The following is a 144,179-nucleotide window of genomic DNA, read 5'->3' as shown; positions in this document are numbered from 1 at the left end:
ACTCAACCCCTTTATGGTATCTTTGTAGATTCTGACAAGGTCACCAGATTCTAGATGGATCTTCCTGCCAACTAAGTAAATATCTTTTACTTTTAGTAAGGCTTTCCAACAGGGGGAATCGGAAAACCTGGGCTTAACCAAGGCCACAAATTTGTTTGTCAGGTAGCGTGCACGAACAATATCTTGCCACATCCCCGTTTGGGTCTCTAGTTTCCACCACCACTTGACCATCAAACTAACATTCTGTTTGTGGAGGTCCTTAACCCCCAAACCACCTTTATCTCTGGATCTGCATATCCTGTTCCATCTAACAAGATGATACCTCCTCTTCTTATTTCACCCTTGCCAAAAGAACTTTCGTCTATGTTTGTCGAGGCGCTCAATGAAAGTTTTGTTCATAAGCCACATAGACATATGGTACAAGGATATTTGGGTGACTACCGAATCTCGCAAGGTCAGCCTCCCCCCCATCGAGGCTGCACTACCGATCCACGCTTCAAATCTTTTCAGATACTTGATAATGATAAATTCCCAGTCTGAGTTTCTGAGATTGGTGTAGCTAATAGGCATCCTCAAGTACTTAATAGGGAAGCTGCCCACCTCATAGTTAAATAGGTCTGCATACATATTCACCACATTTTCATCACCCCCACAGTAAGAATCTCACTTTTTTGAAAATTCACCTTAAGCCCCGACATCAATTCAAACATGTAAAGAAGCATCTTCAAGTTGACTGCTTTGTCAATGTCATGTTCTAGGCAGATAATAGTATCGTTAGCGTATTGAAGAACTGCCACCCCATTAGGTATCAGGTCAGAAGCAAGACCCACTAACAGACCACTTTTTGGGCATTTGTAATCATTTTAGCCAAACAATCCACAGCTAGATTGAAAAGGAATGGGGAATGGGGATCGCCTTGGCGAACCCCCTTCGCACTTTGGAAGTAGGGGCCTACTTGATTATTCAATTTGATGCTCACAGTCCCATTATGCAGGATATTCCTAATCCACCCGCACCATGTATCATTAAAGCCTCACAGTTTATGGCAATCTAGAATAAAATCCCAATTTACTTTATCATAAGCATTCTCGAAATCGAGTTTCAGAACTACACCCACCCTCTTTTTTACATGAGTGTAGTTAAGAATCTCATGCAGAGACATCACACCGTCCATGATGTTCCTCCCTTTCACGAAAGCATTTTGGGCCCTACTAATGAGCTTATCAGCATATTTTTCAACTCGCCTATCTAGGACCTTAGTAATAAGCTTGTACGGACACCTCAAGAGGCAAATTGGTCGGAACTGCTGTATCTTGTTTGCACCCGCAATTTTTGGAAGGAGGGTAATCACACCATAATTCAGGCGCTGGACATCTAGATCCCCTTTATGAAAGTGTTTAAATAGGAGCATAATATCATCCTTCACGATATCCCAGCACACCTGATAGAATTCTACAGGAATGTTGTCTGGTCCAGGCGCTCTATTATGTGCCATAGCGAACAGGGCTTCTTTGACTTCTACCTCCGTAAAAGCCCGACACAGATCCGCATTATCTTTTTCATCTAGTTTTTCATTTGTGGCCCAAGTATCGGGATCCATATGGAACTCATTACCAGGTGTAGGACCGAAAAGGGTTTTGTAGAATTCTGTCGCATGGGTAATCAGATTATCAGTCCCTTCTATTTCCACATCACCAACTTTCAGGGAATGAATCGTATTTTTCCTCTTGCGCCCGTTCGCAATCTTATGATAGTAATTAGTATTAAGATCTCCTTTTAGCATCCATCTTTCATGAGATTCCTGCAACCAAAATATCTCTTCGTTCACCAAAAGTTCATGCAACTCCGCACTAATATCGACTTTGATGCTATACATCTCAGGGGACAGGGGACCACTCTCTTCTATTTCCTCCAGCATATCTAGCTCCAATCTGAGCTCTTCTTTCCTTCTTTTGTCATGGCCATATCTATTTGACCCCCACCCTTTAAAATAGTTCTTAAACCTTTTAAATTTTATATTTAGGATATCAATAGGGTCCAAGAAACGCACCTTCCTCGACCAGATCCTACTAACAGTAGGAAGGAAATCTTTATCCTTAATCCAGGCCAAATTGAAGCGGAACTCTCGAGGTTTAGGAGCTTCACACCCCTCTTCCCCACCAGAGAGAAGCAAAGGGTTGTGATCTGAAATTTCCCGAACCAATTTCCTGACTGAGACTATAGGAAAAAGTTCCTCCCACCCTTCAGACATCAAGATACGATCCAATTTTTCTAGGGTAGGATGAGCTTGGTTGTTAGTCCAAGTGTATTTCCCCCCACTAATATAGATTTCTCTAAGGGCCAAAGCATTGATGATGGAATTGAAGATATCAGTTGCTCTATTATTCTGCATCTTTTTATTTTTCTCATCACCACGCCACAGGATATTAAAATCACCCCCTATAATGTAGGGAATAGTCATGCTACTACAACTAGCAGCGAGCTCTACCAGAAACTCCTACTTAAAATCCTCATGGGCTGCCCCATAGACCACCAGCAGGCCCCAGTCAACATTTTTCTTCTTGTCATGCAGGGTTAGCTGTAAAGCATATTTCCTCTTGGTACAGGAAGTGATCTCTATTGTATCCTGCCTCACACCCCCAAGGATGCCACCAGATTTTCCAACAGATGGTATCCATTCCCAATGGAATAAACCAAAAGGGTCAATTCTTCTAATGCATTTAGGAGTAAAGTTTTTCTTCATAGTTTCTTGCAAACCAATGAAATCAAGGGAATGATCACTAATCATGTCTGAGAGGCAGGTGGCCATTCCTTTATTGCCTACTCCTCTACAGTTCCAAATGAGCCCTCTCATTTGGAACGTTTTTTGTGAAAATGAGATCAAGTAGTCCTGCCAGGACGCAATGTAGGAGTACAACACAAATCCTGAGACACTGCCTTTTTTCTGGCTCCTAGTCACAGGCCTCGAGAGCTTAACAGCAGATTTCTTTTTAGATCTTTTTTTCTTCTGTTTACCAGAGGATTTTTGGTCATAGACAGTTTCATCTTGGTCAAGCCAATTCAGATTAACAGGAACAGATTTTCCTAGCCCATTGGTAAGTAAGATATCATCCTCAACATCGGTATCACTGTCCCCAATGTTCTTTTTACTATCTAGGTTTTCCCTCATGAGGGAGTCCTGGATTAGGGGTCCTCGAACAGCCGAACTATATACTTTAGCCGGACTGTTGGACTATGAAGATACAAGATTGAAGACTTCGTCCCGTGTCCGTATGGGACTCTCCTTGGCGTGGAAGGCAAGCTTGGCAATATGGATATGTAGATCTCCTCCCTTGTAACCGACTCTGTGTAACCCTAGCCCCCTCCGGTGTCTATATAAACCGGAGGGTTTAGTCCGTAGGACAACAACAATCATACCATAGGCTAGCTTCTAGGGTTTAGCCTCTACGATCTCGTGGTAGAGCAACTTTTGTAATACTCATATGATCAAGATCAATCAAGCAGGAAGTAGGGTATTACCTCCATCGAGAGGGCCCGAACCTAGGTAAACATCGTGTCCCCTGCCTCCTGTTACCATCCACCTTAGACGCACAGTTCGGGACCCCCTACCCGAGATTCGCCGGTTTTGACACCGACATTGGTGCTTTCATTGAGAGTTCCACTGTGTCGTCACCATAAGGCTTGATGGCTCGTCTCGTTGTCAAGGACAATATCACCTCCTAGGGAGCCCTGGCTGTAGGCCAAACTCTCCGACTAGGCGACTTCATCATGACCGCCCGTTCGGCCTCTGCGCCGACGATGACCTCTCTGTTCATCAAAAACCGCCTCCACGTCGGCTCGGGATTCGCCGAGCAGATGGATCCAATGGAGCTCTCCTCCTTGAACGAGCTCTTGGATCGCATTGCCGCTTTGGGAGTCACTACGGACTATGATCAGATTGGGCTTAAACCCGACCAAAGGGAGATTAACTCTCCGCTGGTCACCCATCAGATAGCGGTGGTGGAGGAGCAACTCAGCGATTCTTCCTCTATCTTGAGGACGAACTATGTCCAGATCCCTGAGCTCTCCGAGCCGGATACCCGTCTACGGGAGGACATGGCCCAAGCCTTGAACCTAGAATCAGACAGCAGGCCAGACCTAGCGGGCAACATCCCAGAGCCCGAACTTCCAAGATCGGAAACTCCTCCGCCCCCGGGTCTCAGATCGGGTCAGGATTCGGACCTAAATCTACCCACCCACCCAGATATAAGTGATCATTCACACATTAGACAAGAGCCCCAAGAGACAGTACACCACTATTGGGCCAGATTCCTCCTTGTAATGAGCAAGGTTAAGGACTGTCGCGAGGAAGACGCAATTTCATTCTTTTGCAAAAATTGCACGGACATGGGAATCCTCAACGCCATAAGTCGCCGTGACATAGAACACTTCGCTGACTTGACGGCCATAGTACGGAAGTATTGTGCGATGGAAAGCGCCTGGAAAACCCAAACAAAATTTTGGGATCCTCCGGCTCTCACAAAACCCCCCGTCCGAACTAAAAGGGTGTACTCTCGTAAGTCACCCGACGCAATTACAAAGAAGCAAAAGCCCACTACAGGGCGTGGAACCGTAATGGAGGGATGGCTTAATGGGCCATGCAAAATTCACAGTACAATGGATACCATGCCAACACATAGCCTTAGAGCATGTTGGGTACTCCGGCAGGTGGCCAAGAGCGGTGAGGATCTCCTCTGTTGGGGAACGTAGTAATAAATCAAAAATTTCCTACGTGTCACCAAGATCAATCTAGGAGATGCTAGCAACGAGAGAGAAGGAGTGCATCTTCATACCCTTGAAGATCGCTAAGCGGAAGCGTTACAAGAACGCGGTTGATGGAGTCGTACTCGCGGCGATTCAAATCGCGGAAGATCCGATCTAGCGCCGAACGGACGGCGCCTACGCATTCAACACACGTATAGCCCGGGGACGTCTCCTCCTTCTTGATCCAGCAAGGGGAGAGGAGAAGTTGAGGGAGGACTCCGGCAGCACGACGGCGTGGTGGTGGAGCTTGTGGTATTCCTGCAGGGCTTCGCCAAGCTCTACGGAGGAGAAGGAAGAGTTGGAGGAGGGAGGGGCTGCGCTAGGAGAAGGGGTGCAACTGCCCTCTCTCTCCCTCACTATATATAGGGGGAAGGGGGTGGAGGAGGCGCCCTAGGGTTCCCTAGGGGAGGGGCGGCGGCCACAGGGGAAACCCTAGATGGGTTTGGGCGCCCCACCCCTAGGAAACTTGCCCCCCAAGCCGGGAGGGGTGGCGCCCCCACCTCTCCAGGTTATATGAGAGGGGTTGGGAGGGGCACACATCCCCTTAGTGGGCGGGTGTGCCCCCTCCCCTTGGCCCATAAGGCCCCCCAACGCTTGTCGGGGCCTCCGAAACACCTTTCGGTCACGCTGGTCATCACCTGGTACTCCTAGAACAATTCCGGACTCCAATACCCTTCGTCCAATATATCGATCTTCACCTCCGGACCATTCCGGAGTTCCTCGTCACGTCCGGGATCTCATCCGGGACTCCGAACAACCTTCGATAACCACTCCAAAAGTCCTGAAACTCCACGAAAGTCATTTTTGGAAATAATAAAAAATATTGAGCGGAAGAAGTACGTCAGAGGGGGACCCACCTGGCCACGAGCGTGGGGGGCGCGCCCTACCCCCCAGGGTGCGCCCTCCTGCCTTGTGGGCCCCCTGTTGGCTCTCCGATGGCCATCTTCTGCTATATGAAGTCTTTCGTCGAGGAAAAAATCATAGGCAACCTTTCAGGACGAAACTCCGCCGCCACAAGGCGGAACCTTGGCGGAACCAATCTAGGGCTCCGGCAGAGCTGTTCTGCCGGGGACACTTCCCTCCGGGAGGGGGAAATCATCGCCATCGTCATCACCAACGCTCCTCTCATCGGGAGAGGGCAATTGTAACACCCTTGATGCGGCTATAGCTCCCACGTGTCGAGGCACGACTTAGAGACATAACCGCATTGAAAGCAATGTCGCAAGTTAGACAATCATCACAACATCCCATGTAATATACAAAATAAAAGGGGAGGTACATAGTTGGCTTACACTCGCCACGTCACATCAAAGTACATAAATAACATACATCATCCAAACACTCATGGCCCGACTACGACGCCAAAATAGAAGAAAATCCGACATGCGACACGGTCTCGATCAAACCCCAACTGGGCACCACTACTGATCATCAGGAAAAGACACATAGTAACGCTGAGAGTCCTCGTCGAACTCCCACTTGAGCTCGTAGGCGTCACCTGGAGCGGAATCACCTGGACCTGCATCTGGTATAGTAGGAATCTGTGAGCCACAGGGACTCAGCAATCTCGCACCCTCGCGATCAAGACTATTTAAGCTTATAGGAAGGGGTAAGGCAAATATATGTGGAGCTGCAGCAAGCGACTAGCATATATGGTGGCTAACTTATTCGCAAAAGAGAGCGAGAAGAGGAGGCAAAGCGCGAGCGAGAATCTAGAGGAACAACCTGCGCAAGCATTACTCCAACACCGTGTCCACTTCCCGGACTCCGCCGAGAAGGGGCCATCACGGTAACACACACGGTTGATTCATTTTAATTAAGTTTATGTTCAAGTTATCTACAACCAGGCATTAACAAATTCCCATCTGCCCATAACCGCGGGCACGACTTTCGAAAGTTCAATCCCTACAGGGGAGTCCCAACTTAGCCCATGACAAGCTCTCACGGTCAATGAAGGAATAGACCTCCACCCGAGACATTCCGATCAGACTCGGTATCCCGGTACAACAAGACACTTCGACAGGATAAAACAAGACCAGCAACACCGCCCGAATGTGCCGACAAATCCTGATAGGAGCTGCACATATCTCTTTCTCAGGGCACACTCAGATTGTCTAAACTTCCGGTAGGCCAGCCCAGAGTTGCCCCTGGTAGCCACCGGCGGCTGACAGTTTGGACCAACACTCAGAGGAGCACTGGCCCGGGGGGGTTAAATAATGATGACCCTTGAGTCTGCAGAACCCAAGGGAAGAAAAAGGCTAGGTGGCAAATGGTAAAACCAAGGTTGGGCATTGCTGGAAAAGCTTTAATCAAGGCGAACTATCAAGGGGTTCCCATTATAACCCAACCGCGTGAGGAACACAAAATCCGGGAACATAACACCGATATGACGGAAACTAGGGCGGCAAGAGTGGAACAAAACACTAGGCGAGAGGCCGAGCCTTCCACCCTTTACCAAGTATATAGGTGCATTAAGATAACATAGCAATATAATGATATCCCAACAAGTAAATAAATGTTCCAACAAGGAACGCCTCCAATCTTCACCTGCAACTAGCAACGCTATAAGAGGGGCTGAGCAAAGCGGTAACATAGCCAATCAACGGTTTGCTAGGACATGGTGGGTTAGAGGTTCAACATGGCAATTGGGAGGCTGACAAGCAAAAGTTAGGCATCGTAGCATTGGCATAGCAAAAGAGCGAGCAAACTAGCATAGCAAAGATAGTAGTGATTTCGAGGGTATGATCATCTTGCCTGCAAAGCTGTCAGAGTTGAATGGATCCTCAAAACCAAACTCAACGGGCTCCTCGTTAGCAAACTCGTCTCCCGGCTCTACCCAAACAAGACAAACAAGCAACAAGGATACAATCAACCACGTGCAAGCTCAAACAATAAGATGCGATGATGGTATGCTATGCGGGATGCGATGCGGGATGCAAAATGCAAGATATGACAAAAAATGCATGGACCTGGCCTCAACTTGGAAAACCAAGTGTGCCACTGGAAAGATGGGATGAAATCGCTTGAAAACGATATAAAGAACGCCGGAATCGGAGTTACGGTTTGGAAACGGCAAGCGATTTAAGAATGACACCGGTCTACGATTTACAGCAAGTAGGCCTCTAAATGCAATGAAATGAACATGCTACAACACTCAAACATGACAACAAAATACATGGCAGGGAAGCATTCAAGATGCTTAACAAAAGACTAGCACTGAGCCACGGCCAATTCATCCATTATGAGGTTCAAACAAGCATGGAAAAAACGCAAATGCAAAACAGATTTCAGACTTAGTGAAACTAACACTTGTCTGAAATTTCAGATCATGAAGCCCTCTTCGGAGCAACAAAACAACATGCTACAGGACCTGATTAAGATAAATAAGAACATGGCATGGAGCTACTCAACAAGCTTAACAAAAGAACCTAAGTGACCTGGGGCCAAAAGGGATGAAAAAATATACTAACAAGCACACGAACATAGGTAAAACACAATCAGTTTTCAGACTTAGTGAAAACTGAGACATGCTGAAATATAACTCACGAAGGCATGTAAACGAGCTCGATGCACTCACTACGGTGCAAGTCATGGCAAGGCAAGCATACATCCATTAAGAAGGCACAAAATGCTAGCTAGACATGGCAAGAACAAAGGCATAGCATGCACAGATCAACTATAATAGCATCGGCAAAATCGCAAACAAGTTGACGATCTGCCCAGATTCACAACGAAGCAAAAGTAGAGCTCGATTGACTCAAGCTAGGGTGCTCCATAATTGCAAACAAAGGCATGGATGGATAGAGCATAACAAGATTAACAAAACTCCTTTACTGATCATCCTCAAAAGAGGCACGGATCACTAGGAAACAGCATGAACATATGGCATCATGAACTAAATAATCCCAGACTTAGTGAAAACTACTAAGTCCGTGAAAACAGAGTTACCGGGTGCCTCACTTTGCAAGCTTGCACAAGTCACCAAACACATCCTAAAAATGCATGGGTTGCACCTCTGGAAAGATAACAAGATGCTTAACAAAACATATGAAGGACTCACAGGCATATCATGCACACAACAATCATGGCAAAAATGACAAAAGTCTAAGATGAACTAGCAGATCTGACAAATAACTCATGAAGCCTCCTACTAGCAGCATTTCGGGCATCAAGATGAACTCAAATGAAAATGATGCAATGGAATGAAATGATGTACTCGTCGAGGCGAACATTTTGATATACTATATGTCCAAAACGGAGCTATGGATGCGGAGATATGACAGGTCAAAGTATGCACAAAAATTAGGGTTTCGGGGATAAAAGTCAACCGCGGATCTCAGATCCAGATCTGCACGGATTTCGGAGCACGCCGTAGTTACTGTAGCAGTTCGCCGAAATCGACGGCGGAGGAGGCCGGCGGCTCGCCGGAGCTCGGAGACGAGGAGGGAGAGGCCGGGGCGGAGCCCGGCTCCGGCGGAGGCGGCGGGGAGAGCGGGGCCGGCTCGGGCGGCGGCCGGCGACGAGGTCGCCCGACGACGCGTCGGTGACCGGCGAGGTGGACGGCGGGCGGCGGAGGCGGATCCGGCACCGGCGTTGGGGAAGAGACAGGCGGCGGGCGGCGGCGGAGTGGCCCGGTGGCGGCTCGGGCGAGGGCCCGCCTCGGGCCTGGGCGGGCCGCGGCGGCGGCGGTGGCCGGCTGCCACGTGGCGGGGCGTGGGAGGCTGGAGGCGGCGGGGCGGACACGTCCGGCCCGAATCGGACGTGTCCGTCGGTGGGAGGTGCGGCGGATCTGGAGAATTAGGGTTTCGAGAGGGGGAGAGAGATCCGAACATGGAGGGGTCTATTTATAGACATAAGTGGAGCTAGGAGAGTCCAAATGAGGTGCGGTTTTCAGCCACGCGATCGTGATCGAATGCTCTAGGTGATGGAGCAGAGTTTGGTGGGTTTTGGGCCAAATTGGAGGGGTGTTGGGCTGCAACACACACGAGGCCTTTTCGGTCCCTCGGTTAACCGTTGGAGTATCAAACGGAGTCCAAATGACACGAAACTTGACAGGCGGTCTACCGGTAGTAAACCAAGGCCGCATGGCAAGTCTCGGTCCAATCCGGAAATGTTTAATCCCCACACACGAAAGAAAGCTAAAAATGACCACCGGAGGAGAACGAAGCGCCGGAATGCAAAACGGACAACGGGGAAAATGCTCAAATGCATGAGATGAACACGTATGCGAATGCAATGCACATGATGACATGATATGATATGCATGACAACGAAAACAACACACGGAGACAAAGACCCGAACCCGAGAAATAAATATAACTTAACGCCAGAAACGGCAAGAGTTGGAGTACAAATTGGGAAAGTTATATCCGGGGCGTTACAGCAATCTCCATCAACATCTTCACCAGCACCATCTCCTCTCGAAACCCTAGTTCATCTCTTGTATCCAATTCTTGTCTCCAAGTCCGAGATTGGTACTGGTAGGTTGCTAGTAGTGTTGATTACTCCTTGTAGTTGATGCTAGTTGGTTTATTTGGTGGAAGATCATATGTTCAGATCCTTTATGCATATTAATACCCCTCTGATTATGAACATGAATATGCTTTGTGAGTAGTTACGTTTGTTCCTGAGGACATGGGAGAAGTCTTGCTATTAGTAGTCATGTGAATTTGGTATTCGTTCGATATTTTGATGAGATGTATGTTGTCTAGCCTCTAGTGGTGTTATGTGAATGTCGACTACATAACACTTCAACATTATTTGGGCCTAGAGGAAGGCATTGGGAAGTAATAAGTAGATGATGGGTTGCTAGAGTGACAGAAGCTTAAACCCTAGTTTATGCGTTCCTTCGTAAGGGGCTGATTTGGATCCATATGTTTCATGCTATGGTTAGGTCTACATTAATACTTTTGTTGTAGTTGCGGATGCTTGCAATAGAGGTTAATCATAAGTGGGATGCTTGTTCAAGTAAGAACAACACCCAAGCACCGGTCCACCCACATATCAAATTATCAAAGTACCGAATGCGAATCATATGAACATGATGAAAACTAGCTTGACGATATTCCCATGTGTCCTCGGGAGCGCTTTTCTCCATATAAGAGTTTGTCCAGGCTTGTCCTTTGCTACAAAAGGATTGGGCCACCTTGCTGCACTTTATTTACTTTTGTTACTTGTTGCTCGTTACAAATTATCTTATCACAAAACTATCTGTTACCACTTATTTCAGTACTTGCAGAGAATACCTTGCTGAAAACCGCTTATCATTTCCTTCTGCTCCTCGTTGGGTTCGACACTCTTACTTATTGAAAGGACTACGATAGATCCCCTATACTTGTGGTTCATCAAGGACGGCGTTGCGGTAAGCCGCCATTTTCGGATCCTTGGCGTCGAAGTCTCCATTTATTTGAGATATTGCGAGGTTCGAATCCCCACACACCTCTAGGCATTGAATGCCCATGGAGACTGCCATCCGGAGACCATGTAACAGGCCCTCATATTCTCCTGCGTTGTTGGAGTCTGTGTATAATATTTGGAGTACGTATTGGACTGTATCTCCGGTGGGAGATGTCAGGACGACGCCTGCCCCCAGACCAGCCAGCATTTTAGAGCCGTCAAAGTGCATGATCCAATTGGAGTACACGCCGTACTCTTTAGGGAGTTCGGCTTCTGTCCATTCGGCGACGAAATCAGCTAGTATTTGTGACTTAATGGCTCTCCGTGGTTTGTATGTTATGTCGAACGGGAGGAGCTCAATAGCCCATTTAGCAATCCGACCCGTAGCATCGCGGTTATTTATTATGTCGTTGAGTGGTACTTCAGAGGCCACCGTAATTGAACACTCTTGAAAGTAGTGTCGTAATTTCCGGGATGCCATGAAGACCGCGTATGCTATCTTTTGATAATGTGGGTACCGTGATTTGCATGGAGTGAGGACAGTGGATACATAGTATACCGGCTTTTGAAGCAGGAACTTATGTTCGTCCGTCTCTCGTTTGACAACGAGCACTGCGCTTACAACTTGGTGTGTTGCCGCTATATATAACAACATTGGTTCGCCGACATTTGGCGCGGCCAAGATTGGGTTGGTGGCCAAAACGGCTTTGATTTCTTCCAATCTGGCCGTGGCCGCATCCGTCCACTCGAAGTGTTCGGTGCGTCGAAGAAGGCAATAAAGGGGTAGTGCCTTTTCTCCTAATCGGGAGATAAAGCGACTTAAGGCAGCCATGCATCTAGTTAATTTCTAGATTTGCTTGAGGTCTGTTGGGATAGCCAACTGTGACAGAGCTCGGATTTTAGCCGGATTTGCTTCAATTCCTCTACTGGAGACGATGAAGCCTAAGAGCTTTTCGGCGGGCGCGCCGAAAACTCATTTTTCCGGATTGAGCTTGATGTCATATGTTCGGAGATTGTTGAACGTGAGCCTCAAGTCGTCTATTAAGGATTCGATGTGTCTGGTTTTAATGACCACGTCGTCTACGTATGCCTCCACTGTTTTGCCAATTTGTGTTTCCAGGCATGTCTGAATCACGCGTTGATAGGTTGCACCGGCGTTTTTGAGCCCGAAAGGCATGGTGTTAAAATAGAAGGGGCCGTATGGAGTGATAAATGCTGTTGTGGCTTGATCAGACTCCGCCATCTTAATTTGATGGTATCCAGAGTATGCGTCGAGGAAACACAACGAGTCGTGTGCTGCGGTAGCGTCGATAATTTGATCGATACGGGGGAGTGGGAAGGGATCCTTGGGGCAAGCCTTGTTAAGGTCCTTGAAATCGACACATAGGCGCCAGGATTTGTCCTTCTTTGGTACCATCACCAGGTTTGCTAGCCAGTCGGATGTTTTATTTCTCTAATGAATCCGGCCTCAAGTAACTTGGCTAGCTCTTCTCCCATGGCTTGTCTCTTAGGCTCAGAGAAACGCCGAAGAGTCTGCTTGACCGGCTTGAACCCCTTTAGAATGTTAAGGCTATGCTCGGCCAGCCTGCGTGGGATTCCTGGCATGTCTGAAGGATGCCAGGCGAATATGTCCCCATTCTCGCGCAAGAACTCCCGCAGTGCGGTGTCTACTGTGGGGTTTAACCGGGCCCCGATGGATGTTGTTTCCGAGCTTGGCAGTTCGGGCTCCGGGATATTGCCCAATAGATCTGGCCCGTTGTCTGATTCTAGGTTCAAAGCTTGGGCCATGTCCTCCCGAAGACGGGTATCCGGCTCGGAGAGCTCGGGAATCCGGATATAGTTTGTCCTCAAGATAGAGGAAGAATCGTTGCGTTGCTCCTCCACCACCGCTATCTGATAGGTGACCGGCGGAGAGTTAATCTCCCTTTGGTCGGGTTTAAGCCCGATCCGATCATAGTCCGTAGTGACTCCCAAGGCGGCGATGCGATCCAAGAGCTTGTTCAAGGAAGAGAGATCCATTGGATCCATCTGCTCAGCGAATCCCGAGCCAACGTGGAGGCTGTTTTTGATGACCCGAGATGTCATCGTCGGTGCAACGGCCGAACAGGCGGTCATGACGAAGCCGCCTAGTCGGAGAGTTTGGCCTATAGCCAGGGCTCCACCAGAGGCGATGTTGTCCTTGACAACAAGACGAGCCATCAAGCCTTATGATGACGGCACAGTGGAACTCTCAATGAAAGCACCAATGTCGGTGTCAAAACCGGCGGATCTCGGGTAGGGGGTCCCGAGCTGTGCGTCTAAGGCGGATGGTAACAGGAGGCGGGGGACACAACGTTTACCCAGGTTCGGGCCCTCTCGATGGAGGTAATACCCTACTTCCTGCTTGATTGATCTTGATGATATGAGTATTACAAGAGTTGATCTACCACGAGATCGTAGAGGCTAAACCCTAGAAGCTAGCCTATGATTATGATTGTTGTTGTCCTACGGACTAAACCCTCCGGTTTATATAGACACCGGAGGGGGCTAGGGTTACACGGAGTCGGTTACAAGGGAGGAGATCTACATATCCGAATTGCCAAGCTTGCCTTCCACGCAAAGGAGAGTCCCACCCGGACACGGGACGAAGTCTCCAATCTTGTATCTTCATAGTCCAACAGTCCGGCCAAAGTATATAGTCCGGCTGTCCGAGGACCCCCCCCCCAATCCAGGACTCCCTCATATACCACCTAGTTTCACATACCAGCAAAAGAAAAAGTTTTTCTATGATTTAAGACATTACTTCTGGGATGACCCACATCTTTATAAAGAAGGAGTAGATGGTGTTATTAGGCGTTGTGTACCTGAGCATGAACAGGAACAGATCCTACGCAAGTGTCACTCCGAGGCTTATGGAGGACACCACGTTGGAGATAGAACTGCACATAAGGTATTGCAATCCGATTTTTATTGGCCTACTCTCTTCAAGGATGCTCGTAAGTTTGTCTTATCTTGTGATGAATGCCAAAGAATTGGTAATATTAGTAGATGTCAAGAAATGCCTATGAATTATTCACTTGTTATTGAACCATTTGATGTTTGGGTCTTTGATTATATGGGACAGTTTCCTGCCTCTAATGGGTATACACATATTCTAGTTGATGTTGATTACGTTACTAAGTGGGTAGAAGCTATTCCAACTAGTAGTGCTGATCATAACACTTCTATTAAGATGCTTAAATAAGTTATTTTTCCGAGGTTTGGTGTCCCTAGATATTTAATGTCTGATGGTGGTTCACATTTTATTCATGGTGCTTTTCGTAAAATGCTTGCTAAGTATGATGTTAATCATAGAATTGCATCTCCTTATCACCCACAGTCTAGCGGTCAAGTAGAATTGAGCAATAGAGAGCACAAATTAATTTTCAAAAGACTGTTAATAGATCTAGAAAGAATTTGTCCAAAAAACTTGATGATGCATTATGGGCCTATAGAACTGCATATAAAAATCCTATGGGTATGTCTCCGTATAAAGTGGTTTATGGAAAAGCATGTCACTTACCTCTCGAACTAGAACATAAGGCATATTGGGCCATTAAAGAGCTCAATTATGATTTTAAACTTGCCGGTGAGAAGAGGTTATTTGACAGTAGCTCACTTGATGAATGGAGAACCCAAGCCTATGAGAATGCCAAACTGTTTAAAGAAAAAGTTAAAAGATGGCATGACAAAAGGATACAAAAGCGTGAGTTTAATGTAGGTGATTATGTATTGCTATACAACTCTCATTTAAGAATTTTTGCAGGGAAACTTCTCTCTAAATGGGAAGGTCCTTACGTTATCGAGGAGGTCTATCATTCTGGTGCCATAAAAATCAACAACTTCGAAGGCACAAATCCGAAGGTGGTGAACGGTCAAAGAATCAAACTTATATCTCAGGTAATCCCATAAATGTTGAAACTAATGTTATTGAAACCGTAACCCCGGAGGAATACACAAGGAACATTTTCCAGAACATTTTAGACTCCGAAAAGGAATAGGTACGTGATACGGTAAGTAAACCGACTCCAAAACAGTTCTAATGGCAATTTTTCTTTGTTTTGCAATATTTAAGAAAATAGGAAAATAAGAAGCAGTCCGGGAAGGACACGAGGCTTCCACGAGTGTGCGAGGCATGCCCTACCCCCCTGGGCGCGGCCCCCTACCTCGTGGGCACCTCGTGTGCTCTCCGGACTCCGTTTTCTTACACGATACTTCTTTTGGTCGGTAAAAATTCATTATATAATCTCCCGAAGGTTTTGACCACCGTATCACGCAAATATCCTCTGTCTTTGTTTCATGCTGTCTCTGCCGCAGATTAGAGCAAGATGTCATCTCAGGATTCCGACGGAGAGAGCTATGTCTCACACCTCATTGCTGCCCAAAGACCTATGGGGATCCATCTCCTTGTGGTGGAACTACAGATGAGGAGGAGGATGCTCATTTGATGAGGATCAATGATTCAAGTTCGGAGGAGGAGGATATCCCTCTACCTCAACTTGGGGATATGCACGTGAAGTTCAAGAAATCTTGTCTCCCTAAGAGAGCTAAACTGTCTAACAACCGATCTATTCCTTCTCGTATTTGGTAGAAAAGCAAAGGAGATTTATGTGACAAAATTTTGAAGCTGGAACCGGAGATCGATGATTTACAAGAGGAAATTGCCCTTCTCAATTACAATATGAAAAAGCCGAAGGCACAATTATCATCATCACCACCATCTTCCTCACCTCCGAAGAAAGAGATATAATCACATGGGTATGGGCACTCCCCTTGGAAACTGCCAAGCTTGGGGGAGGTGCCCCGGTATCGTATCACCATCACACTCCTATCTTTACCGTTTTTCTTAGTTCGATCCTTTTAGTAATATCTTGATCTAGTAGAATAAAGTTTGTGGTATGATCTAGTTTTCAGTTTTGCTTTATGATCCCTCTATGTAATCGGTCCGTGAGCTATATATAATAAAGATTAGTGTTGAGTCAAGGGCTTGATTATTTTGCCATGATCTTGAGGGAATAAAAGGAAAAAAGAATGAATAAAAGAAATAAAGAGATCATATTGATCTTATGTAGAGTAATGACTTCACCTATAAAGAGTATGATGATTAAAAAATGTTGAGAGTTGACAAACATAGCTTTGGTCATCGTTGCAATTAATAGGAAGTAATAAAGAAAGAGAGGTTTCACATATAAATATACTATCTTGGACATCTTTTATGATTGTGAGCACTCATTAAAATATGACATGCTAAAGAGTTGATGTTGGACAAGGAAGACAATGTAATGGGTTATGTTTTCTTATATCTGAAATAAAGTATATTGTCATGGATCATCCAACAAGTTGAGCTTGCCTTTCCCCCTCATGCTAGCCAAATTCTTTGCACTAAGTAGAGATACTACTTGTGCTTCCAAATTCCCTTAAACCAAGTTTTGCCATGAGTGTCCACCATATCTACCTCTGGATTGAGTAAGATCCTTCAAGTAAGTTGTCATCGGTGCAAGCAATAAAAATTGCTCTCTAAATATGTATGATTGATTAGTGTGGAGGAAATAAGTTTTATACGGTCTTGTGATGTGGAAGAAATAAAAGCGACGGACTGCATAATAAAGGTCTATATCACAAGTGGCAATATAAAGTGACATTCTTTCGCATTAAGATTTTGTGCATCCAACCCTGAAAGCGCATGACAACCTCTGGTTCCCTCTGCGAAGGGCCTATCTTTTACTTTTATCTTCTACCTTATGCAAGAGTCATGGTTATCTTCACCTTTCCTTTTTACATTTTATCCATTGGCAAGCACATTGTGTTGGAAAGATCCTGGTATATATATCTAATTGGATGTAAGTTGGCATGAACTATTATTGTTGACATTACCCTTGAGGTAAAAGGTTGGGAGGCGAAACTATAAGCCCCTATCTTTCTCTGTGTCTGATTAAAACTCCGTAACCACAAGTATTGCGTGAGTGTTAGCAATTTTGAAAGACTAAATGATAGTTGAGTATGTGGACTTGCTGAAAAGCTCTTACATAGACTCTTTCCGATGTTATGATAAATTGCAATTGCTTCAATGACTGAGATTATAGTTTGTTGGTTCTCAATGAAGTTTCTGATTCATACTTGACATTGTGAATAGATTATTACTTGAGCATAAGAAATCATATGAAAATATCCATATATGTTGCTGTTATAAGAATAATCATGATGCTCTCATGTCCGTATTTTATTTTATCGACACCTCTACCTCTAAACATGTGGACATATTTATCGTTATCGGCTTCCGCTTGAGGACAAGCGAGGTCTAAGCTTGGGGGAGTTGATACGTCCATTTTGCATAATGCTTTTATGTCGATATTTATTGCATTATGGGCTGTTATTACACATTATGTCACAATACTTATGCCTATTCTCTCTTATTTTACAAGGTTTACATAAAGGGGGAGAATGCCGGCAGCTGGAATTCTAGGCTGGAAAAGGAGCAAATATTAGAGACCTATTCTGCACAACTCCAAAAGTCCTGAAACTCCACGGAAGTTATTTTTGGAAATAATAAAAAATACTGAGCGAAGAAAATACCAGAGGGGACCCACACCCTGGGCACGGGGGTGGGGGGCGCTCCCTACCCCCCTGGGTGCGCCCCCTGCCTCGTGGGCCCCCTGGTGGCCCTCCGGTGCCCATCTTCTGCTATATGAAGTCTTTCGTCCAAGAAAAAAAATCATAAGCAAGCTTTCGGGACGAGACTCCGCCGCCACGTGGCGGAACCAATCTAGGGCTCTGGCGGAGCTGTTCTGTTGGGGACACTTCCCTCCGAGAGGGGGAAATCATCGCCATCATCGTCACCAATGCTCCTCTCATCGGGAGGGGGCCAATCTCCATCAACATCTTCACCAGCACCATCTCCGCTCAAACCCTAGTTCATCTCTTGTATCCAATTCTTGTCTCTAAGTCTGAGATTGGTACCTGTAGGTTGCTAGTAGTGTTGATTACTCCTTGTAGTTGATGCTAGTTGGTTTATTTGGTGGAAGATCATATGTTCAGATCCATTATGCATATTAATACCCCTCTGATTATGAACATGAATATGCTTTGTGAGTAGTTACGTTTGTTCCTGAGGACATGAGAGAAGTCTTGCTATTAGTAGTCATGTGAATTTGGTATTCGTTCGATATTTTGATGATATGTATGTTGTCTCTCCTCTAGTGGTGTTATGTGAACGTCGACTACATGACACTTCACCATTATTTGGGCCTAGAGGAAGCCATTGGGAAGTAATAAGTAGATGATGGGTTGCTAGAGTGACAGAAGCTTAAATCCTAGTTTATGAGTTGCTTCGTAAGGGGCTGATTTGGATCCATATGTTTCATGCTATGGTTAGGTTTACCTCAATACTTCTTTTGTATTTGCGGATGCTTGCAATAGGGGTTAATCATAAGTGGCATGCTTGTCCAAGTAAGGACAACACCCAAGCACCGGTCCACCCACATATCAAATTATCAAAGTACCGAACGCGAATCATATGAACGTGATGAAAACTAGCTTGACGATAATTCCCATGTGTCCTCGGGAGCGCTTTTCTCTATATAAGAGTTTGTCCAGGCTTGTCCTTTGCTACAAAAAGGACTGGTCCATCTTGCTGCAGTTTATTTACTTTTGTTACTTGTTGCTCGTTACAAATTACCTTATCACAAAACTATCTGTTACCAATAATTTCAGTGCTTGAAGAGAATACCTTGCTGAAAACCGCTTATCATTTCCTTTTGCTCCTCGTTGGGTTCGACACTCTTACTTATCGAAAGGACTACGATAGATCCCCTATACTTTTGGGTCATCACTTGACGTCCACTCCAAGTCCTCTGGATCACGTTTGTTCCGAAAATCATGTTCCCGAAGGTTTCATTCCGTTTGGACTCCGTTTGATATCCTTTTTTGCGAAACACTGAAATAGGCAAAAAAACAGCAATTTGGGCTGGGCCTCCGCTTAATAGGTTAGTCCCAAAAATAATATAAAAGTGTATAAAGAAGCCCATTAAACATCCAAAACAGAATATATAATAGCATGGAACAATAAAAAATTATAGATACGTTGGAGGCGTATCAAGCATCCCCAAGCTTAATTCCTGCTCGTCCTCGAGTAGGTAAATGATAAAAACAGAATTTTTGATGTGGAATGCTACTTGGCATAATTTTCAATGTAATTCTTTTATTTGTGGTATGAATATTCAGATCCGAAAGATTCAAGATAAAAGTTTAATATTGACATAAAAGTAATAATACTTCAAGCATACTAACTAAGCAATTATGTCTTCTCAAAATAACATGGCCAAAGAAAGTTCATCCCTACAAAATCATATAGTTTGGTCATGATTGACTTTGATGAGTATAGGGGGTTACAAGAGTTGATCTACCTCGAGATCGTAAAGACTAAACCCTAGATGTCTAGTCTATATGATTTGTGATAGCCTCTACGGACTAAACCCTCCGGTTTATATAGACACCGGAGGGGGCTAGGGTTGTACGAAGTCGGTTTACAGAGGAAGGAAACTACACGTCCGGATGCCAATCTTGCCATCCACGCAAAGGAGGGTCCCATCCGGACACAGGGGAAGGCCTTCTACCTCGTATCTTCATGGCCCATCAATCCGACCCATGTTACATAGCCCGCATGCCCGGGGAACACATAATCCAGGACTCCCTCAACCATTGTATTGAGAATTCAACGAGAGAGAGGAAGCCATCTAACTACTAACTACGGACCCAAAGGTCTACAAAGAACTACTCACGCATCATCGAAGGGGCACCAATGGAGGTGGTGAACCCCATCCGTGATGGTGTCTAGATTGGATCTGGTGGTTCTGGACTCTGCGGCGGCTGGATCAATATTTCGTCGACTCCCCTAGGGTTTTGGGAATATTGGGGTATTTATAGAGGAAAGAGGCGGTCCGGGGGGCACCCAAGGTGGGCACAACCCACCAGGGCGCGCCTGGGCCTCCTGGCACGCCCTGGTGGGTTGTGCTCTCCTCGGAGCACCCCCAGGCGCAGCTAGGGCCCAATATGTGTCTTCTGGTCCAAAAAAATCTCCGTGAAGTTTCTTTGCATTTGGACTCCGTCTGATATTGATTTCCTACGATGTAAAAAACATGCAGAAAACAGCAACTGGCAGTTGGCACTATGTCAATAGGTTAGTACCAAAAAATGATATAAAATGACTATAAAATGATTATAAAACATCCAAGATTGATAATATAATAGCATGAAACAATCAAAAATTATAGATACGTTGGAGACGTATCATTAGTCACATTGCTTGCAAGGCTTATAGTGATGTGTATTACCGAGAGGGCCCAGAGATACCTCTCCGAAACTCGGAGTGACAAATCCTAATCTCGATCTATGCCAACCCAACAAACACCTTCGGAGACACCTGTAGAGCATCTTTATAATCACCCAGTTACGTTGTGACATTTGATAGCACACAAGGTGTTCCTCTGGTATTCGGGAGTTGCATAATCTCATAGTCAGACAAATATGTATAAGTCATGAAGAAAGCAATAGCAATAAAACTTAACGGTCATTATGCTAAGCTAACAGATGGGTCTTGTCCATCACATCATTCTCCTAATGATGTGATCCCATTCATCAAATGACAACGCATGTGCATGGTTAGGAAACTTAACCATCTTTGATTAACGAGCTAGTCAAGTAGAGGCATACTAGGGACATTCTGTGTTGTCTATGTATTCACACATGTATCAAGTTTCCGGTTAATACAATTCTAGCATGAATAATAAACATTTCTCATGATGTAAGGAAATATAAATAACAGTTTTATTATTGCCTCTAGGGCATATTTCCTTCAGGGACGTGTCCAAATAACATCTTGACCGGCATGAGTCGTGCATCAAGAATCAGTTGTCCTACCGCAGGGCCTATCCGGCGTGCGGGGTTGCCTTGATAATTTAGATAATGGAATCAGACAAGAGCTTTGGGCGTTTAATGACTACACCTCATGTATCCCCAAGGATATGATCCATGTTACCCCACTGAACCTTACTATCACCGGTGTTCGGTATAACACTTCAAGGTCTCCTTGATCCTAGCCTCACCGGTGCTCGATCTCCATGATCCTGGGTACCTGCAGGGATGAAGATCCCGGACAGGACAAGAGACATCTACGGAGCAATTTTATTTCACACATACGGGACGTCAATTCAAAGCCCTTCCATTGATCCCCACAACAAATATAGAGGGTTGCATGTATCATGCCTTAACCCATACCTTACCGAACTACTCACACATGGAGATCAGATCGCGATAAGAAAACATTGAAGAACACATCTCGAAAATTGATTGATTGCAAATATGTCTTATAATGGATGCGTTGTGTGATGCATGATTACAAGTATGAACTATATGAGGAAGCACTATGGTGGTGATGGTGGCTATGGAGATGAAAAAATGGTGGCGGCTAGGGTTTGTGGATGAAGATGATGATGTGGCTGCTGTCGACGCTTTGTTCTGGCCTCCTCTGTTGACATTTCGAGGGGGTTCCTTTATAAAAGTTGTTCAGGTGGACGATCTACCTCGGTTTCCAGGGCACTCATACAGGCACGTACGCCCGTAAAGAATGCCGTCGTTTGCTTTTTTTTCATAGAAACGCCTCCTATTGATTCCTTCTTCCTACATTCTCCTCCCTTTCCATTTCCACTCGTGATTTCTTCCCTTTTTAGCTCGGGTTGGGTATGGTTCTTTAGTTTCTTGGTACAATCCGCGTCAAGATCGTCGTTTTATTCTCCTCAAAGCCAGAGTTATCCATCTCCGTTTAATCCCCAAGAGTTTCCTTGTTTGGCAATTGGGAGGCGCCCATGACTGCTGGACAGTTCAGATCACCATTCTCCGCAGCAATGATTGGAACGGATTACTCCCTGAGGTTCCTGCGTCCTGCGAGGAGCGGCCGCCTCCTGATGGTAACCCTCACCCCCAATTTGGCCCTGAACTTATAGCTGAGCAGCTCTATCAGCAACAAGTGCACAACTAGCTGGTTCAGAATGGTGCCCCGGTCGCTGGCAACAATGGAGATGCAGCTAATGGAGCTCCTGAACATTTGGGCAATGCCAATGCGGCTTGGGGAGCATGGCCTGCACCTGCTGTCCCTCCCCTTCCGCAGATGCCACCACACCTTATCAATTATCAAGCCTGGTTGGCTGCTCAAGGTTTGACCATGCAACATGGTTTGGTTCCTGAAGATAGCATCACTGACAATGCATTTCAGGCCTGGAACGACTCAATCACTGCATCTGACAGTTCAAGCTCCACTCAGTCTGATCATCACTCTCTTCCTGACCTACAGATGGCTGTGATTGACACCTCTATGAGCTCCGAAGCTTTGGCGATCTCTCTGGAGGTGCATGACCAAGGTATTAGATTTGGCCTATCTGCTCAAGGTAATGAAGTTTTGTCCAGACTACTGCATGACCCAATCCCCAGGCAGAACCTGAACATGTACATCTTCCAAGCTGTCATCCCGCTTCTTGCTTCGTTTGGACCTTGGAGAGATGGATTGGGCCTGCGTAGCAATTCTGTGCATCTCTCAGTTTTGGTCACGCATGACTCTGCTGGTTTCAACTTCTCTCACCAGTCAAGCATTCACTCCCAGTCGGCACCATCTTCAGTGATAATAGAGGAGATTTCTGATGATGCTACTTAGGGCGACACTTCTGAACCTGAACCTAAACCTGAGGCTGCTCTACTTGTACCTGTGGCCCCCACTGTCAATGCTGATCCGGGACATGTTCTGACTGAAGTTGTGACTCCTACTATCAACACTGATCCTGGGAATGTTCTGTCTATAGATGTGCCTCCTAATGTTAACACTGTACCTGGGAATGCTCTGCATGTGTCTATGATCCTTACAGACAACACTGCCTCTAGATCTGCTCTGACTGGGACCGTGGCTCCTACTGTCACTAATGGGACTCGCACCAAACGGACTAGATCTGCTGCTCCTGTCTCCACAACTGAAGTTCGTCGCAGTCTCCGTTCAAACAAATATGATGGATTCAAAGTCCCCCTCCCCACTGATACTCGCAAGACTAAATCCAAAGTGAAGCCTCGGATTTTTCCCTCTGTTGGATCCACTAGTGCTGCAGCTCCTTCCACAGGTGACATTCCGCCCCCAACTCCTATTACTACTCTGCAGTCAATTGGGATCAACAGGTGTGCCATACCTTCTTCTGAGGTCTCTACTGAAGCTCTGTCTGCTGAACCTACTGTCCTGCCTGCATCTCCTGTTATTGATCCCTCCATGGAGAATCAGGGTGATGCCCTCCCTCAAGACGCGGCCTAATCGTCATGCTGCACCTAAGCTACTGGAATGTGCTTTCATGGAACACCTGAGGACTCAATTCAGAGAAGAAGCAGCTGGCTCTTAATAATGCGATTAAAACTAGTGGTTGTGCTGTCGTTTGTCTTCAGGAGACTAAAATGTCGGAGGTCTCTTTTGAGTTTATTAAAACTTGTTGCCCTAGACAATTCGATCGCTTTGCTTTTGTCCCTTTGCGTGGTTCCTCGGGTGGGTTGCTCACGATTTGGAAAAGCGATGTTTTCTCGGGCACCATTGTCTCGTCTGATCCCTTTGCGCTAGTTATTAACTTCGTCAGCACGCAATCCTCTCAAAAATGGACGCTAGCAAATATTTATGGGCCGTGTGCTGGGGATGATCGACAAGTGTTCACGCAATGGCTTTATGATGTTAACATTCCCAGCGGGCACGACTGGCTTCTTCTCGGGGATTTTAACTACATGCGCGCCCCTGGTAATCGTAATAAGCCAGGGGGTAACATACATGACATGCTTACGTTCAACGATATCATTCATAAACAACAACTCATTGAGATCCCTGTGCAAGGTAGAACATACACCTGGAGTAACATGCAGCTTGATCCTCTACTTGAACAGATTGACTGGTTTTTTACTTCACTCCATTGGACCAATATATACCCCAAAACTCTTGTTAAACTGCTTGGCAAGCCAGTCTCTGACCACATCCCCTGTGTTTTCTCAATTGAGACAAAAATTCCAAAGAGCAAACTCTTCCATTTTGAACCATATTGGATCCTTCACCCAGGTTTCGCAGATGTAGTGCAGCAAGTTTGGGATCGGCCAATCCAATCTACCAATGCAGCCACCATCCTTTGCCGCAAGTTTAAAGCTCTTAGGCATGCTCTCAAATCCTGGAGTAAACATATCTCACCCCTTTCTATCGCTATCACCAACTGCAACGCGGTTCTAGCTAAACTGGATGAGCTTGAAAATAAACGACGATTAACTACACCTGAAGCAAACTGGATGAGCTTGAAAATAAACGACGATTAACTACACCTGAAACAACTTCTCAAATATCAGAAACTATATTGGAAAAAGCGCTGTACTATCCGTAGGATTAAGTTCGGTGATGAAAACACCAAGTTTTTCCAAGCTGTGGCCACAGAAAGATACCGCAAGAATAATATTGCTTCCTTCCGTTCTGAAGATGGCATGTTAGTTGAGGATCACCCTGCTAAAGAGGCCCTTCCACACTTACAAGACCCGCCTAGGGACAGTTTCTCCTTCTGACATGAAATTTGACTTAGCAGCTCTTATCCCACAATCCACCAACCTTGAGCATCTGACTGCCCCTTTCACTCATGATGAAATTGATCGTGTAGTCAAAGACATGCCGTCTGATCGTGCTCCTGGTCCTGACGGCTTTAGTGGGGCTTTTCTAAAAGCTTGTCGGCCTATTATTCGTCATGACTTCTATGCTCTTTGCTCACAGTTTTATGAAGGTACACTGGATATCACCAGCATCAATGATGGGCTGATTACACTCATACCAAAAATTAATGCCCCAGAGTCGGTCAATGATTATAGACCCATTACTTTGCTAAATTGCTGTCTGAAACTGCTCACCAAGTTATTGGCCGATCGGTTACAAGGTACCATTCTGAACTTAGTCCATCGCAACCAATATGGGTTCATAAAAGGCCGGACCATACAGGACTGTCTTGCTTGGACATATCAATACCTTCATCATTGCCAGAGTTCGGGCAGAGAGATCATCCTCCTCAAACTTGACTTTGCCAAGGCATTTGATACCATAGCGCACGAACCAATGATAAACATCATGCAACATATGGGGTTCCCTGACAGATGGATCTCTTGGATCCGATGCCTCTTTTCCCCTGGTCGATCCTCAATGCTTCTCAACGGCGTACCCGGCCGACAATTTCAGTGCCTGTGTGGGGTGCGACAAGGGGACCCCCTGTCCCCACTCATTTTCGTTCTTGCTGCCGAGCTTCTTCAAGCAGCAGTTAATGCAACATTCAGACAAGGGGAGTTGCTCTTACCTTTTCCTTGCAATGGGCAAACTGATTATCCAGTTATTCAATATGCGGACGATACCCTCCTTGTTTTGCCGGCCTGCCCTATTCAAGCTGCTAGGGTTAAACAGATCCTCTCTGATTATGCCGCTTCCATCGGCCTCAAGATCAATTTTCATAAGTCCACCCTTATTCCCATTAATCTTGATGCCAATGCCACTGCAATGTTAGCCAGCATTTTTGGTTGTACTGTTGGATCGATTCTGTTCACTTATCTCGGTCTCCCCCTTGGCACTTCTCGACCAACTATCTAGGAATTCATGCCCTTGGTCTACAGATTGGAGCGTCGTCTCTCCTCCACCATCGCCATGATGTCTTACGGGGGTAGGCTTTCGTGGCTTAATGCATCTGTCACCTCTCTTCTGATATTTTCCATGTGCACCCTAAAGTTCCCTTCGAAACTTATTGAGATCCTGGATAGAATAAGATGTCATTGCCTTTGGACGAAGAAAACCGAGCAAGGAGACAAGTGTAATTCCATGGCAGCTTGGGATTTGGTATGTCGACCAAAAAACAAGGGTGGTCTCGGGGTGATTAATATCAAAATTCATAATGAGACCCTTCTCCTGAAGTTTCTGCATAATTTTTTCAACAAACGAGACGTGCCTTGGGTTAACATGACCTGGGATACTCACTATATTGATCAAGTGCCACATGCTGCGGATCCGGTGGGCTCCTTCTGGTGGAGAGACATTCTCAAGCTTACACCAATCTATAGAGGGATCTCGAAGGTGCAACTTGTGGACGGCTCGACTGTGCTGCTCTGGAAAGATCTCTGGTCCCATGATGTACTGGAAACCTCGCATCCTCGTGCCTTCTCCTTTGCCACACATGAAGATATGACTGTCGCTGACTTCTGGGCCTCCACAGCTCTGCATGAAACCTTTCAACTCCTAGTTTCCCCTCAGGCTCTTCAAGAGATACGAGATATACAGGAGGAATCAGCCAGGCTTCCCCCCCTCCGCGTCTCTCACTGATATATGGCACTACATCTGGGGTGCGGCTGAGTTCCGACCTAAAGATTACTACACCAACTATTTCCGTGATGCAAACACACACCCTGCTTTTCGGCATCTCTGGAAATCCAGCTGTACTATGAACATCAAAGTTTTCGGATGGTTGCTGTTCCATGACAGGCTCAACACACGTAACATGCTCCGTAGAAGGCACTACAACATCGATAATGACTTCACTTGTCTCCTCTGCGGACAGAACATTGAAACTGTGGATCACATGGTGTTTACGTGCCAGTTCAGCAAGAGATGTTGGGACACACTGCATATTCAGTGGCCGGGCTTTGATGACAGATTGAATGCTCTACAAAATGCACGAACAACCTGGCCTAACCCTTTCTTCATTGAAGTTTTCTTGACGGCTGCATGGAGTTTGTGGAAAGAAAGAAACAACAAGCACTTTAGAGGGATCAATCCCACTTTTGGGTCCTGGCGCGCACGCTTCAAAGAGGATTTGGGACTACTACAACATAGGATCAAAGCTGCTCACAGGGCGGCCTTCCTCACATACTGGGCCACATTTTGATCTGACCACGCGGGTTTTGGCTTTGCTTACTATAGTCTCCCCTCTTGTAAACACGGTTCTACGTGAACACATCATCCCAAAAAAGTTGAGTAGGTGTTGAGTTTTCACACCCCCTCTGGTGGTGAGGCCAGTGGGTGGTTTCCCTTGAGTTTGTAACCTTGTATAGTTCTCTCCTACTATCAATTCCCTAAAAAAGAGAGAATTTGTGGAATCCTTTGCATTCATTAGTCATTAGTAGCAATATCGGAGCAAATATTTCTTTTTAAATGAAATATCTCAGTTTAAACATGGGTGAATGAGTGTAAAAATGTCACTCATCAATGGATATAGTCCACTGCGTCACCATATTTTTCAATTTTTCTTCCTCTTTCTGGCATACATAGCCCCTATCTAGACTTGGTTCTGATAATACTGCCATGCAAATCATGGCCATCGTTCAATGTCAGGCCGTTGGATATGTTCTCATTCCATGAAGAAGGAATCAACACCTCCACGTCGTCCTCAGATTCACCTTCATCTTCCTCAAAATTATCTGAATTTAGATCATCCGCTAATCCATCCTCGCCCCCTCTTTCATCAACCTCTCCATCTCCTCCCCCTCCTCATCCCTGTCAGTCAAACCACTACCAACAAATATTGTCAACCGATCTGCCCTGCTTCATGAACACTAAAAATATGTGACATGTAATCTGATTCTTCCTCGGAATGACTAATATCCACTGGTTGTGACTCAAATGGATCAATCTCATTAGTCGGTTGACTGCCATGGCCGGATTCATACCCTTGTTGCCTTCTAGCATATTCTCCTCCTTCACGACAAGAATAACTAATGCATAGGTGTGAATCATCCATTCTCTGCAATTCCTTAAGCAGGCCAACCATATTCTCCTCATTTTTACATCGTCTGGCCCACTGAATACTGACAGAGGACTCATTAGGATCCAACCCAAAACTTGTTGTCAACCAGTATTACAACTGCCTAATGTCCACTCTTTCTAGCTTTGGTAGTCTCAACTGGCAACATTTATCTAACTCTGATCAACCCCCAACTCATTGTATCGGACATTACCAGGGCCATAGTACACAATCAAAATCATCGCAAACTTTTCACATGCCAAACAATTCCACATTGCCATCGATCACACTGAACCAATAATTTAAGTACTCTACACTCCAATTTATCTATCACTGCTGCATTTGTTGCATCTACTGCATACCGCACACTTAACTGAACTGGTGACCAATATATAAACTAATCAGACCATAACTACACGACTCAAAGCCTAACTACTAACTGGTGACACATGCTAATCAAACCCTAACTACTAATAATATGGACTAAACCCTAATCAATAGATATTTTAAAAGAGGTAACGGTATACCCTTGATGCATGCGTTGCGGGCTTCGATCCGCTGTCTTCTATGCTTGCAGAATGAAGCTTGCCCCGACGAACGAAGTCCATGGCCCACCGTAGCAAGTTGTACGCCACCCCACGCCCTAGTCTCCCTTCCTTCCACTACCTCATTCAACAAAATATAGGAAAACCAACCTCCAATGACCGTCAATAGCAGGCCGGAAGGCGCCTCCACTCCAAGCTGCGATGCGGTAGGATTTAGTCATCATATGGTTGGGTCTGGATGTTATTGCCTCCTAGGGTTGGATATGTGGTATTTGGTGGCTATTCAGCCTGAAGTCGCGCAAATTAGGGAGGAATCGACAGAGGGGGGAAGAATAGAGAGAAAACCAAAGAGATGATCTTCGCCCGAGGTTGGCCGAAGAGTTGATGCGTGTGTTACCGGCTTCGATCCGCCGTCTTCTATGGTCGTGGAATGGAGCTTGCCCCAATGAACATGGCATGTCATAGCATTGCCGCCTCACGCCCGATCCTCCCTTTCTTACACCAGTTGCTCACTCCGCCCCTCCTCCACCTGAAATTTGGGGAAACGACGACCGTCAACGGCAGGCCGGAAGGCATCTCCACTCGAAGCCGCGATGTGGTAGGATTTAGTCTATCACATGACCGAATTTGAATGCTATTACCGCCTAGGGCTCGGTTATATGGTATTTAGTGGCTATTCGGACGAAAATCGTGCAAATCAAGGAGGAATCGACAGAGAGAGGGAGAGAGAGAGATGAGGATGCCCAAAAGTGTCGTGGGGGTTTTATCCCACCGCTCTTGGTCCGCGTAATATTCAAACTCAAATCACTCCCCTCCCCCACCCCCGACCCCCACCCAAATCCAGAAATTTCCCCAAATCCCCTCCCCTCCCCTCTCCAGCCGCGCCCACCCCACCACCACCAGCAAATGGCGACGCCATGGCTCTCCTCCTCGCCACCGCCCTTGCGCCCCTCGCCGTAGACGCTCCCCGCGCCCCCTCCGCAGTAGGAGCTCCGCTCTCCGGGACCGCCGTCGCCTCCCCACCCCCGCCGCTCCCTGCCGCTGCAGCGTGGGGGCTCGCGCTCGAGCCCAGCTGCCCGGCATCGTTCGTCGCAGCGCATGTGCTTCTCTCCTGCGATCCCTTGCTTCCGACGGCAGGCTGCTGCAACGCACTGCTGGGATCCGTCCCGCGGGACGACGCGCTGCCCTGCCTGTGCGCGGCGGCGCACGACCCCGACCTCCAGCGCGCAGGCTACATGGAGGGGGACTGCTGCAGCTGTACGGCGACTGCGGCGGCCAGCTCCCGCGGCCGACGACCTGCACGCCCTCTGTGAGTCCCATCCCGCGGCCGACGACCTGTTCGAATGGTCGAATTCAGTCAGGCGTGCAGATTATTAATTCACCGAGGGTCGCGTGTTTGATTGTAATTGATGGTTCTTCAATTGGCCACCGTTCTGTACCGATGCATATTGTTAGTTCCTCGATGAGCCCCGCGTGTTTGATCGTAATTGATGCTTGTGTAGTTGTGTTGTTCATCTGAAGCACATTTCACAGTAGTTTCTGAATGCCCAGACGTACTCTGCTAATTTATTGGTATATTGCAGCAAAGGCTGTTTCGGTAGATAGATTCCGACGACGGGGGTTGAATTAATGCCTCTGTTCTGGCCACACGCCCGTTTGCAATTGCGATGCCACACATCCCATCCAAACAGGAGCGCAAGGATGGGATGTCATGCCTGTCCCTTGTTTGTGATGTGCATGCAGATTTCTGAATTTGCAATAGTGCACAAGTTCTGCTTCCAGGATACACTTGTAACAACATTAGTACAACCACATTATCGTAGATGGCTAATTGAGATGTTGTTTATCTTTCAAAATGATGTTTGCAGGCCAGGAAGCACACATTACCCAGACCACCATCCCCCAAGCTGGCTCCGCATCTCATCGACGCATCCAGAAAGAAGTTGCTGGTACTTTGTTCAACGCACTGCCTTTATTGCGATTTGATTTCAGAGTTTCACATGAACGAAAAAACGTTACTTACCATATGAAATATTAGGATCCTGTGATGCGAGCAAGCTCGCGTGGGATGTCGCTGTAAACTGTGTCAATTCTTTGGACGGTGAGGAAGTCAAGGTGACGCCGTCGTGCTGTACTCCATTCCTAGCCGCTGCAGAGAGCCGCAGGTGCTTCTGCAGCTTCCTGCAGGAACTTAAGGTCGAACTTTCCCCGATCTCGAGGAAGGACGCACACCTCCTTCACAGGAGGTGTGGAGGACTCCACCCTCTGCCCAGGTGCTTCTCACATAGAGACGGTATGTAAGCATCAAACTCCTTTATTTGCAGCTCTGCTCGCACTGTCTTCAACTTAGGTTCCCAGCAGCCTTGAATTCAGAATATAACCATGTGATACACTGTTGAATTCAGAACCCGAGGGGTAGGATGATGGAGCCTTTGTGCTGCCCTTTGCTGCTGGTTCTCCCCCGCCTCCAGCGCCATTGTCACCTTCGCCGCCTGCTCCTGCTCTGAAGAATGAGCTGCCGGCGTATGTGCAGATCGTTTGGTCGGTTCTGCGGTGGGTTCTGTCTCATGGCCCACTTGAGGCTGTTGTTTTCGTGTCTTCCGCGGCGGTGGCTGATGCTCTCGTGTGGGTCCGGAAGCGCCGCAAAGACAGTAATGACACTTCTGCAATAGTTGTTTATGATGTACAATTTATGTTGTTTATGATGCTAACGACCTTAACTTTCCAGGGCGTGCTCGGCGGCGCGCAGCGGGCACCGTCGGGGACAAGGTAGCTGACCTCGGCTTGCAAGCCGCAGAGATAGGATTGGAGGCCGTAGCCAAGAAGCTGGAGCAGAAGGAGCAGGACAGCAGCAGTAGTCCACCTCAGTCAGCTGGAACAAGAAGCCGTGGGACGTCCATGGACTCATCGCCGTCCTCGGAGGAGGATCACAAGGAGGAGCTGCAGGAGGAGGAGGAGAAGACCTCCAAACCACAGGCGTGCCGCCATATCCATCATCGCCGTCGCCGCCGAAGCTCCGCTCGATCTCGAGCTCTCTGAGGACCAAATCCACACCCATCTGACGCGGATGTCTCCCCTGTACACGCCGGTGTTCTGGTCGTCCCTTTTGGTGCCTGCAATCGTCGGCAATCGTCGTCGGCGTCGCCTCCGCCGTCCGGCGCGAGGCAGACGACGCCTTGCTCAAACCCGCGGGAAAACGTACCTCCTGTGGGTTCGCCTTCCCCGAGGGAAAGCGTACTCAAGGGGGTTCGCCTTCGTCGGTCGCCTGCAGCGCAGTTGGGCCGTCCCAGCACTCGCGGCCCAGCAGCGCCTGCGCCTCGCCGCTTTCCTACCAATACGGCTTCACCTCAAAAAAAAAAAAAACCAATACGGCCCTGCACGCGAATCATTTTATTCTTTTTGTGGACAAAAAAAAAGCCGTCAATGAAAACCTCTATAACTATTTGCTCACAACTCCGATCCACGTGATTCCAAAGCCCACGATCTTCATTCGAAGAGCCCCTTCCAATGCTCTCACCTTCATAATAATTCCACATCCTGAAAAAGGGCACCATGTCATTCTTCTTCATATAGCTCTTCCATTCAAAGAAGATCCTTCCCGTGAATCCGTTCCGTGAGACAACCACACTTGTTCCTGGAGAAAACTAGAGCTCAACGCAAGCCACAACTTCCATCGTTTGCCGACATGAATAAGCCATATGTTTTTTGTATGCCTTTTTGGATTCGTTGCTGCATATTTTCATTTATGCCCCATATTGCTAGGTTGTTATTCATGTGCTTATGACACCTCATTCCCTTGCAGCCCATCCATTACGCCAATTTGTGAGAAGGGCTGTGGTTCTCGGATGGTGGTTGCGCTACACTAACACATCTCGATCCTCGGCTTGCAAACGTATTAAACATGAACTAATAAACTCTTCATTGGCTTAGTCAAGTCTTAGCATCACCGAACCAAGCGCTTCCTTTTAAGGGAAGGCCATGATTCAGTCTACGCACACATCTTTTATTGGTGTCATTATAGAAAAAAGGAATAGACAGTCCAACGTATGATTCTGAGAACCAGTTGGGTGTCATGGTTTCGCCCGTTATAAATGGTTTTTGATACCAAGAGGGGATTGTCTCCGTATAGCCAATCGTCTTGGGTAGATGAAAACTTTTCTTTCTTCAACACTGGCTCCCATGTTCCATGGGATAAGCCGTAGAGCAAATTGCTGAAAATCACCACATTTATTTATGGATAGGGTACTCCAAAACCACCTCTTTTGCCGAAAATCATAAAAGACCATCGCTTCCACGGCAAGTGTGTGACAAATCACACTGCTTCGAAGTTGGGCTGTGTCTAACAGCTAAACTAATGGGTGGGACCCACCTGTCAGGCTGACTTGGCGAAGAAAGCAAGCCACGTGTACAGGTTGACTAGTCTTTCTCTCCCTCTCACTAGTCTCTCTCACGCATTATGTCAGAGTACCTAGCGTGCATGCATGACAGCTGCACCGGAGCCTTGCCGGCGGCGTGCATGAGCACGGGTCGCACCTCCACGGCGCACCGCCGCGAGCACGGGTCGGCCAGGGCGCTCCCATGGGCTCGGTCACCTGCTTGGCCTCTAACTCTTCTACCACCGTTCACCTGTAGAGGGTCGTCGCCGTCGTCGGCTGCGTGGACGTCTCCAGCCGCGGCTCCGCCGACCGCCAGCTCCGTCCCATCGTCACCGGCATGCCGATGTTGACCGCGACCTCGCCCGATACGAAGGCGCCCCCTCCGTGCAGGTGGTCGCCGCCCTGCCACACCGAGCATTCCTGTGGCCTCTCGGCACGGAACCCCGGGACGAAGCCAGCTGAGGCGGCGGCGGACGACCTCGGTCATGGTGGGCTTGGACTCGGGGTCCCACTGCAGGCACTCCCTTGCCAGGTGCGCCATGATCTGCATCTCCTCGGGCGGGAACACGCCCTTCAGCGCCGGCTCTGGCAGCTCCGCCACCAGCAGTCTGCTGTCCCGCAGCCGCGACGTCGCCCACATCACCAGGCTCTCGTCCGCGCCCACGCCGCCGGCGCCGGAGCCGCCCCTCTTGTGCACCGGCTGCCGGCCCGTGATGAGCTCCAGGACCACCACGCCGAAGCTGAACACGTCGGACTTGGAGCAGCTCGTCACGCCGTCGTTCATCAGGCACTTGGCCATGCCAAGGTCCGTGATCCTGGCCCTGAACCGGTCCGTGATGTTGGTGGACTTGATGTCTCGGTGAAGGTACTTGAGGCCCCTCGCCCGGTCCATGGGCTTCCTATTGCCGTTGGTCATGCACTCGAACACCAGCTGCCGTCCGCCCGTCCCTGCCGCTCCGAGCAGTACCACAGCAGCGGCACCACGTGGCAGTGGTTCAGCCGCGACAGCAACTTGTGAATTGCTTCAGACAATTATCCTGGTCAGAGAGTACAACTAAAGAGAGGAGGAGTTCTAAGTTTTGATTAACAAAGGGGTCAGCTTATATGAAGGCAAGAGAATCCGGGCAATGAAGGGACAGAAAGCTATCAACTTCCGAGGGCCCGAAGCTTCTTCACGGCGATGACTTTGCTGTCCATGAGCTGGTCTCGGTAAACCTTGCTCGTCCCGCCGACGCCAATGAGTTGTTCGTTGGAGAATTTTCCGGTCGCTTGTTCCAACTATGCGTAGGACGAGTCTTCGCTCCGGCAGATGAGTGGGCAGCTGCACAAAAACCCTGCGCCGTGACAAAATAAAATCAGAGTTGAAACAAGAACCAGGTCTCCTTCCTGAATACAATTATGAAGCAATTCAGACAAATGATACAAGATGTTCTCCTTGCCTTTGATGACACTGAGCCTGGTTTGGGTTTCAGTTGGGGAAGACGAGGTTCGATCTGCTGCTCCAGCTGGCGTACTTGTCGAAAGAGTGCATCCGGAAACGCTGCGAGAGAGCGTCTTTGGGGTGCCGACGAAAGCAACAGTGGTGAGAACCACACATACCAGGACAGTTGCAATGACTGTTTTGCTGGAGAAATGCTTCCTCCCTTGTTCAGAACTTCCTGCAAGGTTGAAGCAGGCAGAATTCAGACAGTCAGACAGTCAGACATAACCACAACACATTTCAGTATCCATAGTATGTATGTCTGAATCAATAGAAAAGAATTCTATGTACCAGATGTGCAGTTACAGGAAGTGAAGCAACTCCCGCTGTGCACCACAGCATGTTCTTCTTCCTGAAGGGCCTTGTCGGAGAGGCACAAGCAGTTCCATGACCCTGTGCCGCCGTTTTCATCTGCAACAACAAAGACCCAAAGTTCAGGTATCTTGGTGGCATGACTTGTTTAACTGCTGGTAAGCATAAATTGTGATTAATTTCTCATACCTCGTAGGCAATGCAACCAGGAGTCGCAACTGGATGACAGGCTGCTGTGTTCTCGTTGCTGCCCTGGTTCTCGTTGCTGCTCCACGTCTTCCTCTCCCCCTAGCTGCCCCACCTCTGCCTTTTTTTTTAATTTTTTTAGAAAAGGAAGATGACCCCCGGCCTCTGCATCTGGGAGATGCATACGGCCACTTTATTGATTATTCTCGAGGACCTTACAATGTATTACAACAATGTGCCTGAATCCACCATCTTGGCAACACATGCCGCTACTCCTATCCAAAATGATGAAGGGGTGCTAGCTGGGCCACTACCCAAACCACTCACCTAAGCCTAACATCAAAAGCCGGAAGCCGAAACATATTCGGAAGCCCCAGCCGAGCCACATACCGAGTCTGGGACACAATCCGGTCAGACACACTCGTGTGTCGTCGCCGCCATCTTCCACAAGTCCGTCTTCAGGTCATATTGAGGCTTCTACCTTGTCTGGCCACTCAGCCATCGACGTCACCATGACGCCAGAGAACAACCTCCTCTGCCTAGAGCTCTCCATGCTGTGTTTGACAACTAGACACCTTGGTGCAGGCATGGTTGCTCTATGCCGTGCAACAAAGGCATTTTTTTCTGGAATTGGATGCACCGTCACAGGAATACCCCTTGCTGGCCCCTATGTAACATAAGAACATTTTAATTGTAGGAAAACTCAATGTGCTCAAGAAAATGCAGGAAAGTATGACCTCCAAGTTGTACCTCTCTATGGAGAATGTGAACCAGGCAATCCTTCTGATTTTCAGGGTCTAGTTGTGGCCTAATTAGTCTGTTCTGAATGTGCTACATAGTGAACAAATGGCATGTCAGAGAACTAATCAAATAAATTATATTTATTTATAGCACATTTGAGTGAACTTACAGTGAGTATAACAGGGTAATCAACATCACCGTTTTCATCAATCACACTCTTTGATTTTTTTTTCCCTTTTGGCCATCTCCATAAGCTGCTCAACCTGCTCCTTTACTTTGGTGCTAGGTTTTATTTTCCTCCCCCTGAAGCTTTTGCCTTAAAAATATTCATAAATATCAGTTATATATAGTGATATTCAGCTATATGCAGTGAAATTCAGTTATAAATACAGTGAATTTCAGTTATATAAAGTGAACTTCATTTATCTACAATATTTTTCAGCTGACCTTTTTGTGCTACTGCATGTTCCTTTGCTGCTGCATGCTCCTCTCCTATATGGTGCTCTGCTGCATGTTGCTCTGCACCATGCTCCTCTACTGTCGCATCCTCCTCTCCTACATGTTGCTCTGCTGCTTCTTCTGCTTCATGCTGCTGTGTTGCATGATGCTCTGCAGTCTGCACCATGCTCCCTTGCCACTCCATTTTCACTAAGTATAGCTGCTTTCAGCTGAGCACAACCACCTCTGTTATGCCCTGCTACTCTGCAATACCCACAATGCATTATAGCTCCATGTTTACTCAGTCTAGTGCCATCTGCACTCTCCTCTGGTTGCTTCCTTCAATTCTTCTTCCTTCTTCCAGCGACTTTTTCATACAGAGGTGGTATAATTGGAGTTGCATCTACATAGGTCCAATCATCTTTATCTCTCAAAGGAAAGATTGGACCTCCGTATGCTTCCATATATGTTTCAAGTGAGTAGCAGCTCGAGACCAAGCTCTCGGGTGGAATCCTTTCACTTCTGCAACAAGCTATTGCATGGCTACATAGGATACCTATGAGCTGCCGTCTTCTGCAAGTACATGCTCTAAGGTTTAGCTCCACCACATAATTCCTCTCATTGGAAAGTACTCCAAAAACACCCATGCCTGATGTTTCAACTTGACAGTTGGCAGCAAATTCAGTGTTTTTCCTCAATTTTTCTCTAGCTTTAGGAGCTATCTTTCCCGACCATTTTTGTATAGCTTTCTCTTTGAATAAAGCCTGTGCATTAATTGTGATCTAATTTTGTCCCACACTGACATGACAGGGAGCTCTCTTGCATCTAAGATGTATCTACAGTGAAAGATAGTCAAATAATTAAGTACATACTATGCATAACGATGTTGGGGAACGTAGTAATTTCAAAATTTTCCTACGCACACACAAGATCATGGTGATGCATAGCAACGAGAGGGGAGAGTGTGTCCACGTACCCTCGTAGACCGAAAGCGGAAGCGTTAGCGCAACGCGGTTGATGTAGTCGTGCGTCTTCACGATCCGACCGATCCAAGTACCGAACGTACGGCACCTCCGAGTTCAGCACACGTTCAGCTCGATGACGTCCCGCGAACTCCGATCCAGCAGAGCTTCACGGGAGAGTTCCGTCAGCACGACGGTGTGATGACGGTGATGATGTTGCTACCGACGCAGGGCTTCCCCTAAGCACCGCTACGATATGATCGAGGTGGATTATGGTGGAGGGGAGCACCGCACACGGCTAAGAGATCAAGAGATCAATTGTTGTGTGTCCAAGGGGTGCCCCCCTCCCCGTATATAAAGGAGTGGAGGAGGGGGAGGGCTGGCCCTCTCTATGGCGCGTCCTAGGAGAGTCCTACTCCCTCCCACCGGGAGTAGGATTCCCCTTTTCCTAGTAGAACTAGGAGCCCTTCTAGGAGTAGGAGAGAAGGAAAGGGAAAAGAGAAGAGAAGGAAGGAGGGGGCGCCGCCCCTCTCCCTAGTCCAATTGGGACTAAGCCTTGGGGGGGGGGTGGCAGCCTCTCCTCTCTCTTTCCCCTAAAGCCCAATAAGGCCCATATACTCCCCGGCGAATTCCCGTAACTCTCCTGTACTCCGAAAAATACCCGAACCACTCGGAACCTTTCCGATGTCCGAATATAGTCGTCCAATATATCGATCTTTACGTCTCGGCCATTTCGAGACTCCTCGTCATGTCCCCGATCTCATCTGGGTCTTCGAACTACCTTCGGTGCATCAAAACACATAAACTCATAATACAAATCGTCACCCAACGTTAAGCGTGCGGACCCTACGGGTTCGAGAACTATGTAGACATGACCGAAACACGTCTCCGGTCAATAACCAATAGCGGAACCTGGATACTCATATTGGCTCCCACATATTCTACGAAGATCTTTATCGGTCAAATCGCATAACAACATACGTTGTTCCCTTTGTCATCGGTATGTTACTTGCCCGAGATTCGATCGTCGGTATCTCAATACCTAGCTCAATCTCGTTATCGGCAAGTCTCTTTACTCGTTCTGTAGTGCATCATCCCGTAACTAACTCATTGGTCACATTGCTTGCAAGGCTTATAATGATGTGCATTACCGAGAGGGCCCAGAGATACCTCTCCGACAATCGGAGTGACAAATCCTATTCTCGATCTATGCCAACTCAACGAACACCATCGGAGACACCTGTAGAGCACCTTTATAATCACCCAGTCACGTTGTGACGTTTGGTAGCACACAAAGTGTTCCTCCGGTATTCGGGAGTTGCATAATCTCATAGTCATGGAAACATGTATAAGTCATGGAGAAAGCAATAGCAGTAAACTAAACGATCAAGTGCTAAGCTAACGAAATGGGTCTTGTCCATCACATCATTCTCCTAATGATGTGATCCCGTTCATCAAATGACAACACATGTCTATGGCTAGGAAACATAACCATCTTTGATGAATAAGCTAGTCAAGTAGAGGCATACTAGGGACACATTGTTTTGTCTATGTATTCACACATGTATCAAGTTTCCGGTTAATACAATTCTAGCATGAATAATAAACATTTATCATGAAATAAGGAAATAAATAATAACTTTATTATTGCCTCTAGGACATATTTCCTTCAGTCTCCCACTTGCACTAGAGTCAATAATCTAGTTCACATCGCCATGTGATTTAACATCAATAGTTCACATCTTTATGTGGTTAACACCCATAGTTCACATCGACATGTGACCAACACCCAAAGGGTTTACTAGAATCAGTAATCTAGTTCACATCGCTATGTGATTAACACCCAAAGAGTACTAAGGTGTGATCATGTCTTGCTTGTGAGATGATTTTAGTCAACGGGTCTGTCACATTCAGATCCGTAAGTATTTTGCAAATTTCTATGTCTACAATGCTCTGCATGGAGCTACTATAGCTAATGGCTCCCACTTTCAATATGTATCTAGATCGAGACTTAGAGTCATCCAGATCGGTGTCAAAGCTTGTATCAACGTAACTCTTTACGATGAACTCTTTATCACCTCCATAACCGAGAAATATTTCCTTATTCCACTAAGGATAATTTTGACCGCTGTCCAGTGATCTACTCCTAGATCACTATTGTACTCCCTTGCCAAAATCAGTGTAGGGTATACAATAGATCTGGTACACAGCATGACATACTTTATAGAACCTATGGCTGAGGCATAGGGAATGACTTTCATTCTCTTTCTATCTTCTGTCGTGGTCGGGCTTTGAGTCTTACTCAATTTCACACCTTGTAACACAGGCAAGAACTCTTTCTTTGACTGCTCTATTTTGAACTACTTCAAAATCTTGTCAAGGTATGTACTCATTGAAAAAACTTATCAAGCGGCTTGATCTATCTCTATAGATCTTGATGCTCAATATGTAAGCAGCTTCACCGAGGTCTTTCTTTGAAAATCTCCTTTTAAATACTCCTGTATGCTTTCCAGAAAATTCTACATTATTTCCGATCAACAATATGTCATTCACATATATTTATCAGAAATGCTGTAGTGCTCCCACTCACTTTCTTGTAAATACAGGCTTCACCGCAAGTCTGTATAAAACTATATGTTTTGATCAACTTATCAAAGCGTATATTCCAACTCCGAGATGCTTGCACCAGTCCATAGATGGATCGCTGGAGCTTGCACACTTTGTTAGCATTCTTTGGATCGATAAAACCTTCAGGTTGCATCATATACAACTCTTCTTCTAGAAATCCATTCAGGAATGCAGTCTTTACATCCATTTGCTAGGTTTCATAAAATGTTGCAATTTGCTAACATGATTCAGACAGACTTAAGCATTGCTACGAGTGAGAAGATCTCATCGTAGTCAACCCCTTGAGCTTTGTCAAAAACCTTTTTCGACAAGTCTAGCTTTGTAGATAGCAACACTACTATCATCGTCTGTCTTCCTCTTGAAGATCCATTTATTTTCTATGGCTTGCCGATCATCGGGCAAGTCAACCAAAGTCCACACTTTGTTCTCATACATGGATCCCATCTCAGATTTCATGGCCTCAAGCCATTTCACGGAATCTGGGCTCATCATCGCTTCCTCATAGTTCGTAGGTTTGTCATGGTCAAATAACATGACCTCTAGAATAGGATTACCGTACCACTCTGGTGCGGATCTCACTCTGGTTGACCTACGAGGTTTGGTAGTAACTTGATATAAAGTTACATGATCATCATCATTAGCTTCCTCACTAATTGGTGTAGGAGTCACATGAACAGATTTCTGTGATGAACTACTTTCCAATAAGGGAGCAGGTATAGTTACCTCATCAAGTTCTACTTTCCTCCCACTCACTTCTTTCGAGAGAAACTCCTTCTCTAGAAAGGATCCATCTTTAGCAAGGAATGTCTTGCCTTCGGATCTGTGATAGAAGGTGTACCCAACTGTCTCCTTTGGGTACCATATGAAGATACATTTCTCCGATTTGGGTTTGAGCTTATCAGGATGAAGCTTTTTCACCTAAGCATCACAACCCTAAACTTTTAAGAAACGACAACTTTGGTTTCTTGCCAAACCATAGTTCATATGGTGTTGTCTCAACGGATTTAGATGGTTCCCTATTTAACGTGAATGCAGCTGTCTCTAGTGCATAACCCCAAACGATAGCGGTAAATCAGTAAGAGACATCATAGATCGCACCATATCTAATAAAGTACGATTACGACATTCGGACACACCATTACACTGTGGTGTTCCAGGTGGCGTGAGTAGTGAAACTATTTCACATTGTTTTAACTGAAGGCCAAACTCGTAACTCAAATATTTTACCTCTGCGATCATATCGTAGAAACTTTTATTTTTGTTACGATGATTCTCCACTTCACTCTGAAATTCTTTGAACTTTTCAAATGTTTCAGACTTGTGTTTCATCAAGTAGATATACCCATATCTACTCAAATCATTTGTGAAGATCAGAAAATAATGATACCCACCGCGAGCCTCAATATTCATCGGACCACATACATCAATATGTATGATTTCCAACAAATCTGTTGCTTGCTCCATTGTTCCGGAGAACGGAGTCTTAGTCATCTTGCCCATGAGGCATGGTTCGCAAGCATCAAGTGATTCATAATCAAGTGATTCCAAAATTCCATTAGCATGGAGTTTCTTCATGCGCTTTACACCAATATGATCTAAACGGCAGTGCCACAAATAATTTGCACTATCATTATTAACTTTGCATCTTTTGGCTTCAATATTATGAAAATGTGTATCACCACGATCGAGATCCAACAAACCATTTTCATTGGGTGTATGACCATAGAAGGTTTTATTCATGTAAACAGAACAACAATTATTCTCTAACTTAAATGAATAACTGTATTGCAATAAACATGATCAAATCATATTCATGCTTAACGCAAACACCAAATAACACTTATTTAGGTTCAACACTAATCCCGAAAGTATAGGGAGTGTGCGATGATGATCATATCAATCTTGGAACCACTTCCAACACACATCGTCACTTCACCCTTAACTAGTCTCTGTTTATTCTGCAACTCCCGTTTCGAGTTACTAATCTTAGCAACTGAACTAGTATCAAATACTGAGGGGTTGCTCTAAACACTAGTAAAGTACACATCAATAACATGTATATCAAATATACTTATGTTCACTTGCCATCCTTTTTATCCGCCAATCACTTGGGGTAGTTCTGCTTCCTAGTGACCAGTCCCTTTGTAGTAGAAGCACTTAGTCTCAGGCTTAGGTCCAACTTGGGCTTCTTCACCTGAGCAGGAACTTGCTTGCTGTTCTTCTTGAAGTTCCCCTTCTTCCCTTTGCCCTTTTCTTGAAACTAGTGGTCTTGTCAACCATCAACACTTGATGCTTTTCTTGATTTCTACCTTCGTCGATTTCAGCATCACGAAGAGCTTGGGAATTGTTTCCATTATCCCTTGCATATTATAGTTCATCACGAAGTTCTAGTAACTTGGTGATAGTGACTAGAGAACTCTGTCAATCACTATCTTATCTGGAAGATTAACTCCCACTTGATTCAAGTGATTGTAGTACTCAGACAATCTGAGCACATGCTCACTGGTTGAGCTATTCTCCTCCATCTTGTAGGAAAAGTAATGTTAGAGGTCTCATACCTCTCGACACGGGCATGAGTATGAAATACCAATTTCAACTCTTGGAACATCTTATATGCTCCGTGACGTTCAAAACATTTTTGAAGTCCCGGTTCTAAGCCGTAAAGCATGGTGCACTAAACTATCAAGTAGTCATCATACCGAGCTTTGCCAAACGTTCATAACGTCTGCATCTGCTCCTGCAATAGGTTCGTCACCTAGCGGTGCATCAAGGACATAATTCTTCTGTGCAGCAATGAGGATAATCCTCAGATCACGGATCCAATCCGCATCATTGCTACTAACATCTTTCAACTTAGTTTTCTCTAGGAACATATCAAAAATAAAATAGGGGAGCTAAACGCGAGCCATTGATCTACAACATAGATATGCTAATACTACCAGGACTAAGTTCATGATAAATTTAAAGTTCAATTAATCATATTACTTAAGAACTCCCACTTAGATAGACATCCCTCTAATCATCTAAGTGATCACGTGAACCATATCAACTAAACCATGTTCAATCATCACATGAGATGGAGTAGTTTTCAATGGTGAACATCACTATGTTGATCATATCTACTATATGATTCACACTCGACCTTTCGGTCTCCAGTGTTCCGAGGCCATATCTGCATATGCTAGGCTCGTCAAGTTTAACCCGAGTATTCTGCGTGTGCAAAACTGGCTTGCATCCGTTGTAGATGAACGTAGAGCTTATCACACCCGATCATCACGTGGTGTCTCAGCACGACGAACTTTGGCAACGGTGCATACTCAAGGAGAACACTTTTTATCTTGAAATTTAGTGAGAGATCATCTTATAATGCTACCGTCAATCAAAGCAAAATAAGATGCATAAAGGATAAACATCACATGCAATCAATATAAGTGATATGATATGGCCATCATCATCTTGTGCTTGTGATCTCCATCTCCGAAGCACCGTCATGATCACCATCGTCACCGGCGCGACACCTTGATCTCCATCGTAGCATCATTGTCGTCTCGCCAACTATTGCTTCTATGACTATCGCTACCGCTTAGTGATAAAGTAAAGCAATTACAGGGCGATTGCATTGCATACAATAAAGCGACAACCATATGGCTCCTGCCAGTTGCCGATAACTCGGTTACAAAACATGGTCATCTCATACAATAAAATATAGCATCATGCCTTGACCATATCACATCACAACATGCCCTGCAAAAACAAGTTAGACGTCCTCTACTTTGTTGTTGCAAGTTTTACGTGGCTGCTACGGGCTGAGCAAGAACCATTCTTACCTACGCATCAAAACCACAACGATAGTTCGTCAAGTTAGTGTTGTTTTAACCTTCTCAAGGACCGGGCGTAGCCACACTCGGTTCAACTAAAGTTGGAGAAAATGACACCCGCCAACCACCTGTGTGCAAAGCACGTCGGTAGAACCAGTCTCGCGTAAGCGTACGCGTAATGTCGGTCCGGGCCGCTTCATCCAACAATACCGCCGAACCAAAGTATGAAATGCTGGTAAGCAGTATGACTTGTATCGCCCACAACTCACTTGTGTTCTACTCGTGCATATAACATCTACTCATAAAACCTGGCTCGGATGCCACTGTTGGGGAACGTAGTAATTTCAAAATTTTCCTACGCACACACAGGATCATGGTGATGCATAGCAACGAGAGGGGAGAGTGTGTCCACGTACCCTTTGTCGGTGTCAAAACCGGCGGATCTCGGGTAGGGGGTCCCGAACTATGCGTCTAAGGCGGATGGTAATAGGAGGCGGGGGACACGATGTTTACCCAGGTTCGGGCCCTCTCGATGGAGGTAATACCCTACTTCCTGCTTGATTGATCTTGATGATATGAGTATTACAAGAGTTGATCTACCACGAGATCGTAGAGGCTAAACCCTAGAAGCTAGCCTATGGTATGATTGTTGTTGTCCTACTGATGTCTACTACACAACCTTCTTCTTATAGACGTTGTTGGGCCTCCAAGTGCAGTGGTTCGTAGGACAGTAGCAAGTTTCCCTCAAGTGGATGACCTAAGGTTTATCAATCCGTGGGAGGCGTAGGATGAAGATGGTCTCTCTCAAACAACCGTGCAACCAAATAACAAAGAGTCTCTTGTGTCCCCAACACACCCAATACAATGGTAAATTGTATAGGTGCACTAGTTCGGCGAAGAGATGGTGATACAAGTGCAATATGGATGGTAGATATAGGTTTTTGTAATCTGAAAATATAAAACAGCAAGGTAGCAAGCGATAAAAGTGAGCATAAACGGTATTCAGTGCTAGGAAACAAGGCCCAGGGTTCATACTTTCACTAGTGCAAGTTCTCTCGACAATAATAACATAATTGGATCATATAACTATCCCTCAACATGCAACAAAGAGTCACTCCAAAGTCACTAATAGCGGAGAACAAACGAAGAGACTATGGTAGGGTACGAAACCACCTCAAAGTTATTCTTTCCAATCAATCCATTGGGCAATTCCTATAAGTGTCACAAACAGCCCTAGAGTTCGTACTAGAATAACACCTTAAGATACAAATCAACCAAAACCCTAATGTCACCTAGATACTCTATTGTCACCTCAAGTATCCGTGGGTATGATTATACGATATGCACCACAAAATCTCAGATTCATCTATTCAACCAACACATAGAACCTCAAAGAGTGCCCCAAAGTTTCTATCGGAGAATCACGACGAAAACGTGTGCCAACCCCTATGCATAGGTTCATGGGAGGAACCCGCAAGTTGATCACCAAAACATACATCAAGTGAATCACGTGATATCCCATTGTCATCACAGATACGCACGACAAGACATACATCAAGTGTTCTCAAATCTTTAAAGACTCAATCCGATAAGATAACTTCAAAGGGGAAACTCAATCCATTACAAGAGAGTAGAGGGGGAGAAGCATCATAAGATCCAACTATAATAGCAAAGCTCGCGGTACATCAAGATCGTGCCAAATCAAGAACACGAGAGAGAGAGAGAGATCAAACACATAGCTACTGGTACATACCCTCAGCCCCGAGGGTGAACTACTCCCTCCTTGTCATGGAGAGCGCAGGGATGATGAAGATGGCCACCGGTGAGGGTTCCCCCCTTCGGCAGGGTGCCGGAACAGGGTCCCAATTGAGTTTTGGTGGCTACAGAGGCTTGCGGCGGCGGAACTCCCGATCTATTCTGTTCCCCGATCGTTTTAGGGTATATGGGTATATATAGGTGAAAGAAGTACGTCAGGGGAGCCATGAGGGGCCCACGAGGGTGGAGGGCGCGCCCTAGGGGGGTGGGCGCGCCCCCTGCCTCGTGGCTCCCTCGTTTCTTTCCTGACGTGCACTCCAAGTTTTTCCGGTAGCTTTCCTTCCAAAATAACTTCTCCAGTTGGTTTCATTCCATTCCGACTCCGTTTGGTATTCCTTTTCTTCGAAACACTGAAACAAGGGAAAAACAGGAACTGGCACTGGGCTCTGGGTCAATAGGTTAGTCCCAAAAGTAATATAAAAATGTAAAATAAAGCCCATAAACATCCAAAACATATAATATAATAGCATGGAACAATCAAAAATTATAGATACGTTGGAGATGTATCAGCATCCCCAAGCTTAATTCCTGCTCGTCCTCGAGTAGGTAAATGATAAAAGAAAGAATTTTTGATGTGGAATGCTAGTTGGCATAATTTCAATGTAATTCTTCTTAATTGTGGTATGAATATTCAGATCTGAAAGATTCAAGACAAAAGTTCATATTGACATAAAATAATAATACTTCAAGCATACTAACAAAGCAATTATGTCTTCTCAAAATAACATGGCCAAAGAAAGTTATCCCTACAAAATCATATAGTCTGACTATGCTCTATCTTCACCACATAAAGTATTTAAATCATGCACAACCCCGATGACAAGCCAAGCAATTGTTTCATACTTTTGACATTTTCAAAACTTTTTCAATCTTCACGCAATACATGAGCGTGAGCCATGGATATAGCACTATATGTGGAATAGAATGGTGGTTGTGGAGAAGACAAAAAGTGGGGAAGATAGTCTCACATCAACTAGGCGTATGAACGGGTTATGGAAATGCCCATCAATAGATATCAATGTGAGTGAGTAGGGATTGCCATGCAACAGATGCACTTAGAGCTATAAGTATATGAAATCTCAACAAAAGAAACTAAGTGGTTGTGCATCCAACTTGCTTGCTCACGAAGACCTAGGGCATTTGAGGAAGCCCATCATTGGAATATACAAGCCAAGTTCTATAATGAAAAATTCCCATTAGTATATGAAAGTGACAAAATGAGAGACTCTCTATTATGAAGATCACGGTGCTACTTTGAAGCACAAGTGTGGTAAAAGGATAGTAGCATTGTCCCTTCTCTCATTTTTTTCATTATTTTTCATTTTTTTATTTGGGCCTTTTCTCTTTTTTTATGGCCTCTTTTTTTAGTCCGGAGTCTCATCCCGACTTGTGGGGGAATCATAGTCTCCATCATCCTTTCCTCACTGGGACAATGCTCTAAAAATGAAGATCATCACACTTTTATTTACTTACAACTCATGGATTACAACTCGATTCTTAGAACAAAATATGACTCTATATGAATGCCTCCGGCGGTGTACCGGGATGTGCAATGAATCAAGAGTGACATGTATGAAAGAATTATGAATGGTGGCTTTTCCACAAATACAATGTCAACTACATGATCATGCAAAGCAATATGACAATGATGGAGCGTGTCATAATAAACGGAATGGTGGAAAGTTGCATGGCAATATATCTCGGAATGGCTATGGAAATGCCATGATAGGTAGGTATGGTGGCTGTTTTGAGGAAGGATATGGTGGGTGTATGATACCGGCGAAAAGTGCGCGGTATTAGAGAGGCTAGCAATGGTGGAAGGAAGAAAGTGCGTATAATCCATGGACTCAACATTAGTCATAAAGAACTCATATACTTATTGTGAAAATATACAAGTTATCAAAGCAAAGTATTACGCGCATGCTCCTAGGGGGATAGATTGGTAGGAAAAGACCATCGCTCGTCCCCGACCGCCACTCATAAGGAAGACAATCAATAAATAAATCATGCTCCGACTTCATCACATAATGGTTCACCATACGTGCATGCTATGGGAATCACAAACTTTAACACAAGTATTTCTCAAATTCACAACTACTCAACTAGCATGACTCTAATATCACCATCTTCATATCTCAAAACAATCATCAATCATCAAACTTCTCTTAGTATTCAACACACTCATAAGAAAGTTTTTACTAATCTTGAATACCTAGCATATTAGGATTAAGCAAATCACCATGCTATTTAAGACTCAAAATAATATAAGTTAAGCATGAGAGTTCATCTATTTCTTCAAAATAAAACCACCATTGTGCTCTAAAAGATATAAGTGAAGCACTAGGTCAAACGACAAACTACTCCAAAAAGATATGAGTGAAGATCAATGAGTAGTTAAATAATTATACAACTAAGTGAAGACTCTCCCATTTAATAATTTCAGATCTTGGTATTTGATTCAAACAGCAAGCAAAGCTAAAGAAAATAAAATGACGCTCCAAGCAAAACACATACCATGTGGTGAATAAAAATATAGCTCCAAGTAAAGTTACCGATGAACGAAGACGAAAGAGGGGATGCCATCCGGGGCATCCCCAAGCTTAGGCTCTTGGTTGTGAAGGAAATATGCCCTAGAGGCAATAATAAAGTTATTATCTATTTCCTTATATCATGATAAATGTTTATTATTTATGCTAGAATTGTATTAACCGGAAACATAATACATGTGTGAAGACATAGACAAACAAAGTGTCACTAGTATGCTTCTACTTGACTAGCTTGTTGATCAAAGATGGTTATGTTTCCTAGTCATAGAAATGAGTTATAATTTGATTAACGGGATCACATCATTAGGAGAATGATGTGATTGACATGACCCATTCCGTTAGCTTAGCACCCGATCGTTTAGTATGTTGCTATTGCTTTCTTCATGACTTATACATGTTCCTATGACTATGAGATTATGCAACTCCTGTTTGCTGGAGGAACACTTTGTGTGCTACAAAACGTCACAACGTAACTGGGTGATTATAAAGGAGATCTACAGGTGTCTCCAAAGGTACATGTTGGGTTGGCGTATTTCGAGATTAGGATTTGTCACTCCGATTGTCGGAGAGGTATCTCTGGGCCCTCTTGGTAATGCACATCACTTAAGCATTGCAACTAATGAGTAAGTTGCGGGATGATGTATTACGGAATGGGTAAAGAGACTTGCCGGTAACGAGATTGAACTAGGTATTGAGATACCGACGATCGAATCTCGGGCAAGTAACATACCGATGACAAAGGGAACGACGTATGTTGTTATGCGGTCTGACCGATAAAGATCTTCGTAGAATATGTAGGAGCCAATATGAGCATCCAGGTTCCGCTATTGGTTATTGACCGGAGACGTGTCTCGGTCATGTCTACATAGTTCTCGAACCCGTAGGGTCCGCACGCTTAACGTTTCGATGACAGTTATATTATGAGTTTATATGTTTTGATGTACCGAAGGTTGTTTGGAGTCCCGGATGTGATCACGGACATGACGAGGAGTCTCGAAATGGTCGAGACATGAAGATTGATAAATTGGAAGCCTATGTTTGGATATCGGAAGTGTTCCGGGTGAAATCGAGATTTTACCGGAGTACCGGGAGGTTACCGGACCCCCCCGGAACTTAATGGGCCTTAGTGGGCCTAGGTGGAAGATAGGAGAGGAGGCAAGGGCTGGTCGCGCGCCCCTCCCCCTAGTCCGAATAGGACAAGGAGAGGGGGGCGGCGCCCCCTTCCTTCCTTCTCCTCCACTCCTTCCCCCCTCCCAAGTCCTAATCCAACTAGGAAAGGGGGGAGTCCTACTCCCGGTGGGAGTAGGACTCCTCCGGCGCGCCTCCTCCTATGGCCGGCCGGACCCCCTTGCTCCTTTATATACGGGGGCAGGGGGCACCCCCGAGATACAACAATTGATCAAGTTGATCTTTTAGCCGTGTGCGGTGCCCCCCTCCACCATAGTCCACCTTGATAATACTGTAGCGGTGCTTAGGCGAAGCCCTGCGTCGGTAGAACATCAACATTGTCACCACGCCGTCGCTGATGAAACTCTCCCTCAACACTCGGCTGGATCGGAGTTCGAGGGACGTCATCGGGCTGAACGTGTGCTGAACTCGGAGGTGCCGTGCGTTCGGTACTTGATCGGTCGGATCGTGAAGACATACGACTACATCAATCGCGTTGTGCTAACGCTTCCACTTTCGGTGTACGAGGGTACGTGGACAACACTCTCCCCTCTCGTTGCTATGCATCACCATGATCTTGTGTGTGCGTAGGAAATCTTTTGAAATTACTACGTTCCCCAACAGTGGCATCCGAGCCAGGTTTTATGCGTAGATGTCATATGCACGAGTAGAACACAAGTCAGTTGTGGGCGATATAAGTCATACTGCTTAGCAGCATGTCATACTTTGGTTCGGCGGTATTGTTGGATGAAGCGGCCCGGACCGACATTACGCGTACGCTTACGCGAGACTGGTTCTACCGACGTGATTTGCACACAGGTGGCTGGCGGGTGTTAGTTTCTCCAACTTTAGTTGAACCGAGTGTGGCTACGCCCGGTCCTTGCGAAGGTTAAAGCAGCACCAACTTGACAAACTATCGTTGTGGTTTTTGAAGCGTAGGTAAGAACGGTTCTTGCTAAGCCCGTAGCAGCCACGTAAAACTTGCAACAACAAAGTAGAAGACGTCTAACTTGTTTTTGCAGGGCATGTTGTGATGTGATATGGTCAAGACATGATGCTAAATTTTATTGTATGAGATGATCATGTTTTGTAACCGAGTTATCGGCAACTGGCAGGAGCCATATGGTTGTCGCTTTATTGTATGCAATGCAATCGCCTTGTAATGCTTTACTTTATCACTAAGCGGTAGCGATAGTCGTAGAAGCATAAGATTGACGAGACGACAACGATGCTACGATGGAGATCAATGTGTCGCGCCGGTGACGATGGTGATCATGGAGGTGCTTCGGAGATGGAGATCACAAGCACAAGATGATGATGGCCATATCATATCACTTATATTGATTGCATGTGATGTTTATCTTTTATGCATCTTATATTGCTTTGATTGACGGTAGCATTATAAGATGATCCCTCACTAAATTATCAAAGTATAAGTGTTCTCCCTGAGTATGCACCGTTGCGAAAGTTCTTCGTGCTGAGACACCACGTGATGATCGGGTGTGATAGGCTCTACATTCAAATACAACGGGTGCAAAACAGTTGCACACGCGGAATACTCAGGTTAAACTTGACGAGCCTAGCATATAACAGATATGGCCTCGGAACACGGAGACCGAAAGGTCGAGCGTGAATCATATAGTAGATATGATCAACATAGTGATGTTCACCATTGAAACTACTCCATCTCACGTGATGATCGGACATGGTTTAGTTGATTTGGATCACGTGATCACTTAGAGGATTAGAGGGATGTCTATCTAAGTGGGAGTTCTTAAGTAATATGATTAATTGAACTTAAATTTATCATGAACTTAGTACCTGATAGTATCTTGCTTGTTTATGTTTGATTGTAGATAGATGGTCCGTAACTTGAGGATTATCCTCATTGCTGCACAGAAGAATTGCGTCCTGGAAGCACCGCTGGGTGCCAGGCCTGCTGCAGGAGCAACACCAGATGTTATGAACGTCTGGCAGAGCAAAGCTGATGACTACTCGATAGTTCAGTGTGCCATGCTTGACGGCTTAGAACCGGGTCTTCAACGACGTTTTGAACGTCATGGAGCATATGAGATGTTCCAGGAGTTGAAGTTAATATTTCAAGCAAATGCCCGGATTGAGAGATATGAAGTCTCCAATAAGTTCTATAGCTGCAAGATGGAGGAGAATAGTTCTGTTAGTGAGCATATACTCAAGATGTCTGGGTATAATAATCACTTGATTCAACTGGGAGTTAATATTCCGGATGATAGTGTCATTGACAGGATTCTCCAATCACTGCCACCAAGCTACAAGAGCTTCGTGATGAACTATAACATGCAAGGGATGGATGAGACAATTCCCGAGCTCTTCGCAATGCTAAAGGCTGCGGAGGTAGAAATCAAGAAGGAGCATCAAGTGTTGATGGTCAACAAGACCACTAGTTTCAAGAAAAAGGGCAAAGGGAGGAAGAAGGGGAACTTCAAGAAGAACAGCAAGCAAGTTGCTGCTCAAGAGAAGAAACCCAAGTCTGGACCTAAGCCTGAAATTGAGTGCTTCTACTGCAAGCAAACTGGTCACTGGAAGCGGAATTGCCCCAAGTATTTGGCGGATAAGAAGGATGGCAAGGTGAACAAAGGTATATGTGATATACATGTTATTGATGTGTACCTTACTAATGCTTGCAGTAGCACCTGGGTATTTGATACTGGTTCTGTTGCTAATATTTGCAACTCGAAACAGGGGCTACGGATTAAGCAAAGATTGGCTAAGCACGAGGTGACGATGCGCGTGGGAAATGGTTCCAAAGTTGATGTGATCGCGGTCGGCACGCTACCTCTACATCTACCTTCGGGATTAGTATTAGACCTAAATAATTGTTATTTGGTGCCAGCGTTGAGCATGAACATTATATCTGGATCTTGTTTGATGCGAGATGGTTATTCATTTAAATCAGAGAATAATGTTTGTTTTATTTATATGAGTAATATCTGTTATGGTCATGCACCCTTGAAGAGTGGTCTATTCTTATTGAATCTCGATAGTAGTGACACACATATTCATAATGTTGAAGCCAAAAGATGCAGAGTTGATAATGATAGTGCAACTTATTTGTGGCACTGCCATTTAGGTCATATCGGTGTAAAGCGCATGAAGAAACTCCATACTAATGGACTTTTGGAACCACTTGATTATGAATCACTTGGTACTTGCGAACCATGCCTCATGGGCAAGATGACTAAAACGCCGTTCTCCAGTACTATGGAGAGAGCAACAGATTTGTTGGAAATCATACATACAGATGTATGTGGTCCAATGAATGTTGAGGCTCGTGGCGGATATCGTTGTTTTCTCACCTTCACAGATGACTTAAGCAGATATGGGTATATCTACTTAATGAAACATACGTCTGAAACATTTGAAAAGTTCAAAGAATTTCAGAGTGAAGCTGAAAATCATCGTAACAAGAAAATAAATTTTCTACGATCTGATCGTGGAGGAGAATATTTGAGTTATGAGTTTGGTGTACATTTGAAATAATGCGGAATAGTTTCGCAACTCACGCCACCCGGAACACCACAATGTAATGGTGTGTCCGAACGTCGTAATCATACTTTACTAGATATGGTGCGATCTATGATGTCTCTTACTGATTTACCGCTATCGTTTTGGGGTTATGCTTTAGAGACAGCCGCATTCACGTTAAATAGGGCACCATCGAAATCCGTTGAGACGACGCCTTATGAACTGTGGTTTGGCAAGAAACCAAAGTTGTCGTTTCTCAAAGTTTGGGGCTGCGATGCTTATGTGAAAAAGCTTCAACCTGATAAGCTTGAACCCAAATCGGAGAAATGTGTCTTCATAGGATACCCAAAGGAGACTATTGGGTACACCTTCTATCACAGATCCAAAGGCAAGACTTCTGTTGCTAAATTCGGAAACTTTCTAGAGAAGGAGTTTCTCTCGAAATAAGTGAGTGGGAGGAAAGTAGAACTTGATGAGGTAACTGTACCTGCTCCCTTATTGGAAAGTAGTTCATCACAGAAACCGGTTTCTGTGACACCTACACCAATCAGTGAGGAAGTTAATGATGATGATCATGAAACTTCAGATCAAGTTACTACTGAGCCTCGTAGATCAACCAGAGTAAGGTCCGCACCAGAGTGGTACGGTAATCCTGTTCTGGAAGTCATGCTACTAGATCATGATGAACCTATGAACTATGAAGAAGCGATGGTGAGCCCAGATTTCGCAAAATGGCTTGATGCCATGAAATCTGAGATGGGATCCATGTATGAGAACAAAGTATGGACTTTGGTTGACTTGCCCGTTGATCGGCAAGCAATTGAGAATAAATGGATCTTCAAGAAGAAGACTGACGCTGACGGTAATGTTAATGTCTACAAAGCTCGACTTGTTGCGAAAGGTTTTCGACAAGTTCAAGGGATTGACTACGATGAGACCTTCTCACCCGTAGCGATGCTTAAGTCTGTCCGAATCATGTTAGCAATTGCCGCATTTTATGATTATGAAATTTAGCAAATGGATGTCAAAATTGCATTCCTGAATGGATTTCTGGAAGAAGAGTTGTATATGATGCAACCGGAAGGTTTTGTCGATCCAAAGGGAGCTAACAAAGTGTGCAAGCTCCAGCGATCCATTTATGGACTGGTGCAAGCCTCCCGGAGTTGGAATAAATGCTTTGATAGAGTGATCAAAGCATTTGGGTTTGTACAGATTTTTGGAGAAGCCTGTATTTAGAAGAAATTGAGTGGGAGCTCTGTAGCATTTCTGATATTATATGTGGATGACATATTACTAATCGGAAATGATATAGAATTTCTGGATAGCATAAAGGGATACTTGAATAAGAGTTTTTCAATGAAAGATCTCGGTGAAGCTGCTTACATATTGGGCATTAAGATCTATAGAGATAGATCAAGACGCTTAATTGGACTTTCACAAAGCACATACCTTGACAAAGTTTTGAAAAAGTTCAAAATGGATCAGGCTAAGAAAGGATTCTTGCCTGTGTTACAAGGTGTGAAGTTGAGTAAGACTCAATGCCCGACCACTGCAGAAGATAGAGAGAAAATGAAAGATGTTCCCTATGCTTCAGCCATAGGCTCTATCATGTATGCAATGCTGTGTACCAGACCTGATGTGTGTCTTGCTATAAGTCTAGCAGGGAGGTACCAAAGTAATCCAGGAGTGGATCACTGGACAGCGGTCAAGAACATCCTGAAATACCTGAAAAGGACTAAGGATATGTTTCTCGTATATGGAGGTGACAAAGAGCTCATCGTAAATGGTTACGTTGATGCAAGCTTTGACACTGATCCGGGCGATTCTAAATCGCAAACCGGATACGTGTTTACATTAAACGGTGGAGCTGTCAGTTGGTGCAGTTCTAAACAAAGCGTCGTGGCGGGATCTACGTGTGAAGCGGACTACATAGCTGCTTCGGAAGCAGCAAATGAAGGAGTCTGGATGAAGGAGTTCATATCCGATCTAGGTGTCATACCTAGTGCATCGGGTCCAATGAAAATCTTTTGTGACAATACTGGAGCAATAGCCTTGGCGAAGGAATCCAGATTTCACAAGAGAACCAAGCACATCAAGAGACGCTTCAGTTCCATCTCGGATCTAGTCCAGGTGGGAGACATAGAGATTTGCAAGATACATACGGATCTGAATGTTGCAGACCCGTTGACTAAGCCTCTTCCACGAGCAAAACATGATCAGCACCAAGGCTCCATGGGTGTTAGAATCATCACTGTGTAATCTAGATTATTGACTCTAGTGCAAGTGGGAGACCGAAGGAAATATTCCCTAGAGGCAATAGTAAAGTTATTATTTATTTCCTTATATCATGATAAATGTTTATTATTTATGCTAGAATTGTATTAACCAGAAACATAATACATGTGTGAATACATAGACTAAAAAAGTGTCACTAGTATGCCTCTACTTGACTAGCTTGTTGATCAAAGATGGTTATGTTTCCTAGCCATAGACATGAGTTGTCATTTGATTAACGGGATCACATCATTAGATGAATGATCTGATTGACATGACCCATTCCGTTTGCTTAGCACCCGATCGTTTAGTATGTTGCTATTGCTTTCTTCATGACTTATACATGTTCCTATGACTGAGATTATGCAACTCCCATTTGCCGGAGGAACACTTTGTGTGCTACCAAACGTCACAACATAACTGGGTGATTATAAAGGAGCTCTACAGGTGTCTCCAAAGGTACATGTTGGGTTGGTGTATTTCGAGATTAGGATTTGTCACTCTGATTGTTGGAGAGGTATCTCTGGGCCCTCTCGGTAATGCACATCACTTAAGCCTTGCAAGCATTGCAACTAATGAGTTAGTTGCGGGATGATGTATTACAGAACGAGTAAAGAGACTTGCCGGTAACGAGATTGAACTAGGTATTGAGATACCGACGATTCAATCTCGGGCAAGTAACATACCGATGACAAAGGGAACGACGTATGTTGTTATGCTGTCTGACCGACAAAGATCTTCGTAGAATATGTAGGAGCCAATATGAGCATCCAGGTTCCGCTATTGGTTATTGACCGGAGACGTGTCTCCGTCATGTCTACATAGTTCTCGAACCCGTAGGGTCCGCACGCTTAACGTTTTGATGACAGTTATATTATGAATTTATATGTTTTGATGTACCGAAGGTTGTTCGGAGTCCCGGATGTGATCACGGACATGACGAGGAGTCTCGAAATGGTCGAGACATGAAGATTGATATATTGGAAGGCTATGTTTGGATATCGGAAGTGTTCCGGGTGAAATCGGGATTTTACCGGAGTACCGGGAGGTTACCGGAACCCCCCGGGAACTTAATGGGCCTTAGTGGGCCTAGGTGGAAGAGAGGAGAGGAGGCAAGGGCTGGCCGTGCGCCCCTCCCCCCTAGTCCGAATAGGACAAGGAGAGGGGGGCGGCGCCCCCCTTCCTTCCTTCTCCTCCACTCCTTCCACCCTCCCAAGTCCTAATCCAACTAGGAAAGGGGGGGGGAGTCCTACTCCCGATGGGAGTAGGACTCCTCCGGCGTGCCTCCTCCTATGGCCGGCCGCACCCCCCCTTGCTCCTTTATATACGGGGGCAGGGGGGCACCCCAGAGATACAATAATTGATCAAGTTGATCTTTTAGCCGTGTGCGGTGCCTCCCTCCACCATAGTCCACCTCGATAATACTGTAGCGGTGCTTAGGCGAAGCCCTGCATTGGTAGAACATCAACATCGTCACCACGCCATCGTGCTGACGAAACTCTCCCTCAACACTCGGCTGGATCGGAGTTCGAGGGACGTCATCGGGCCGAACGTGTGCTGAACTCGGAGGTGCCGTGCATTCGGTACTTGATCGGTCGGATCGTGAAGACGTACGACTACATCAACCGCGTTGTGCTAACGCTTCCACTTTCGGTCTACGAGGGTACGTGGACAACACTCTCCCCTCTCGTTGCTATGCATCACCATGATCTTGCGTGTGCGTAGGATATTTTTTGAAATTACTACGTTCCCCAACAGGTTGTCCTTGAATATTACCTTGGGGTGCCTTGGGAATCCCTAAGCTTAGTATTTTGCCACTCCTTATTCCATAGTCCATCAAATCTTTACCCAAAACTTGAAAACTTCACAACACAAAACTCAACAGAAAACTCGTAAGCTCCGTTAGCGAAAGAAAACAAAACACCACTTAAAGGTACTGTAATGAACTCATTCTTTATTTATATTGGTGTTAAACTTACTATATTCCAACTTCTCTATGGTTTATAAACTATTTTACTAGCCATAGAGTCATCAAAATAAGCAAACAACACACGAAAAACAGAATCTGTCAAAAACAGAACAGTCTGTAGTAATCTGTAACTAACGCAAACTTCTGGAAGTAAAACAATTCTACCAAAATAGGACGACCTAGATAATTTGATTATTGATATGCTGCAATTGGAATCAGTATTTTATCACGTTCTGGTGATTTTAAACAATTGTTTTTGTGAACAGAAAGTTTCTGGAATTTTCAGCAAGATCAAATAACTATCATCCAAGAAGATCCTATAGGTCTTACTTGGCACAAACACTAGTTAAAAACATAAAACCACATCTAACCAGAGGCTAGATGAATTATTTATTACTAAGCAGAACCAAAAAGCAAAAAACTAAAATAATATTGGGTTGCCTCCCAACAAGCGCTAACGTTTAACGCCCATAGCTAGGCATGATGATTTCAATGAGGCTCACATAAAAGATAAGAATTGAAACATAAAGAGAGCATCATGAAACACATGACAAGCACATTTAAGTCTAATACACTTCCTATGCATAGGGATTTTGTGAGCAAACAACTTATGGGAACAAGAATCAACTTGCATAGGAAGGTAAAATAAGCATAACTTCAAAATTTTGAGCACATAGAGAGGAAACTTGATATTATTGCAATTCCTACAATCATATATTCCTCCCTCATAATAATTTTCAGTAGCATCATGAATGAATTCAACAATATAACCAGCACCTAAAGCATTCTTTTCATGATCTACTAGCATAGAAATTTTATTACTCTTCACATAAGCAAAATTCTTCTCATTCGGAATAGTGGGAGTATCATAAGAGACTTGAATACTATAAATTGTTTCCACATTAAAAGAGTAATGTTCAGAGAAAGGGTACTCATAATAATGACAAGTTTTATAAATATAATCATCACTACTCTTTATAGCATAAGTTTTATCACAATAATCATCATAAGTAGCAACTTTGTTCTCATCATAATCGATTGAAACCTCTTCCGAAATAGTGGATTCATCACTAAATAAAGTCATGACCTCTCCAAATCCACTTTCATAAATATTATAAGATTCAACATCCTCCAAAATAGTGGGATCATTACTTACTAAAGTTGACACTCTTCCAAACCCACTTTCATCAATATAATCATCATAGGTAGAAGGCATGCTATCATCATAATAACTTTGCATATCAAAACTTGGGAGGCTAAAAATATTATCATTATTAAACATAGCATCCCCAAGCTTGGGACAAACATTAATTTCAGCAAATATATTCTCAAATATGTCATCATCATCAAACATAGCTTCCCCAAGCTTGGGCCTTTTCATATCATAAGCATAATCACTCTCATCATTAATAGTATGGATAACACCAATAGTATAGCAATTATCATATTCTTCCAAGCAAGTGCCAAAAAGATTTTCAAGATCATAAGGAGTATCATTATCTTCCCAATCATAATCATCACAACAAGCAATAGGCATAACGAGATCATCATCAAGTGCATCATCTTCCACAATTATTTTTGATTCATTTTCATGAGGCACAACAATAATAGGAGCAACATTATTTGGGAGAGATACCTTTTTACCTCTCTTCCTTTTCCTTTTGTTCTTCTTCACCATATCATGTGTGGGTTAAATCTTCTTTTTGGAGATCCTTATTGATGAGATTGGTTGAATAGAAGGCTCCTCCTCGTTACCTGATTCATCATAAGAAATAATAGGAGGATATTGGGAAGTATCTTCCCTTTCATTAGTATTCTCTTCATCCTCTATTTTTTTTCTTTTTTTCATGTAATTGGCAATATAAGGATTTTCAATGCAATTCATCGCACAATACATATAAATCTTCTCTAGATCAAAATCAAGAAATCTATCAAGATTAAACTTTGGAATACCCTCAGTTATACGTTTCATTTCTTCATAACCCAAAAGAAGACTAAGATCTTTATAATGCTCAAGAGTAATCAAGTTATCACAATTTTTGGACACGACTTGATCATGAAACAAATAGCATTGGAGCTTTAAATGACCATGTTCATTACAAAGTTCACAAGGGGCATGATAAATATTGAATCTTTCAGCGCAATCATCTAGAATCTCTTGCAACAATTTAGTTTCTAAGTACTCATGCCTCTTGCAATATCTATCTTTCCTATTTGGTGTGTACTTGCAAACTCAATGCACTCCACAAAAATTGACATGTTTATAGGAGAAATTTTCATCATAACTAGTGCAATCATCATTAGTACCATGGATATTCAAGGAGTTCATACTAACAACATTGCAATCATGCTCATAATTCAAAGATTTAGTGCCAAACATTTTAATGCATTCTTCTTCTAACACTTTGACACAATTTTCCTTTCCATCATACTCACGAAAGATATTAAAAAGATGAAGTGTATGAGGTAAACTCAATTCCATTTTTTGTAGTTTTCTTTTATAAAATAAACTAGTGCTAAAACAAGAAACAAAAAGATTCGATTAAAAGATCTAAAGATATACCTTCAAGCACTCACCTCCCCGGCAACGGCGCCAGAAAAGAGCTTGATGTCTACTATACAACCTTCTTCTTGTAGACATTGTTGGGCCTCCAAGTGCAGAGGTTCGTAGGACAGTAGCAAGTTTCCCTCAAGTGGATGACCTAAGGTTTATCAATCGATGGGAGGCGAAGGATGAAGATGGCCTCTCTCAAACAACCCTGCAACCAAATAACAAAGAGTCTCTTGTGTCCCCAACACACCCAATACAATGGTAAATTGTATAGGTGCACTAGTTCGGTGAAGAGATGGTGATACAAGTGCAATATGATGGTAGATATAGGTTTTTGTAATCTGAAAATATAAAAACAGCAAGGTAGCAAGCGATAAAAGTGAGCATAAACGGTATTCAGTGCTAGGAAACAAGGCCCAGGGTTCATACTTTCACTAGTGCAAGTTCTCTCGACAATAATAACATAATTGGATCATATAACTATCCCTCAAAATGCAATAAAGAGTCACTCCAAAGTCACTAATAGCGGAGAACAAACGAAGAGACTGTGGTAGGGTACGAAACCACCTCAAAGTTATTCTTTCGAATCAATCCATTGGGCTATTCCTATAAGTGTCACAAACAGCCCTAGAGTTCGTACTAGAATAACACCTTAAGATACAAATCAACCAAAACCCTAATATCACCTAGATACTCCAATGTCACCTCAAGTATCCGTGGGTATGATTATACGATATGCATCACAAAATCTCAGATTCATCTATTCAACCAACACATAGAACCTCAAAGAGTGCCCCAAAGTTTCTACCGGAGAATCACGACGAAAACGTGTGCCAACCCCTATGCATAGGTTCATGGGCGGAACCCGCAAGTTGATCACCAAAACATACATCAAGTGAATCACGTGATATCCCATTGTCACCACAGATACGCACGGCAAGACATACATCAAGTGTTCTCAAATCTTTAAAGACTCAATCCGATAAGATAACTTCAAAGGGGAAACTCAATCCATTACAAGAGAGTAGAGGGGGAGAAGCATCATAAGATCCAATTATAATAGCAAAGCTCGCGATACATCAAGATCGTGCCAAATCAAGAACACGAGAGAGAGAGAGATCAAACACATAGCTACTGGTACATACCCTCAGCCCCGAGGGTGAACTACTCCCTCCTCGTCATGGAGAGCACCGGGATGATGAAGATGGCCACCGGTGAGGGTTCCCCCCTCCGGCAGGGTGCCGGAACAGGGTCTCGATTGAGTTTTGGTGGCTATAGAGGCTTGCGGCGGCGGAACTCCCGATCTATTCTGTTCCCCGATCGTTTTAGGGTATATGGGTATATATAGGTGAAAGAAGTAAGTCAGGGGAGCCACAAGGGGCCCACGAGGGTGGAGGGCGCGCCCCCTGCCTCGTGGCTCCCTCGTTTCTTTCCTGACGTGCACTCCATGTTTTTCCGATAGCTTTCCTTCCAAAAATAACTTCTCTAGTTTGTTTCATTCTGTTTCGACTCCGTTTGATATTCCTTTTCTTCGAAACACTGAAACAAGGGAAAAACAGGAACTGGCACTGGGCTCTGGGTCAACAGGTTAGTCCCAAAAGTAATATAAAACTGTAAAATAAAGCCCATAAACATCCAAAACATATAATATAATAGCATGGAACAATAAAAAATTATAGATACGTTGGAGATGTATCACCTACGGACTAAACCCTCCGGTTTATATAGACACCGGAGGGGGCCAGGGTTACACAGAGTCAGTTACAAGGGAGGAGATCCACATATCCGTATTGCCAAGCTTGCCTTCCACGCCAAGGAGAGTCCCATCCGGACACGACACGAAGTCTTCAATCTTGTATCTTCATAGTCCAACAGCCCGGCTAAAGTATATAGTCTGGATGTCCGAGGACCCCCTAATCCAGGACTCCCTCAGTAGCCCCTGAACCAGGCTTCAATGACGATGAGTCCGGCGCGCAGATTGTCTTCGGCATTGCAAGGCGGGTTCCTCCTTCGAATATTCCATAGAAGATTTTGAACACAAGGATAGTGTCCGGCTCTGCAAAACAAATTCCACATACCACCGCAGAGAGAATAATATTTCCACAAATCTAATCTGCTGACACATTCTGCAGCATGACATCATACCACGGCCCGGTCATTATTCGAACCATTTTTCTCAACCAGCCACTTCACAAATTGCGAGGCGGTTTTCTTGGCACATCTTGTCGAAGCAGAGATCGTGTCCCCTTATCACGGGATTCTCGTCAATACGGGTGTGGGTAACCCAACCGCGCCATCAATTACGGCGCTTGGGGAATAGGCAAGTTTACCAGGCAGGTGAGGAGGCGCATAGTTTGCTCCGCCCTTATAAAGGGAGAAGGACTCCTCCTTTTTACCCACGCCTTCTTCTTCCCTGCCCATCCATTCTCGCGCACTCGAGCTCCAGCGCCCAAGTTCGCATCTTCCCCGCAAAATCACTCCAAACATGTCTGGAGCAGGAGGCAAGTGGACGGCCTCCTCCGTTACGGAGGAGAACATTACGAAGCTCCGGGAAGCCGTATACCTAGCCGCAGATATCGCGCACCGGCTCCCAGATGCGGGGCAGATCGTCCCCACCGCCGAGCCTCACGAAAGGGTCGTGTTTCTTACCCATTTCGTCCACGGACTGGGGTTTCCCCTCCACCCATTTTTCCAAGGGCTCATGTTCTACTACGGGCTGGACTTCCATGATCTGGCCCCCAATTTCATTCTTAACATCTCAGCGTTTATCGTCGTGTGCGAGGCCTTCCTTCGCATCAAGCCGCACTTCGGCCTGTGGCTGAAGACCTTCAATGTTAAACCGAAGGTGGTGGTCGGCCAGAAAGCGGAGTGCGGAGGCGCCATGGTGGGCAAAATGCCCAACGTCACCTGGCTTGAAGGCTCCTATGTGGAGACCGTAAAGGGGTGGCAATCGGGGCAGTTCTACATCACCGAGCCGTGCGACACCAACTGGGTGGCGGCCCCCAAATTTCGATTCGGAATCCCCATGCGGCTCACTTCCTGGAAGGAGAAGGGCCTATCCTGGGGTTCATCGGTGGAGCTGACCGGACTCCAGACCTGCGTCAGAAACATGATAAGCAAGAAAATCAAGCTTGTCAACATGGTCCAAGTCATGCTCTTCCGCCGGATCCTCCCGTGTCAAAGACGGGCATTCATTTTGTGGGAGTTCGACCCGGCCGAGCACCAGACGCTGCGAGAGCTCTTCGACACGACTCACAAGGACGTCTAGAAGGTGATGTTTAAGGGCGCCGAGGTACCTCCTCCCCTTACTGAGGATCGCGGGCTCAGCGCAAAGCGCCCTGTTAATCCGGTAAGTCTTGTATATCTCATAAGATGTTCTTTTCCCCAGTATAACCGTGTGAGGGATCTAAGCCTCCATGCCTTTTAACAGGATTGGGTAGCGACAGCGGAACAGATCGATTGTCCAGCCCCCCTGCCCGAAGATCCAGCAGATGCTCTCCTAACGGAGATGCTGGTTCCGACGCCTTACAAGGCGCCGGAGAAGAAGGCCAAGAAGAAGGCCATGGGGAGCAGGAAAGGTCTCCGGCGCAAGGTTATATCAGACTCATCGTCCGAAAACACCGAGGCGCACTCCTCCCTGCTACCTCTTGAGCTTGCGTTGGTTCTCCCCGAAGAGGAGAGGATGATGCAGCAAAGTAGCGTAAGTATTTCCCTCAGTTTTTGAGAACCAAGGTATCAATCCAGTAGGAGGCCACGCTCAAGTCCCTCGTACCTGCACAAAACGATAGCTACTTGCAACCAACGCGATTAGGGGTTGTCAATCCCTTCACGGTCACTTACGAGAGTGAGATCTGATAGAGATAATATTTTTGGTATTTTTGGTATAGAGATGCAAAGTGAAAAGTAAAAGGCAAAGTAAAAAAGCAAAGCAAGATGTGATGGAGATTGATATGATGAGAATAGACCTGGGGGCCATAGGTTTCACTAGTGGCTTCTCTCAAGAGCATAAGTATTCTACGGTGGGTGAACAAATTACTATTGAGCAATTGACAGAATTGAGCATAGCTATGAGAATATCTAGGCATGATCATGTATATAGGCATCACGTCCGTGACAAGTAGACCGAAACGATTCTGCATCTACTACTATTACTCCACTCGTCGACCGCTATCCAGCATGCATCTAGAGTATTAAGTTAAAAACAGAGTAACGCTTTAAGCAAGATGACATGATGTAGAGAGATAAATTCATGCAATATGAAATAAACCCCATCTTGTTATCCTCGATGGCAACGATACAATACGTGCCTTGCTGCCCCTTCTGTCACTGGGAAAGGACACCACAAGATCGAACCCAAAGCTAAGCACTTCTCCCATGGCAAGAACTACCTATCTAGTTGGCCAAACCAAACGGATAATTCGAAGAGACTTGCAAAGATAACCAATCATACCTAAAAGAATTCAGAAAAGATTCAAATATTATTCATAGATAGACTTGATCATAAACCCACAATTCATCGATCTCAACAAACACACCGCAAAAATAAGAAGATTACATCGAATAGATCTCCACAAGAGAGGGGGAGAACTTTGTATTGAGATCCAAAAAGAGAGAAGAAGCCATCTAGCTACTAACTATGGACCCGAAGGTCTGAGGTAAACTACTCACACTTCATCGGAGAGGCTATGATGATGTAGAAGCCCTCCGTGATGACGGCCCTCTCCGGTGGAGCTCCGGAACAGGCCCCAAGATGGGATCTCGTGGATACAGAAAGTTGCGGCGGTGGAATTAGGTTTTTGGCTCCTGTTCTGATTGTTTGGGGGTACGTGGATATATATAGGAGGAAGAAGTACATCGGTGGAGCTTCGGTGGGCCCACGAGGGTGGGGGGCGCGCCCCCTACCTTGTGCCCACCTCGAAGCTTCCTTGGCGTAGAGTCCAAGTCTCCTGGGTCATATTCGGGAAGAAAATCACGTTCCAGAAAGGTTTATTCCGTTTGGACTCCGTTTGATATTCCGTTTCTTCGAAACACTGAAATAGGCAAAAAAACAACAATTCTGGGCTGGGCCTCCGGTTAATAGGTTAGTCCCAAAAATAATATAAAAGTGGAAAATAAAGCCCAATATAGTCCAAAACAGTAGATAATATAGCATGGAGCAATCAAAAGTTATAGATACGTTGGAGACGTATCACTCCCACGAAAACGAGGAGGAAGAGGAAAATTCTCCCCCCCCCCAGCCGGGGGAGACAAGAAAAGGAAGGACTCTCCTTCCGGACCGTTCCACGGCGGCCGCTTTTAGCAATGAGGAGTGGTTACCTAGGGACAAGCCCCTGGCGAAGTCGTAAGTATCCGGATACCATAATAGTTCTTGGTATGTTTTATTTTATTGCTTGTTATCATGCCGAACACGATTACGCAGTCCATCCCGAGCCCACATCGATGTATCTTCTTCAGATGATTCTTTGGGCCTGTCGGATATGAACAACGATTCACTCCCGACCGCCTCCTCCCCCCGCCCTACGGACGACGCCGATGTGTTGTCTCAAAGGGAACTAAACCAAGGGGAGACAGTTCCCGAGGCGTCCCAAGGCGACATTCCAGGCGTTGGGCGCACGAGGGGCAAGACTCCCCTGGGCCCTAACGCTGGGGGCAACAAGTCTAGCCCCAAGCCGAATACGGCGCCGGAACCTCTAGTGGTTCCGGATTCTGTCCGGCAACCCCTCGCTAAGGGGGGCAAGCCGTCTATGCCGATGGCCTCTGTCCATCCAGAGGCATCGGACAACTTGCTGGAAGTGCTTCGCAGCGCTTCCATTGACGAAGAACACCGCACTATTATAAGTGCGGTAGTCAAGAAGGTTCAGTCCGCCAAAAGCGGGCTGACTGAAGCTTGTGCCAGCCTCCTAACAGGCTTTGAGGTTAGTAATCAAGTTATAAGAAAATGTCACAACATAGACAACAGCCCCTGATGCTCTGTTCGGTGTTCGCAAAGAAAGGCCGAATAGAGGATCAAATAATAACCGCAGGAGTCTAATCAGAATGTGTCTATGTGAATAAGAAGGCTTCACTGCTGGCCGCCGCCGCTCGTACTGCGGAGGTCGCCGCACTGAAGCGGGACCTTGAACGGTCCAAGGAAGAGCTCGGCCTTACCAAGAGGCAACTCGAATATAACAAAGGTAAGTGACACCCCGTCTGAATATTGATAAAGAAAAATTTGGTTTTGGAATAATAGGATCGTCGTGAATTTTGCTAGGGGCCACGACCAAAGTGGCGGCCCTACAGAAGGTGCTATCTGAGGCCAAAGACAAAGCGGCCAAGGAGCGCCTCGAGCGAGAGAAGCAAGAAGCCCGAGTAGGCGAGGTGCAGCAAGAGCTCCAGGCTCTCGTCAAGAAACACGAGTCCTTGGAGCTTGACTCTAAGACGCAAGGGTCCGAGCTTGCGAAGGCCCTCGAAAGCGCACAACATGCCAAGGCCGAAGCCCAAAAGGCCCTCCAGGAAATTGAGGCGGTTAAAAAGATAGCGGCGGGTAAGGCATTCATTATGCAAAGCAAGCATGTGAAGGAAACTTTCTTTTTACTTACCCGAGTTAGGAGCTCTCCAGGAGCGTTCGCAGATCTACCCCGCAGTAAGTCGGATGCCGTGGAGTTCTACTGGGCCGAGGAGGGGAGCTCGAGGAGAAGCTGTTCTGGTCTCAGTATACTGGGACTGAACACCCAATGCCCTTGAGCGACCAGTTGAAGCAATTGGTCGAGCTTCACAAGGTGGCCGAATAGGCCATGAAGGGTCTTATAGTCCGGATGTGGCTTGGCGAGCCCCTGCCTGGTAGCTACTTCGGTCTGGTGAGGCGGCTTGTGAATGCCTGCCCACGGTTTGAAGTCATAAAGCGGTCCATCTACATCGAGGGTGCGCGCAGGGCTTTTGCCCGGGCGAAGGTGCACTGGGCGAAGCTGGATGCCGAAAAGCTGGTGAAGGAGGGGCCGCCAGAGGGCAAGGAGCATCGCCACCCTGAAAAGTATTATGACAGTGTCCTGAAGGGTGCTCGCCTTGTGGCAGAGGAATGTGCTAAGGATGTAATATTTGAATGAATGTACTCATGTGATCCTGTAATATGAAACTAGTTCATGTGGGCTATATAACGCTTGTTAATTTAAAATATTACCTTCTGTGCGGCCGTTTATAAATTTTGAGAGTTGGCGAGTTGTCGGCTTCTGCCCCCATGTAACTAGTACTGAGGTTGAGGGAGTCCTGGATTAGGGGGTATCCGGACAGCCGGACTATATCCTTTGGCCGGACTGTTGGACTATGAAGATACAAGATTGAAGACTTCATCCCGTGTCCGGATGGGACTCTCCTTGGCGTGGAAGGCAAGCTTGGCGATACGGATATGTAGATCTCCTCCCTTGTAACCGACTCTGTGTAACCCTAGCCCCTCCGGTATCTATATAAACCGGAGGGTTTAGTTCGTAGGACAACAACAATCATACCATAGGCTAGCTTCTAGGGTTTAGCCTCTACGATCTCGTGGTAGATCAACTCTTGTACTACTCATATCATCAAGATCAATCAAGCAGGAAGTAGGGTATTACCTCCATCGAGAGGGCCCGAACCTGGGTAAACATCATGTCCCGTGCCTCCTGTTACCATCCGCCTTAGACGCACAGTTCGGGACCCCCTACCTGAGATCCGCCGGTTTTGACACCGACATTGGTGCTTTCATTGAGAGTTCCACTGTGCCGTCACCATAAGGCTTGATGGCTCCTTCAATCATCGGTAACGATGCGGTCCAGGGTGAGGTCTTCCTCCCCGGACAGATCTTTGTATTCGGCGGCTTCGCACTGCGGGCCAACTCATTTGGCCATCTGGAGTAGATCGAGAGCTACGCCCCTGGCCACCAGGTCAGGTTTGGAAACTTGAATTACACTACCAATATCCGTGGAGACTTGATCTTCGACGGATTCGGGCCCATGCTAGGTGTGCCGCACGATCACGACGAGCATGATATAGCTCTGTCGTTGAACAGTGTTCGGGAAATCACGCCAGCAACTACGCCGGCCTTCAATCTGGAACAGAGTGCACCATCCGAGGACGGGCGGATAGACCCTGCCTTGGAGGCCGCACCCTCAGTGGCGGTAGAGCCGAATACTGACCTTACCCTTCATGAAAGTCGTGACACCGAATCACTAGACTCGTCTCCGGCCATGGACTCCGAACCGCCTGCGCCCATGCCTATCGAATCCGATTAGGCACCGATCATGGAGTTTACCTCCGCAGATATCTTTCAGCACTCGCCCTTAGGCGATGTGCTAAACTCGTTAAGGTCTCTCTCCCTGACAGGAGAACCTTGGCCGAACTATGTCCGGCTAGAATGGGATGCGGATGACGAAGAAATTCACTCCCCACCCACCACCCACTTAGTAGCCACTGTCGATGATTTAACCGACATGCTCGACTTCAACTCCGAAGACATCGATGGTATGGACAACGATGCAGGAGACGAACAGGAACCACCGCCAACAGGGCGCTGGACCACCACGATTGTGGATACACCCAAAGAAAATGATGACGAGGAACGGAAGGATGCAGCAAAAGATAGCTCCCTCGAGAAGCAATCAAAGCGGCGCCGTAGGCGCCACTCCAAATCTCGCCTCGGCAAAAACAGCGATAACAGCGCAAGAAAAAACAATACCCCGGTCGACTCCGGAGGAAACGACAACCAATAACCCAGCGATAGAGCAGGGTGAGCCAGCGGACGACGAACAAGGTACGGAGCCGCTGTTCGAACACGGCGCCACCGAGCGTCAAGCTAATCAACACGTCTCCGGAGAAGAGAACAACCCGAATGACGATGCACACATCATCCCAGAAAGGCAGCTGGAGCAAGAGAACCTCCACAAAAGGCTTATCGCCACTGCGAGGAGTCTGAAGAAGCAGAAGCAAAGGCTCAAGGCCGCACAAAATACACTGAATAGTAGATGAAACAAAGTGCTCGATACGGCAGAAAAGTATGGTGGCAGTCGCCACACGAAAAGCTACCCAAAGCGAAAGCTGCTGCCTGAATTCGACGATGAGGCCTTAGAGCCCCCACAGCCAAAAAAGTTAACTGCCGACCGGTCGGATCGACGACCGCGTGGCCAGGATAGAGCGGCCAACGAGGCCGCACATAAGTCAGTACATGACCCACCCGAGGACTCGCATCAAAGGGCCGGCGCAACCAGATCCATCTATGGATCAAGGAAACGCGCTCCGGCACACAAGCAAAACCAAATATCACAATCGTCCGAACGCCAAGGTACAGTTAAATACAGGGGTGCCGCACACCCCCTATGTTTTACCGATGAGGTACTGGACCATGAATTTCCAGAAGGATTCAAACCAGTAAACATAGAGGAGTACGACGGGACTACAGATCCGGGGGTCTGGATTGAGGACTTTATCCTCCGTATTCATATGGCTCACGGGGACGATCTCCATGCCATCAAATACTTGCCCCTCAAGCTGAAAGGATCAGCTCGGCATTGGCTAAAAAGCCTCCCGGAAAACTCCATTGGAAGTTGGGAGGAGCTCGAGGATGCTTTTCGGGCTAATTTTCAAGGGACTTACGTCCGTCCTCCGGACGCAGACGATTTGAGTCATATAATTCAGCAGCCCGGAGAGTCAGCCCGAAAGCTTTGGAACATGTTTCTCACTAAGAAGAACCAAATTGTCGACTGTCCGGACGCCGGAGCCCTAGCAGCTTTCAAGCACAGCGTCCGAGACGAATGGCTTGCCAGACACCTCGGCCAAGAAAAACCGAGAACAATGGCAGCCCTAACAAGCCTCATGACCCGCTTTTGCGCGGGCGAGGACAGCTGGTTAGCCCGAAGCAGCACCAGCGACCCAAGCACATCTGAAGTCAGGGATGGCAATGGAAAACCACGACGCAGTAAAAACAAGCGCTGGAACAAAGAAGATAGCCTAGATAACACGGCGGTAAACGCCGGATTCAGGTGCTCTCGACCAGGTCAGCGGAAAAAGCCCTTTAAAGGCAACAGAGATGGACCGACCAGCCTAAACAAGATTCTAGACAAACTATGTCAGATCCATGGCACCCTGATAAACCCGCAAATCATACCCACAGGGAATGCTGGGTCTTCAAGCAGGCCGGCAAGCTAAATGCCGAACACAAGGGGGAGGACACACCGAGCGAAGACGAGGATGAGCCTCGCCAGCAAGGCACTGGGGGACAGAAAAAATTCCCACCAGAAGTCAAAACGGTCAACGTGGTACACGCGATGAGGGGGAGAAGCAAAACTGCACTCCGAGACACACACGTCCTAGAACCCATCACCACCAAGTTCAACCCCTGGCTATCCCGACCGATCACTTTTGATCGCAGGGATCACCCGACAAGTATCCAACATGAAGGATTGCCTGCTTTGGTGTTAGACCCAATAATAAACGAGTACCATCTCACACGAGTCCTTATGGACGGCGGCAGTAGTCTAAATCTGATATATCAGGACACCATCCGCAAAATGGGGATAAACCCAACAAAAATCAGCCACAGTAATACTACCTTCAAGGGAGTAATACCAGGCACAGAGGCCCGCTGCACGAGCTCTCTAGTACTAGAGGTTGTGTTTGGCTCGCCTGACAACTTCCGAAGCGAACAGTTAACCTTCGACATTGCTCCATTCCGAAGTGGCTATCAAGCACTACTCGAACGAATGGCTTTCGCTCGCTTTAATGCAATACCACATTACGCTTTTCTCAATCTTAAAATGCCCGATCCACGTGGCATCATCATAGTACATGGAAATGTTGAGCGCTCCTTACGAGCAGAAGAACGTGCGGCTGTTTTAACAGCCCAACACTAGACGGCCTCACCAACCAGAACAGATGATCGGTCGTTAAGACCACAGACACGGTTAGACGAGTCCGACTAATCTTTGGATAGAGATTGGTTTGATGGTTATACCCTTATAGACGGTACCAGGGGCTTCTGAGCGATAATTCGGCTCAACTTTACCCATCTTGACTTTTAAAAGGTTTATTTATAATAGCCAATTTCTTGCACGACAATTTTGAACTAAGTTCCTCTCTTGTACAGATGACAATCGTGCTATGCCCGTCCAGGATACGGCACAACGGAGACACATGCGCAGACGTGCAGCAGGGACCCGCTCAAAGGTTTCTTTTTAGATTAAGACCTTGCGTAAACCTTTTTTACTGTCTTTCATTGTTTACATCCTCCGGATTCTCAATACAACCGAGAAGGATGCTGACATTCTTGGCATGTGGCCACGTCAGAATATTGCACGTACCTGGACACTAGGGGCTCATTATCCGAGGGCATCATTTAGCCCAGTATATATTTCAAAGACCGAATACCTTAGGGAGTGTTCGGCGTCGCGAGTTTGGCCTTATATGCATTAGCTCCAAATCATGTCTTTGGTCAAATGTTGGGTTTGCCCGGCTTCTGTGTTTTGCTACCTTACGTTCCGCTCTATCGGCTAAGGCGGCACCAGGAGAACTACTGCGATTGTGCCCTGGTTCGGCCGGACGAGCACCTCAGTAGAGAAAGCTGAAAACTGACTGTCATGATAAAGCGCGAGACTGGTCAACCACTCGATGACCTAACGAAATCTTCGGGATTCCTCCGCATTAACGAAGGACCGTTTCCCGGCCAGGCATGTACGTGCCCCGAATTCGGATGAGCGCGGAGCCACCAGGGGCTATATAGTAGCCCCACTGTCAAACTACTATGGCTAAGTGAAAGTGTTAAAGCAATATAGTCCGATTGCCTAGTTCGCTGTGCTATCACCTGCTTAATGGACCAAGACGTTGGATCAAGTGTGAACACGCGTCTTCTGCGAACACCCCCGCATTATATGCGTGGGGGCTGAAGCCGACGACTGCAAACTTTCAGGTTATATACATATATACATAAACGTCCGCACAGAAGGCATTATCATACTTTCAGGCAAAAGTATAAAATAGCCTTTACAATTCAGTAAAACATTGTTTTTCAATGGGAATACATGTCACTAGAACATAATATTCTTCGAGCATTGGGCTTCTATCGAACGAGCGCCTTCAAGGACTTCGTCAAAATAATGCTCGGCAGCTACTCGGCTAACGGCCGAACTCGGGGTTGCAATTGCGGTGGCTTCCATCTCCGCCCAGTATGTCTTGACACGGGCAAGCGCCATCCGCGCACCCTCGATGCACGCCGACCTTTTCATAGCGTCGATGCGCGGCACAGCACCAAGGAACTATTGCACCAAACTAAAATAACTGTTCGACCTTGGCCCTTTGGGCCATAGATGATCCACAACAGACATCATGGCGAGCCCGGACAACCTATGGAGCTCGGCCCATTCGGCCATCCGCTCATTCAAAGGAAGCGGACGTGCTGGAGCGTTAAATTGTGACCAGAATAGCTTCTCCACTTCGTGATCTTTTTGATCTTTGAAGTATTCGGCCGCATCAGTGACACTTGCTGCCAAATCCAGATAAGCGTCTGCAGAACTCCACAGCCGATCAAGAGGAGCGTACTTAGGATCTACGAACTTCATCCGCAGCATAAAGGGCTTCCAGCCGCGATATCCCCGGCGTGACATAGCTCCTCCTTCATCCCTCTAATTGTAGAGCGGGCGTCCTTGGCCGCCACCGTGGCCTTCTCCAGGTCCGTCCTCTTCGCCCGATCTTCCTTTTTGAGAAGCTCGTAACGGCCGGCGGCATTCTTCAATTCCACAGCCATCTTGGCTATTTCCTCCTTGCTTCGGCAATGAGCAGCCTTTTCGGCTCTCAGCTCCTCGACCGCCTTCAGGGCGGCCGCATCACTTTTCCTGGCTTGTTTTTTGGCCCGGGCAAGTTCCGCTCGAAGGGTCTCCACGGCGGCAGCTCCATCTGCAGTCGCAACATATTAAAGATACTGGCATCATGCTCCTCTTACTACATATCGATCACTGGAGAAATCACATACCCTGTGCCTCGTCAAGCCGCTTGTTGACAAGCACGATGTCGGCATCCGCCGCATCAAGTTGCGCTTTAGCTTGGCAAACTCACCAGTCCGGCTAGCCACCGGACACTCCGCCACCTGCATATAAAGGCGGCCAGACTGTTACCTGGGACTATGATCCTCTGTTTGCCGCCGTTTTCGACAGCCACCAGAGTCTCAGGGGCTACTATCTGCACAGGGCACACCTTAACGTGTGCAGTACTGTCAAAAATACACACTATTTCACGTACCTCAAAACCTTTCAGCAGACTCATAAAGGCTTCATGCAACCCGCTTTCAGCGGATGAAATCCTCTCAACCACCGTACCCATTAGCGTACGATGCGCTTCTGAGATAGCAGCTTGCTCTAGCAGATCCTTCAGTGCGTCCGACCGCATACCAGACGGTGCCGGATTCTTTCGGCTGCTCTCTTCAAGAGCCGGATACTGAGGACTTCGGGTGGCCAAAGGATTACCCTCTGGCCTTGCCGGATCAGGAGAAGCCCTCCGCGACGACACCTCGGGGTCGCCCGCCTCGTAAGGCGGGATGGCATGGGGAGGTGTTTCTCTCTCCATCATCTCCGGAAGAAGATCCCCCGAAGACGAACTCTGCCGAGAAGGGCTATGATTCGGACTACAAGATAAATGTTTCGGTTATTTTACTCAGAGGTAAAGCAGGACATTTCTACTATTAAATCCCCTTTCTACTTACAGCTCGGTAGAGGGCTGACCCCTTTGCGGGCATTGTGCGACCGAGGTATCCCCCGGGGCAGGACCCTCTGGTGATGATTTCTTCCCCCGTTTGGAGACCATCGTCTCCGGGTCTTCAGAGGCGATCCTCTTCCTTCCCTGGGAAGGGGGAATTTCAGTTTCTTCCCCTCGGTTATCCTCCTTCCCGGAGATGCCAGCCTCTTTCTTCCCCCCTTTATCTTCCCCTAAGGGCGCTTGATAAGGCGCGAGCTCCAACATCCTGGCTAGTACGGGATCCGGCGAAACCTTGGGGAGGGGGGCCGGACACCTGATCATCTTCACCTTTGTTACCCAGTCCTGGTCAAAGAGCGACTTTTCAGAATGACGTTGTGGTAGATAAAAATATGATGTGTTCGGTTACAGGACTACTTGCATGGGTATCTGGACGATTCCAGTTCAGACCCGCATCCTCGGTGGTGTCCGGACACATTATTTGTGGTCCGAACAACAATTTGAACATCTCCTCGAGCGTCATGCCGAGGAAATGATGGATAGCTCGCGGCCCCTCCGGGTTGAACTCCCACATGCGGAGGGGACGACGTTTGCAGGGCAGGACTCAACGAATTAACATGACTTGCATTACCGTGACTATACTGATATCTCTCTCGAGGAGATCTTGGATGCGGCTCTGCAATATTGGCACATCCTTTACTGGCCCCCAGTCCAGCCCCTTGTTGACCCATGACGCTAGTCGTGGCGGGGGGCCTGAGAGAAAAGCAGGGGGAGCCACCCACTTGGTACCCTTGGGAGCTGTGATATAAAACCACTCTCGTTGCCATAAGCTGGACACCTCTTGGAAAGAACCCTCGGGCCATGGGGCATCGACACTTTTGCTTATTATGGCGCCTCCGCACTCTGCGTGCCGCCCCTTGATCATCTCTGGCTCCACCTTGAAGGTCTTGAGCCACAGGCCGAAGTGAGGGGTAATGCTGAGGAAAGCTTCACACACGACGATGAACGACGAGATGTGGAGGACAGAATCCGGAGCCAGATCATGGAAATCCAGCCCGTAGTAGAACATGAGCCCCCTCATGAAGGTATCTAGAGCGAGGCCTAGCCCTCGGAGGAAGTGAGATATGAACACAATGCTCTCGCCGGGTTTGGGAGTGGGAATGGCCTGCCCTCGAGCAGGCAGCCGGTGCGCAATCTCGCCGATCAAAAACCTGGCCTCTCTTAACTTTTTGATGTCTTCCTCCGTGACGGAAGAAGGCATCCACCGACCTTGAAGGTTGGATCCGGACATGGTCAAAGGTCCGAAGCGCCTGACCTGAGTTTCGGGTGTTGGAACTCGAGGCGGGGGAGGGCTTCGATTGAGTTCGAGGAGTAAAAAGGATAGGCCTTGGTCTCTTTATAAAGAGGGTGAATACCAAGCGTCCTCCTCGTGACCGTTTGGGACTTGCCTACAATCGAGGAGTCATACCAACGGGCATGATTGGGTTACCCACATCCGTATTGATGAGAATCCTGTGATAAGGGGACACGATCTCTGCTTCGACAAGACGTGCCAAGGAAACCGCCTCGCGATATGCGCCAAGGCTGGTTGAGAAAAACGGTTCGAATAATGACCGGGCCATGATATGATGTCATGATATCAAGTGTGTCAGCAAATGAGATTTGTGGAAATATTATTCTCTCTATGGTGGAATGTGGAACTTGTTTTGCAGAGCCGGACACTGTCCTTGTGTTCAACATCTTCTATGGAGTATTCGGAGGAGGAACCCGCCTTGTAATGCCGAAGACAATCCGCGCGCTGGACTCATCGTCATTGAAGCTTGGTTCCGGGGCTACTGAGGGAGTCCTGGATTAGGGGGTATCCGGACAGCCGGACTATATCCTTTGGCCGGACTGTTGGACTATGAAGATACAAGATTGAAGACTTTATCCCGTGTCCGGATGAGACTCTCCTTGGCGTGGAAGGCAAGCTTGGCAATACGGATATGTAGATATCCTCCCTTGTAACCGACTCTGTGTAACCCTAGCCCCCTCCGGTGTCTATATAAACCGGAGGGTTTAGTCCGTAGGACAACAACAATCATACCATAGGCTAGCTTCTAGGTTAATTGACATGTCCTATACAAGGGCAAGCTGCGTATGGGTATGTAAAAACATGTACATCGATCGTTATCAGAGACCACCTGGGGATTCCCTTGTACGCTAGAGCGTCTTGCTTCCTTGGTATTTCCTTCCCGCAATGAGTCAACAATCAGACTGCCGGAGAGGTCTTCCAGAGATTAAGGTCCTGAAAGATAAAAAAATGATAAAGGTATACGTGCCCTGGGGCGGTTGAGCCGCATTGTGGGCCGTGCCATAGCCGTGCCTCCGCCTATGCCCGTGGTATCTTGAGTGCGTAGTTATGTACGCGCGGCACAAATTTCACCGCTTGACTGGGACTAGGGCGGAGGCCGAATTGCTAGGCAAGCTCTAAACGTGCCTGGCGATCCTCCCGCAGGGTACTCCGGACTCGCTTGAAGGTATCCGGGGTCTTTTTCGCCGAATTGGTGGTTTGCCTCATAAGGCTGCTTTGTGCTTCTGCTACGAGGGCCGCAGTGTGCTCCTCCGTGCGGAGCGAGCGTTCTGTGTTTCCATTAACTGTTATAACCCCGCGAGGTCCTGGCATTTTGAGCTTGAGGTATGCATAATGCGGTACCACATTGAATCTAGCAAATGCGATTCGTCCGAGTAGTGCGTGATAGCCACTACGGAAGGGGACTATATCGAAGATTAATTCCTCGCTTTGGAAGTTGTCCGGAGATCCGAAGACCACTTCCAGTGTGATTGAGCCCGTGCAACAGGCCTCTACACCTGGTATGACACCTTTGAAGGTGGTTTTTGTGGGTTTGATCCTTGAGGGGTCTATACCCATTTTGCGCACTTTATCTTGATAGAGCAGGTTCAGGCTGCAGCATCCGTCCATAAGGTCTCGAGTGAGGTGAAATCCATCGATGATGGGATCAAGGACCAACGCGGCGGAACCGCCATGACGGATACTAGTGGGGTGGTCCCTGGACCATAGCCCTGTTTTCTACTAGTGAAGAAGACCATGGGTTGAACTTTGGGGTGACTGGCTCCATCGCATAGACGTCCCTCAGTGCACGCTTCCGCTCCCGCTTGGGAATATAGGTTGCGTATATCATGTTTACCATTTTCACTTGGGGAGGAAATTTCTTCTGTCCTCCTGTGTTCGGCGGCCGGGGCTCCTCGTCGTCGTCGCTATGCAGCCCCTTTTCCTTGTTTTCAGCATTCAACTTGCCGGCCTGTTTGAACACCCAACATTCTCTGTTGGTGTGATTGGCTGGCTTATCGGGGGTGCCGTGAATTTGACATGAGCAATCGAGTATGCGGACCAAACTGGACGGGCCCGGATTGCTTCTTTTGAACGGCTTCTTCCGCTGACCGGATTTAGAGCCACTGAATCCGGCATTGACTGCCGTGTCTTCGGCGTTGTCACTGTTGTTGCGGCGCTTGTGTCTGTTGCGACGTGGTCTACCGTTACTATCTTTGGCATCTGAATTGCCATAATTTCTTGATGTGTTGTTGCTGCGAGCCAGCCAGCTGTCCTCGCCCGCGCAAAAGCGGGTCATGAGTGTCGTTAGGGCTGCCATGTGTTGGAAATATGCCCTAGAGGCAATAATAAAAGCATTATTATTATATTTCCTTGTTCATGATAATTGCCTTTATTCATGCTATAATTGTGTTATCCGGAAATCGTAATACATGTGTGAATAATAGACACCGACATGTCCCTAGTAAGCCTCTAGTTGACTAGCTCGTTGATCAACAGATAGTCATGGTTTCCTGACTATGGACATTGGATGTCATTGATAACGAGATCACATCATTAGGAGAATGATGTGATGGACAAGACCCAATCCTAAACATAGCACAAGATCGTATAGTTCGTTTGCTAGAGTTTTCCAATGTCAAGTATCTTTTCCTTAGACCATGAGATCGTGTAACTCCCGGATACCGTAGGAGTGCTTTGGGTGTACCAAACGTCACAACGTAACTGGGTGGCAATAAAGGTATACTACGGGTATCTCCGAAAGTGTCTGTTGGGTTGACACGAATCAAGACTGGGATTTGTCACTCCGTATGGCGGAGAGGTATCACTGGGCCCACTCGGCAATGCATCATCATTATGGGCTCAAAGTGACCAAGTGTCTGGTCACGGGATCATGCATTACGGTACGAGTAAAGTGACTTGCCGGTAACGAGATTGAACGAGGTATTGGGATACCGATGATCGAATCTCGGGCAAGTAACATACCGACTGGCAAAGGGAATTGAATACGGGGTTGCTTGAATCCTCGACATCGTGGTTCATCCGATGAGATCATCGTGGAGCATGTGGGAGCCAACATGGGTATCCAGATCCCGCTGTTGGTTATTGACCGGAGAGTCGTCTCGGTCATGTCTGCATGTCTCCCGAACCCGTAGGGTCTACACACTTAAGGTTCGGTGACGCTAGGGTTGTAAAGATATGTATATGCAGTAACCCGAATGTTGTTCGGAGTCCCGGATGAGATCCCGGACGTCACGAGGAGTTTCGGAATAGTCCGGAGGTAAAGAATTATATATAGGAAGTGCTGTTTCAGCCATCGGGACAAGTTTCGGGGTCACCGGTATTGTACTGGGACCACCGGAAGGGTCCCGGGGGTCCACCGGGTGGGGCCACCCATCCCGGAGGGCCCCATGGGCCAAATTGGGGAGGGGAACCAGCCCATAGTGGGCTGGTGCGCCCCCCTAGGCCCACCCCATGCGCCTAGGGTTGAAACCCTAGGGGTGGGGACCTTGCCTTGGGGGCCACTCCAGCCCTGGCCGCCGCCCCCCTAGGAGATCCAATCTCCTAGGGCCGGCGCCCCCCCTAGGGGAGCCTATATATATGAGGGGGAGGGAGGGGGCAGCAGTACCTTGAGTCTTGGCGCCTCCCTCTCCCCTGCTGCACCTCTTCCTCTTGTAGTATACGGTGAAGCCCTGCTACTGTGACGCCCTGCATCCACCACCACGCCGTCGTGCTGCTGGATCTTCATCAACCTCTCCTTCCCCCTTGCTGGATCAAGAAGGAGGAGACGTCACGCTGACCGTACGTGTGTTGAACGCGGAGGTGCCGTCCGTTCGGCGCTAGGATCTCCGGTGATTTGGATCACGTCGAGTACGACTACCTCATCCCCGTTCTTTGAACGCTTCCGCTCCCGATCTACAAAGGTATGTAGATGCATCCGATCACTCGTTGCTAGATGAACTCATAGATGGATCTTGGTGAAACCGTAGGAAATTTTTTATTTTCTGCAACGTTCCCCAACAGTGGAATCATGAGCTAGGTCTATGCGTAGTTCTTTATGCACGAGTAGAACACAATTTGTTGCGGGCGTTGATGTTGTCAACTTTCTTGCCGCTACTAGTCTTATCTTGCTTCAGTGGTATTGTGGGATGAAGCGGCCCGGACCAACCTTACACGTACGCTTACGTGAGACCGGTTCCACCGACTGACATGCACTAGATGCATAAGGTGGCTGGCGGGTGTCTGTCTCTCCCACTTTAGTTGGAGCGGATTCGATGAAAAGGGTCCTTATGAAGGGTAAATAGAAGTTGACAAATCACGTTGTGGCTTTCACGTAGGTAAGAAAACGTTCTTGCTAGAACCCTATTTCAGCCACGTAAAACTTGCAACAACAATTAGAGGACGTCTAACTTGTTTTTGCAGCAAGTGTTTTGTGATATGATATGGCCAAAGTTGTGATGAATGATGAATGATATATATGTGATGTATGAGATGTTCATGCTATTGTAATAGGAATCACGACTTGCATGTCGATGAGTATGACAACTGGCAGGAGCCATAGGAGTTGTCTTTATTTTTTGTATGACCCGCGTGTCATTGAGAAACGCCATGTAAATTACTTTACTTTATTGCTAAACACGTTAGCCATAGTAGTAGAAGTAATAGTTGGCGAGCAACTTCATGGAGACACGATGATGGAGATCATGATGATGGAGATCATGGTGTCATGCCGGTGACAAGATGATCATGGAGCCCCAAGATGGAGATCAAAGGAGCTATGTGATATTGGCCATATCATGTCACTATTATTATTTGATTGCATGTGATGTTTATCATGTTTTGCATCTTGTTTACTTAGAATGACGGTAGTAAATAAGATGATCCCTCATAATAATTTCAAGAAAGTGTTCCCCCTAACTGTGCACCGTTGCGACAGTTCGTTGTTTCGAAGCACCACGTGATGATCGGGTGCTAGATTCAAACGTTCACATACAATGGGTGTAAGACAGATTTACACATGCAAACACTTAGGTTGACTTGACGAGCCTAGCATGTACAGACATGGCCTCGGAACACAGAAGACCGAAAGGTCGAGCATGAGTCGTATAGAAGATACGATCAACATGAAGATGTTCACCAATGTTGGCTAGTCCGTCTCACGTGATGATCGGACACGGCCTAGTTGACTCGGATCATGTTATACTTAGATGACTAGAAGAGGGATGCCTATCTAAGTGGGAGTTCATTGAATAATTTGATTAGATGAACTTAATTATCATGAAGTTAGTCTAAAATCTTTACAATATGTCTTGTAGATCAAATGGCCAACGTTGTCCTCAACTTCAACGCATTCCTAGAGAAAACCAAGCTGAAAGACGATGGTAGCAACTATACGGAAGGTAAAGAATTATATATAGTAAGTGCTGTTTCGGCCATCGGGACAAGTTTCGGGGTCACCGGTATTGTACCGGGACCACCGGAAGGGTCCCGGGGGTCCACCGGGTGGGGCCACCCATCCCGGAGGTCCCCATGGGCCAAAGTGGGGAGGGGAACCAGCCCATAGTGGGCTGGTGCGCCCCCCTAGGCCCACCCCATGTGCCTAGGGTTGAAACCCTAGGGGTGGGGGGGCGCCCCACCTTGCCTTGGGGGCCACTCCAGCCCTGGCCGCCGCCCCCCCTAGGAGATCCAATCTCCTAGGGCCGGCGCCCCCCTAGGGGAGCCTATATATATGAGGGGGAGGGAGGGGGCAGCAGTACCTTGAGTCTTGGCGCCTCCCTCTCCCCTGCTGCACCTCTTCCTCTTGTAGTATACGGTGAAGCCCTGCTACTGTGACGCCCTGCATCCACCACCACGCCGTCGTGCTGCTGGATCTTCATCAACCACTCCTTCCCCCTTGCTGGATCAAGAAGGAGGAGACGTCATGCTGACCGTACGTGTGTTGAACGCGGAGGTGTCGTCCGTTCGGCGCTAGGATCTCCGGTGATTTGGATCACGTCGAGTACGACTACCTCATCCCCGTTCTTTGAACGCTTCCGCTCCCGATCTACAAAGGTATGTAGATGCATCCGATCACTCGTTGCTAGATGAACTCATAGATGGATCTTGGTGAAACCGTAGGAAATTTTTTATTTTCTGCAACGTTCCCCAACACCATGGACTTCGGCTTCTCTTGGCCGAGGTGTCGGGCGAGCCACTCGTCCTGGATGTTATGTTTAAATGCCGCTAAGGCCTCGGCATCCGGACAGTCGACAATTTGGTTCTTTTTAGTTAGGAACCGAGTCCAGAATTTCCTGGCCGATTCCCCTGGCTGTTGGGTTATGTGGCTCAAATCATCAGCATCCGGTGGTCGCACATAAGTGCCCTGGAAGTTGTCAAGAAATGCATCTTCCAAATTCTCCCAACTGCCAATGGAGTTTGCTGGCAGGCTATTCAGCCAATGTCGAGCTGGTCCTTTGAGTTTTAGTGGGAGGTACTTGATGGCATGTAGATCGTTACTGCGGGCCATGTGGATGTGGAGGAGGAAATCCTCGATCCATACCGCGGGGTCTGTTGTGACATCGTATGACTCAATGTTCATGGGTTTGAATCCTTCTGGGAATTCATGATCCATTACTTCATCGGTGAAGCATAGGGGGTGTGCGGCGCCTCTGTGCCGGGCTATGTCACGACGCAGTTCATACGAGTCTTGTCTGCTATATTCGGCCCAGCCGGATTTGCTTTTAGTGTATCCGGCGTGACGATCATTGTCACGCATTGGGGCGCGACCCCGTGATCCTTAGATCGATCTTGTATGTCCTACTTTGTTTTCCAATATGTCTCGCAGGTCCCGCGTGTTGCCCGGGCCTTGGTATTTTTGTTTGAATGGCGGCGGGGTGTGGGCTGGACTTCGGGCTGATATGCCCCTCTGTCTCGGCCACGAGGTGGCCGATCAGCCACATCGTACGCTGGTAATGTAGGTTTTAATGCTTCCTCCTCGAGTTGGGGTAGCAACCTGCGCTTTGGGTAACTCTTGGTTGGGCACTCGAGTTCGTATTCCTTGGCCGCCAGGACTTCAGTCCATCTATCCGCTAGCAGATCTTGATCAGCTCGAAGCTTTTGTTGCTCTTTCTTCAGGCTGTTTGTTGTGGCTATAAGCCGGTGCTTGAAGCGCTCCTGTTCGACGGGATCCTCAGGCACAATAAATTCTTCGTCGCCGAGGCTCACCTCGTCTTCAGAGATAGGCATGTAATTGTCATCCTCTGATTCTTCGTCTGCTGCCTGTTCCGGAGGGCTAGCTTATTCATCCTCCCGCTCGAGGTCTGGCTGGAGGGGATTGTCGTCGTCTTCAGCACTATCTGGAGCGTTATTGTCTCTTGTGCCAGTATCACTACTTTTGCTATGGCGGGACTTAGAGCGGCGCCGCTGATGACGTCGGTGCTTGGATTGCTTCTTGGAGGGATTATCCTTCGTTGCCTTATCGCCATCGCCTTCTTTGGGGGTGTCCACCATGTATATATCATATGATGAGGTGGCAGTCCAGCGCCCTATGGGTGGTGGTTCCTGTTCGTCTCCTGCATCGTCGTCCATACCGTCGATGTCTTTGGAGCCGAAATCGAGCATGTAGGTTAAATCGTCGATAGTGGCTACTAAGTGGGTGGTGGGTGGGCAGCGAATTTATTCGTCGTCCTCATCCCACTCTAGCCGGACATAGTTCGGCCAAGGGTCTCCTGACAAGGAGAGGGACCTCAATGAGTTTAGCACGTCGCCCAGTGGTGAGTGCTGAAAGATATCCGTGGAGGAAAACTCCATGATCGGTGCCCAATCGGATTCGATAGGCACGGACGCAGGCGGTTCGGAGCCCGTGGCCGGGGACGAATCCAAGTGTCCGGCAACACGGGTCTCATAGGAAGTGAAGTCAGCGTCCGGCTCTATCGCCGCTGCGTGCGCGGCCTCCGTGGCGGGGTCTATCCACCCGTCCTCGGACGGCACGATCTGCTCCGGATTGAGGGCCGGAGTAGTTGTAGGTGTGATATCTCGAACACTGTCCGACGATAGAGCTAAGTCATGCTCGTCGTGGCTGTGCGGTGCACCTGACAAGGGCTCGAATCCATCGAAGATCAGTCTCCGTGGATGTCGGCAGTATAGTTCAAGTTTCCAAACCTGACCTGATAGCCAGGGGTGTAGCTCTCGACCTGCTCCAGATGGACAAGCAAGTTGGCCCGCAGTACAAAGCCGCCAAATACGAAGATCTGTCCGGGGAGGAAAGCCTCGCCTTGGATCGCATCATTGTCGATGAGCGAAGGAGCCATCAAGCCTTTATCGCGACGACACAGTGGAACTCTCAATAAAAGAACCAATGCCGGTGTCAAAACCGGCGGATCTCGGGTAGGGGGTCCCGAACTGTGCGTCTAAGGCGCATGGTAACAGGAGGCGGGGGACACGATGTTTACCCAGGTTCGGGCCCTCTCGATGGAGGTAATACCCTACTTCCTGCTTGATTGATCTTGATGATATGAGTACTACAAGAGTTGATCTACCACGAGATCGTAGAGGCTAAACCCTAGAAGCTAGCCTATGGTATGATTGTTGTTGTCCTAGGGACTAAACCCTCCGGTTTATATAGACATCGAAAGGGGCCAGGGTTACACAGATTCGGTTACAAGGGAGGAGATCTACATATCCGTATTGCCAAGCTTGCCTTCCACGCCAAGGAGAGTCCCATCCGGACACGGGACGAAGTCTTCAATCTTGTATCTTCATAGTCCAACAGTCCGGCTAAAGTATATAGTACGGCTGTCCGAGGACCCCCTAATCCAGGACTCCCTCACCCTCGTAGACCGAAAGTGGAAGCGTTAGCACAACGCGGTTGATGTAGTCGTACGTCTTCACGATCCGACCGATCCAAGTACCGAACGTATGGCACCTCCGAGTTCAGCGCACGTTCAGCTCGATGACGTCCCACGAACTCCGATCCAGCAGAGCTTCACGGGAGAATTCCGTCAGCACGATGGCGTGATGACGGTGATGATGTTGCTACCGACGCAGGGCTTTGCCTAAGCACCGCTACGATATGATCGAGGTGGATTATGGTGGAGGGGGGCACTGCACACGGCTAAGAGATCAAGAGATCAATTGTTGTGTGTCCAAGGGGTGCCCCCTCCCCGTATATAAAGGAGTGGAGGAGGGGGGGGGGCCCTCTCTATGGCGCGCCCTAGTGGAGTCCTACTCCCACCGGGATTCGATCGTCGGTATCTCAATACCTAGCTCAATCTCGTTACCGGCAAGTCTCTTTACTTGTTCTGTAGTGCATCATCCGGTAACTAACTCATTAGTCACATTGCTTGCAAGGCTTATAATGATGTGCATTACCGAGAGGGCCCAGAGATACCTCTCCGACAATCGGAGTGACAAATCCTATTCTCGATCTATGCCAACTCAACGAACACCATCGGAGACACCTGTAGAGCACCTTTATAATCACCCAGTTACGTTGTGACGTTTGGTAGCACACAAAGTGTTCCTCCGGTATTCGGGAGTTGCATAATCTCATAGTCATAGGAACATGTATAAGTCATGGAGAAAGCAATAGCAGTAAACTAAACGATCAAGTGCTAAGCTAACGAAATGGGTCTCGTCCATCACATCATTCTCCTAATGATGTGATCCCGTTCATCAAATGACAGCACATGTCTATGGCTAGGAAACATAACCATCTTTGATGAATAAGCTAGTCAAGTAGAGGCATACTAGGGAAAAATTGTTTTGTCTATGTATTCACACATGTATCAAGTTTCCAGTTAATACAATTCTAGCATGAATAATAAACATTTATCATGAAATAAGGAAATAAATAATAACTTATTATTGCCTCTAGGGCATATTTCCTTCAAACGAAACATAATCAAGTAAAATATTTTCAAACCAATATGCATTTCATCAACATCAAACATACCTGTTGAACACTTCACATGTGTTGTTTAGGAGAATATAACACTTGGGAAATTCATCAAAGAAAGCCCTGCACACTTGGAGCCATCTCATCCACAAATGCATGTGCTCCAGGGTTTTCTTCCTTCAGCCTGGCCATATTCCTGTCAAAAGCTGATGTGGTGGTTGACTTTGCACAAGCCCAGACTTGTTGTCTAACAGTTTCTCCCTTGTGAAGTTGAGAGTGCGAAGAACCTGCTCGGAGCGCCCATTTTGTTGCGAGGTGTACGGGCAAGTGAGACAAAAGATCATGCCATGTGTGGTAAGAAGATTGCGGATAGCGAGGTTATCAAACTCCTTCCTGTTGTCAGTTTGCAACACATGAATGGGACGTCCAAATTGCATGAAGATATAGGAGTAAATTGCGGTGAGAGTTGATATAACACCAGACTTTCGCCACAACGGGAACCACACATAGTATGTATGAAAAATCATCAAGGATAACAAGATAATAAAGATAGCCCGTATTACTTGCAACTGGAGTGGTCCACACATCACTATGAATTAACTCAAACGGGTATGATGCAACATGTGATTGAAGGAAATATGCCCTAGAGGCAATAATAAAGTTATTATTTATATTTCCTTATATCATGATAAATGTTTATTATTCATGCTAGAATTGTATTAACCGGAAACTTAGTACATGTGTGAATACATAGACAAACAGAGTGTCACTAGTATGCCTCTACTTGACTAGCTCGTTGATCAAAGATGGTTATGTTTCCTAACAATAGACATGAATTGTCATTTGATTAACGGGATCACATCATTAGGAGAATGATGTGATTGACTTGACCCATTCCGTTAGCTTAGCACTTGATCATTTAGTATGTTGCTATTGCTTTCTTCATGACTTATACATGTTCCTATGACTATGAGATTATGCAACTCCCGTTTACCGGAGGAACACTTTGTGTGCTACCAAACGTCACAACGTAACTGGATGATTATAAAGGTGCTCTACAGGTGTCTCCGAAGGTACTTGTTGGGTTGGCGTATTTCGAGATTAGGATTTGTCACTCCATTTGTCGGAGAGGTATCTCTGGGCCCACTCGGTAATGCACATCACTATAAGCCTTGCAAGCATTGTAACTAATGAGTTAGTTGCAGGATGATGTATTACGGAACGAGTAAAGAGACTTGCCGGTAACGAGATTGAACTAGGTATTGAGATACCGACGATCGAATCTCGGACAAGTAACATACCGATGACAAAGTGAACAACGTATGTTGTTATGCGGTTTGACCGATAAAGATCTTCATAAAATATGTAGGAGCCAATATGAGCATCCAGGTTTCGCTATTGGTTATTGACTGGAGACGTGTCTCGGTCATGTCTACATAGTTCTCGAACCCATAGGGTCCGCACGCTTAACGTTTGGTGACGATTTATATTATGAGTTTATGTGTTTTGATGTACCGAAGGTAGTTCGGAGTCTCGGATGAGATCGGGAACATGACGAGGAGTCTCGAAATGGTCGAGACGTAAAGATCGATATATTGGACGACTATATTCGGACATCAGAAAGGTTCCGAGTGATTCGGGTATTTTTCGAAGTATCGGAGAGTTACGGGAATTCGCCGGGGAGTATATGGGCCTTATTGGGCTTTAGGGGAAAGAGAGAGGAGAGGCTGCGCCCCCCCCCCAAGGCCTAGTCCAAATTGGACTAGGAGGAGGGGCTGCGCCCCCTCCTTCCTTCTCTTCTCTCTTCCCTTTCCTTGACTCCTACTCCTACTACTTGGAAAGGGGGGAATCCTACTCCCGGTGGGAGTAGGACTCCTCCAGGGCGCGCCATAGGGGCCGACCCTCTCCCCCCTCCTCCACTCCTTTATATACATGGTCAGGGGGCACCCCATAGACACAACAATTGATCTCTTGGATCTCTTAGCCGTGTGCGGTGCCCCCCTCCACCATAATCCACCTCAATAATATCATAGCGGTGCTTAGGCGAAGCCCTGCGTCGGTAGAACATCATCATCGTCACCATGTCGTCATGCTGACGGAACTCTCCCTCAAAGCTCGGCTGGATCGGAGTTCGAGGGACGTCATCAAGCTGACGTGTGCTGAACTCGGAGGTGCCGTACGTTCGGTACTTGATCGGTCGGATCGTGAAGACGTACACCTACATCAACCACGTTGTGCTAACGCTTCCGCTTTAGGTCTATGAGGGTACGTGGACAACACTCTCCCCTCTCGTTGCTATGCATCACCATGATCCTGTGTGTGCGTAGGAATTTTTTTGAAATTACTAGGTTCCCCAACAGTGGCATCCGAGCTAGGTTTATGCGTAGATGTTATATGCACGAGTAGAACACAAGTGAGTTGTGGGCAATACAAGTCATACTGCTTACCAGCATGTCATACTTTGGTTTGGCGGTATTGTTGGATGAAGCGGCCCGGACCGACATTACGCGTATGCTTACGCGAGACTGGTTCTACCGACGTGCTTGCATACAGGTGGCTGGCGGGTGTCAGTTTCTCCAACTTTAGTTGAACCGAGTGTGGCTACGCCCGGTCCTTGAGAAGGTTAAAACAACACTAACTTGACGAACTATCGTTGTGGTTTTGATGCATAGGTAAGAACGGTTCTTGCTCAGCCCATAGCAGCCACGTAAAACTTGCAACAACAAAGTAGAGGACGTCTAACTTGTTTTTGCAGGGCATGTTGTGATGTGATATGGTCAAGACATGATGCTATATTTTATTGTATGAGATGATCATGTTTTGTAGCCGAGTTATCGGCAACTGGCAGGAGCCATATGGTTGTCACTTTATTGTATGCAATGCAATCGCCCTGTAATGCTTTACTTTATCACTAAGCGGTAGCGATAGTCGTAGAAGCATAAGTTGGCGAGATGACAACGATGCTATGATGGAGATCAAGGTGTCGTGCCGGTGACGATGGTGGTCATGACGGTGCTTCGAAGATGGAGATCACAAGCACAAGATGATGATGGCCATATCATATCACTTATATTGATTGCATGTGATGTTTATCTTTTATGCATCTTATCTTTCTTTGATTGACGGTAGCATTATAAGATGATCTCTCATTAAATTTCAAGGTATAAGTGTTCTCCCTGAGTATGCACCGTTGCGAAAGTTCTTCGTGCTGAGACACCACATGATGATCGGGTGTGATAGGCTCTACGTTCAAATACGATGGGTGCAAAATAGTTGCACACGCGGAATACTCAGGTTAAACTTGACGAGCCTAGCATATGCAAATATGGCCTCGTAACACTGAGACCGAAAGGTCGAGCATGAATCATATAGTAGATATGATCAACATATTGATGTTCAGCATTGAAACTACTCCATCTCACGTGATGACCGGACATGGTTTAGTTGATATGGATCACATAATCACTTAGAGGATTAGAGGGATGTCTATCTAAGTGGGAGTTCTTTAATAATTTGATTAACTGAACTTTAATTTATCATGAACTTAGTCCTGGTAGTATTAGCATATCTATGTTGTAGATGAATAGCTCGCGTTTAGCTCCCTGTTTTATTTTTTGATATGTTCCTAGAGAAAACTAAGTTGAAAGATGTTAGTAGCAATGATGCGGATTGGATCCGTGATCTGAGGATTATCCTCATTGCTGCACAGAAGAATTATGTCCTTGATGCAGCGCTAGGTGACGGACCTATTGCAGGAGCATATGCAGACATTATGAACGTTTGGCAAAGCTCGGTATGATGACTACTTGATAGTTTAGTGCACCATGCTTTACGGCTTAGAATCAGGGCTTCAAAGACGTTTTTTGAAACGCCACGGAGCATATAAGATGTTCCAAGAGTTGAAATTGGTATTTCATGCTCATGCCCGTGTCGAGAGGTATGAGGCCTCTGACATTACTTTGCCTACAAGATGGAGGAGAATAGCTCAACCAGTAAGCATGTTCTCAGATTGTCTGAGTACTACAATCACTTGAATCAAGTGGGAGTTAATCTTCCAGATAAGATAGTGATTGACAGAGTTCTCTAGTCACCATCACCAAGTTACTAGAACTTCGTGATGAACTATAATATGCAAGGGATAACGGAAACGATTCCCAAGCTGTTCGTGATGCTGAAATCGACGAAGGTAAAAATCAAGAAAAGCATCAAGTGTTGATGGTTGACAAGACCACTAGTTTCAAGAAAAGGGCAAAGGGAAGAAGGGGAACTTCAAGAAGAACGGCAAGCAAGTTGCTGCTCAAGTGAAGAATCCCAAGTCTGGACCTAAGCCTGAGACTAAGTGCTTCTACTGTAAAGGGACTGGTCACTGGAAGCGGAATTGCCCCAAGTATTTGCGGATAAGAAGGATGGCAAAGTGAACAAAAGTATATTTGATATACATGTTATTAATGTGTACTTTACTAGTGTTTATAGCAACCCCTCGGTATTTGATACTGGTTCAGTTGCTAAGAGTAGTAACTCAAAACGGGAGTTCCAGAATGAACAGAAACTAGTTAAGGGCGAGGTGACGATGTGTGTTGGAAGTAGTTCCAAGATTGATATGATCATCATCGCACACTCCCTATACTTTCGGGATTAGTGTTGAACCTAAATAAGTGTTATTTGGTGTTTGCGTTAAGCATGAATATGGTTTGATCATGTTTATTGCAATACGGTTATTCATTTAAGTTAGAGAATAATTGTTGTCCGTTTACATGAATAAAACCTTCTATGGTCATACACCCAATGAAAATGGTTTGTTGGATCTCGATCGTGGTGATACACATTTTCATAATATTGAAGCCAAAAGATGCAAAGTTAATAATGATAGTGCAACTTATTTGTGGCACTGCCGTTTAGGTTATATTGGTGTAAAGCGCATGAAGAAACTCCATGCTGATCGGTTTTTGGAATCACTTGATTATGAATCACTTGATTATGAATCACTTGATGCTTGCGAACCATGCCTCATGGGCAAGATGACTAAGACTCTGTTCTCCGAAACAATGGAGCGAGCAACTGACTTATGGAAATAATACATACTGATGTATGCAGTCCAATGAGTGTTGAGGCTCGCGGCGGGTATCGTTATTTTCTGACCTCCACAGATGATTTGAGCAGATATGGGTATATCTACTTGATGAAACATAAAGTCTGAAACATTTGAAAAGTTCAAAGAATGTCAGAGTGAAGTGGAAAATCATCGTGACAAGAAAATAAAGTTTCTGGATCTAATCGCGGAGACAAATATTTGAGTTACAAGTTTGGTCTTCAATTAAAACAATGTGGAATAGTTTCACAAATTCGTGCCACCTGGAACACCATAGCATAATGGTGTGTCCGAACGTCATAACCGTACTTTATTGGATATAGTGCAATCTATGATGTTTCTTACCGATTTACCACTATAATTTTGTGATTATGCATTAGAGACAGCTGCATTCACGTTAAATAGGGCACCATCTAAATCCGTTGAGACGACACCGTATGAATTGTGGTTTGGCAAGAAACCAAAACTGTCGTTTCTTAAAGTTTGGGGTTGCGATGCTTATGTGAAAAAGTTTCATCCTAATAAGCTCAAACCCAAATCGGAGAAATGTGTCTTCATAGGATACCCAAAGGAGACAGTTGGGTACACCTTCTATCACAGATCCGAAGACAAGATATTCGTTGCTAAGAATGGATCCTTTCTAGAGAAGGAGTTTCTCTCGAAAGAAGTGAGTGAGAGGAAAGTAGAACTTGATGAGGTAACTGTACCTGCTCCCTTATTGGAAAGTAGTTCATCACAGAAATCTGTTCCTGTGACTACTACACCAATTAGTGAGGAAGCTAATGATGATGATCATGTAACTTCAGATCAAGTTACTACCGAAACCTCGTAGGTAAACCAGAGTGAGATCCGCACCAGAGTGGTACGGTAATCCTGTTTTGGAGGTCATGACCATGACGAACCTACGAACTATGAGCAAGCAATGATGAGCCCAGATTCCGTGAAATGGCTTGAGGCCATGAAATCTAAGATGAGATCCATGTATGAGAACAAAGTGTGGACTTTGGTTGACTTGCTCGATGATCGGCAAGCCATAGAAAATAAATGGATCTTCAAGAGGAAGACGGACACTAATAGTAGTGTTACTATCTACAAAGCTAGACTTGTTGAAAAAGGTTTTTGACAAAGTTCAAGGTGTTGACTACGATGAGATTTTCTCACTCGTAGCGATGCTTAAAGTCTGTCTGAATCATGTTAGCAAATTGCCACATTTTATGAAATCTGGCAAATGGATGTCAAAACTACGTTCCTTAATGGATTTCTTAAAGAAGAGTTGTATATGATGCAGCCAGAAGGTTTTGTCGATCCTAAAGGTGTTAACAAAATGTGCAAGCTCCAGCGATCCATCTATGGACTGGTGCAAGCATCTCGGAGTTGGAATATACGCTTTGGTGAGTTGATCAAAGTATATAGTTTTATACAGACTTGCGACGAAGCCTGTATTTACAAGAAACTGAGTGGGAGCACTACAACATTTCTGATAAATATATGTGAATGACATATTGTTGATCGGAAATAATGTAGAATTTTCTAGAAAGCATAAAGGAGTCTTTGAAAGGAGTTTTTCAAAGAAAGACCTCGGTGAAGCTGCTTACATATTGAGCATCAAGATCTATAGAGATAGATCAAGACGCTTGATAAGTTTCTTCAATGAGTACATACCTTGACAAAGTTTTGAAAAAGTTCAAAATGGATCAAGCAAAGAAAGGGTTCTTGCCTGTGTTACAAGTTGTGAAGTTGAGTAAGACTCAAAGCCCGACCACGGCGGAAGATAGAAAGAGAATGAAAGTCATTCCCTATGCTTCAGCCATAGGTTCTATAAGTATGCCATGCTGTGTACCAAATCTATTGTATACTCTACACTGAGTTCGGCAAGGGAGTACAATAGTGATCTAGGAGTAGATCACTGGACAGCGGTCAAAATTATCCTTAGTGAAATAAGGATACGTTTCTCGATTATGGAGGTGACAAAAGGTTCGTCGTAAAGAGTTACGTCGATGCAAGCTTTGACACAAATCTAGATGACTCTAAGTCTCGATCTAGATACATATTGAAAGTGGGAGCAATTATCTAGAGTAGCTCCGTGCAGAGCATTGTTGACATAGAAATTTGCAAAATACATACGGATCTGAATGTGGCAGACCCATTGACTAAATTTCTCTCACAAGCAAAACATGATCACACCTTAGTACTCTTTGGGTGTTAATCACACAACGATGTGAACTAGATTGCTGGCTCTAGTAAACCCTTTGGGTGTTGGTCACATGTCAATGTGAACTATGGGTGTTAGCCACATAAATATGTGAACTGTTGATGTTAAATCACATGGCGATGTGATCTAGATTATTGACTCTAGTGCAAGTGGGAGACTGAAGGAAATATGCCCTAGAGGCAATAATAAAGTTGTTATTTATATTTCCTTATATCATGATAAATGTTTATTATTAATGCTAGAATTGTATTAACCGGAAACTTAGTACATGTGTGAATACATAGACAAATAGAGTGTCACTAGTATGCCTCTACTTGACTAACTCGTTGATCAAAGATGGTTATGTTTCCTACCATAGACATGAATTGTCATTTGATTAACGGGATCACATCATTAGGAGAATGATGTGATTGATTTGACCCATTCCGTTAGCTTATCACTTGATCATTTAGTATGTTGCTATTGCTTTCTTCATGACTTATACATGTTCCTATGACTATGAGATTATGCAACTCCCGTTTACCGGAGGAACACTTTGTGTGCTACCAAATGTCACAACGTAACTGGGTGATTATAAAGGTGCTCTACAGGTGTCTCCGAAGGTACTTGTTGGGTTGGCGTATTTCGAGATTAGGATTTGTCACTCCAATTGTCGGAGAGGTATCTCTGGGCCCACTCGGTAATGCACATCACTATAAGCCTTGCAAGCATTGTAACTAATGAGTTAGTTGCGGGATGATGTATTACGGAACGAGTAAAGAGACTTGCCGGTAACAAGATTGAACTGGGTATTGAGATACCGACGATCGAATCTTGGGCAAGTAACATACCGATGACAAAGGGAACAACGTATGTTGTTATGCGGTTTGACCGATAAAGATCTTCGTAGAATATGTAGGAGCCAATATGAGCATCCAGGTTCCGCTATTGGTTATTGACCGGAGACGTGCCTTGGTCATTTCTACATAGTTCTCGAACCCGTAGGGTCCGCACGCTTAACGTTCGGTGACGATTTGTATTATGAGTTTATGTGTTTTGATGTACTGAAGGTAGTTCGGAGTCCCGGATGAGATCGGGGACATGATGAGGAGTCTCAAAATGGTCGAGACGTAAAGATCGATATATTGGACGACTATATTCGGACATCGAAAAAGGTTCCGAGTGATTCGGGTATTTTTCGGAGTACCGGAGAGTTACGGGAATTTGCCGGGGAGTATATGGGCCTTATTGGGCTTTAGGGGAAAGAGAGAGGAGAGGCTGCGCCCCCCCCCCTCCCAAGGCCTAGTCCGAATTGGACTAGGGGGAGGGGCTGCGCCCCCTCCTTCCTTCTCTTCTCTCTTCCCTTTCCTTGACTCCTACTCCTACTACTTGGAAAGGGGGGAATCCTACTCCTGGTGGGAGTAGGACTCCTCCAGGGCACGCCATAGGGGACGACCCTCTACCCCCTCCTCCACTCCTTTATATACGTGGCCAGGGGGCACCCCATAGACACAACAATTGATCTCTTGGATCTCTTAGCCGTGTGCGGTGCCCCCCTCCACCATAATCCACCTCGATAATATCGTAGTGGTGCTTAGGCGAAGCCCTGCGTCGGTAGAACATCATCATCGTCACCAGGCCGTCGTGCTGACGGAACTCTCCCTCAAAGCTCAGCTGGATCGGAGTTCGAGGGACGTCATCGAGCTGAACGTGTGCTGAACTCGGAGGTGCCGTACGTTCGGTACTTGATCGGTCGGATCGTGAAGACGTACGACTACATCCATCGCGTTGTGCTAACGCTTCCGCTTTCGGTCTACGAGGGTACGTGGACAACACTCTCCCCTCTCGTTGCTATGCATCACCATGTCCTGCGTGTGCGTGGGAGTTTTTTGAAATTACTACGTTCCCCAACAATGATGAAGTACTAAAAGGAAGACAAACATGTTTGCCGAGGCGATAAGCATGACAAGTGTGATCGTCGATCTAATTACACTGAAAGAAAAACTCTGAAGTATATGACGAAGGGTGGCAGGGTTGGGATGTCCTAAGAGAGCATGCCAAAGGTCCACTCCGGTGGAGAGAGCCACGGGTGCGGCGGTGGTGGAGGCGGACGAGTGGACCAGGTAGAGCTCATCGAGGCTGTCACATCAGTGGAGCACCATCCGGGTACGGGCATCCTTAACAGAAAAGCCAAACATGTCAATTTCAACGGTGACAGGATTTTCACGTGTAAAAGAACGAACGGAAACAAGAATTTTAATTAGGTTAAGAGAGACACAATGGCATAGATGTTGATGGAAAACTAGCATGACCAACATGTGTTATCGGAAGAGATGAACCGTCACCGACGGTTATACGAGTGGAGGTATGGACAGGATGGGAGGTGAGGAGGTTACCGGGGTGGGAATACATGTGAGCCGTAGCTCCAGTGTCCATATACCAGTCACGACGCCGTGTAGTTGTGTGGTGCAGGAGCGGAGTGAAGAGCCGCCAAAAGGGCTGGATCCCATGGTGCTGGAGGAAGCGCAGGTGCCGACGGCTGCAGCTATTGTGGGGGCGTCGGAAGCAGCGGGGGAAGCCCGCCAGTCAGGGGTAGCGGCCTATAGGGTGTCGGATGTCCGTACGGCAGCGGTGGCGCATACGGCTGGGGAGCGGCATAAAGCGCCTGATGAGCCGCGGGTCGGGCGCCGAAGAAGCCGAGGACGGGGGCACGCGGAACGGGCATGGAGTACGCATGGACGACGCCGGTCCATGGGTTATGTCCGACATGCCAGGGGGCGGCTGGTACTGTTGCTGATGTTGGCGCAGGAACCCCTCCCTAGGCGCCAGCCGGCTACTGCTTGCGGCCGCGGCAGCCGCCACGGCGGCGATCAGTGGGGGCCGGCGACGGCGGCAGTGGTGGGGGATGAAGGAACCCCGCCGGCAGCTGCGGTTTTGGGCCCGGGTCGTGCCGCTGCTGAGGAGGGGCCGGGATGGGTGGTGCGCCGCCGTGGGACGTCCCGACGGCGAGGGCGGTATGGGTGGCTCGGGTGTGCGCCATCTTCATCCGTCGTTCCTCTAGTTTCAGATACGCCACAACCTTGGTAAAGGTCAGATCGTGGATGAGGGTGAGGTTGGAGGCGGCGCTGCGGAACTCCTCGTTCAAGCCGGCAGTTAGGGCGCTGAGGAGTAGCTCATCAGAGACCTTCTCGCCAAGGTCACGGAGCTCGTCGGAGAGCTTCTTGAGGCGCATGCAATAATCGTCAATGGATGAGCCGTGCTGCTGGCACCCAAAAAGCACATCATGAAGGAAGACCTTGCGCTGAAGTTTGTTTTCGGTGAAGAGATCGTTAAGCTTGGTCCAGACGGCGTGAGCATCATCCTCATCACATACCATCGTGTGAAAGAGATCCTTAGAGATGATGGTGTAGAACCAGCGGATGAAAGTCTCATCGATGGTCGTCCACTCATCATCGTTCACCATGAGGCTGGAGTCCATTGAGCCATCTGATCCTGGAGATTATACTCATGGAAGACGAGAGAGAAATAGGTTTTCTAGGCATAGTAGGTGGAGGTGTGGTGGTCGAGGACGACGGGAATGCGGGGAAGGATGTCGAGGTCGCAGATGAGCACGGGATCAGGATCGGTGAACTGGTTGGTGTGGTTGGAGATGGAAGAACCGGGGGAATTCATGACGAAGGAGAAGGAGAGGCGCGGCGGCTGCGGTAGATGGGGACATCGGCGGCGGTGGGGAAGTGGCGAGGGGGCGGAAGCAGGGAAGGGGGGCGGTGGCAGGTAAGGCAGCGGCGGGTGCGGCAGAGTGTGGCGGCAGTGTCTAGGGGTTAGGATTAGGATCCGGAGGTAACTAATACCATGTAGAAGACTAGGGCTTGGCAATGCAACTCTCGATGTATTGATCGGGTGCAAACACATGTTATATCATGTATAAAGTGGGCCTCAACCTCATCTATAGAATGAATAAGAGGTGGGCCAAGAATACAAAATACACGTGCAAACCATACATACAACACTGAGCTTGCTCTCTCCCTCTCTCCATTTTTCTTCTTCTTTTGAGTGGAAGGATCGGGAGCTCCTATTGAGCGCTTTAAGCGCCGCCGAAGTAAACCGGCGCCTACAGCAAACGACAAGTGGGCCGGCCCACGAATGCACCAGCGCAGAAATTGTTTCGCGAAAAAAAGACCCACAAACCAGAGAGTAGGATGACTCGAACTCAGGTGGCTTCTTAGAGGCATCGTTCAGCTAACAACTTCAGCTCGACGATCACCGTGACTAAAACGAACACGAATGCTTAAAGAACAATTGCAGCCGCGTTATTTATTACGCAAGAAACCTTACATTTTTTATACTTTATATGAGTTTATCCAATTTCGAAACAAGTTCATGATTTGGAAAAGTTCATCTATTAGAAAAATCCACCAATTTTGGAAAAAGTTCACAAAATGTGAAAACAGTTCATCAATTTTTTTAAAAAGCTAATAGAATTTGAAAAAAAAGTTCATCGAATGCAAAAAAAACTTCATTGAATTTTGGAAAAAGTTCACCGAATTTGAAAAAGTTCATCGGTTTTCAAAAAAGTTCATCGAAGCTATAAATAAGTTCACCAATTTTTCAAAAGATAAAAAAATTTGAAAAAAAAGTTCATCGAATTTGAAAAAAGTTCATTGAATTTGCAAAAGTTCACCAAAGCTATAAATAAGTTCAGCAATTTTCTAAAAAGATCATAGAATTTGAAAAAAAAGTACATCGATTTGGAATAAAGTTCATTGAATTTTGAAAAAAGTTCACTGAATTTGAAATAGTTCATCGTTTGGAAAAGTTCACCGAAGCTATAAATAAGTTCAGCAATTTTCTAAAAAGATCATAGAATTTGAAAAAAAGTTCATCGATTCGGGAAAAAGTTCACAAATTTGAAAATAGGTTCGTCGAATTTCAGGAAAAGTCCATTGAAAATAAGTTCATTGGATTTAAAAAATCATAAAATTTGAACAAAAATTCATCAAACTGGAAAAAGTTCATCAAATTTTAAAAAAATCATCAATTGCTGTAAATACTGTACTAAAAAAGTTCATTGATTTTGAAAACAAAATTTCATCAAAGTTTAAAAAAGCATCATTGATTTGGAAAAAGTTCACGCATTTAGGAAAATAAAAAAACATGAAAATCGATGATGGAGGAAACCTGGAAGAAGAAAAAAAGAAAAACAGAAAATGAAGATGGAAAAAAGGAGAAAGAAAAAAGAAAACATAGAAAGAAGGATAAAGAAAGAAAGAGTTGCACATTAATAGATCCTGCTTCGTAGAGTGTTGGTTGTCCAAACGATTTTTGGGGCGGGAGGTCGCTGGTTCGATTCCTGTCCAGGCACCTTCTTTTTTTGAAAATTGACATACACAGTATTGGGCCGGCCCAGCGCGGGGCGCTGCAGGCTCCCGTTTGTAAATTTGCCTATAATGGGCGCCTGCAGTGCCAAATAGGAAATGCCGGAAGGATCGGGCTTGCTCAAACACGACGACAGGCAGCGCAGTTGGGCTGTCCCAGCACTCGTGGCCCAGAACCAACTGAGCCTCGCCGCTTTCGTCCCAATACGTCCCTGCAGGCGAATCGTTTTATTTTTTTTATAGAAAAAAATAATAACCTTCCCGCCAATCCATTCCGCGAGACAACCACACTTGTTTTCGGAGAAAACTAGCACATATGCTCGTGTGTTGCAATGGGGGGGATATTTTTTTGCGAGAAGCAATGGGAAAAATAATTGATGTGTCATCCAAAAAAATGGTCTCGACAATGGTAGGCGACATGGCAAGAAGTTATGGTCTTCTCGCTGGGCATGTTTGACACGCGAAATCTTGATAGTGACTGGGTTGGTCGGCGTGGTAGCGAGCACCCAACTCATGCCTTTTTTCCTCTGGGTCCGCCTCCGTCTCGGGGTTGTGTCTGCCTCCTCATTTGGTTGCAGCGTAGCGACCTTCGGGACATGGTTGCTTCGACCACTCTATGCTACGACGGCGTAACCGGATGGATTATTAATTACAGCGCATAAATCCTATTTCATGAGCATAATCAGGCAAGAATGTCCCTTCTTTTTTAGGTTTTATTCTCTTTGATTATTTTAGTGCTCAAGTGCCCATAATTTTGCTCTAACTAAAGCCAAATAACATAATTTATTGGCAAGTGTCCACAATTTCTTTCATTTATAGTCAACCAGCAAAGAACGAACGCGCACCGCTAACTAATGGTCAACGCGAATATTTAAGAAAATACTATAGTGTCACATCAAAAATAGTTTTGATTATTTTGAACATTCAAAAAATATGATTTGGTGAATATTCTTGGAAACATTAACAATTTTTAAATCCTGGACAATTTTAGAAATATGTGAACATTATTTTTGCAAATTCCAATATCTTAGGAAAATCACGAACACAATTAGAAACATGAATAGTTTTTGAAATTCACAAACAATATTTCGAAAACATGTACATTTTTCAAAAATACAAATATTTTTTGATTTTTTGAATTGTTTTAAGGGGACATTAAAAAATACAAAATGTTTTAGATGCAAATATTTTTCTGATTTTTGAACATTTCACTAAAACAAGAATTGTTTAAAATATGGAACATTTTATAAAATTTATTTTTTATAAATAAATCTTGAAGATTTTTTAAAAAAGAAAAGGTAATTTTTAAAAAGGAGATCATTTTTTGAATATTGGGAAGATTTGGAAACATGAAATTTTAAAAGTTTCAAACATTATTCAATATAGAAGCAAATTTTAGAATTCTGACCATTATTTGAATATTTTAAAAAATATTGAAATTCTAAATATTTTTGTAAATCTTTACTTCATAAAAAATAATTAAACAATACGGAAAAAAGTAAAAATATAAAAGAGAAATAGAAAGTAACAGAAAAAGAAAAATAGAAATAGAACAACGAAAAAGGGGAAACGGGCCGGCCCAGTCTTAGGCGTCCTGTGCGAAACTTTAACTATTCTTCGCCCTGTGCGACAAATAAGGCCTTCCCAACGGTTTGGGCAATAATAAATTGGCTGGGCTCGTTAGGCCGGAGCGCGCGCGGCCCAATGTCGGTATTCTGGATAAATCTTTTTTCTTTTCTAGCGGAAAGACGCACAAAAGTTTAGTACCACCTCGGATAGAAAGAAAAACTTTTCGACGGTGAACGGATGGAAAAATTGGAGAAACACACCTTGCTTTATTAGTAGGTATAGATTAGAGGTCAACGCAAGCTACAACTTCCATCGTTTGCCGACATGAATAAGCCATATGTTTTTTTATGCCTTTTTGGATTCGTTGCTGCATATTTTCATTTATGCCCCATATTGCTAGGTTGTTATTCATGTGCTTATGACCCCTCATTCCCTTGCAGCCGATCCATTACACCAATTTGTGAGAAGGGTTGTGGTTCCTGGATGGTGGTTGCGCTACACTAACACATCTCGATCCCCGGCTTGCAAATGTATTAAACATGAACTAATAAACCCTTCATTGGCTTAGTCAAGTCTTGGCATCACCGAACCAAGCGCTTCCTTTTATGGGAAGGCCATGATTCAGTCTATGCACATATTTTGTATTGGTGTCACCATAGCAAGAAGGAATAGACAGGCCAAAGTATGATTCTGAGAACCAGCTGGGTGGCATGGTTTCGCGCGTTATAAATGATTTTTGATACAAAGAGGGGATTGTCTCCGTATAGCCAATTGTCTTGGGTAGATGATAACTTTTTTTCTTCGACACTGGCTCCCATGTTCCATGGGATAAGCCGTAGAGCAAATTGCTGAAAATCACCACATTTATTTGTGGCTAGGGTACTCCAAAATCGTCGCTTTTATCGAAAATCACAAAAGACCATCTTTTCCACGGCAAGTGTGTGACAAATCACACTGATTCGAAGTTGGGCTGTGTCTAACAGCTAAACTAATGGGTGGGACCCACCTGTCAGGCTGACTTGGCGAAGAAAGCAAGCCACGTGTACAGGTTGACTAGTCTTTCTCTCCCTCTCACTAGTCTCTCTCACGCATTATGTCGAGCAGCTAGGCGTGCATGCATGACAACTGCACCGGCGGCGCGCATGAGCACGGGTGAGACCAGGGCGCTCCTCCACGGCGCACCGCCGCGAGCACGGGTCGGCCAGGGCGCTCCCATGGGCTCGGTCACCTGCTTGGCCTCTAACTCTTCTACCACCGTTCACCTGCAGAGGCTCGTTGCCGTCGTTGGCTGCGTGAACGTCTCCAACCGCGGCTCCATCAGGTCCACCTCCTCCTGCTCCGCCGACCGCCAGCTCTGGCCCATCGTCACCGGCGTGCCTCCATTGACCGCGACCTCGTGGAGGTACTCCAGGCCCCTCGCCACACACAGCGTCGCCCAGTCCATGGGCTTCCGGTTGAGGTCGTCGAGGCACTCCCGCAGGTTGCCGTTGGTCATGCACTCCGAACACCAGCAGCCGCTCCAGCTGCCGACCTTGCCGCTCCGAGCAGTACCCCAGCAAGGCAGCAATGGCACTACGTTCATTCGTTCATGGAGGAAGAAGAAGATGCCAATCAATGTTCAGAACAGAGTGTTGCTCTTCTTCAGAGTTCAGACTTTTTTTTTTTTGAAAGTTCAGAGTTCAGACCTAATAACAGAGTAAAACAGAGCATGATTTGTAGTACCTCTGAGGAGAACTCGTAGTCTTCGTCGGCGCCTCCGAGGGGCCGAAGCTTCTTCACGGAGACGACTTTGCCATCGGCGAGCTGGCCACAGTACACCTTGCTCGTCCCACCGACACCGATTTGCTGTTCGTCGGAGAATTTCCCGGTTGCCCGCTCCAACTCCACGTAGGAGAACCGGAGAACCATGCCCGGGAACGGGCCATCTTCGCTCCGGCAAACGAGCGGGCAGCTACATAAAAACCCTGCGCCGCGACGGACAACAAATAATCAGAGTTGAAACAAGAACCAAAGCTGTCCTTCCTGAAAAGTACGTAGTACTTTGCAGCTGTTCAGACAAATGATACAAAGAAATGTTTTGCCTTGCGTTTGATGACACTGAGCCCCGGTTTGAGCTTCAGCTGGGGAAAGGGAGAAGGCCGGTGGCTGACGAAGTTCGACCTGCTGCTCCAGCTCGCGTGCTTGTCAAAAGAGTGCACACATACAAGGAACGCGGGGAGAGCGCGTCCTTGCGGCGGAAGTAGTACGCCGTGGTGCCGACGAAAGCAACAGCGGTGAGAACCACACATACCAGGAGCGTTGCAATGACCGTCTTGCTAGAGAAATGCTTCCTCCCTTGTTTAGAACTTCCTGCAGAGTTGAAGCAGGCGGAATTCGGACAGTCAGATGTGACCACAACACAAGTTCCACCTTAACATTCAGAATCCAAAGTATATTTTTCTGATTCAGTAGAGGAGAATTTCATATACCAGATGTGCAGTCGCAGGAAGTGAAGCAACTGTGGCCGCATGCATCTTTCCGATGCAGAGGCCGGGGGAAGTCCTCCTTTTCAAAACAAAAAAAGGAAGTGAAGCAACTCCCACTGTGCACCACAGCATGTTCTTCTTCCTGAAGGGCCTTGTCGGAGCGGTACGAGCAGTTCCGCGACGAGAAAGACCACCAAGTTCAGCAACCTCGTGGTGCTATGAATTTTTTAACTGTTGATAAGCGTAAATTGTGACCAATTGCTCATACCTCGTAGGCAATTCCATGACCCTGTGTCGCCGTTTTCATCTGCAACAACAAAGACCCAAAGTTCAGGTATCTTGGTGGCATGACTTGTTTAACTGCTGTAAGCATAAATTGTGGCTAATTTCTCATACCTCGTAGGCAATGGCATGAGGAGTCGCAACTGGATGACAGGCTGCTGTTGGAGTTTGGTTCACCTAGCGGATGAGAAGCGCATACACATGTCCAGCTTGTGCCTCCAGTCCCGCCTGCGGTGTTATCTGTATGTTTTATGAGAGGACCAGATGTTCAACCACCTATATGGCTATATTTGAGCACATTTCATACAGGGCACTATGGTAATCTAGGTGTTTAGCACATTCTAGAGGAATTTCGCTCATGAATTCGCAGTGCTTACCATAGAATGCTCGTTTGCAGGTAGGGAGTGGGGACTGAGGAGGAATATCAAAGAGACCCCATCCAGTTCAATCTCTGAAATGATGATGGCAAAATAACAATGGATGTTTGAAATCATGGATTATTGACCAAAATGGAAGAAAATAACATAAAACTGATACATGAATAGCGCTATGAACAAGTACTTCTGATATTGTTAAAGGAATACATCGTTGACTATCTATCAAATTATGCCACTATATATATATATATATATATATAGGAATAGATATAAAACAAAGAAACAAGTGCAGTTCATCATTAGCAACTACAAAGTCCTATTAGATGTCGAGTCATCATTAACAAGTAAAACTGGAACGAGAATAAGTGACTCTGAAATTTATACTTACAGCTATCTTAGTGCTAAACAGATCTATGAAGCTTGCCGAACATACGGCGGTGACATGATCTCTCTGGCAGTACAAAGGCAGAAATCAACCGAAAGGATAATGAACTGGCCTAACTTATGAATTGCTTCACATAGTATATCCTCCTGGTTTGGGAGTAAGTTCTAAGTGCTGATTAACAAACGGGTCAGCTCTGCGTTACGGTCGTGCTTCACAAGGGAAGCATAATTGTGCTCTGCCTAAAAAAAGCATAATTCTTATTTTACAAAGCATAACTATGCTTCAAACGGAATGTACTTTATCGTCAAGCACAACTATAATGGTGTACTTAACGTACAAAAACCAACGGCAAACCGATCAAGATATGATATAAACCCAGAAAAACTCAAAAAAAAAATGCTCATGCCGGTGCACCAGCGCGACACGTGACGGCCGCCAGGCGCACCTTGTGGCGCCTTGGGAAGCTCCAGTGGGCAGTGGTGATCGCCGGGTCTACCCCGCAAGGGTGCCTGTGGGTTAGTCGGTCCTCCAAAGTTGGATTTAGTACTGCATGACGATGTGTCGTCCGTGACACGCCCCACCTAGGCTAGGACCAAAATGCAACAATGTTTTCATTTCATTCTTTCTTCGCCTTCTAGGTTTTTCGGTTAAAAAATCTTATTGTATTTCATGTAAACTACATTGATGCTTTCATGCACTTTTTCAGAAGTAAATATGTCCATGTACCTTGAAAAGTCTCCAAGTATTTTCAAAAGATGTTCATGCATGTCTGAAAATATTTTCACCACATATTTAAAAATAAATGCACATGTGTATGGAGAACAGTGATCACCACGTATTTCAAAATTAGTCATCACATATTTGAAATATGTTTGCCGCGTATTTAAAATAATTATATCATATTTTTTAAAATCACGGTGTATTTCGTAATATGTTCATCACGTATTTTGCAAAAAACTTTTCATTTACGATTGGTTCTTCTAATGTTACGGGCGCTCCTATGTGTGGCTTTATAACGAGCAATCTGCTGAAGCGACTAGTTAAGTAGTACCCTTTTCAAACGTAACTCAAATCTTCTCAGATTGCGACAAGTGGCGCACCAGCAATTGTCATCGTTGTTTAGATTCTTTATTTAAAATGTTTTTATCTCTTAAACCATGCATCCAAATCTCAAACCGTTTTCATCGTTGGATCCCTTACGTCGAGATCTTTAAAACTAGACCCCATGCTGATAGGTTTCAACGAATTTTTTTATTCATAAACAAACCAGACAAAAAGACCCGAGCCAGTAGCATATTTTTTCTATTTCCGAAGAGGCACGCGTTTAGGCACAGCAGTGTCTCTCGCGAAAGTAAAATCATGCCTCCAAGAGAAGTAAATCAGTGCCTCTCGCAGAACCGAAAAAACACATTTTCCCCTTTCCGCTCGCAGAAGCAAAACTGTGCGTGCACGAGAAGTAAATCCGTGCCTCTCACGAAACGAAAAAAATACATGTTTTCCCCTTTTTTGAGAGGCATGGTCGTGCCTCTCACGGAAACAAAATCATGCATCCACGAGAAGTAAATCTGTGCCTCTCATGAACGAAAAAAAAGAAATGCATTTTTTTCTTTCCAAGAGGCATGCCGTCTCTCTACCAAAAGCAAAACCGTGCCCTAAATCCGTGCCTCTTGCGGAATGAAACTATAAAGAAAACATGTGTTTCCCGTTCTGAGAGGCATGGCAGTGTTTCTCGTGAAAGCAAAACCAGTTGAGAAATGTAGCATGCAATTTCAAAAAAAATTCCTACGTTGAGCAAGATCTATCTAGAAGATGCATAGCAATGAGAGGGGAGAGTGTGTCTACGTACCCTCGTAGACTGTAAGCGGAAGCGTTTGACAACGCGGTTGATGTAATCGAACTTCTTCTAACTCCGACCGATCAAGCACCGAACGTACGTCACCTCCGAGTTCTGGACACGTTCATCTCGGTGACGTTCCTCGCCTTCTTGATCCAGCAAGACATCGAGGTAGTAGATGAGTTCCATCAGCACGACGACGAGGCGACGGTGATGGTGAATGATCCTTGCAGGGCTTCGCCTAAGCACTACAAAATGACCGGGGAGTAAACGATGGAGGGGGGCGCCACACACGGCTAACAATTGTTGTTGTGTGTTCTAGGCGCTCCCTCCCCATATATATATATATATATATAGGTCCTCCCAAATTCGGTCTCCCCCCTTCCATAATTTCCGGAGGGGGAAGGAAAGAGGAGGGAGGAGGGAAGGAAGGGGGAGGTCGAATCCCCCCTTTCCTTCTCCCTTCCCCTCTTTCCTTCTCCTCTGGTGCGGCCCATATGGGGGGCGTAGCAGCCCCTGGTGGCTGCTGTGTTTCTCCTCTTGGCCCATAAGGCCCATATCTTTTGCCGGGGGTGCCCGGAACCCCTTCCGGTGACCCGATATGTACCTGGTACCCTCTGGAACACTTCTGGTGTCGGAATACCATCATCCTATATATCAATATTTACCTCTTGACCATTTCGAGACTCCTCGTCATGTCCGTGATCTTATCTGGGACTTCTAAGAACATTCGGTCACCAAATCACATAACTCATATAATACTAAATCATCATCGAACGTTAAGCGTGCGGACCCTACGGGTTCGAGAACTATGTAGACATGACCGAGACACCTCTCCGGTCAATAACCAACTGTGGAACCTGGATGCTCATATTGGATCCTACATATTCTACGGAGATCTTTATCGGTCGAACCGTTATGACAACATATGTTATTCCCTTTGTTTATCGGTATGTTACTTGCCCGAGATTCAATCGTCGGTATCTTCATACCTAGTTCAATCTTGTTACCAGCAGGTCTCTTTACTCGTTCCGTAATACATCATCTTGTAACTAACTCATTAGTCACTTTTGCTTACAAGGCTTCTTATGATGTGTATTACAGAGAGGGACCAGAGACACCTCTCCGATACTAGGAGTGACAAATCCTAATATCGATCTATGCCAACCCAAAAAACACCTTCTGAGATACCTGTAGAGCATCTTTATAATCACCCAGTTACGTTGTGACGTTTGATAACACACAAGGCATTCCTCCGGTATCAGGGAGTTGCATAATCTCATAGTCGAAGGAATATGTATTTGATATGAAGAAAGCTATAGCAATAAAACTAAACGATCAATATTCTAAGCTAACGAATGGGTCAAGTCAATCACATCATTCTCCTAATGATGTGATACCGTTATCAAATGACAACTCATGTTGATGGTCAGGAAACCTTAACCATCTTTGATCAATGAGTTAGTCAAGTAGAGGCTCACTAGGGACATAATGTTTGTCTATGTATTCACACATGTATTTAGGTTTCCGATCAATACAATTCTAGCATGAATAATAAACCTTTATCATGAATAAGAAAATAAAATAACACCTTTATTATTGCCTCTAGGGCATATCTAACATTTTTAAGAAGTTGCTCTCCACTTCTAGCAATTCTCTTAGCATGCATACTGTCCACGTCATCAACCTACCATGTCAGCAGTTCCTCATCCATGCACCCACTCATGAGACATGCATCCTTCCACTCTTGACCGCATGCAGCAAATAATTAGGAAAAAATATGTCTATCGCTAGACTCTGATTCAGTCGTGTCCATATTTAGAGGGCTGGAATATTATAGAATTAATGAAGCATGCAAGCTATTGCCAGGAATAAATCTATCCTTGATTGGAGCGATGAGTGGCACAACAGAAACAACAATGCATGCGCGGGAAAGAAGGGCCTGATTTTGCTATTCACGTGCATGCGGATCGTGTTAGGGAGAGAAACCGAGAGAAAGGGCACATGCAATAACTGCCTGGATTCTAAGGGATTAAGACTGTGCATGCGCTATTATTTTCCGTAACTGTAGGAATCTTATTGGGCATCTGCCAAACATTCGTCTTACCATATTAATCTAATCTGATCAACGAACCGCCGAAGGTTTCTTCATCTCCATGAATGAACAAAGCTCCACCTATTCCCTCATTGAAAAAAAAAACACATATTGGTTCTCATGTTTCGTCTATCTATACCTCTCTCTCTTTGTACTGCGCCACGGCGGCCAAGCTTTCACAAGGTCGTCGCCGTCGGAGACCCATGCTCTGCTGCCGGATCGGAGCCTCGTGATCCTTCCCTTTATCTCTACCTCTCTCGGAGCCTGGTGATCCCCGCCGTCGTGAGCTATGATGTTCCAAGACCTACGCCCAGGCGTGCATCTGACGAGCTATATTGTGCCCAACCGCAATCCCACATCTCTCCGCCCCCCCCCCTCTCACACCTTTTAGTTTAGTATTTTATACTATTATTGCTCTCGGCAGATTGTTTTGTAGAATCACAAGTTCACAAAGTATTGCATATTATTCAAGTTCATTTTCAGGTAATTTGTCCGTGGGAGTACTATTCCATTCTGAATTTTGTGGGTCGTTATGTTCTATTACTCGAGTGATACAATTGCGTGATAGACATTTTTTTTCTTCCCAAATTGCAGGGTTTTTCTGTTCTCACAGCAATCACCTATTCACCTACCAATATAAATGAAAGGAAATATGAAGTACTCTTATTAACATGCTTGCATTCTCTCTGAAATTCAGTTTAACTGTATGGTGCCTATAGCCTCACTACATGCTTACTGAAAAATATTTGGTTGAAATAAAACACCCTGAATAACAATTCTAGCATAAGAGTTTTTTTCCTTGCACAGAGGATCAGGTATGAGTTGTTCTCATTGTCCTTCAGTTTCATTACTATATGTTTACGGGTAGTGTGATAAATAAAATTTAGTAAAATAGAGTAGTACGTATGTGTCTACTCAGGAACCATGACATTTGTACAACTTTGATTACCATTCGCTCAATAACTGGATCAAGGTGGAGAATGCAAGGTAATTCCTATTTGGGCGCATTAACACCGTGAGGGTCACAAATTAGTATGAAATCTCTCTGTTTCTTGCTCCGATGCACTTCTAATAGACAACCAAATGAAATTATCTAGACTTTTATGAGAAAATTTTCATTCTAATATGTGTTATTCTCTTAATGTTGGCAATACATTCTTCTAATTACGCAAATATGGAGATACTCTACAATATATTATTTGTCTGACCTTTTATACAATTCAAATGTTCAAATAGACATATATTCATATTTCCTTTCACAAGTTTCCCTATTTCTCACTCCATAAATCCTCCTATATAGTACTACAAATTCCCACTGCAACACGCGGGTTATCATCTAGTTTCCTTCAAAACCATGCCTCCACGCTAAAGCAAATATGTGCCTCCACAGAAGTAAATTCATGCCTCTCGCGGAAGAAAAAAATGTTTTCTCTTGAAAAAAAATCTATTTTTTGGTCCAAATCATTAGAAAAATCGGGGGAAAACAAAAGGCAAAAAACTGAAAAAAAATCATCTAAAAGCCAAAAAATGTGACCTTTGTGAAGGCTCCCGAACGAGTACTCGCTCGTTAGTTGTTCACGTGCCCGCTCTATATGGGCCTGCCCTAACAACGTGGGGAGAGCTAGCACGCTTTTCGTTTTTTTATTCCGGTCGGTTTAGTTTTAGTAATTAAAAATCATGAATATGAAAAAGTTTCTGAAGTGAAAAAGTGTTCACAAATTTTATTAAAAAACCATGAATTCAAAAAAATGTTTGTTGATTTGAAAACAATGTTCATAAATTCAAATATTATTCAGGGATTCAAAAAATGTTCATGAAATCAAAAAAGTTGCGAATTTGGAAAATGTCGAGGATTCAAAAAAAAATTTGCGGTCATGAAAATTTTCTTTTCATGGAAGCACAAGTTGTTCTTTTCTCTTTTTGGAAAGCACAATCATGGTTCTGGCATAAGCACATGATGTGCTTCTTGTGGAAAAGCACCATTTCTGAAAAAAAACCCCAATCAATACATAGGAAAACCAAGCAAGAACCAAAAGGCCTAAAAACAAAATAAAACCTGAAAACATGTGTAGAAAAGAAAAAAAATGAAATCCTGGCGGTGCGCCCAGCACATGACACGTGACCTGCTCATTAATACCTCCTTCAGTGGTGACAAATGTTGCACATGCAATGCGTCACATGTCACAAGCTGTGAGTTTTGTAAAAAATATTCATACATTAGTTTCTTCAAAACGTTTAATCTCTTTAATCATGTGCTGAAATTACGAACCATTTTCACTGTTACGTTTCTCCTGTCAAGATCTTTGAAAGTAGATCACATGTTAATAGGTTTGAACACACTTTTTCCTATACACAACAGCTTCCCAAGACTTACCACATGGAACTTGGGAGGCATGTATGGAGATCTCTTCCCCAGTGGTACATTCTGCCTGTCGTTGTAGCCTGCCGTGTCGATTGCTTCTAAGAGTGAAGTCGTTGTCGAAGTCGTGGCTCCGGTGCTGCAGAAGCTTTGTGTGGAGCCCACTTCACCTATTTCGATGGTGCTTCTTATGGTGATGGGGGTCGCCTTGAGGGGCCTTGGCGATGCCGAATGTGCCCTCGCCGCCGTAGTTGGATCCTAGTCAGCCGCTTGCCTTTGTGGACCGTGGAGGTTTGGATGCTGCTATTTGCTCTATCACCTGTGGTTGTTGGCCAGGTGACGTCTGTGGGTAATGAGGTTGATGAGGTGGGTGTTTTGGCACCTAATTCTGAGGTGTTGAATTCCATCTGGTCGACCTTCTTTGACCGTGAAGGTATGTCTGAACGTATTGACGAGGCGACCTTCATGAAAAAGCTTTGCGGCTTGCTCGCCTGCTTTGAGGTAGCTAACCTTGGGTCTGGCAAGGAGAGTGCTTGGCTCCTAGTAGAGGAGGTTTCCACAGAAAAAATCAAGAAGGTGAATAAGGCTTTCGGGAGCATAGGCAAGAAGAGTGGCGTCATTGGTAAGGCATCCGCGGTTGCTTCATGGACAATACTTGATCTCTTCGACCACCATCTCTGATTGGCTCCTCTCCGTGGATTTGGTGGTGTCTGTTGTCTTCAATCTAGGTTTCGTTGTGGGTTTCTTTGCGACGTAGAATTGTAGATTGCACATCCATCATTGTAGATTGTAGTACTAAACTCAATTCAGGACCAGCACCCTGCAAGACAGGGGACACATCTCAACCCACAACACTACTCAGTAGGGGAAAATAAGTAAATTGGTCTATGGCTAAGACAACTAGAATAGCAGCCATCTGTTTCTAATTACAAAGAGACTGGGCAGTATGTGCTTAATTAGGTGTGATGTTGGATGGAGACTATGGATTGAAAGTTGAAAGGATAGCTGACATGAGAGCCACAGATGTCACGGATACTTGGTTTGGAGGTGATCGGAGATCTCAGTCTTGGCAAGGCTTCTAAAACAGAGTATAGGCCAGGTTGTAGCTTATCTTCTACTGTAAAACACAATGTTCTTAGGTATTTTCTGAAGAAGGCAAAATCGTTTCCTTCATTTTTCAACAAGTTTTTGTAGGAAATTGGCCGCAATAGGACATAAACGACAAAGGGTGGATTTTATTAACTCAAAATGAAGCATCAAGTGAATACAAACATATGAGCACGCACCCGGCCTCTGCATAGCTAGGATGCACACAGCCAACAACAAGACGTACACAAGAAAAGAAAACTCACCGGCAAATAGCAAAGTCATAAGACCAAAGCTATGCCTAAGCGAGGAAAAAGAAAAAAACCCAAACGATCAAATCTGCCATCGGCAAACTATAACAAAGACCATATCCACACCAACTATCTCATGACACCACAAGGACAACGAGTTTCTTCAACTGTAACGCCTTAAGGAAGGGAGCGACGCTCGAGCACCGCCGTCACCGGATCCAACCACCAAAGGCCAGTGTCTAGGTTTTCACCCTGAAGAACCAATCTGAGCATATCCGAGCAACGCATTCAACAAGATAACGATGCAAAAACATCGCCATTGCCAGGTATAGCCAACTCGGGTCAAACCTAGATTTTCACCCCGGAGCTCGAGACCAGGTACTTGAGAAGTACCATCATCAGAGTCAATTGCATGCTGTCGCCACCACTTTTTCACAATCCTAACAGCTACATGCGCTGGGTTAGAAACCCCACCGCCGCCACCGCACAACCATATCCTTTGCGTCAAGCCGTCATTTATAGACTGCATCTCACCTATGAAGGCAACCACTAGATCTGAAGAGGGTAACCCTCACAAAGAACTCTGAATGGTCATCGCAATCCACAAGAAGGTCGCTGACGTTGGCCGAAGTGGTTACCCTGACCAACACCGATGGCAAAGCACCTCACCATAGACTGCAACCTTACCAGAGAGATCCCTTCCAAGACATGCGGGCATAGGGCTGACATGATCTGATCTAGAGCACGAAGGGTAGATCTATTCGCTAGTTAAGAACCAGAGCACCATAGCCCGCGGGCTGTAGCACCCACGGCCCCAGCCTATCTCCACGGAAGCGGTCAACAACTAGTGCCATCCCTGGAGCAGTCGACCATGATCTGGGGACTAGTCCGTCAGATCAAATAAGCGCCCATGCACGACGCTGATGTCTACTACACAACTAGTTCTTGTAGACTCGTGTTTGGCCTCCAAGCGCAGAGTTTTGTAGAACAGTAGCAAATCTACCTCAAGTGGATGACCTAAGGTTTATCAATCCGTGGGAGGTGTAGGATGAAGATGGTCTCTTTCAAACAACCCTGCAATCAAATAACAAAACGTCTCTTGTGTCCCCAACACACCAAATACAATGGTAATTTATATAGGTGCACTAGTTCGGCGAAGAGATGATAATAAAAGTGTAGTAATGATAGTAGATGTTGATTTTTGTGATAGGAACAATAAAAAACAGCAAGGTAGCAATTGATAAAATGGAGCACAAACGCTATTGCAATGCTTCAAAATAAGGCCTAGGGTCTGTACTTTCGCTAGTGCAATCTCTCAACAATGCTAATCTAATTAGATCATATAACCATCCCTCAACGTGCGATGAAGAATCACTCCAAACACTACAATTCATATTTGTAAATTTTGGGTGTGCATTTAGCACCAGGGTTACTAATGGCGCAGCTGATGTGTGGTGCGCCATTAGTAGTTTTGAAAAAAAATTGTTAGTAGTGGCGCACCAGTGGACAGTGTAGTAATGGCGCACTGTCCACTGGTGCGCCACTACTAACAATTTTTTTTTTCAAAACTATTAATGGCGCATTGTGTGTGTGATGCGCCGTTACTATGTCAACTAGTAATGGCGCACTATCCCATGGTGCGCCATTACTAACAAATTTTTTTATTTTTTTTCAAAACTACTAATGGCGCACCACACACCAGGTGCGCCATTAGTAATATGTCAATAATGGCGCACCTGTATCTGGTGTGCCACTGCTATATAGCAGTGGCGCACCACATACATGGTACGCCATTAATGTCGATATCATCTATAGCCCTTTTCCTAGTAGTGACAGCACGCCATGCAGCGTTGGCTTTTTGGTTGTCTTCATCGGGCTGCTGCATTGTGGCCGGGTGCATGCTTTGATGCGACGCTGCATTCGGTTCTAATGGTAGGCATGCGACAGCTTACTACGTCGATAGGGGTGGTGGAGCAGGGCTACTTCAAGGGCATGCATGCAATGCACGGACGCAGTTCTGCGGGTGGGCATGCATGTTGCGGGTAGGCATGGGAACGCATGCAACGATGGAAAGGGCACTGCGTAGGTTTGGTCCATGCACCGCGTCAACTCTTGCCGTTGGATTCAAATGAATGGTCCTGATGCCCCAATGAGAGGCTGATCCAAACCCCACCGATTCAACCAATCAGCGCGTCTCATGCAGATTGATGCACACTGATTCAACCAATCGGTGCGTCTCATGCGGATCGATGCACACTGTAGCTAACCCTAGCGCCTGATCTCAACCGTCCACGCACAATGATCGACGACCCGGTAGTGTGCAGGGTTTTGAGGGGTTTTGAGAGGGGTTTTGAGGGGTTTTGAGAGGTTTTGAGGGGTTTTGACAGATTAGGGTTGAGCATAACTAATTCAAAAAAATCAAAAAAATATAAAATTTGCGCACATACTCTTATTATGTCGTATAGTAACGAGAAAAATATATAAATATGGTTTACATACATTTTTACGAAAAATCCTTCACAAAATTGTCATTCCTCGAACAATGTAGTATGGAGTTCAAGGGAGAGAGAGAGTGAAAACCTCACCAAAACTTCATTTTGTATTGACTAAGAAAGATCTTAACTTACTTTTCTCATTTTCATGTTTTAAACTTGTTTTATATATAATTTTCTATTAAACCTTGTTTTAAAAAAAGAAAATAATAGAAAATTAATTCAATAAATAGTGAGACTTTAGATTTGCACTATATAGGTAGAATAGATGTGTAGAAAAATTATTTGGCTGGTTTAGACAAGGTGCCAAAAAAACTTGCTTAAATATGAGGCCGTTTACCCTACCTTTGGAGGTCATTTGAGACACACTTTTCATGACTATGAGTTCAACTTACCAAAAGTGCTCGGAATAATCAGCAAGCAAACATATTTCAGTTGAGGTACTTTAGATAGCATTAAAACATCAATACCCCATCCCTAATTCAAATTTGAGCCCAAATTTGAATTTTATTTGGCTGGTTTAGACAAGGTACCAACAAACAAGTTCGAATAGAAATACGGGGATACATAGTGACTACCAGTACGCACCAAGTTACAAATATTATTACATGCCCCAAATTTTCAAACAGTTCTATGTTCTACCTCTTCCTACCACGTAGTGTGCCCTTCTTCGCCTTAGCACTTCTTGTTTTTGGTTCTACTACGCACACAAGTTCACTGATCATCTTGGTTTTCTTCACTAGTCTTTTCAACACCTTGCCAACACCCTCGTGATCAGTGTCTTCAGTCTGAATGTTGACATCAGTTTCAGTTTCTTCGTGTGTACCTCAACATGGGTTTCTTCAGTCTGAACCTTGACACGCTCAGGTTCAGTTTCAACCTCGAGAGCAGTTTCTTCAGTCTGAATGTTGAGTGCAATTTCAGTTTCTTCGGTGTGCACCTCCACATTAGTTTCTTCAGTCTGAATGTTGACTGCGGCAGGATTTTCTTCAGTCTGCTCAGGCTCAGGCACACTTCTCTTCTTTCTACCTCCATTGACTCTTGCTTTTTTTGTTGGCCAACAGTGTTCAACAACAAGGGGCTGACTTGCTCGCTTCCTCCTGGCCATTGGGAAAATGTTATAGATACAGTAATTGGAAAAAAAGCACCAAATCAAAACACATACAAATAAACAAGAACATACTTTGGCTTATCAGGAGTGTAACGGCATTTGACAGATCCCACTCTGTGCCTAAGTTCATGGCACAACTTGCATCTGTTTTTTTACCTTTTTGGGCCCTTTTTGGCTTTCCATCTTTCTTTCCCTTCTCACTACTCCCACCTTTCTCAAACCATGCCTTGAATCTACTCTGTTTAGGCCTGCCAGCCTTTCTTTTCGTCAAGGGAGGACACATGGAAAATTCAATGTCCACTTCAGGCCACTGAGACTGATCTGTAAGTGCTGGAATTGGAGTAGCATATGCAGCTTTGAATCTTGCTACCGAATAATATTCATGCAAATATGGGTGCATGTTTATCTTCGGTTGGGATGCTAAGAAGAGAATGGCATGCTCACATGGTTTACCAGTGTGTTGCCACTCGAGGCAAGTGCAACCATGCAATTCAGTGTTAACAACATGTCTCCTTCTAGTTTTGTTATCTCTAACTTCAGCACCCCAAGGTGAAGATTTTTCAACAAACAAATGTGAAAGACATCTGCTCCTATTGACCACCTGTTGTACCACTGCTGGAAGCTTATCACCTTGCAGACAATCACCTATCCTTCTTCTCAATTCCCACAACCGCATGAGCATGATCCTGATTTGGTCAACCATGTCATGCATAGGCAAATCTTTTAACTCCTTCACCTTGTTGTTGAAACTCTCTACCAAATTGTTGTTGATGTGGTCACACTTGATGACAGTGTTGAATGCTGACCTGTACCATAACAAAGAATGGTAGGTGTTCGGCCATGGACCAAACTCATCACATGCTGCCATTATCTTATCAAGATGATATTTGTGTGTCTGTCTAGTGTAAGATCTTGCTGCTGTCCACATGTGCCCAAATTCTTCTCCTCTAAATTTTTTGATCAAATTCATCCACAAATGACTGAAGCACTCCCTCTGCTCAGCATGTGGGAAAAAAATTTTCACTGAATTTTCAAGCCCCTTACATGCATCTGTGTGTATAGCCAAAGGTGACACTGGCCCTAGGCATCTTTTCAACTGGATCACGAACCATGTCCATGAAGCCTCTGTTTCTAACTGAAACAAGCCAACAGCAATAGGAAACATCCAGTTGTGTCCATCTAGATCATTGCATGCTGCCAACTGACCATTCCACTTGCCTGTCAAAAATGATGAGTCTATGCTCAAATATGGACGGCACCCTGCTTTGAACCCATCGATGCAAGGCTTCAAAGCCATAAAAAACTTGGAGAACTTGACTTCACCTTCGGCTGATACCTCTGTATCTATCTCCACAACACTGCCAGGTGACCTCTTTTCCACCTCTGCTTTGAAGTTGTAAAGCATCCTAAATGTATTTGCCCAATCACCATATAAATTTTTCATTGCCCTTTGTCTTGCCTTCCACACTGTGGTATATTTTAGTTTAATGGGGTACATCTTTTCCAAGTCTAATTTGAGTTTCTTGGCAGTAGTGTTTGGTGTTTTGGCTAAAATTGGGGTGATCTTTTCTGCAACCCAAAGTTGTGAAGTCATGGTTGATACTCTCTGTGAACTTGTAATACAAGTATGTTGATTGGGGATTTGGTTAATGATGAAGCTATGTGCCTAGGGTAGGGGCACGGACCTGTCCAAAGGAGCCCTACCCTAGGACATCCCTAGGAGAAGTCGCCTTTCAATCGACTTCAAGGTATCCCACTCGACGGATTCAAGACACTCGACCAGAAAGCTATCACTCGACCATGAGGCCAACCACTCGACTGCCAGAAGACCTAAAGACACTTCGTAGGCAAACGGTCGGCTATTGAGTAGTCTTTATGGTCATTGTAGCACTTTATTAGGGGCGTTACCAGTAACGCCCAACCTTAAATGTACCTTAAACCCTGCATTACTGAGGGCAGGAGGGGGCCGGCGGACTCTATATAAGCCACCCCCCTCCTCAGTATGAGGGGTTCGCACCCCCTGTTATTCACACGCCAGTAATCCAATCGACCGCCTCCGGGCACCGAGACGTAGGGCTGTTACTTCCTCCGCGAAGGGCCTGAACTCGTACATCTTGGTGTGTTTACAACTTCCCAATAGCTGAGATCTAGCCTCTCCATACATACCCCCCTACATCACTGTCAGAGTTAGAACCACGACAGTTGGCGCCCACCATGGGGCAGGAATCTTAGCGCCTAATTGGAGAAGTTGCGGTTTTTTTTTCGATCCCTTTGATCATGGTTTCGTGCAGAGTTTTGGTGGAGGGCCGCGAGATCCGTCTCGGCGCACTCACGTTCATCGCCGACGACTCCGCCTGGCTCCAGGAGGCACCACTCGACATCGACGCGCTCCCCGTCCGTGGTGCGACGCATTTTCGCGCATGCGTTCGTGGCGTCCTTCTGCGACAGCCGTCGACCCAGTATCGGTCGGCCCCCGTATCATCCCCTCGCTCGGTCTCCCACCGGCGTAAGCGCTCCGGTCGGTCGAGACTTCAGAGGTGGGTGAGCCGTGCCGTGGCTCGCCAGTCGGCCACCCCGCAAGTCGCGGCGATCGAGCCCGACGAATCCCTCTGCGGCCTGTTCGACCTGTCAACTGGCTCCGCGGAGACCGCATCCGAGTGCAACAGCTGCGACCTAGCGGGTGAGGTTCTGACAGTCCTCCTGGTTTCCCTCGCGCTGGTGGAGGCGCGGGTGGGGGCGACCCGTCGCATCCCCACGATGAGTATCTACCCGAACCTCTCACATCATCGCAGCGAGAGGAGCTTCGCCGTCGAAACATGGACGCGCTCCACACTCCTATTGTCGAAGAAACCCCCGAGGCCCGGGCCTTGGAGGACGCGCGCTTGGCTAACCTGGCCGAGCGCACTCGACTGGAGAATCTCCAGCGGACACTCGACGAGCAAGCGCGTCGGCGGGCTCCCGATTCCAGTCGACGTCAGCCAGCTCCCGAGTCCAGTCGGCGTCAGCTCTTCCCGCCGCCGCAGGTATACCGAACCCCAGTTCAGAATTTGGCCGCTGCGGCCCGTATAGCAGAATCAATTCAGCCCTCCCAGTCGGAGGCGGGCAGGAGCTTGTTGCAGATCAGAGCGCTGCTCCGGGCGGTGGGAAACCAGAATTCTGCTGTCTCTCAGTCGCGGAACAGGATCCACAGTCGATCCGTCGCGACGGATACAGTCGAGTCGGCTCACAGCCCGAGATCGCCCCCGAGGCGTGAGGGACGTGGTGACCGGCATGATCAGTACAGGAGGAATGAGCAGTATGATCACCGATTCGACCGTGATGATCGACGTCGAGTGCCAACCCCTCCCCCGAGGAGTGGGTCATATGCGCCTCGACGGCAAGATGACAGACGCCCTCATAGTGTTGGCCAGAGGATTCCAGTCGACCCCAGAGACCCGGGCTTTGATGCGAGATCCATCCTCGTTCAAGGTCTGGTTGACAGGAACAGAGCTCATCGAGAGGGCCACAATAGAGATGCGCCTGCCAGCAGCAGAGCACGTGCTTCAGGGCCAGAGTGTTTCAGTCGAGCCATCAGAGCCGCAGTGATTCCTCCCAATTTCAGGCTGGCGACTGGAATCAGCAAGTTCACCGACGAATCTAAGCCTGACACTTGGCTTGAAGATTACCGAGTGGCTGTCCAGATTGGCGGTGGCAATGATGAGGTGGCCATGAAGCATTTGCCTCTCATGTTAGAGGGCTCAGCCAGAGCGTGGCTAAATCAGTTGGCGCCCAGCAGTATTTACACCTGGGAGGACCTCTCCCGAGTGTTTATCACAACCTCTGAAGGAACATGCAAGTGACCCGCTGGCCTTACAGAGTTGCGGTCTTGCGTGCAGAAGCCGAATGAAACTCTGAGGGAATACATCCAGAGGTGGATCACACTGCATCACTCAGTCGAGAATGTGCCAGACCATCAAGCAGTTTGTGCCTTCAAGGAGGGCGTTAAATACAGAGAGTTGAATCTGAAGTTCGGTCGAACTGGAGAGATGTCTCTGAATCGGATGATGGATATTGCCACCAAGTACGCTAATGGTGAAGACGAGGACCGACTCTGGAGTGGCAAGCACAAGGCAGTCGCCCAAGAAACCGGAGGAAACTCCAGTCGGAAACAGAAGTGGAAGGCCGAGCCAGCCGCTCCTGGGGAGGCCCTGGCCGTAGCCCAAGGAAACTTCAAGGGAAAACCCAAGGGCACCTGGAAGCCCAAGAAAGTCAAGGATCAGGATGGAAACGATGTTTTGGATCTACCATGTCACATCCACACCAAGAAGGATGAAGAGGATAATTTTATTTACCCAAAGCATACCACTCGACAGTGTCGGCTCCTGATCCAGCAGTTTCAGGGCAAACAACCCAAGGATAAGGAAAAAGAGTCGGACAGAGTCGGAGACAAGGAAGACAGTGACGATGGATACCCCCAAATCAATTCCACCCTGATGATTTTTGCTGATGTCGAGAGCAAAAGTCGACTGAAAGTCATTAACCGTGAGGTGAACATGGTTGCTCCGGCGACACCCAGTTATCTGAAATGGTCGCAGACTGCCATCACCTTCGACCAGTCCGATCACCCTACGCACATTGCCACCCCTGGGAGGCAAGCTTTGGTGGTCGACCCAGTCATCGAAGGCACTCGACTGACCAAAGTCCTGATGGATGGTGGCAGCGGCTTGAACATACTATATGCTGAAACATTGAAAGGGATGGGCATTCCGATGTCCAGACTCAGTACCAGTAACATGAGCTTCCACGGAGTCATTCCTTGGAAGAAGGCCGTGTCACTCGGACAGATTGCTCTCGATGTGGTTTTCGGCGATTCAAAGAATTACCACAAGGAAAAGTTGACATTCGAGGTTGTTGACTTCCAAAGTGCCTATCATGCCATTCTGGGCAGGCCAGCTTACGCACGCTTCATGGCTCGGCCATGTTACGTGTACCTCAAACTGAAGATGCCTGGCCCCAAAGGCGTGATCACCGTTACCGGCAATAGGAAGAAAGCTGAGGAGTGTTTTCAGAAAGGATCGAAGATTGCTGACGCTCAGATGGCAGTTGTTGAGCTGCAAGAGTACCAGAAGACTGCTGATCCGAATGAATTGCTAAGAGCCAAGAAGCCTGCTTCAGAATCTGCTTTTCAGTCGGCCAGTGAAACTAAGACAGCTCACATTCACCCGACCGACCCCGACGCTGCTCCGACTCACATCTCGACGACGCTCGACTCCAAATAGGAAGAAGCGCTCATCCAGTTCCTCCATGAGAACTGGGACGTCTTCGCATGGAAGCCTTCTGACATGCCTGGAGTTCCCAGGGGGCTGGCTGAGCACCGTCTATGAGTCGACCCGAAGTTCAAGCCCATGAAAGAACATCTTCGACGGTCCGCCGTCCAGAAGAGGAAAGCTATTGGCGAGGAGGTGGCTCGGCTCTTAGCAGCGGAGTTCATCCGAGAGATTTACCATTCCGAGTGGCTTGCCAATGTTGTCATGGTCCCCAAGAAGGACAAGTCACTTCGCATGTGCATTGATTTCAAACATATCAATCGGGCCTGCCCGAAAGATCATTTTCCCCTCCCTCGCATCGACCAAATAGTCGACTCGACTGCGGGATGCGAGAGATTGTCTTTTCTAGATGCCTATTCCGGGTACCATCAGATCCGTCTGTATGGACCCGACGAGATCAAAACAGCTTTCATCACTCCATTCGGATTCTTCTGTTACGTCACCATGCCATTCGGCCTCAAGAACGCCGGAGCCACGTTCATGAGAATGATTCAGAAGTGTCTACTCACTCAAATCATTCGGAATGTGGAGGCATACATGGATGATATTGTGGTCAAGTCACGGAAAGGTTCCGACCTGCGGGCCGACCTTGCTGAAACCTTTGCCAACCTCAGGAGGTATGATATCAAGCTCAACCCATCAAAGTGCACGTTCGGAGTTCCAGGTGGAAAGTTACTCGGTTTTCTCGTTTCCGAACGGGGGATTGATGCCAATCCTGAAAAGGTTGGCACCATACTCCGGATGAAGCGTCCTGTACGCGTGCACGATGTCCAAAAGCTTACAGGCTGCTTGGCCACTCTAAGTCGATTCATTTCTCGTCTCGGTGAAAAGGCGTTGCCTCTTTACCGACTGATGAAGAAGTCTGACAAGTTCGAGTGGACTCCAGAAGCTGACGCATCATTTGCAGAGCTCAAAGCTCTGCTCACCACCCAGCCGGTGCTCGCTGCCCCAATCAGCAAAGAGCCTCTGCTGCTTTACATTGCAGCCACAGGACAAGTTGTCAGTACAGTACTTACGGTCGAGTGGGAAGAAGAAGGAAAGGCCTTCAGAGTTCAGCGCCCAGTCTATTATCTGTCTGAAGTTTTGACCCCTTCAAAACAAAGATACCCTCACTACCAGAAGCTTGTATATGGGATTTACATGACCACGAAGAAGGTTGCACATTACTTCTCTGACCACTCCATTACAGTCGTCAGCGACGCCCCATTGTCAGAGATTCTGCATAACAGAGATGCAACTGGTCGAGTGGCCAAGTGGGCGATCGAACTCCTTCCCTTAGATATCAAGTTTGAAGCAAAGAAGGCTATCAAGTCCCAAGCAATTGCAGATTTCGTCGCCGAGTGGATTGAACAGCAACTTCCGACTCAAGTTCACTCGGAGCACTGGACCATGTTCTTCGATGGATCTAAGATGCTGAATGGTTCCGGTGCTGGGGTAGTTCTAGTCTCCCCCCGAGGAGATAAGCTCAGATATGTTCTCCAGATTCACTTCGATTCCTCCAATAATGAAGCAGAGTATGAAGCACTTTTGTATGGGTTGCACATGGCCATTTCACTCGGCGTTCGTCGCCTCATGGTCTATGGCGACTCAGATTTGGTGGTTAATCAGGTGATGAAAGAGTGGGATGTCAGAAGTCCGGCTATGACTGGTTATTGCAACGCAGTGAGAAAGCTAGAAAAGAAATTCGAGGGGTTAGAGCTTCATCACATCCCCCGACTGAAAAATCAAGCAGCTGATGATCTGGCAAAGATAGGCTCCAAGAGAGAAGCCATTCCCAGCAATGTGTTTTTGGAGCACATCCGCTCGCCATCAGTCCAGGAGGATCCTTTCACAGAAGAAGCCCCACAACCGAAAAGTGCCACAGATCCGACTGAAGTCGAAGTTCCTGCTGTGGTCGACCTAATCATGGAAGTCTTGGCAATCACTCGCGACTGGACGATACCGTACATCGCGTATATCCTAAGGAAAGAGCTCCCAGAGGACGAGGAAGAGGCTCGACAGATCGTCCGCCGTTCCAAGGCCTTCACAGTCATAAAGGGGCAGTTGTATAGAGAAAGCGCGACTGGAATCGGTCAGAAGTGCATAACACCAGAAGAAGGTCAGGTAATCCTTGACGATATCCACTCGGGGACCTGTGGTCACCATGCGTCCTCTCGGACCATTGTGGCTAAAGCATACCGAGCAGGATTTTACTGGCCTAGAGCAAACGAGATGGCAAAAGAGATAGTCGACAAGTGTGGAGGGTGCCAGTTCTACTCCAACATGTCACACAAGCCTGCGTTAGCCCTGAAGACCATTCCACTCGTCTGGCCCTTTGCTGTTTGGGGACTAGACATGGTTGGTCCACTGAAAATAGGCAGAAGTGGTTTCACTCATGTGCTTGTGGCAGTCGACAAATTTACCAAATGGATTGAAGCTAAGCCTATCAAGAATCTTGATGCTTGCACTGCTATCAGTTTCGTCAGAGGGCTAACATTCAGATATGGAGTCCCGCATAGCATCATCACTGACAATGGGTCAAACTTTGATTCGGACAAGTTCAGAGCTTTTTGCGCCTCTCAAGGCACTCGAGTCGACTACGCATCGGTCGCCCATCCCCAGTCGAACGGACAAGCTGAAAGAGCAAATGGTCTAATCCTCAAAGGACTAAAGCCTCGACTGATGCGTGATCTCAAGCACGCGGCAGGTGCTTGGTTCGACGAGCTTCCGTCTGTTCTATGGGGATTGAGGACCACCCCTAACCGGTTGACTGGAAGAACTCCATTCTTTCTGGTTTATGGAGCCAAAGCGGTTCTGCCAAGTGATCTTCTTCACAACGCACCCCGAGTCGAGCTTTACACCGAAGATGAAGCAAAACAGGCCCGGCAAGACGCAGTCGACCCCCTAGAAGAAGAGAGGGAGATGGCCATGATCAGATCGACCATTTATCAGCAAGACTTGCGTCGATTCCACGCCCGGAATGTGAAGAGTCGAGCCTTCCAAGAAGGAGATTTGGTCCTCCGAGTGGATCAACAGAAACCACACAAGCTTGCTCCTACTTGGGAAGGCCCCTTCATCATCACCAGAGTCCTCCACAATGGAGCGTATCACCTCTACAATGTTGATCGCCAGGTCGACGAGCCACGAGCTTGGAATGCGGAACTACTCCGCCCCTTTTACACTTGAGCTCTCCCTTGGACGAGATGTAATAAGAAAAATTGCTGCAGTTTATTTTTTATCAAAGGCAAGAGTATTTCAATAATTGCTGTCACTCCTGTTTGCTTACGAAATCCCCCAGTGGGTGGCTTAGCTGCGAATCCGCTTCGCCTAAGTTTGAAAAAATCCTACCGAGTGGAGAGCGATCCTCCCACTCGGGGGCTTAGCTGCAGTCCAGCACTCGCCTAAGTTCTCCCATTTAGAGACTTAGATGCAGTCCGGCACTCGCCTAAGTTTAGAAAAATCCTACCGAGTGGAGAGCGATCCTCCCACTCGGGGGCTTAGCTGCAGTCCAGCACTCGCCTAAGTTCTCTCACCTAGAGACTTAGCTACAGTCCGGCACTCGCCTAAGTTTGAAAAAATCCTACCGAGTGGAGAGCGATCCTCCCACTCGGGGGCTTAGCTGCAGTCCAGCACTCGCCTAAGTTCTCTCACCTAGAGACTTAGCTGCAGTCCGGCACTCACCTAAGTTTGAAAAAATCCTACCGAGTGGAGAGCGATCCTCCCACTCGGGGGCTTAGCTGCAGTCCGGCACTCGCCTAAGTTTGGAAAAATCCTACCGAGTGAAGAGCGATCCTCCCACTCGGGGGCTTAGCTGCAGTCTAGCACTCGCCTAAGTTCTCTCACCTAGAGACTTAGCTGCAGTCTGGCACTCGCCTAAGTTTAGAAAAATCCTACCGAGTGGAGAGCGATCCTCCCACTCGGGGGCTTAGCTGCAGTCCAGCACTCGCCTAAGTTCTCTCACCTAGAGACTTAGCTGCAGTCCGGCACTCGCCTAAGTTTGAAAAAATCCTACCGAGTGGAGAGCGATCCTCCCACTCGGGGGCTTAGCTGCAGTCCGGCACTCGCCTAAGTTTGGAAAAATCCTACCGAGTGAAGAGCGATCCTCCCACTCGGGGGCTTAGCTGCAGTCCAGCACTCGCCTAAGTTCTCTCACCTAGAGACTTAGCTGCAGTCCGGCACTCGCCTAAGTTTGAAAAAATCCTACCGAGTGGAGAGCGATCCTCCCACTCGGAGGCTTAGCTGCAGTCCAGCACTCGCCTAAGTTCTCTCACCTAGAGACTTAGCTGCAGTCCGGCACTCGCCTAAGTTTGAAAAAATCCTACCGAGTGGAGAGCGATCCTCCCAATCGGGGGCTTAGCTGCAGTCCAGCACTCGCCTAAGTTCTCTCACCTAGAGACTTAGCTGCAGTCTGGCACTCGCCTAAGTTTGAAAAAATCCTACCGAGTGGGGAGCGATCCTCCCACTCGGGGGCTTAGCTGTAGTCCAGCACTCGCCTAAGTTCTCTCACTTAGAGACTTAGCTGCAGTCAGGCACTCGCCTAAGTTTGAAAAAATTCTACCGAGTGGAGAGCAAACCTCCCACTCGGGGGCTTAGCTGCAGCCCAGCGCTCGCCTAAGTGTTCAAAAACCCTACCGAGTGGAGAACAAACCTGCCACTCAGAGGCTTAGCTGCAGCCCAGTGCTCGCCTAAGTACAAGACTCAACCCAATCCGCGAGTCGACTGCTAACTCCGAGTGAAGATCAAGTTCCACTCGACGAATCAAACCATGAAGATGACCAACGAGAAATCAATTTCAGATAAAGCCTAAAAGGTCCCAGACCTCAAAGTACTCGAGCCCTCGGCTCGGCAAAGTATAACTGTTACAAGTCCACTCGGCATCCCGAGGCAAATTTAAGGCAAAGTTTAATGGTTACAAATCCACTCGGCATTCCGAGGCAATTTAAAGTTTTTTCACTCCTCAGGAGGAGGACTGGAAGGGGCGACGAACTCGTCCAAGTCGATCCCGTCGGCAATGCGGGTGGCAGCAGCGATGAAGGTCTCCATGAAGTCTTGAAAGCTGTGCTTCCTGGTATTGGCGACTTGGATGGCTGCCAGCTTTTCTTCTCGCACCTCCTTGCAATGGACGCGGACCAGGGACAGAGCGACATCAGCACCACATCTAGCTGAAGATTTCTTCCACTCCGCCACTCGACCTGGGACTTCGTTAAGTCGAGCCATCAGAGACTCGAGGTCGTTTTGAAGCATCGTCCCAGGCCAGAGGGATGCGTCGATCCGCGACATCGCAACTTTCAGCCGAGCCAGATAGTCAACGACGCTGGCAGTACGAGACTCCAGACGGAGCACGTTCATTGCAGCCTCGTCCTTCACGAGAGAGTTAACAGGGTCCAATCCTGGTTCCACTCGACTGGTCTCCTCTTCAAAGTTCTGGCAGAATTCTGCAAACACGATTCAAGGGTAAGACAGTGGCCGTATGCAGGCTCGACAACTACAAGACAGCCGGGTTGGAATAAGTACCTTCGAGCATGACAAACAGCTTCTTGGCGAGTCCACCAAGATAAGCCTCCAGATCTTTTACCTTCCCCGACAGCTCACCCGCCTTGTCGTGCAGCGCCATCTTCTCTTTCTTCAGTCGACTAGCGTCCCGATTAGCTGCCTCGAGAGCAGTCTTCAGTCTGGAGTTCTCCTGTTCAAGAGCTCCGACCGAAGCCAGTTTCTCTTCCGCGAGCTTCGTTTTGCTCAAGGCCTCCTTCTGTGCCTCTGCAAGATCTTGGTCCTTCTTCTTCAGAGCTTCCTCTAGTTTATCTGCGGCACGTCGAGTGGAACCAACATCAAGAATGGACGAGAAAGAAAAGTCACCCGTTAAGAATGGAGAACATCACCAGCCATACCTTTTGCTTCTTCTTGCGCCTTCTTCAAGTTCTCCTGAGCAAGCTTCAAGTTAAGGTTGAGCTGGATCTGCTGATTCTCCAACTCAGTGTAGCGAGCTACAAGTTCGCAAGATTTCTGCAAAAGAAAAATCAGTCGACAGACGTCCAAGATAAGTTGCTTCCGAGTAACTAAGAGACAATGGTGACATTTCTAAGACCACAGCCGAATCAAAAACATTCGACAGTAGTCTCGGGGACTACACCCAGTGGGTGCACTCAGCGTGCCCCCACTGGTTTAAAACAAAAGAGAGAAAGAGAGAAAAAGTCGACTGCCCGCAGTCGACCGGATACAGTCCCACTCGACCTGGACCGACCAAACCTAGTGAAGAAATACAACTAGAACAACACAATGTAAAGACTACAGTCGACTGCCAGCAGTCCACCGTAGTCTCGGGGACTACACCCAGTGGGTGCACTTAGCGTGCCCCCACTCGTCCAAAGATTGGCAGACACACCCAGTGGGTGTACAGATACAAAAGATCTCCGGAAAAGAGACTCTTCAAACAGCATATCATAACAGACCAAGTGTTGAGTCGACTGACCTGGACGTTGCTCTGAAGAGCCGAACTCGCGTCATAGGCCGCTTGGCTGGCCTCCTGAGCCATCTTCACTTGCTCCATCATGATCCCCGCCTGGCGTATAGCCTCCTTCGCAGCAGCCGCTTGGTCCTTAGGGACGGGGTATGCGGCAAAGAGTGAAGACGGATCCGCAGTCGACAACGAGGGCCGCGCACTCGCCAGAGGAACGGCGAAGGTCACAGAAGCCCGAGCGGCGTCACCACCACCCCGAGCCACGGCCTCGGACGCCGGAGCGGATTGGGGGGGTCTTGTCAGCCGACGCCCTCTTATGCCTCCTCACTCTCAACGGACCGTCGTCGTCGTCATCCGGGAGGTCGATAACATGAGGAGGGGCTACAAAGGAAAAGTTCAGTCGACCAGAGTTGCAGTAAATGATCAGTCGACTCAATACAGAACATCAGTAACTGTACAAGGGTTGGAGGTAACAGCATCCTCCATCTCTTGGTCGTCACCCTTGGCGGAGACTTCAGAAGTAGCAGCACTGCAAAACTCAAAAGTCAGTCGGTTGGCTCAATGAATCGACCAAGGATCTGTCCATGGCCGACGAAGGAAAACAGGTCTTATTATTACCCAAAAATGGTAGGGACAGCTATCTTCATCTTGGGTAGAGCCTTGGGCGGCTTGGGCAGCGTCGTGCGTGGGAGCTTGGGGACCTTCCCAGTCGGCGTAGGAGAAGAGGTCCGAGGGCGTTTCGACGACTGCCCAACAGAAGCAGTCGCCTTGCCACGTTCCCGCGCTGGGTCGTGTGTGTGCTTGGACCGCCCCTCTGGGCGAGGGGTTCGGCCTCCTCCTCCTCCTCCTCTTTGCTGGAGTCGACATTGTCGTCTCCCTCTCCTTCACCGTCGGACTCCCACTCGCCTTGGTCGTCCCCGCTCTCACCTCCGCTCGCCTCCCCTTCCTCGGTTGACCCCTGAGCCCCGTTGGGCGTCGAGTACATCTCGGTGGTCGCCTGGAAAACAATGGACAAGACGAAAGTCAATCGACCAACTCAAAGAAGACCAATGCAGAAAGCAAGATTTCAGTCGGGAACATAAAGACATACCTGGTCCACTTCGTACGAATTGTCGAGTGGAACCACCCTCCTGGCTCCTCGGGGGTTGTCTTTGTTCCCCGTAATGCTCGATAGCCACCCCTCCAGCATCTCATCGGTGACCTCCTCCGGGTGGACCCGAGTGGTGTCGTCAAGGCCCGCGTACACCCACATCGGGTGGTCACAGGCCTGGAGCGGTTGGATACGCCTCCGGAGGAAGACCTCCAGCAGGTCCATACCAGTCACACCCTCTCGGACGAGCTCAACCACTCGACCCGCCAACACTTTGACCTGGGCCCTTTCCTCTGGCGACACTTTCAGAGAAGCGGGCTTTACAGCTCGGTCGAGAGAGAATGGAGGAAGTCCAGTCGACTGCCCTGGGGTCGCCTGGTCTTGACAGTAGAACCAGGTTGCCTGCCAACCGCGGACCGACTCCGGGAAAGTGATGGAAGGAAAACAACTCTTCCCCCTCGCCTGGATCGCCAGGCCCCCGCACAGCTGGATCACCTGCGTCCTCTCGTCACTCGACTTGGCCTTCTTGACCGATTGAGAGCGACAGGTAAAGATGTGCTTGAAGAGTCCCCAGTGGGGGCGGCAACCCAAGAAAGCCTCGCACATGGAAATGTGAGCGGCGAGGTACAAGTTGGGAGTGAAGTGATGGAGCTGCGCTCCGAAGAAATTCAGGAAACTCCGGAAAAAGGGATGGGGCGGCAGAGAAAATCCTCAGTCGATGTGGGTGGCTAGGAGCACGCACTCACCGTCACGGGGTTGAGGTTCGATCTCTCCCCCCGGAAGACGCGCGGCTTGGTGGGGGATGACTCCCCCCTCGACCATGTCGTCGAGATCCTCTTGACGGAGCACCGACGACATCCAGTCGCCCTGAATCCAACCTTTGGGCAGAGCGGTCCTGGAGGAGGATCCGCCCCGAGCTGACCTCTTCCCTTTCCCCGCCGCCGCCGCCTTCTTCGCGCGCTCCAGAGCGGAGGTCTTGCTCTTCGTCATCGTCGCCGGCGAAGTCTCGCTCGGTCCTGCTGCGCTGGGGCGGGAACGGAGGTGGCGGAGGGACTTGCGAAGTGAGAGAGGCGGAAGAAAGGAGGAGAAGAGAGCGCACTGCTCGGAAACCCCGAGCCGGCGATTTATAAGGAGCCACTTCCGAGTGGCTGACTGGTAGGCCCAGGCTATCCAGTCAAATCCCGCAGCAGACGCGCGCGCAGTACGTGGCGAAAAAGGCGATGCAGAGATCGAGGAGCTTCCGCTTTATCGCTTCCGATTACTGCGGCCGCTCCCGCCTCGCGCTCTTCCCAAAACCCGAATCCTGCGACATCCGTGGGCCACAGAACTACTTGTCAAAACAGAAGACCCCGATCGCGCCGGCGCTCAGTACGTCGCAAGCAAAGAAATTCACTCGACGAAAGGCCTGGAATGGATCAAGGCGACTGAAAAAGGTTGGCAACGTCATCCGTGACGATTGACCCAAAAACGAGGCGCTCACGTAGCCCGAAGAATCAGTCGGAAAGATCTCCAACTCTTTTCCCACTCTAACCTCGATCCATTCGGGGGCTAATGATGAAGCTATGTGCCTAGGGTAGGGGCACGGACCTGTCCAAAGGAGCCCTACCCTAGGACATCCCTAGGAGAAGTCGCCTTTCAATCGACTTCAAGGTATCCCACTCGACGGATTCAAGACACTCGACCAGAAAGCTATCACTCGACCATGAAGCCAACCACTCGTCTGCCAGAAGACCTAAAGACACTTCGTAGGCAAACGGTCGACTATTGAGTAGTCTTTATGGTCATTGTAGCACTTTATTAGGGTAACGCCCAACCTTAAATGTACCTTAAACCCTGCATTACTGAGGGAAGGAGGGGGCCGGCGGACTCTATATAAGCCACCCCCTCCTCAGTATGAGGGGTTCGCACCCCCTGTTATTCACACGCCAGTAATCCAATCGACCGCCTCCGGGCACCGAGACGTAGGGCTGTTACTTCCTCCGCGAAGGGCCTGAACTCGTACATCTTGGTGTGTTTACAACTTCCCAATAGCTGAGATCTAGCCTCTCCATACATACCCCCCTACATCACTGTCAGAGTTAGAACCACGACAGTTAACCCCGACAGTACTTCCATCAGGTTGCAGTCTAGCAGATATGTACCACTTGCAAGGCTTCACACTACCATCGAATCCTCTACACCTCGCATAAAACTTCTTTCTAGCAGTCCAGACAGTCTTGCACTGGTAGAAAAAGGGCCTATAGTCCCGGTTCGTAAGGGCCTTTAGTCCCGGTTCCGGAACCAGGACTAAAGTGTCGGTACTAATACCTCCCCCCTTTAGTCCCGGTTCAATCCAGAACCGGGACTAAAGGCCCTCCACGTGGGCATTGCGCAGAGCCCAGTCAGGAGACCCTTCGGTCCCGGTTGGTGGCACCAACCGGGACCAATAGGCATCCACGCGTCAGCACTTCTGTGGCTGGGGTTTTTGTTTTTTTTTGAAAAGGGGGGGGGGGGGGTTGGGGGTTTTGCGGGGTTAATTTAGGTGTTTCATATATTGTGTTAGCTAGTTATAATTAATAGAGAGAAGTGTCCTCTCTTATGTCCGTGCTTGGTCGACGCTACGTACTATACATACGTATATAGAGAGGACTAGACACGCTAGCTAGCTAGTAAGCAAATGAAGGAAACAGAAGATCGTCATGAACATATATGCATATATACAGAGAGAAGTGATATCGACCACCTCTCCTTCTCCGAGAGATTGGTCGAACAACAAGTTCTCGTATATCTATCTGACACTACCGGCTACATATATACAATAATTATCTCTTACAAATATAATCATACGGACTCAGGGTCCACATAGAATTCTCCGTCTTCAGGGATCACGTGGTCAAGAAAGAATGCCGCCAATTCCTCTTGAATTGCTCGCATGCGAGCTGGTGCTAGGAGTTCATCCGGCTTCCGGAACATCTAATTTGAAGAAGGGGGTCAATACATATATATATATATAAATGAATGAAACTCAACACAAATGATGGTAATAAAATAAAATTGTGAATGTTGTTATTTACGTACTTCATATTGTTCGTTAGAGTACCCGCCCCGCTCACAGGTCGTGTGGCGGATGGACTCGCAGATGTAGTATCCACAGAAATCATTCCCTTGTTCCTGCCACAACCACTTTACAAGAAATAGAGGTCAATCAAACTGATAAGCAAGAATGCTAAATGGTATTGATGAAACTAGAGCTTGAATCACTAGGAGATGCGCGGAACATGCTACTATAGTACTTACTTTCGGGTGTCTAAATTCCAGCTCCTTCGGCAGTCCCGGAACTGTTTTGGTGAATTTTCTCCAAACCCTGCCGGACAAAGAAAACAATTACTTGATATCAGGAAATGAACAAGTTGCTGATATGGTGGATAATGATCGATTTAACTTACTTCTTGAGGATTTCAGTCATGTCCGCATACTCCTTGGGATCTTTTCGTTTAGAGTCCAAGACGGTTACTACTCCCTGCTCAAGCTTAATCTCTAGGAGAATATAGTGGTAACTGCACACACATGCATAACTCATCAATTACATTACTATAACCTTGACTAATATATAAGGGAAACCGAATACGCACAAGACAGTAACACTCACCTGAAGTTGTAAGGAAAGAGTATTATATCTTTGTTTTGATTTATTACGAACGATCGTAGCAAGCTGGCCTCGGTAGCTGCGGCATGAAGTTTAACCTGAGTTGCATCTATGAGATATGTGTTAATGAACCCAATATCACCGACTTGTCTTTTCTTCAATTCGACGATCTTCAATCTGCATAATATAGTGAGGATGATTATAAATACATGCAATGAAATAGCTAAGCTATATAGAGAAACTTAATGACAGAAGTAGTACTACTTACAGACAATAGCAGGCGACCGTTGTTTTATCGAGGGCCAATTGATTGAAGAACTGATAGAACTCCTCAAATGGAACAGGCAACAGATCAATTCCAACGAGGTCATGCTCCGGTTTAACTCTCGCATACAAAGTACTCCTCCCCCCAGAGTCTCTGCAGATTTTCAAGTACCAATCATGCAATCTTCACATCATCGTTGATAGAGATCTTTCATCTTTGACGAGAGGCTTCACGTACTCGTATCTTTGTATCTGCACGTCCATGGGTTCATAATGTACTTCGTCGGGCAGGTAATCTGCAAGATTGCTATAACCGGGCACCATCCTCGGATCATTATCGACGTTGTGGCTAGGCACCTTGAGCGGGGGGGACGATTGCTTCGCTTGTTCGCCGAGCTGGGCAATTTGTTTCCCAGCTCGTCGTTCTTTCAGCCTTTGATCACTGACAGTACTTCCCGACCGCTCCGCTTCGGCAAATTCCTTTCCAATAATGCGGTCATAGTTTCCTTTCGGCGAATCAGACTTCGGTGGTTTTGTCAGGGCAGCCAGAGTGCGCTTCACTTTCACCCGATCTACCTTCTCCTCCGGAGGTGGATGTTTCTTTGCTTTCACCCCTTCAAAGAATTTCTTCACTTCTTCTCGCGCGATCTTCGCGTTCTCCTCCTGGGTCCTCTCGTATGGTAACTTCTTTGGAGTCTTCAGAGAAGGACCGAATCTGTATGTCCTCCCGCCTCTGGTTGTACTGCTAGACGCCGACCGAGCAGACGTAGCGGTTGTCTTCTTTACTTGCTTAAGAGGCGGAGGAGAAGGACTACGACGCGCCGGAGCAGCTGGAGCGGCGGCAGGTCTCTTCCGCCCTTGCTGACGAGGCGGAGAAGGAGGAGGCTGGCTGCTCGGGCGCGTCGGCGCAGGCGGAGAAGGAGGCAGAGTGCCGCCGCGCGCCGGAGAAGGAGCCGGGCGAGGGCCCTGATCGTCACTCGCCGGAGGAGGAGGCGGTGGAGGCGGAGGGCCCTGACTCGCCGGAGGAGGAGGAGGAGGCGGTGGCGTCCAGTTCGGAAGGTTGATGAGCTCCTTCCGCCATAGGCATGGAGTCTTCAGAGCAGACCCCAGCCGAGTCTCCCCTTCACCGGTAGGGTGGTCAAGCTGGAGGTCCTCAAATCCCTCCGTTATCTCATCCACCATCACCCTAGCATATCCTTCTGGAATCGGCCGGCAGTGAAAAGTTGCGCCGGGTTCAGTAGGAAAAACAGAGCCAACAGCCGCCTTGACCTTCAAATTCATCCATTGCGTCATAAGGTGGCAATTTTGAGACTCCGTTATAGCATCCACGGGATAGCTGGCAGGAGCCGTCAAGGCATGCTCCGGCTGAAGCAGCTCGGTGGAAGCCACGCTGCTTCTGCGCTGAGATGGCGGGGTAGCTTCGGGGGAGGCTTCGGTAGTACGTTTGCTGCGATTTGCTTCTCGTTCCTCTATCGCGTCTACCCTTGCTTGCAGCGCCTGCATTTGGGTCTGCTGCACTTTTTTCCTCCTCTCATGGGATTTGTAACCGCCTGTGTCTGGAAACCCAACCTTCCACGGAATGGAGCCTGGCGTGCCTCGTGTCCGTCCAGGGTGCTCAGGATTCCCGAGGGCCATTGTGAGCTCGTCGTTCTCTCTGTCTAGAAAGAATGTCCCTTCCTGCGCTGCTTCGATATACTGCTTAAGCTTACTAACTGGTATGTCCATTTGATCGTTCGTCCAAATGCACTTCCCTGTTACAGGGTCCAGTGTTCCGCCAGCCCCGAAGAACCAAGTCCGGCAACGGTCTGGCCAGTTAATTGTCTCTGGTTCGATCCCTTTATGAACCAGATCATTCTCAGTCTTGGACCACTTAGGCCGGGCTACGAGGTAGCCACCTGACCCCGTGCGATGGTGAAGCTTCTTCTTTGCAGCATTTTGCTTGTTTGTCGTCGACATCTTCTTACTCTTTTCCGATGTCTTGTGGGCCTCAAATGCGGGCCAGTGATCTCTGATATTCTCATATCTGCCCTTAAATTCTGGTGTCTCATTATTTTCGACAAACTTATTCAGCTCTTTCTTCCACCTCCTGAATAGTTCTGCCATCCTCTTCAGAGCAAAAGACTTGATTAATTTCTCTTTAACTGGGTTCTCTGGATTATCCTCAGGCAGTAGGGTGAAATTTGACTTCAGCTCAGTCCAAAGATCATTTTTCTGCATATCATTGACATAAGAGACCCCAGGGTCTTCTGTAGCCGGCTTAAACCATTGCTGGATGCTTATCGGGATCTTGTCCCTAACCAGAACCCCGCACTGAGCAACAAATGCACTCTTTGTCCGGAGGGGTTCAATAGGTTGGCCGTCGGGCGCGATTGCTATGATCTCAAACTTTTCATCCGAGCTCAACTTTTTCTTCGGGCCTCGTCTCTTTACCGAAGTTGTGCTCGATCTGGAGGGCTAGAAAAAAGAACAAAGACTTAATTAATATGTGTACATACCAAAACAATGAATGCATCAATCAGCTAGTCAGCATAGGCTTAACTAATATATATACCTGGCCGGACTCGGTTCGGTCACCGGAGCCGTCCTCATGTTCTTCTTCTTGCACCGGCATTAGGTCACCGTAGCCAGCTTGTTCACCCTCTCCTTCCAGACCATCGGTTTCGTTGAGAAACAACGAGATGGCATCACCTCCTTTTGCGATTATGTCCCTCAACAACGCTTCTTTTGTTGCTTCGTCTAGGGCGGTGTCCATAGTTTCTACAAATATTTACAACATGGCAATTATTATTCAAACATGACAGATGGATATATTAGTGCCAAACGTAGAACTAGCTACCTAATCATAGTAAGCTATCGGGAGGGGGTATATATCGACAACGACGACACTACATCTATGTCCCTCGACGACCCTCGTTCCCGATAAAAAAAAGAGGAAGAAGAAGAAAAATAAGAGGAGAAGAAAGAATAGAGGAGAAGATCTCCTCTATTCTTTCTTCTCCTCTTTTTTTTCTTCTTCCTCTTCTTTTTTTATCCTCTTCTTCCTCTCATGTTCGATAGGATCACCGAGGGGTCGGGAGGTTGCGTAGTGTCTCAGGATTCAACAAAACCATGTCTTCATCATTAGGCGAAAGTAACATGTGCATGATGGTACAAAGCTCTTCAAAGTTGTTCTGGAACGGACTCCCAGATAGGATAATCCGCCTTTTGGTACAAAGTTCAGCAAGAGCCTTCCGAATATCGCTATTTGGAAGGCCTTTGCTGAATTGGTACCAAAAGGCGGATTATTCTATCCGGGACTCCATTCCAAAACAACTTTGCAGAACTTCGTACCAACATGCCCTGGTTACTTCCGGCTAATGATGAAGGCATGGATTTCTTCAATACTTTGACACTAGGAAACCTCTCTCTACTTCCGGCTAATAAGAATAAGAAGAAGAAGAAGAAGAATAAGAAGAAGAAAACAAGAAAAAAAAGAGGAGAAGAAGAAAGGAATAGTGGAGAAAAGAGAAAATAGAATATATTCTATTTTCTCTTCTTCTCCACTATTCCTTTCTTCTTCTCCTCTTCTTTTTCTTCTTTTTTATTCTTCTTATTTATTTCTCCTATTCTTTTCGGTAGAGGAAACCCTAAATAGTTAGCAAGTATCGTGGGTGTGAGATACATGTGGCCTTCGGTGTCGGACACTACATCCACGTCCCACAAGTGACGTGGGCGTCGAAGCCCGCGCCACTTGTGGGATGTGGGTGTAGTGCCCGACACCGACGGTAAATGTATCTCACACCGACGATACTTTCTATTTAGGGTTTCTCCTCTACCGCTCCTCGACCTCTCGACGACCCTCGTTCCCGATAAAATAAAGAGGAAGAAGAAGAAGAAAAAAGAAGAAAAGAAAGAATAGAGGAGAAGACTTCCTCTTCTTCCTCTCCTCTTCTTCTCCCTCTTCTTCCCCTTCTTTTTTCTTCTTCTTATTTATTTCTCCTCTTCTTCCTCTCCTCTTCTTCTTCTTATTTAGTTCTCTCGACCCCTCATCCCTCTCTCGACCCCTCGATGACCCTCGTCCCTGATAACATATTTTTTCTCCCCTCGACACCTCTCGACCTCTCGTCCCACTCTCGACCCCTCATCATCATCTATCACCCCCCTCGTTTTCTTTAGCATATATCCATGAACAAAATAGAGGAGAAGATCGAAGAAAAAAAAAGAAGCCTTCCTCTTCTTATTTTCCTTTCCAAACTCCTTCCTTTTCTTCTTCTTCTTCTTCTTCCTTCTTCCTCTTTTCTTCCTTTTCCTTATTTTACTTTTTCCTCTACACTAACCTAAAATCGATATCTACTAATTAACAACCTAAATAAAAAAATGAATACATATATGAAAAAAACATCATATAAAAAAACATTTTTGACATATTTAGCATATTCTGATCCATAGTTCAAAATTTTCAAATTTCATTCAAATGAAATTTGAATCGGATTCAAATAACTTGTTGAAAACCTATTCTAAACCTCTCCAAAAATTCTGAAATTTTGCCATCGCCTTTGTCTTGCATCAGTACCTCACCACAATTTTTTTTTAAAATTCCAAAAATGCCCAAAGCCATCTAGTATTTCATCAAACACCTTCTATATGGACAAAAAAATTCCTCCTGTTCCAAAAAATTCAGAAAAGTGGACAGCGCGTTGCTGCTGCTCCACTTCTCCTCTCCTCTACTTCTCCTCGGGTGCTCGGGGCCGGCGGAGCAGGGGCGGAGCAAGGGCACAGGGGCGGAGCCGGGGCGCTTGGGCGGCGGCGACCATGGAGCAGGGGCGGAGCAAGGGCGCTCGGGCGGCGCAAGAGTGGCACTCGAGAGGGGGCTCACTTTGAGGGGGGCGGCGACGGCTGGAGTCCGGCGACGAGGACGGCCGGCTCGGGGACGCGGTGACGGGGACGATAGCTGGGGCGGCGGGCGTCGGGCAAGGGGCCGGCGCGGGCGACGGCGAGGGCGGGACGGGGCGGTGCACGTCGGGGCAGGGACGAGGGCGACGGCGACGGGGGCGGGCCGTGGCGGCGCGCGTCGCGGGCGACGGCGACGATGGGGGCGGGGCGGCGTCAGGGGCGGCAACTGCAAGATGAGAATGAAAAATTCCAAAGTGTGGCCTTATATAGAAGAGGCTTTAGTCTCGGTTCGTGGCAGCAACCGGGACTAAAGGTGGGCATTAGTCCCGGTTGGTGCCACAAACCGAGACCAATGGCCTCTTTTCGGTAGCCCAAAGGGCGGGAAGCGAAGCCCATTGGTCCCGGTTGGTGGCACCAACCGGGACTAAAGGGGGGCAATGGTCACGGCTGGTGCCACCAACCAGGACCAATGCCACCTTTAGTCCCGGTTAGGGCCACCAACCGGGACCAATACCCTTGTGCTGCCCCGCGCCCATAAGTTTAGTCCCACATCGCTAGTTGACAGCGCCCAACACCAGTTTATAAGCTCTGCTGCCTCCTCCCTCTCGAACTCCTCTGAACAGCAGGCCTATGGGCCTAATTTGACATTGCTTTGCCTGTGGGCCTATTGGGCCTTCTGCGGGCCAGAATCCTGGCCCATGTAGGGTTTCTAGTCGTATTCAGGCCGTGGAGGCCCAGTAGGTGGCATTTTTTTTGGGTTTTTCTTTTTTATTTCTACATTTTTTTGGTTTTTTTATTTTTTATTTCTACTTAAAACTAAATACTTACAGTTTTTTAGTGATTTCTTTTTGCTTTTAGGTCACAAAAATTATAAATTTTCTGTTAGTGCCATTAGTTTTAAATTTTAAATAGTTTAAATTTGAATTTTTAAAAATTTGTGTGAATCACTAGTTTATGAATAACTTTACTATAAAATTAGAATTTTTTTTTCTATTTATTTTTTATTTCTACTTAAAACTAAATACTTACAGTTTTTTAGTGATTTCTTTTTGCTTTTAGGTCACAAAAATTATAAACTTTCTGTTAGTGCCATTAGTTTTAAATTTTAAATAGTTTAAATTTGAATTTTTAAAAATTTGTGTGAATCACTAGTTTATGAATAACTTTACTATAAAATTAGAATTTTTTTCTTCTTTGCTATTTATTTTTTATTTATACTTACAATTAAATACTTATAGTTTGATTTTAGGTCACACAAATTATATTCTTTTTGCTATTGAAGAATATTATAGTTTTATTTTAGTTGATCATAACATAATATTTTAATCGATTGTTTTTATTTTCATAAAAGTTTTGTAGTTCATTCTGTTTGCTATTAATTCATTCTTTGAGCTAAATGACTCTGAAATTGGAAAGCATTTCAAAATGAACTCTGAAAAGGTTGAAAGTTGGAATGGTATCATCATTTCACCCACATAGCATGTTCCAAAAAGTAGAGAGGGTTACGACAAAAACTTGATGCACTTCGTGTACAAAATGGACAATCACTTTCGAAGTATCAAAGTTTCGAACCATAAGACATGAAAGCATTTCAAATGGACTCTGAAAAAGTTGAAAATTGGGATGGTATCATAATTTCACCAACATAGCATTTTCTTATTGCGGGAGAAAGTCTTCACTTTTTCTTCGCTTGTGTCATTTGCTTATTGCGCCGTAACCATGGATAATCTTCATTGTTTATCAGGATGCTTGGGTCAGCCTTGACATTGAAGGGAGGAATTTCATGAAACTTTTCATAATCTTCAGACATGTCTGTCTTGCCGTCCACTCCCAGGATGTCCCTTTTTCCTGAGAAAGAACTATGTGGCGCTTTGGCTCATCGTATGATGTATTCGCTTCCTTATCTTTTCTTTTTCTCGGTTTGGTAGACATGTCCTTCACATAGATAACCTGTGCCACATCATTGGCTAGGACGAACGGTTCGTCAGTGTACCCAAGATTTTTCAGATCCACTGTTGTCATTCCGTACTGTGGGTCTACCTGTACCCCGCCGCCTAACAGATTGACCCATTTGCACTTAAACAAAGGGACCTTAAAATCAGGTCCGTAGTCAAGTTCCCATATGTCCACTATGTAACCATAATATGTGTCCTTTCCGCTCTCGGTTGCTGCATCAAAGCGGACACCGCTGTTTTGGTTGGTGCTCTTTTGATCTTGGGCGATCGTGTAAAATGTATTCCCATTTATCTCGTATCCTTTGTAAGTCAATACAGTCAAAGATGGTCCCCTGGACAACAAGTACAACTCATCACAAACAATGTTGTCACCTCTGAGACGTGTTTCCAACCAACTGCTGAAAGTCCTGATGTGTTCACATGTAATCCAGTCGTCGCACTGCTCCGGGTGTTTGGAGCGCAGACTGTTCTTGTGTTCATCGACATACGGGGTCACCAAGGTAGAGTTCTGTAGAACTGTGTAGTGTGCTTGAGACCAAGAATATCCGTCCCTGCATATTATTGAGTCTCTTCCAAGAGTGCCTTTTCCAGTCAGTCTCCCCTCATACCGCGATTTAGGGAGACCTATCTTGTTAAGGCCAGGAATGAAGTCAACACAAAACCCGATAACATCCTCTGTTTGATGGCCCATGGAGATGCTTCCTTCTGGCCTAGCGCGGTTACGGACATATTTCTTTAGGACTCCCATGAACCTCTCAAAAGGGAACATATTGTGTAGAAATACGGGCCCCAGGATGACAATCTCGTCGACTAGATGAACTAGGACGTGCGTCATGATATTGAAGAAGGATGGTGGGAACACCAGCTCGAAACTGACAAGACATTGCGCCACATCACTCCTTAGCCTTGGTACGATTTCTGGATCGATCACCTTCTGAGAGATTGCATTGAGGAATGCACATAGCTTCACAATGGCTAATCGAACGTTTTCCGGTAGAAGCCCCCTCAATGCAACCGGAAGCAGTTGTGTCATAATCACGTGGCAGTCATGAGACTTTAGGTTCTGAAACTTTTTCTCTGGCATATTTATTATTCCCTTTATATTCGACGAGAAGCCAGTCGTGACCTTCATACTGAGCAGGCATTCAAAGAAGATTTCTTTCTCTTCTTTCGTAAGAGCGTAGCTGGCAGGACCTTTATACTGCTTCGGAGGCATGCCGTCTTTTTCGTGCAAATGTTGCAGGTCCTCTCGTGCCTCAGGTGTATCTTTTGTCTTCCCATACATGCCCAAGAAGCCTAGCAGGTTCACGCAAAGGTTCTTCGTCACGTGCATCACGTCGATTGAGGAGCGGACCTCTAGGTCTTTCCAGTAGGGTAGGTCCCAAAATATAGATTTCTTATTCCACATGGGTGCGTGTCCCTCAGCGTCATTCGGAACAGCTAGTCCACCGGGACCCTTTCCAAAGATTACGTAGTGTAAATCATTGACCATAGCAAGCACGTGATCACCGGTGCGCATGGCGGGCTTCTTCCGGTGATCTGCCTCGCCTTTGAAATGCTTGCCTTTCTTTCGACATTGATGGTTGGTCGGAAGAAATCGACGATGGCCCAGGTACACATTCTTCCTGCGTTTGTCCAGGTATATACTTTCAGTGTCATCTAAACAGTGCGTGCATGCGTGGTATCCTTTGTTTGTCTGTCCTGAAAGGTTACTGAGAGCGGGCCAATCGTTGATGGTCACGAACAGCAACGCCTTAAGGTTAAATTCCTCATGTCTGTGCTCATCCCACGTACGTACAACGTTTCCATTCCACAGCTGTAAAAGTTCTTCAACTAATGGCCTTAGGTACACATCAATTTCGTTGCCGGGTTGCTTAGGGCCTTGGATGAGAACTGGCATCATAATGAACTTCCGCTTCATGCACATCCAAGGAGGAAGGTTATACATACATAGAGTCACGGGCCAGGTGCTGTGATTGCTGCTCTGCTCCCCGAAAGGATTAATGCCATCCGCGCTTAAAGCAAACCATACATTCCTTGGGTCCTTTGCAAACTCATCCCAGTACTTTCTCTCGATTTTTGTCCACTGTGACCCGTCAGCGGGTGCTCTCAACTTCCCATCTTTCTTTCGGTTCTCACTGTGCCATCGCATCAACTTGGCATGCTCTTCGTTTCTGAACAGACGTTTCAACCGTGGTATTATACGAGCATACCACATCACCTTCGCAGGAACCCTCTTCCTGAGGGGCTCGCCGTCAACATCACCAGGGTCATCTCGTCTGATCTTATACCGCAACGCACCGCATACCGGGCATGCGTTCAGATCCTTGTATGCACCGCGGTAGAGGATGCAGTCATTAGGGCATGCATGTATCTTCTCCACCTCCAATCCTAGAGGGCATACGACCTTCTTTGCTGCGTATGTACTGTCGGGCAATTCGTTATCCTTTGGAAGCTTCTTCTTCAATATTTTCAGTAGCTTCTCAAATCCTTTGTCAGCCACAGCATTCTCTGCCTTCCACTGCAGCAATTCCAGCACGGTACCGAGCTTTGTGTTGCCATCTTCGCAATTGGGGTATAACCCTTTTTTGTGATCCTCTAACATGCGATCGAACTTCAGCTTCTCCTTTTGACTAATGCATTGCGCCCTTGCATCGACAATGACCCGGCGGAGATCATCATCATCGGGCACATCGTCTGGTTCCTCTTGATCTTCAGCAGCTTCACCCGTGGCAGCATCATTGGGCACATCGTCTGGTTCCTCTTGATCTTCACCAGCTCCCCCCGTTGCAGCATCACCGTATTCAGGGGGCACATAGTTGTCATCGTACTCTTCTTCTTTGTCGTCTTCCATCATAACCCCTATTTCTCCGTGCCTCATCCAAACATTATAGTGTGGCATGAAACCCTTGTAAAGCAGGTGGGAGTGAAGGATTTTCCGGTTAGAGTAAGACCTCGTATTCCCACATTCAGTGCATGGACAACACATAAAACCATTCTGCTTGTTTGCCTCAGCCGCATCGAGAAACTCATGCACGCCCTTAATGTACTCGCGGGTGTGTCTGTCACCGTACATCCATTGCCGGTTCATCTGCGTGCATTATATATAATTAAGTGTCCAAATTAATAGAAGTTCATCATCACATTAAAACCAAAGTGCATACATAGTTCTCATCTAACAACATATAGCTCTCCAGAGCATCTAATTAATTAAACCATACATTGAAACTATGTAAAACATTTCAATGCGAAAACAAATGCGATCATAATCGCAACCAAGGTAACAATTGATCCAACGGCATAATGATACCAAGCCTCGGTATGAATGGCATATTTTCTAATCTTTCTAATCTTCAAGCGCATTGCATCCATCTTGATCTTGTGATCATCGACGACATCCGCAACATGCAACTCCAATATCATCTTCTCCTCCTCAATTTTTTTTATTTTTTTCCTTCAACAAATTGTTTTTTTCTTCAACTAAATTTAACCTCTCGACAATAGGGTCGGTTGGCATTTCCGATTCACATACATCCTAGATAAATAAAATCTATGTCACGTTGGTCGGCATAATTTTCATAAACAATAAATGAACCAATAGTTATAAAGATAATATACATACCAAATCCGAATCATAGACAGGACGAGGGCCGACGGGGGCGGATACCAAAACCATCGCACTATATAAGATGCAATAATAAATGTAAGAAAATGATACAAGTATCTATCTAAACAGACAAGTAAGAATATTTTTCCTTTCAGAAAGAAGATAAGAACAAGAGGCTCACCACGGTGGTGTCGGTGATGAGATCAGCGCGGGTGATCGACGGCGGTGAAGACGGGGACGGGGCGTGACGGACCGCTAAATCTAGACAAATCTCGAGGAAAATGGAGCTTGGAGGTCGAGCTTCGAGAGGAGAAAGTTTAAGTAGTGTGGCTCGGGCATTCCATCGAACACCTCATGTGCATAGGAGGTGAGCTAGAGCACCACAAACCCCTCCCCTCGCCGGCCAGAGAAAAACAGAGCACTGGAGTGCTCTGCTCGCGGGCGAGGGTATATATAGGCACCTCATTGGTCCCGGTTTGTGGCAAGAACCGGGACTAAAGGGGAGCCTTTGGTCCCGGTTCAGGCCACCAACCGGGACCAATGGTGGTGGGCCAGGAGCGAGGCCCATTGGTCCCGGTTCGTCCCACCAACCGGGACCAAAAGGTCCAGACGAACCGGGACCAATGGCCCACGTGGCCCGGCCGGCCCCCTGGGCTCACGAACCGGGACCAATGCCCACATTAGTCCCGGTTCTACACTGAACCGGGACTAATGGGCTGAGCCGGCCTGGACCATAGCCCTGTTTTCTACTAGTGTATGGATGCATGGCCGAGTCCACCACCATTGAGTGTTTGTACAAGTTCTGCAGAATAGTGGTGGCAATGTTTGGACCATAATACTTGCGATCACCCAATGCTGAAGACACTGCTCGGATCCTAGTATAGAATGCAACAAGATGATTTCCTGGGATTCTTGGAAGCATCGACTGTATGCATTGGGCATGGAAAAACTGTCCATTTGCTTGGCAGGGGATGTACAGAGGTTCCAAAGGAGCTTGCAGTTTGGTACTTGAGGCGGTGGCCAAACAGGACCTCTGGATTTGGCAATCCTACTTCGGTATGCCAGGAACTCACAATGACATCAACATACTGCAGTGCTCGAATGTTTTTGCCAAGCTTGTTGAAGGTCATGCTCCTTCGGTGAACTTCAAGGTCAATGGGCGCCACTACAACAAGGAATACTACCTAGCAGATGGCATCTATTCGAGATGGTCCACATTTGTGAAGACTATCTCAAACCCTATGCCAGGAGGCAAGAACTCCTACTTTGACAAGTGTCAGGAGGCTTGCAGGAAGAATATCGAGCGGGCGTTTGGTGTGCTCCAATCTCGATTTGTTGTTGTCTGGTACCCCGCTCTGACCTGGTTGAAAGATCAAATGTGGAAAGTCATGACTTGCCGTGTCATCTTGCACAACATGATCATTGAGAGCGAGAAGGAAGAGCCAGTGTTTGACACTGAACCATATTACATGCAGGGTCCTCTTGCCAAAGTTGATCACCAGCTACCGGCAACCTGGTCTGCCTTACTCAATATGCGTCAGGAGATCCGAGACCCACATGTGCATCAAGAACTGCAGCACGATTTGGTGGAGCACCTATAGAGGCTCAAGGGCAACACCTAGCTCGACATGTGATGAAATATGAGTTTTTTTGTGTTCAAATTATGAGTTTGATTTGTTGAACTATTTGATTTGTATTGATTTCTGTGATGAACTATGTGATAAAAATTAATTTTTGTTCAATTTGTTCCAAACCACACCGAACATGGGCCAAAATTGGGCCAATTTCCGCCGAAAGTGGGCCAAAATCGGCGGCTGAGGGGGGCGAGCTTGGGGGTCAGCTGGAAACCCGAGCCCCCTACGCCGATTTTTCCGTCGGTTGGCCCCCAGCCGGCGCTATTTCAAGCCCCGGGGGGGAGAACGGCTAGAGATGCTCTAAGAAGTCATCGATCTCGATCGCCGGTGCATGAAACGAAAACAAAGAATTGATTTTGATTATCGATCAAACTCGCTCACCGCCACAGTAACGTACACACGTACGCATATGCATATCTACGTACAGTATATGCGTGATGAGCTCAGACTTTGTAGCCACCGGCAGCGGCGGCGGCGGTGGGAGTGGCGGGGGCGGGGACGACCATGGAGACGATGGTGTCGCTCAGGAATGACTCAATGAGCGTGCGCTTGTCCTGGGGATTCCTGGGAAGAAACATGGCGTAGCTCTTCTTGACGGCGGACTCGAGGGCAGGGACAAACTTGTAGGCCTCGTATGCATCACCAGTGGTCTCCTTGATGGCCTTGCTGAAGGCAGAGTCGAAGACGGTGGACCTGTCCTTTATCGGGGCAGCATCGGCAGTGGTGGCTGCAGTGCTGAAGGCGGCGTCGATCTGGTCGATGGCCTTGAGCTCGCCGGCAGGGATCGGCCCCTTGACTTCCTCACCGGAGTGGACCTTCAGGATGCCGACGATGATGCAGAGCGACTTGTCGAACATGGCCACGAAGGATTCATACTTGGCCTCCGGGGTAGCACCCTGGGCTTTCTGTGAGGCCCACACCAGAGTGAAGCCGACCCTGGAGTTGAAAATGGCTTTGGTGCTGGACGTGTCGGTGACCCCCTCAAGAGACCAGCTGCCGAAGATCTGCACGAAGGTTTTCACGAATATCTTGCCCTTGTCCATTGGAGGGGCTGCGGCTGCGGCCGCCACGGCCGCCTTGAAGGCGTTGTTGGCCTTCTCAGCTAGCTTCTGCTCCTCAGTCGTGGCCTTGGGCTGTGGCCCGGCTGGGGCGTAGCCAGCTTCGGCAGCGTACGAGACGGCCGGCCCCGCCACGAGGGCGACGGCCACCAAGAGCGCCACCGTACACTGCTGCACCGCCATTGCTGCTTCTCTTGTCTTGCGTTGGTTGCTTTGCACACTACGTAGGAGGAGAGATTGTGGTGCGGTGTGAGGATGAAGGAGCTTAATTAGCTCTATATATACATCGACCCGCACGTTGAGAGGCCCGGAGAGATTACCGCGCCCAAATTAGCAATCCCCTCCTCTCCTCTCCTTTTTTTAGCCAAACTCATTATCCCCGTGAGCTCTTCATGCCACAAACCAATAATAATAGCATCGATTAGATCCCTAACTACTGTTTAACCTCGTGGGGTGGGTAATAATAAAAGTAATAAAAAATCAACAACGTGCGAAGATGTGATTGGACATAAGGGAAGGGAGGGGCCCACCCCTTAAAAATCAGGGGGCATAGTTACTTAGTTAGGATGTTTATGTATTCTCTTCGTAGGAGCCCGTGAATGTAGCATTTTCGGGGTAATAACCTTCCAGTCCGAACTGTACAGGATCCTCTCCCCTGCACCAATCCTCCAAATATATCCACGCTTGAAGGATGAAAAAGCAAACATGATGTTGTGGCCACGTGAATCATGAGCCTTTCTTAAGGGTAGATTGTAAGAGATCATAGTTAGGGAAGTACTTGGCTTTTAAAATTCTTGCGTGGAACAAATCAGGGTTAGGTATGAATCTCGATCATTGCTTGGCAAGCATCACAAGGCTAAAAGAATATATAAATCTCTAAAGTCCTTACCCCCTTCACTTTTAGGAAAGAGAATTGTCCACCATGCGAGCCAATCCATCTTTTTATTATCCTCCTCATCTCGCCACCCAAACTGAGCAATAATGTCATTAATTTCTTTGCAAATTCCTTTAGGCAAATAAAATACAAAGATGGCGAACACAGTTATAGCTTGAGTTGTGGCCTTTAGAGCATCTCCAGCTGCACCCCAACAGGCCTCCCAAGGCCATTTTTTAGCGCCGACGCCCAAAAATCGGCCCAGTCGCGCCCACA

General features: G+C 46.7%; 2 protein-coding genes and 1 pseudogene across 2 annotated transcripts; 1 reads left to right on the top strand and 2 right to left on the bottom strand.

The window, feature by feature from the left end:
- Positions 1–29,419: 29,419 nt before the first annotated feature.
- On the top strand, positions 29,420–32,370 carry LOC125553414. The gene is made up of 5 exons (XM_048717198.1): positions 29,420–29,879; positions 30,439–30,519; positions 30,609–30,863; positions 30,976–31,221; positions 31,299–32,370. Exons 1-4 carry the CDS (start codon positions 29,669–29,671, stop codon positions 30,987–30,989), a joined length of 561 nt encoding a protein of 186 aa, XP_048573155.1. The 5' UTR covers positions 29,420–29,668; the 3' UTR covers positions 30,990–31,221; positions 31,299–32,370.
- A 637-nt stretch (positions 32,371–33,007) lies between these two features.
- LOC125554515 lies at positions 33,008–124,081 on the bottom strand (annotated as a pseudogene).
- An 18,229-nt stretch (positions 124,082–142,310) lies between these two features.
- Positions 142,311–143,266, bottom strand: LOC125553413 (pollen allergen KBG 41-like). Its single transcript, XM_048717197.1, has one exon. The coding sequence runs from the start codon at positions 143,210–143,212 to the stop codon at positions 142,415–142,417; it is 798 nt and encodes a 265-aa protein (XP_048573154.1). The 5' UTR covers positions 143,213–143,266; the 3' UTR covers positions 142,311–142,414.
- Positions 143,267–144,179: the final 913 nt, after the last annotated feature.

Source organism: Triticum urartu, chromosome 4 (genome assembly GCF_003073215.2).
Source record: "Triticum urartu cultivar G1812 chromosome 4, Tu2.1, whole genome shotgun sequence".
Taxonomy (NCBI): Eukaryota; Viridiplantae; Streptophyta; class Magnoliopsida; order Poales; family Poaceae; genus Triticum; species Triticum urartu.
This window is presented reverse-complemented; position numbering and strand designations above follow the sequence as displayed.

Coding starts and splice junctions, on each gene's coding strand:
- LOC125553413 (XM_048717197.1), bottom strand. CDS start 143,212: ATGGCGGTGCAGCAGTGTACGGTGGCGCTCTTGGTGGCCGTCGCCCTC.
- LOC125553414 (XM_048717198.1), top strand. CDS start 29,669: ATGTGCTTCTCTCCTGCGATCCCTTGCTTCCGACGGCAGGCTGCTGCA. Junction 29,880..30,438: donor CGACGACCTGCACGCCCTCT/GTGAGTCCCATC, acceptor TGATGTTTGCAG/GCCAGGAAGCACACATTACC. Junction 30,520..30,608: donor CATCCAGAAAGAAGTTGCTG/GTACTTTGTTCA, acceptor ATGAAATATTAG/GATCCTGTGATGCGAGCAAG.